General features: G+C 44.2%; 3 protein-coding genes and 1 pseudogene across 4 annotated transcripts; 1 reads left to right on the top strand and 3 right to left on the bottom strand.

Annotated features, from left to right (window-relative positions):
* Positions 1-13,454: 13,454 nt before the first annotated feature.
* PSAT1 (phospholipid sterol acyl transferase 1) lies at positions 13,455-88,135 on the bottom strand. The gene is given in 16 exon segments (XM_086795764.1): positions 13,455-14,102; positions 14,214-14,298; positions 23,715-23,819; positions 23,961-24,129; positions 46,358-46,429; positions 48,389-48,440; positions 50,250-50,295; positions 50,298-50,346; positions 59,645-59,744; positions 61,727-61,898; positions 62,064-62,277; positions 77,111-77,187; positions 77,311-77,480; positions 78,613-78,757; positions 78,887-79,022; positions 87,731-88,135. Coding segments are annotated over 16 exon segments (1,896 nt in total). The 5' UTR covers positions 87,953-88,135; the 3' UTR covers positions 13,455-14,020.
* Positions 15,237-16,662, bottom strand: LOC147603583 (uncharacterized). The gene is made up of 2 exons (XM_086795765.1): positions 16,023-16,662; positions 15,237-15,926 (listed from the first exon to the last, which is right to left on the bottom strand). The coding sequence occupies exons 1-2, from the start codon at positions 16,653-16,655 to the stop codon at positions 15,468-15,470; spliced, it is 1,092 nt and encodes a 363-aa protein (XP_086651891.1). The 5' UTR covers positions 16,656-16,662; the 3' UTR covers positions 15,237-15,467.
* A 17,248-nt stretch (positions 88,136-105,383) lies between the features above and the next one.
* LOC147603581 (polygalacturonase-like) lies at positions 105,384-107,480 on the bottom strand. Of its 2 annotated transcripts, none has more exons than XM_086796250.1 (3): positions 106,282-107,480; positions 106,048-106,169; positions 105,384-105,741 (listed from the first exon to the last, which is right to left on the bottom strand). In XM_086796250.1, exons 1-3 carry the CDS (start codon positions 106,433-106,435, stop codon positions 105,535-105,537), a joined length of 483 nt encoding a protein of 160 aa, XP_086652376.1. In that variant the 5' UTR covers positions 106,436-107,480; the 3' UTR covers positions 105,384-105,534. The 2 variants fall into 2 exon arrangements, with proteins under 2 accessions (XP_086652376.1, XP_086652377.1); XM_086796251.1 differs by having other exon boundaries at positions 105,384-105,738.
* An 8,635-nt stretch (positions 107,481-116,115) lies between these two features.
* On the top strand, positions 116,116-117,820 carry LOC147603580 (uncharacterized; annotated as a pseudogene).
* Positions 117,821-133,152: the final 15,332 nt, after the last annotated feature.

Here is a 133,152-nt window from a genome sequence, read left to right as displayed (position 1 = left end):
TTGTCCATGCTCTTACTATTATCATTCACGCACCTACTCTTATTTGCTCGGTCGCCACGTCTTTAGCCACTCGGGATTCATTACACCATCACATTATATCCATTTCTTCTTCCTATATCCCATGTTTAGGATGGGCTTGAGTTTCCCTTCACAACGTCTTGGGACAAGGTATTATACCATGATGTGTGATGCTTACAGATTAGGCTTCTTCACTGTGAATACATCAACCATGGTGAGGTGTTATTGGTGTTGAATTAGAGCCGAAGTAGAGGTTATATGCATTGAATCACTTTGGAGGTGACTTCAAGGTCAAGCGTTCTCTAGGTGATGGGTTGAGCATTCTCTAGGCGATGGGCCAACTGCCATGGCCATAGGTGTACCCAGAGGGTTGGCATTGCTGAGGTTAGTGGCAAGTGCATGTGTTTGTGCTTGACGTGAGATGCGAGAAGTGAAAAATTTGAAAATCTATTTAAAAAGAGTACTTTTTTGGACACTCTTTCATGCTTTCACCCCCCATATACATACATACATACTATATGTGTGTGTGTGTGTGTGTGTGTGTATGTGCATGTATGTATGTATGTATGTATATGTATGTATGTATATATGTGTATATAGAGATCATATTCGATTGGTTTGAGGGAGAGTGCTCTAAGAAAGCCTTTGATTCCTATGGAGGTTCAAAGAGAGAGATAGAGACACCATATGGGGTGAGGAGAGAGACATAGAGAGATTAGTAGGGTTTTTATAATTTACATATTGTTTGAAGAGTAAGCCTTGCATATGCATAGTGTGGGTGTGTCTCCCCCCAAAAGGAATAGAGAAAGACTAGGTTTGTACTCAATTGTTGCATCATGAGAGAGAGAGAGAGAGAGAGAGAGAGAGAGAGAGAGAGAGAGAGAGAGAGAGAGAGAGAGAGAGAGAGAGAGATGGGTATACAAAAGAAAGTTGTGACATATACCTAAACAATAGAGGAAGTTATGTTTACAAGATAAACTGCTAATTTCACAAAATGCTCCTATTTATATGCTAAGGTTAACCTTGAAATGACAAAGTTCTTGTAGCCTTTCCCAATTCCCCTGTACCATATTAACCACTTTGTTGGTTAACATGGTTTTGCTTGCCCAACCTACCATAAGGTGATTTGCCATGTTACATGTGTGATGGGCACAACCTTTGTATAGTAAAATGGCACTAAAACATATAAATTAGCCTTACCATTGTGCTTAATGTAAAATAGCAAAAACCTACAAATTTAGAGTACATAGTTGCTTAAGATTAGTAATAGAGATCGTACTATTTTTTGGTTTGGTTGGCCTAGTGTGAAAACTAGTCACTTGTATATGTCATTTTTGATAATAATAAGCAATAGACAATCATTTCCTTGCAATAGATTTCTTGTGAGCTCTCCTTGTTCCCTCTTCTTGCACTTGCTTTTTACATGCTATTAGACCTTGCTTGCTTGATGGATGCATGCTAGATAGGTTTGATTGTAGGTTTTCTTCTCGCATTAGCTTCTTCTTCTTCCCTTGCCTTTTGTGAAAGAGAACCATTACGAAAGACCATCTCTTCTTACCTCCATCTAGGCATTTTGAGAGCTCTCCCTTCATTGCTTTGGTAAAAGGAGCATTTTGGTGTGACAATAAAGTGAGTACATGAGACATTAAAGCTAGCGCTTGTAGTTGTTACGGCTTGAAAGCAAGACCCAATGACACATAACTCGGCAAGGCTTAGGTAAGCTCTTGACTTGAATATATTTGACGCCACTCTGTTGAGGACTAGCCTAGGTCTTAGTTTTGTTTTTCTGTCCATTATAAGCTATTGGTATCACCCAATATTACCAGGTGTTAATTAGGAGGTCACATTCCAAAAACATATAATTTTGGAGTATTGGATGTGTGTTTTTTATTTGGAGTTTATTTTACATTAGATCATTCTATTTTCATCTATTAGTAGGGCAAAATATTGGTTTTTTGGTGATTTGCATGGAATTGGAGGCTTAGATCCAAGGATTAGCTTCACAATTGTGATAAGGAGTGGAATCCATTCCAAAAATATGAGCAATAAGCTCGATTAGGTTGAATTAGGATTGCCAATTTCTTTATATTTTTTAATAATTTGTACATGCATTTGGAATTGACAGATTAAAAACATACCAAATCATTAAAAAAATCAAGAGAGAATTAATTAGTTACATAATAACTATTAACTAAGATTAGAACCATTAATTACCTTCCATCAAGTCTAAAAAATCACAAGACATAAAAAATTAGGTTAAACCAGCTCTCGAGTAAGAGATGTGATCCTGGACACGTGAACTTAGGGACGTGAGTCTGGAGGTAGATATACATTACTTGTTACGTTAATATCCATACTATACATTATATAGTATGGATTACTTTTTACGCTAATAAAGGCCCCCGTACACATATACCTATCCATGTCCTTGGAAGATTTTCTTTTCAAACAATTTTTACCAGCTACAAATTCTAAGGAAAATTACTCTTTTGTAATTTATGAAAATTTTTCACTTATTACCAAATAATTGCACACTTTGCCTCATAGGTCTAGTTCTTAGATTTTCATGTCCCAGGTAGACTCATTTTATACAAGCGAAGTATGTGAACTGAGTTCATACTAAAAGTCATGAGCCTACAGATGTGAGTCTGCAAGTGTGATCCTACAAACAATGAGCCTAGAGGCATGAATTTGGACATGTGAGCTTATATACGTGAACTTGGAGATGTGAGTCTAGAGGCATAAACCTAGATATGTGACCTAAGAGAGATGTAAATATAGAGGCGTGAACCTAGATATGTGAGCTAAGAGAGATGTAAATATAAAGGCATGAACCTAGATATGTGAGCTAAGAGAGATGTAAATATAGAGGCGTGAACCTAGATATGTGAGCTAAGAGAGATGTAAATATAGAAGCATTAGCGTGGTGGACACATGAACCTAGAAATGTGAACCTGCAGACGTGAGTCTAGAGGCGTGAACCTAGATACGTGAGTCTACCAACAAAAAAAAGGGAAAAAAATCATCTAAAACCATTCTTTGACTTGATCCAAAAGCATCGGGGACCTTTGATATGAACCTATAAGAAACGATAATATAGTCAATTGCAGCATATCAAACAACACTTCCTCAAACCCACTAAGCCTTTGATCCCAAACAAATGATCAGTACTCTTAGTAGAGTACTCCCGTGTGTTAAGAAGACTAGACTCCTCCTTTAGGTCCACCTCCAGTGAGGATTTTTGGTAAGACATGAGCCAACAAAATATAGACATGAGTGAAGGAATAGTGGAACCCCTAGAAATAGGAGCCACCAGGGGGCTCTAAGCTTTGAATTCACAAACTGGCTTTATTAACAACACCTTAAATTTATGAATAAGGCATTTAACTGCTCTATTTTTGGGCACAGAGTTTTAATAAGGGAGCGAGAAAAGGACCGAAACCTCAAGGTTTTCTCCCATATGAAGTGATCAAACCATGTCTGATGCTACAATGCTTCAAACATTTGGTGTTGATCCTAAGCTAGGTTTATCCCAGATTGACCATGACAAGAAAATAGCCCAACAATCATAGGTTATGGTAAATGTGAAATGTCTCTTTCGATGTAGCACCAAGGACAAGTTTTTCTCAATACACACAAGAGTAAACGTGCATAATGAAAACAGGAGTCCTGCTCTCCATAGGAGCACATTATAGAAGCACCTTTACCGTGGAACCAAGTCTCAGGTCTTCTTTATCTGGATGAGGAACAGGGAACATCGGGAGGGGTAAGGATCCAACGTCCGAAACTACCTTGTCATAAAGAGATCCATAAGAGAGTTCACAAAACATGTTCTCAATGCAGCCTCAAGGCTAGGCCAGCAAATGGTAAGTGCCATTGCAAACTATGTAGCCCAACCCCATAGGGTAAGACATCTCGTACCATGAAATCAAGGATTTTGCATAACCACCTCATTGCATTCCCTTGCCATGTAAATACGTAGAAGACATACTGAGGATGACGTTTTTGAAATGGGAAGGGAGGTTGAAACCAACACAACACCAAGCCAATCTATATCTCAAGGACGATAAGACCAAATTTAATGGAATAGGAGATCCCATCCAATACCTAGAAAAGTTTGATCAAATTTGTGAGGCCATGGAAAGGATTGATGATGCCATCAAGATCTCTTTATTGGACTTTGGCCTTGAAGGCAAAGTAGGCATGTGGTTTAGGTCACTAAACCCACTTAAAAAGGCTACTATGAGGTCTTGAGACACACTTTTATAGTGAGATTCTCACCAAGTGGAGCCCTATCATCGCACATATCTATAACCTCAAGAAAGAGGAGGGTGAAACAATGTGATTATATTGCTAGGACAAAATATCTCCATATGAGATGAAGCACCCATGAGAGAGACTAGATAAATTTACGATTGGTCTCAAGAGCAAGAGACTTCACGACCAACAGGTCTAGGCACTGCACCTTTAATGAGTGCTACTAGGATCTAGAATTCATCCACCCAAACCCGTCCTTTCCAAGGAGAAGAAATCCATTGACTACGAAAACCTTCTAGAGAAACTCAAGTTTCCAAACCCCATGTTGGAAAAATAGAGAATGAAACAAGCCCAAAAAGGTATAAGGAACTAGAGCCAGTACTTGAGCAAGGAATCATTGACCTCACCTAAGGAGATCCATGACCCCATCCCAAAGCGAGTCATAGAACTAATGAGGGGATCTCAAAGGACTTGACCACGACCGTAAGCATTCTAAAGAGGCCATGAAAAGAAGTAATTTTGGAGCCCCTCTAGAACAAATTCGACCAGATTCAAGATTGCTAGATGCAGTCAAGGGGGACTTAGTTAGAGGTGAAAGTTGACCTTCCATGGGTGATCATAGTCACCAAAATATTTTCTCCGATGTGATAGGTGATTTTATCTCAGCACCTAGATTTCCTTCATAGAATCCTTGTACATCAAGAAATTTTGCGGGGGTCCAATGAAGTCTCAAGTGTTGGGGTGGTGCTAGATGCTAAGGTCATTGCCTAGATATTTTAGGATTTTGAGGTTGTGCAAATGACGAGGTTTTGGGAACCCATATGGACGAGTTTCATTCGTAGCACTCATGGGCTTCTACGAGCTTGAGGGCAAGGAGCATTTGGTATGGGTGGTAGGACTAGTGGGTTGCTTTTTTTTTAAAATCTTCTCAATTGTGCAACTTTTCAAGCATCGCCTCAAGATTCTGTAGAGGCTTCTGATTAAAGTGGTTAGTAAGGTTATATAAGGAGAGCAAAAAACAAGTTGTCTCAAGGCCTCTACCTCCATGCAAGAGAGAGAGAGAGAGAGAGAGAGAGAGTCTTCAGCCTTTGATGATTTAGAAACAAAAAATTACACATTTTTAATTTTCTGATAACGTTGATGAGAGAGAGAGATGACGTGTTTCTTGAATTGTGAATTATGATACAAAGAGAAAGACAAAGAAGCGCATATGTTTTTTAAACTTTGATGCAACGTGTGATAAAGAAGTGATGATGCTCAAGCGAGCACTAATTAGATCACTAAGGTTCAACTTTAGTGATCTAAGGTTGAACCTTACACCACATTAATTAATTAGTGCCTGCTTGCAAAAACTAATTAATTAATGTGGATATAGCCTAAATAGGTACCCCTCACGATTTTCCGTATTTGACAATAAGCACATAGTAAGACTACTTTATATGTTCGACATCGTCTTAATGTGCCCGTTCGTGCGAGTAACATGGCAAAGCGCCTTATTGTAGGTTAGGAAGACAAAACTGTGTTGATCAATGGAGTGGTTAACAAAGGTGAATATTGAGAAGGAATAAATTCAAGTGAATAAGAGGGGAAAAACTAATGCATTAGTTTTGAGGGTTGGTGGCCTAAAAGCATGTTTTAAATACCACTACTAACTAGTTGCTGAATAATAGATTAAAAGGCACAGTGCACTTGTCTTTGGGAGAGAAGACCTTGTATAAACCCAGGCAGCAGCATATGCTCCTTGCCCTTGACAATGGTCCAGCATGTGCGTGCATGCATGCATGCGTGCGTGCGTGCGTGTGTGTGTGTGTGTGTGTGTGTGTGTGTGTGTGTGTGTGTGTGTGTTACACAGCTTTCCAATCTTGAATGAGAGCAATAACATTGGAAGAACTAGTGATTTTGCCATCAAAATGTCCAAAGACTATATCATCAGAATAGGTAACCCAAAGTCCATATGCTTATGTACGCATGAAGACACACCTATTGTCCAACATGCAAGCCCATGGCTTTGTTTGTGCCACAAAATCAGTTAGAAACATCACCTTCTGCGTGATGACATGATAATGGATATTGAGAATATTAAGTCCACCATGCATCTTAGGCGAGCAAACCAATTCTTGCTTCATCAAATGAGATGTCGCTTCTACATTACCCACTCTATCTCTTCTTTGATAGAGATCTCCCATCCAATGGGATATCCAAGATGTCTAACTATCTAATCACGTGGCACAATTTGTCTTGGCTAGGGCAATCTATGCCAATCATAATTTTTCAATGACAACTTTGATTTTGCGAAGTTGACATTCAACCCAATTGTTGCCAACCCATAAAGTGACAAAAGCTTGCACGAGAACCCTCACATCAAGCTCTTTGTTCCAAGAAAAAAAGAAAGAATCATCAACATAGGCTTAAGCCACAAACTTGTTTTCACCCCCCCATGAAAATTCCATGTAGTAGGTCATCATGTGATAGCTTATCCATGTATAGGAGCATCAAATGCATAACGATGGCATATAGCAAGGCGCTAAGATTACTAACCACGAAAACCCTATGACTATGGAGAGCATTCATTGGAGTAGGGCATTTGAAGTGCCTCTTGCATTATCCCAACCAAGGAAGACCTATAACCTTTCCATGCTTGGAATTCCCCACATATGGGATGTTATTGATTTCTTCATTTCCTCAAGCAATCACACATTCTCATTTGGGATTGCATCATAGGTCGATTTGGAGGGTCATTATGGAGATGATGCAACCATTCCAACCCAATGCCTGCACTTCAAGAAGAAGGCCGACTCCGAGATTGCTTTTTGATAGGCAACTCCTTGGATATACCTCTTCCTTTTCATCAACTCATAGTTTCTAGGACATACAAGCTCTTTTTGTGCCCCCCAACCCCCCTCCCCCGCCCCGGGCGCCCTCACACCACCATGGATTCATGAGCATGTGAAATATCTATGGAGAATGTCTAAATCCTTGCCTTGGTGGAAAGTAGCATTGGACATATATATGCAACAATTGTTTCTATGGAGATATATTATGGGTGTTTTTCCGGTTGGGATTCTTTTGGCACATAGACACATTGCTTCAGCCTCATGTAGGCGATGCTCTCACCCGTTTGAGACAGTGCCCCATTTTTTGTGGTACTGCTCCACTCTCGAGCCCTCCTGGATAGATTGCCGGGGCATTTACGGGCCAAATTTCCAAGCAAACTTTTTGGGAGGTAGTTTTGGCTTTTTGGTAGACTCTATCCATCATTGCCAACTTATCTAGTCTTTTTGGATTGGATGAGATTTTTCGCACTCTAGACTATCTCTACCATGTCCAAAATCAGTTGCTTTTTTGTTGCTGTTCATGTGACCATTTTTCCTTCTTCCGTAGATCACTTTGCGAGTCTTTCAGAGATTACTTTGATCTTGGAGAGCTCTCTTTTCCGCAGCTCGAGGTGTTTTCTAACTGTTTTTGATCTGAGTCGTAGTTGTCCTACTTTGGGACAACTATGAATGTACAGTACTACTATTAATGAGCTAGTGGTTTCACTAAAAAATGTGTGTGTGTGTACGCGTGTGTGTGTGTGTGTGTGTGAGAGAGAGAGAGAGAGAGAGAGAGAGAGAGAGAGAGAGAGAGAGAGAGAAATGGGCATGTGTGTGCCTATGCGACCTTCACCTGTGCGCCTATGCGACCTTCGCCTGTGTGCGCCTCTGCGAGTTGCTACCTCTGTGACCTTTGCCTATGCGCCTGTGTGCACTTGTGTGACCTGCATGCCTATGACTTGCGACCTACGTGTCCTGCAAACCCCGGTGATCTGCAGCATTTCCCGTCTTCTTCTTCCTTTCGTTTCTCTTCTCTGTACATCCCTTTCTGAGTGTGTGTGTGTGTGTGTGTGTGTGTGTGTGAGAGAGAGAGAGAGAGAGAGAGAGAGAGAGAGAGAGAGAGAGAGAGAGAGAGAGAGAGAGAGAGAGGTCTGTGTAACGTTCGCCTTCATCTGTGTGTGAGAGAGAGAGTGCGACTGTAGAGGGGGGAGAGAGTGCTGCACGAAGGTGTGTGTGTGTATGAGAGTGAGAGAGAGAGAGAGAGAGAGAGAGAGAGAGAGAGAGAGAGAGAGAGAGAGAGAGAGAGAGAGAGGGTCTGTGTAACGTTCGCCTTCATCTGTGTGTGAGAGAGAGAGTGCGACTGTAGAGGGGGGAGAGAGAGAGAGAGAGAGAGAGAGAGAGAGAGAGAGAGAGAGAGAGAGACCAAAACGCGGATCGATCTATGAAGGTGCTGATTTAGGGTTTGCAGCTATTGATTTAGGGTTTGTAACTGCTGAATTAGGGTTTATAGGTGCTGAATTAGGGTTTTCAGGTGGTGAATTAGGGTTTGAGAGAACGGGTTTTCTTTGCTTTTGTACATGGATTTGGATGACCCGGCTGCTGCTGTTGGTGGCATGGCTGCCAATAGCCTTAACATGGATCTTATTGAGGAGATGATCGAGAAGGATGTGGGTTATGCTTCAGATGCCTCTAAGTAACAAAAATGTCAAAGGCTTGATGTTGATGCAAGCTACACTCCGGTGAATGTTGGAGAGAATGCAGAGGAAAGTTCTCAAGTACCTTCTCTGGAGTTTGCACGTTTGCTGCTGCAGATCACTGGTGAGCTTCTGCAAGAATATGTGAAGGCAAATAGCGTGCAAATGGTTGTAGTAGATAATGGTGGTGTGGCTGATGTATGCATGGAGACTCCTTTGTTGCTACAACAACTAGCATATTTTCATGATCGTGCTGCTATCTTCTTCTTTACTGGGCATATTCCGTTGTTGCCTCGTCTTAGAGCATGGTTGGGCCGCTTGGTGTCGCCTGAGGCACTTGAGGAGATGTATGATGGTCCGAGAGGCTTTTATGAAATACTTTTTCGCACTTCGGAAGCCCGTAGGGCAGTCTTGGAGCAGATGCCACTCTTTTTGGATGGGCAGTTGGTTCATGTGGTTCCGTGGAAGCCTATGGCAGAGTACCAAGATATGTTGCGCCAGGCTTGCCCAATTTGGGTTGAAGTGAAACAATTCCCACCAATGTTTTGGCGTGTTTTACCAGGTCTCATGCGAGGTATCGGTGATGTCTTGGTGGTGCCTCGAATGACATCTAGAAACCGAAATCGTCTATGCATGTTGTGGGATACTGGGAGACCTAGGCCGACACATTTGCGTGTCAATATGGCTGGGTTGCAACCTTTAATGTATGAATTGAGGTGGGATACATTTGCTGGCCACTGTTTCAAATGTGGTGAGATGGGCCACTTTGTCTCCGAATGTCCTAAGAAAGAACAAGTTGTTGCTACCAAGGATATCGTTGATGGGTAGTTGCCCGTGGAAGATGAGCATGATGCTCCTTTACATGATGCCCAGCACATGGATGTACATGTGGACGTTCAGAATGAGGTTGAGCAGCCATGGGTGGAAGTACGTGGTAAAAAGACACGATTTGTTGCCCCGCATGGGGATTTCTCAGATGCTGTTTGGCGGGGGCCTTTGCGTACTCATCAGGGGCCCTTACATACATATGCTCGTCGCCCTTTGGGTTCAGGTGCCCAGCAACAGACCAGGATTGAGAGGCCGGGAGGCCAACTTTCTCAGGCTACAGGGACTCTTAGGGTGGATAGAGTAGAACGCTATCCTATTAGAAGTCGCCTAACAAAAGAAGCACAACAACAATTGCCTCTTGTGTTTGGTTCGAAGGGTGAGGTCATCTCGCCATGGGATGGTCATTACCCTTCGACACGTGCTCGGGAACTCCAAGGGCAGTCTGAGATCACAAATACCATGTCTAAAAATGCAATGCTTCAAAAGGTTTGTGATTTGGCAGATTGTCCTGGGCCTAGTATACGGCCTTGTTGATTCCTTTTCTGGGAAGGCTTATGAAAATTGTACAATGGAATGTAAAGGGTATTTCTTCGCGCCAAAAGTAGTTCAGGCTTTGGCGTACAACTTTTTGTCATGGTTGGGATGTTTTGTGTGTAGTTGAACATAAGCAGCATAAGTTGGCTAGCAAAGCCTATGTATATAAGGGGTTTCATGTTTTCTACAGTGCACATCCTGCTTCGCAGTCAGGTGTTATGTTTGCTGTTCGTTCGCAGTTTCAGCCTTCTCTTGTGATTCAAGATGTTCATGGAAGATTTCTAGTGATACAGATTGTTTGGGATAATACACCTTTATGGCTGTTAGGGATGTATGCTCCAAATAATGCTCGTGCACGCTGTTTGCTGTGGAATGACTTGTGTGCTCTTTCAATCTCTCATCCTGGCTTTGTGATGGGAGACTTTAATATGTGTGTCTCCAGGGAGCAAGCCACGTCGCCTCATTTTGTAATGGATGGCCCGGAGAGAATGGCATGGGAAGCTTTTGCAACAAGGTCGCTAAAACAAGACATGTGGTCTTGGTTGCATCCAGATGAAAGGGGTTACACTTATGCCTCACAACAGTTTCGGGGCACTTATGCTAGATTGGATAGGATGTATATTTTACATCAAGATCTCTTTTTGCCAGAGGTTCTTACTATGATGGTTGATCAGCAATAGGTTTTGTCAGATCATTGGCCGCTTGTGTGTGAAATGGTCTATCATCTTGTGGATGCATATAAAGGCTTGTTGGGACGCTTGCCCTTGCGCTTAAATCACACTTTTTTGGAGCATGAAGTTTTTGATGTTTATATGCGTCAGTTGATACGACATTTCTCCACAAGAGTGTGAGCTACCTTAACCCTCACGTGCATAGGCCACCCTTGAGCTTTCCAATACACAAATTTATCCGAGATCCGAGCAGAAATCCAAGCAAGAAGTGCTTGGGGGTCCACATCCACACCCACCAGATACCCAAGATGACGAACAATGTCTCTCCTGTATGCACCACACAGCCTTGCCACCCTAATGCCTGAAGATCAAATTCCGTGCATATAATGAGGGCTGATTTTGTTGAATTTATTTTCAACCCAGAAGCCAATGCAAAATTATTCCAAGCTTCCATTGCTCGATCTATATTGGCTTTTTCGGCCCTAAGAAACATAAAAGTGTCATCCGCAAGGGCTTGAGCAACCAATGGCGGGGTCAACTTGATATCGTACTTCAACAAACAATGACTCCCTTGCAGCCAGGACAACCGGCGAGACATCCTCTCGAGAGGCAAGCAAATCTTCATAAAACCTGATGCAATGCTGAATAACCTCAGAAGGTTGAGTAACAAGGTTGCCTTGGGCATCCATCAGCCTAACAATATTCTCACGCATATGTTTTGATGCAACTTATCATAGAAGCGATGAGATTAGCAGTTAGCATCCCGCAAAGCATCAAGACGTGCAAGTAGTTTAAAGCGAACATATTGTGCTTCCTGCACCCTAGATAGCTCCTTTTTCAGCCATTCTATGGCATCCACAACTTCAGCATCCATAGAGTCAATAAACATGAACGCCTGCAAGCCCTTTAAAAGCGACTCAAGAAGAGCCACATGCTGTTTTTGTATAGAGGCATTAGCAAGACCATAATGCCGCGCTAATTTTTTAGTGTTGGTAAGGAGCACTGGCCAAGCATGATAATCAGCCATGGAGGTTATTATGCTTAGCATGATTTCCTATTTTTTGCCTTTGCTACCTTGGACGCACAAATCTCTTCTCCGTTTGGTTGCTCCCATTCGGTTTATGCTGTGGAAGAGGCAAGGAAATATTATGGGTCAAACATGGATAGCTTGGAATCACATTACGACGCCCAAAAGAATGGGTGGGGCTGCTTTATTGGATGTCCGCTTGCATATGGTGGCGCGTAGGTGGGCGCTTTTTCAAGATATGTGTTTGCAGGAGCAGCCTTGGGTATTCATGGCTCGTGACTTGATTGAGTTGGAGGGATTGTCACATGGACGGACACGTGTGCAGGCTTCATGGTGGGACATTGTGAATGCGGCTCATCCTGTCCGTATTCGCTCATCTCACATTTTATCGCATATTCTCCTTTCTTGGCATGAAGTTCTACTATTGGCTCGATGGGATCTTGGTCATGAAAGACTACTTTTGAACTCTTTGCAGTTCGAAACATTTGTGGAGTCGCGTGTCATTGTTTGGCCAGACAGAGATGCTTCATGCATACGACTCAACCGCATGGTCAGGTTAGGCTTGGTTAGAATCCGAGATGCTGTGATACCTGGTCGTGATAGGCCATATTCGTTTCGTCGTATTCGGCAGCACTTTAGGGTTCCTCGGACATTTCAGCCACTATGGGTTGACATCATGCATGCAGTTGAGCCCTTTACTCCATTGCCTCGACCATCTGCAGATCAGCCTTGGCTTGATTGGGCACTATGTAAATCTGGTGACTTGATATCACTTTCAGCTAACCAGGTCTATCATAAGCTCGTATCAGAGAAAGATTGGGTTTCAGCCAAGGCCAATAAGGTGTGGGGATTGCACAAGTCTAAATCATGGTGGCAGAAAACTCTTATGCGTGGTTGGCAGTCTAAACTCCCTTACCAAGGTAAGGTTTTCATTTGGAGGATGTTGGTGGAAGGGTTACCTACACGGGATCAGCTCAGCCGTTGTAAAATTACATTGGCCTCTTGCTTCTTCTGCACGACATGCACTGAAACAGTTATGCATCTGTTCATGAGTTGTCCAGTGGCCCGTCAAATTTGGTCTTTTGTCTCTCGCGTTTGGGAGGCAGTAGAGAGGTCTACTGTTTCAGCTCATCTCAGTGGATATTTGGGATTTGTCCTCAAGTCATTACTTCGGACAGTCACCTTGTGATATTCCATTTCCTTAGATGGACAGGACTTTGGCATATTTGGACTACACAGAATGGGTTCATCTTTGATTCCTTGTCTAGAATACATGGGCACATTCTACGTATCCACGGTTAGCTGATTTGGCAGTTTTTTTCTCTTCTCTCAGCTCAGCTACTGGATGCAGATGTTATTTCGTTATGGTCTACGGTGGCTCGGCTGGCTCATCTTTGATGCTTTTATCTGGGATGCTTATTTGGCTAGGAGACTTTCTTATTAGTGTACAGGTTTGCATGGTCATGATCCTTCAGAGGATCTTTTGTGGGGGTTTTTTTGGGGCCATAGGTTCTGTGTGAGCCATGTGGCTGATGTACATTTTTACATATAATATAAAACACCATTTCACGAAAAAAAAAAGAGAGAGAGAAGGTATCAGTACCATATAGGTGTTGAAACGAAAGCAATCATTATTAGTTCAAGTCAAATTTAATTAGGACTAGCAGCAAAAGTCTTGCTGAGGTCTCATGGCAGGTCAAACAAAACACATAATAATTTTCCCATACAAGGTTGGCTTCAGGGGAAAAAAAAAAGCTTCATTTTATGTGAGGTGGTTGGCAAATGGCAGCTTAGCTGGACTCACTAAATTTTGACTGATGATGTACATTCACAAAGTGTGGGTTTGATTTGGGAGGGCTCAAAATTCCATTCAGTGCCTCGGGATCAGGATGTATAACCACCAGGCTCTACTTACAAATACTAAATATCCTTGGATAGGCCCAACTTAGGCCACTTGGGTTCCCTTACATGTTTGAACAGGCTCCCCTTGTGGGAGAAATTCCTACATTTCTACATCCATTTAAATAGGGATACATTAAATCAAAAAATATTTCACTAATGAGCTCTCTTACAAAGAATTGAACTGCCACCACTGACACTCGAGCTTGTCTTAAGAAAAGCGATGGCAAAAGAATAATGTAGTGTTACATAAGCCACAGAAGGAATGGCCCCTATCACTTAGAGGTAATGTTGGAATGGATTCTCAGAAGAAGCCCGCAAACGGCAACTTTGTCCTAGATGCACATCACCAAACACATACCTGCAATAGACTCATTGTCAGACAGCTAAAACTATAGACACATGAGACAGCTAAAAATAGAACACATTGAAGTTAGAAATATACACAACACATAAAAGAATACTTTCACACCTGTATTCACACCGGTCCGGCATGCCACATCGAGCTTTTGAGTAGTCCCAAAAGCAATCTTCATCTCTAATTGGTTCACGCTTCACTGGAGAAAATGTAACAACAATTTACACCCCCCTCCCACACACAAGGATTTTCCCTCACATACAAAATTTTCAACTTGTACAACAAAAGAGATGAAGAGTATTGTTAATGACTGTAGAATGTCTTAGAATACACGTGGTTTCCTTTGGATTGCTCTGTTGAAATTGGCGCTTAGATGGCAAACTAGTAGAGATGATGGGGGCTGGATAAATGCTGAATGACAATGTGATTTAATGGGGGGAAAAGGGGTCCCTTATATGGACTATCACGTGAAATGCCATGTGGAAGCGCCATTTTTTCAACCCACCAGGAAGAACTGCCCATGTCAAGACCACATTCTGGTGTGAATTGAGTGTACAATCTTAAAGCTACTGAGCTCGTGACACAAGTTTGAAGGTTAGAAGCCCTACAGAACACGGAGCTGGAGCTTCACCATCTTCCACCCTGCTGCCTTTCCCTTCCGGAGCGTCCTGCCCAGCTGCCTTCCCATCTCTGCTGTCGTTTCTCCATTTCCTTCCCACTTTCGGCCAGCCCTCCCACCCTCAGTCTCTGACTCTGCCCTCCTCCTACCAGCCTGCTGCTACGAGCCCACCATGCATTAAGGGCGAATAGGTAAGGTCCTCCCTCCATAAATATCCTAGTGGCCCTTTAGATATCCTAGTTTATTAAACTTTCTAAGGGCCACCCAAGATTTGTTAACCTTAGAAAGTTAAAAACCTTGGTCCCCTTTCACACTTGGGACTGTCCACACATATTACTTTTGTCCGGACCTCGAATGACATCTAGAAACCGAAATCGTCTATGCATGTTGTGGGCATGGTTAGTTAGTACGAAAGGTACGATACGGTATGGTACGATAAAATACGGTACCTTAAAATTTTTTGAGGTACGGTACGATTAAAATTTTTTGAGGTACGGTACGATATTAGTACGTTTAAAAAAAAAAACTTCCTAAACTTAAAAATTGTAGACAAGAAGTTACAAAATAGTAGAACCATGAACATAATGTCATCATGCCATTAGAGTACAAAATTGCTACAAAAGGATAGGCCAAAAACTCATGGCATGGGCGACCGCCAACATGCGTACATACATGATACTACATACTACAATACATCATCGATGGGCTAGAAGGAGATAGATGCCCAATGCCTAGAGAGCTATAACATATCAAAAGTCTACATCATCACCAACATCTGCATGATCATCAACATGATCACTACTAGAGTGTCCATCAAGAGAGTTCTCTGAAGAGGACTCTTCGAAGGTGGATGAGACACTCTGGGGATCATTCTCGCTAAGTAGGTTGCCATCATCATCAAACAAGGGCTCTCTAGGCAGTGGGGTATCATCATGAGGGGGCAATGGAATATCATCATGAAGGCGGGGATTGGAGCTCGAGGATCCCCGCCTCACATATGTGCGAAGGCCACCCTTTGCCGATGTCGAAGGCGGAGGCCTATGAACTCCAACTGCTCGGTCCCGTCCATGCTGACTCCTGGTGCTGCGAGTATCTGCTGCCACAAGCTCACTATAGAGCTCCATGAAGATTGCCTCCTCCTCCTCATCAGGTTGTTGATTGACACTTGCAAAGTTTTCACTCGTCAACGTGAAAGTGTCAACATTGACCTACACATTAAGGCACAAAAGTTAGAGTTTGTACAGTGTACACAAAACTTAAAAGTTATGAGTCATGATAAGTTAGAGTCTAGACTTGTCACTTACCTGCTTGGGACTACCCATACTAAGAATGCCCTGCATCATGCGCAAGTTAGTGCGGCAGTAGACCAACAGCTCCAACTGTTGTGTGCTCAGTCGATTGCGTATCCTCGTGTGTATGAGAGAATAGGAACTCCAGTTCCTCTCACATGCACCCGTAGAACAATCCTGGGCTAGGACCCTTAAGGCTATGGGTTGGAGATGCTCTAGTCCATACCCAAAATTGTCCCACCAAAAAAGGGGCTTCACAAGTGACTCCCTCCTCCAGCAAGTGGGAGACGAAAAGGAGGTTTGACCTCTCTGATCAACATAGCAGCCCAACTCCTCTAGAAAGGCATTGTGCTCATCAACTGGCACAGCTCGAAGCATATATGCATCCCGATCTTGTCGAAGCTCCCTATCGGTGCAAACTACTGGAGACTTGTAGGCTGGATGTACCAATGCTGCAAACCCGTGGATTGGTTTGTGCATCCACCTCCATCTCTTCTGTGCAATCTCCATGATTTGTGCTCGCTCGTCAAATGTAATGTCTGTGCAAGCCTCCAACTCCACAAGGGCAGCTCTAAAGAAGTGGACAAGAAGGCCCATGGTGGACCCCTCGCAATCTGTCATCCGCAAGAGCCTATAGAATGGAGTCATAGCAATGACAATTACTCTAGTCCAAAATCTCTCCTCTAGGTAAAAGCGTTGCATGGCTTTGGCCTCTTCAGAGACGTGCTCATCCCATTCGTTCCACATGGTGGAAACAACTGTCTGGCGAAGGGCGGGCCTCACATCGTATAGACGCTCCAAAACCAGCCACATGTAGGCAAAGCGGGTGGCCGATGGCTTCTTCAAGTCAAGCCTGCTATGCTCACGAAACATAGCAAGCACCTTCATCTTTAGCATGAAGAAGTTGACAATAGATGTAGCTTGTTGCACAATCCTCGTCACCCACCCGAGCTTCGCCACATCCTCCATGAGTAAGTCAATGCAATGACTCGCACATGGAGTCCACACAATGGTGGGGAATTCCTCCTCAAGCAAGCGGCCCATGCGTCGACAATTTGATGCATTGTCGGTGATGACTTGCACCACGTTTTGAGCCCCAACCTACATGGATGGTAGATAAATCATATGAGTTGAGGGCTTTGCACAAATGACAAAATCAGCCACACTTAAGTAAAATAATGCTTACCTATATGATCGCTTGCCTAATATGGCGGTAGATGAAACTCCCGGTAGTCTTTCTCCCCCTTCTCCCGGTGTCAACCGCACGCAAGAAGTATGTGCCAAGCGGGCAAGACACAAGGATGTTGATAATGCCACGCTTCCTTTGATCACTCCATCCATCTGTGAGAATAGAACATCCATACTTCGTCCATGCGGCTCGAATCGGGTCAAGGGCTCGATCAATTCTCTCCTTCTCTTCATCAATCTTCCTCGTGCGCATAGCTGTGTAAGAGACCCCCGTCCACCCCTCACATGGGCCCACATTCACAATCGCCGTCACCATCTTCTTCCATTGCTCCTTTTGGAGTACATTGAAGGCAAGATTGCATTCAATAATGGTGCGAGCAATCTCCATCTCCGCAAGGCGTTGCCGCTCCTTAAGGAATGCAACCGAACCTCTCACACTACCCGTGACTTGGTGGAGAGAGGGTTGCACCCCTTCACGCTCCACCACCCTTTGCCTTTTGCCCGGTGCGGAGGCAGACCGTGCATCCGTGGAAGTGGCAGTGAAGGATACACCAATGAAAGAGCCGGTGGCCGCTTCATCATGTGCCGATGGTGGTGCTGGTGGTGGTGCCGGTGCGTGTGTTGATGATGCTCCTCTACTTGAATTTGAGCCGTCGCTCATCTTCCACGAAATGTCATCGGCAATGCTTTGCGGAATCTCCTTGCATGGGGCAACTTGTCCCCCAATCTTTGAAAGGTGCTGGAGAAGCCTTGTTGTTCCACTGGTGTATGACTTGCCGCAGTATCGGCATGTCCAATGATGGGAGTTGGACTTCTTGGTGTCCTTCTCCACATTGAGGCAATGCAAATCAAAAGCCTCATGCTTCTCCCGAGGCATGATGGATAAGAGAAGGGCTAAAGCGTGGAGTAGAGGAGAGAGCGTAGAGAAGATGAAGTATGGGAAGAGCTTGGAGGAAGAGAACTTGGAGTAGAGGCTCAAGTGGGATGGAAGGAGCTTGGAGGAGGGTGGAGGAGGGTGGAGGCGAGGCTTGGAGTAGAGGCTTGGTCCTTGAGGCTTGGAGTAGATGGAGGGTGGTGGAGGAGAGGCTTGGAGTAGATGGAGGAGAGGCTTGGTCCTTGAGGCTTTTATAGAAGGACTCCGGAGAGATGAAAGGAAAACAACCAAAAAAAGGACACAAAACGGCCAGAAAAAACGGGCAGAAAACGGCTACTTCCAACGCGCAGAATCAAGCAAAATTCGTACCTGATCGTACGGATACGTACGATACGATTCGTACGTACGACCAGATCCGTACGACGTACGGAACTAAGCATGGTTGTGGGATACTGGGAGACCTAGGCCGACACATTTGCGTGTCAATATGGCTAGGCTGCAACCTTTAATGTATGAACTGAGGTGGGATACATTTGCTGGCCACTGTTTCAAATGTGCTGAGATGGGCCACTTTGTCTCCGAATGTCCTAAGAAAGAACAAGTTGTTGCTACCAAGGATATTGTTGATGGACAGTTGCCCGTGGAAGATGAGCATGATGCTCCTTTACATGATGCCCAGCACATGGATGTACATGTGGATGTTCAGAATGAGGTTGAGCAGCCATGGGTGGAAGTACGTGGTAAAAAGACACGATTTGTTGCCCCGCGGGGGGATTTCTCAGATGCTGTTTGGCGGGGGCCTTTGCGTACTCATCAGGGGCCCTTACATACATATGCTCGTCGCCCTTTGGGTTCAGGTGCCCAGCAACAGACCAGGATTGAGAGGCCGGGAGGCCAACTGTCTCAGGGTACATGGGCTCTTGGGGTGGATAGAGTAGAATGCTATCCTATTAGAAGTTGCCTAACAAAAGCAGCACAACAACAATTGCCTCTTGTGTTTGGTTCGAAGGGTGAGGTCATCTCGCCATGGGATGGTCATTACCCTTTGGCACGTGCTCGGGAACTCCAAGGGCAGTCTGAGATCACAAATACCATGTCTAAAAATGCAATGCTTCAAAAGGTTCGTGATTTGGCATATTGTCCTGGGCCTAGTACACGGCCTTGTTGATTCCTTTTCTGGGAAGGCTTATGAAAATTGTACAATGGAATGTAAAGGGTATTTCTTCGCGCCAAAAGCAGTTCAGGCTTTGGCGTACAATATTTTGTCATGGTTGGGATGTTTTGTGTGCAGTTGAACATAAGCAGCATAAGTTGGCTGGCAAAGCCTATGTATATAAGGGGTTTCATGTTTTCTACAGCGGACATCCTACTTCGCAGTCAAGTGTTATGTTTGCTGTTCGTTCGTAGTTTCAGCCTTCTCTTGTGATTCAAGATGTTCATGGAAGATTTCTAGTGATACAGATTGTTTGGGATGATACGCCTTTATGGTTGTTAAGGGTGTATGCTCCAAATAATGCTCGTGCACGCCGTTTGCTGTGGAATGACTTGTGTGCTCTTTCAATCTCTCATCCTGGCTTTGTGATGGGAGACTTTAATATGTGTGTCTCCAGGGAGCAAGCCACGTCGCCTCATTCTGTAATGGATGGCCCGGAGAGAATGGCATGGGAAGCTTTTGCAGCAAGGTCGCTAAAACAAGACACGTGGTCTTGGTTGCATCCAGATGAAAGGGGTTACACTTATGCCTCACAACAGTTTCGGGGCACTTATGCTAGATTGGATAGGATGTATATTTTACATCAAGATCTCTTTTTGCCAAAGGTTCTTACTATGATGGTTGATCAGCAACAGGTTTTGTCGGATCATTGGCCGCTTGTGTTTGAAATGGTCTATCATCCTGTGGATGCATATAAAGGCTTGTTGGGACGCTTGCCTTTGCGCTTAAATCACACTTTTTTGGAGCATGAAGTTTTTGATGTTTATATGCGTCAGTTGATACGACATTTCTCCACAAGAGTGTCCATGGCTGATTATCATGCTTGGCCAGTGTTCCTTACCAACACTCGGAAATTAGCGCGGCATTATGGTCTTGCTAATGCCTCTATACAAAAACAGCATGTGGCTCTTCTTGAGTCGCTTTTAAAGGGCTTGTAGGTGTTCATGTTTACTGACTCTATGGATGCTGAAGTCGTGGATGCCATAGAATGGCTGAAAAAGGAGCTATCTAGGGTGCAGGAAGCACAATATGTTCGCTTTAAACTACTTGCACGTCTTGATGCTTTGCGGGATGCTAATTGTCAATCTCATCGCTTCTATGATAAGTTGCATCAAAAACATATGCGTGAGTATTGTTAGGCTGATGGATGCCCAAGGCAACCTTGTTACTCAACCTTCTAAGGTTATTCAGCATTGCATCAGGTTTTATGAGATTTGCTTGCCCCTCGAGAGGATGTCTCGCCGGCTGTCCTGGCTGCAAGGGAGTCATTGTTTGCTGAAGTACGATATCAAGTTGACCTGATGTGGCGGTTCAGCTTGATGCTCCTGTTACTCAAGGGGAAGTGGAAGCTGTTCTCTCCGAACTTCCCATGGGAAAGAGCCCTAGTTGGGATGGTTTGACAAATGAGTTTTTCCGAAAATATGCTGATCAGCTTGCAAAGCCTTTGACGCTTATTTGTCAAAGGGTTTGGGATGAGGGATATATGCCTGCCGATTGGAAGTTGGGCATACTTCGTTTGTTGCCCAAAGTCCCTTCGCCTACTTCTTTGGCTCAATGGCGCCCGATCTCACTTATGGATATTATGTATAAAATCTTTACAAAGATTTTTGCCAATCGCTTGTTGTAGAAGGTGCTTCCTACTCTTATTCATCCATATCAATATGGATTTATGCATAGCAGGAATATTTTGCATAGTATTCTTAATGTTCAAATTGGCTAATTTGGTGCATTTACTTGGCTTTGGCTCTATCACACGGATTATGCTCAATGGAGGACTTTCGGATGGTATTTCTCTCACCCGTTCTCTCCGGCAGGGCTGTCCTCTTAGCCCTCTTTTCTTTGCCATTGCCACTCATCCTATGTTATCTCGCCTAGATGCTATGGCATCGCATGGTGAAGTGGTTGGTTTGCATCTCCCTCATGGCAAGCAATTGGTTGCTCAAGCGCTTGCGGATGACACTTTTATGTTTCTCAGGGCCGAAAAAGCCAATATAGATCGAGCAATGGAAGCTTGGAATAGTTTTGCATTGGCTTCTGGGCTGAAAATAAATTCAACAAAATCAGCCCTCATTGTATGCACGGAATTTGATCTTGAGGCATTAGGGTGGCAAGGCCGTGTGGTGCATACAGGAGACATTGTTCGTTATCTTGGGTATCCGGTGGGTGTGGATGTGGACCCCCAAGCGCTTCTTGCTTGGATTTCTGCTCGGATCTCGGATAAATTTGTGTATTGGAAAGCTCAAGGGTGGCCTATGCACGTGAGGGTTAAGGTAGCTCAGGTTATCATGCTTAGCATGATTTCCTATTTTTTGCCTTTGCTACCTTGGACGCACAAATCTCTTCTCCGTTTGGTTGCTCCCATTCGGTTTATGTTGTGGGAGAAGAGGCAACGAAATATTATGGGTCAAACATGGATAGCTTGGAATCACATTACGACGCCCAAAAGAATGGGTGGGGCTACTTTATTGGATGTCCGCTTGCATATGGTGGCGCGTAGGTGGGCGCTTTTTCAGGATATGTGTTTGCAGGAGCAGCCTTGGGTATTCATGGCTCGTGACTTGATTGAGTTGGAGGGATTGTCACATGGACGGACACGTGTGCAGGCTTCATGGTGGGACATTGTGAATGCAGCTCATCTTGTCCGTATTTGCTCATCTCACATTTTATCGCATATTCTCCTTTCTTGGCATGAAGTTCCACTATTGGCTCGGTGGGATCCTGGTCATGAAAGACTACTTTTGAACTCTTTGCAGTTCGAAACATTTGTGGAGTCGCGTGTCATTGTTTGGCCAGACAGAGATGCTTCACGCATACGACTCAACCGCATGGTCAGGTTAAGCTTGGTTAGAATCCGAGATGCTGTGATACCTGGTCGTGACAGGCCATATTCGTTTCGTCGTATTCCGCAACACTTTAGGGTTCCTCGGACATTTCAGCCACTATGGGTTGACATCATGCATGCAGTTGAGCCTTTTACTCCATTGCCTCGGCCATCTTGCAGATCAGCCTTGGCTTGATTGGGCACTATGTAAATCTGGTGACTTGATATCACTTTCAGCTAACCAGGTCTATCATAAGCTCGTATCAGAGAAAGATTGGGTTTCAGCCAAGGCCAATAAGGTGTGGGGATTGCACAAGTCTAAATCATGGTGGCAGAAAACTCTTATGCGTGGTTGGCAGTCTAAACTCCCTTACCAAGGTAAGGTTTTCATTTGGAGGATGTTGGTGGGAGGGTTACCTACACGGGATCAGCTCAGCCGTCGTAAAATTACATTGGCCTCTTGCTTCTTCTACACGACATGCACTGAAACAGTTATGCATTTGTTCATGAGTTGTCCAGTGGCCCGTCAGATTTAGTCTTTTGTCTCTCGCGTTTGGGAGGCAGTAGAGAGGTCTACTGTTTCAGCTCATCAGTGGATATTTGGGATTTGTCCTCAAGTCATTACTTCGGACAGTCACCTTGTGATATTCCATTTCCTTAGATGGACAGGACTTTGGCATATTTGGACTACACGGAATGGGTTCATCTTTGATTCCTTGTCTGGAATACATGGGCACATTCTACGTATCCGCGGTTTGCTGCTTTGGCAGTTCTCTTCTCTTCTCTCAGCTCAGCTACTGAATGCAGATGTTATTTCGTTATGGTCTACGACGGCTCGGCTGGCTCATCTTTGATGCTTTTATCTGGGATGCTTATTTGGCTAGGAGGCTTTCTTATTAGTGTACAGGTTTGCATGGTCATGATCCTTTAGAGGATCTTTTGTGGGGGTTTTTTTTTTTTTTTTTTGGGGCCATAGGTTCTGTGTGAGCCATGTGGATGATGAACATTTTTACATATAATATAAAACACCATTTCACGAGAAAAAAAGAAGAGAAGCAATAGAGCTCAAGTATGAGAGAGATTGCACAACTTGAATAGTACTCATTGTATAGGAATGAAGGACCCAAGTACATGCTTTTATAGGCACCAAGACCTTTGTCTTTTGACATAGACCTAAATAAGGGGTGTTCACACCTAGAGGGTGTTACACCACCAAAGACACTAGACTAGACTCTGAAATATCCAACAGGTCAATATGACAGTGCTTCCCTGAGCGACTAACTACTCTCATTGGATGAAGGGCAATGCCTAGAATAATCTCCTCCATGTCCCATCTCATCAATCTCCATCATCGTGGTTGGATAGAATTAAAAACATGATCTCCCTCCTCATCCTAATCCAGCAAAGCTAACACCTGTAATGGCACTCCTGTCCCGGCGAAAAAGACATCCAGCCACCTAGGATAGTGTGTGTGTGTTTTGGTGAGGGAAAGAAAAAGGGAAAGGGGGGGGGGGGGGGGGGGGGGGAGAGGGGTGGTGTGGAGGGGTAGTCTCCTAGTACCCTAAATAAATGATGAAAGTAAAAAATCATTAACAAGAAGAGTTCGCACACCTTTAGAGACAAAATGGCGTTTTGCTTCAGGGTGAAATCCATGTGATGTCTCTAGCCATAGTTCACGAAGCAAAATAGGAAGTCTGACAATATTCCTGTGGTCAACTGCATTATGATCATCACACACACACACACACACACAAGAAAGAAAAATTGTGATTCTCAAGCTGTTAAAAAATAAAATTATGTGAAAAGGCTTGCAGCTTTGGCATTCTGTAATTAAATTATCATATGCTCAAAACAGACCTTTATCAATCTCCCAAACAGCAGTACGCTTGCCAGGTATGCTATCACCATCTTCATAGAAGGTCATGTATTTTACGTTGCTGTCACGTGTCATATTCGGAATGATATCATCTCCCTTTTGGTGCTCGACACCATAAGCTACTTGCACATCAGAAGCACTGTATGCACGCTGAACCAACATTACAAACAATATTAAAGGAGTAATCTATCCTTATGCATGTTTGTAAGAATAAAATGGAGTATCATTTGAGTTGTGCAATCTTTCTCTCTCGACCTTTGTCACCTCTCTCTCTCTCTCTCTCTCTCCTCTCCATCGCCTATGTATCACATATTACACCCCCATTATGGTACTAGTGGGGAGCTAGATAGATCTACATTGCATTCTTGTATACCCTACGCATATAGGTTGCATACTGAGCCTCTAGCAGTAGTGCTCCATCCATCACACCCCCCCACTAGCTCAGTACTTTCATACTTTATTTCATGTTCATTTTGTCCTTTTTTTTTCTGGACATCCATAAGACATTGACAGTTGTACATTGATTTGTCTCATAGGTCGAGTTCGGCCTCTAGTAGACGTTAATACAGCTTTCTTTCTTTCTTTCTTTCTCTCTCTAACCTTCTTGTATCACCCATGATGGACATCCTAGATGGTCCCTTGCCCAGGTTGATTGACTGTTTTTATTCAGCTCTCCCATATCCCATCACTTAATGTACCCTATACCTCGCATAGTAGGATCCAGATTTTTCACCTTGTATAATCTTTTGAGATCGTAGTTTTTGGTTTTCAGCTTTAGTTTATTGTTGCTTTTCCTTATTTCATCCATGGCGAGATTTCATGGACACTATGTATACATCATTTTGGTCTCATAGATCCTTTGGGTCTTTTGAAGACGTTAATATAACTCTCTAACTCTCTCTCTCTCACACAGTGAGACATGGCAGACCATGAACTCTAAAACGAGGCCGGACGGCAAGCCAAGGAACGCCGCTTCTGATTATAGGGGAAGTGCAAACATAGGGTTTGATGGTGGTTGAAACCGGCCTCTGATAGAAACCAGAGTGCGGTAGATTAGCAGTCACCCGTCCACTTGTAGTCTAGATGTGAAAACAAAACAGATTGGAGCTAGAGTGCCCAAATCTGAAAACAAGGCGACACCTGTTGGCCCCAAAGCTTGGCGCCCCTTGCGGTATTTCTTTATTCAATTAAAATAATATGAATGGCTGAGTACAACAAAAATCAGCCAAGAGTTTACACCTCTATGTCCAATCTGACGGCCCACAAATCCTTCTTAGCACAGAGGATCTATGCACACAGATCTGTGTCTCCAAATAACACACTGTGCCTCCCTCTGATCAGCCAAGATCACTAAGCAGGGCAGCCATGAGCATACATTTGGCATAACTCAAGTGCATGATACATCATCTCAGCTCAAACATACATATGCTGTCCAAACTCTGTCTCAACCCTTGTCAATCTGCCATACCCCTCCTCTCACAAGGGGCCAGATAACTCATATCTGCAACAGACATCAAGTAGTAGAAAGAGAGATAGATGAACAGAAACGGAGCTTACCAAATTCAGCTCGTGAAACAACACTGGAGGAAGCAACGGTACCAATCTATACTTGCAGGCACTTGTATCCACAATCCTGCTTCACACACATGCACGTACTTGTCTGTACCCTCCTCCTTGTGTCCACTTCTATGCTGTCTTTGAAAGTACAGATCTGAAAAACAGCCCCGTACCCGTCTGTACCACCTCGGGATACGTGCCAGGAGTTGTACTTGCACACGCAGCCTGCTGTCCACACTTATACTCGCCGGAACCTGCGTATTCAGTTCTGTCCAGCACCTGTCTGCACCGCCTGCAGCAACTGTACTTGCTGTACCTGACTGTCCGTACACTGTACGGCAGTCGTACAGTACTGTACTTGCTGTGAACTTGTCTGCACAGCCTGTACAGAACCTGTGCGCAGCCAGTCCAGCAGAGAAGAAGACCCGCAGCCTGTACCAGAGAGAGAGAGAGAGAGAGAGAGTGTGTACTTGCACAGATCTGGCCGTACAGTGCTGTACGGCTGATTTACACTCAGAAAAACAGCAGCAGCACTCCAAAATCTGCAGTCGACTTGCTCTTCAGCTTCTCCACGCATGTACTCTAGCACTTGAGAACTCCTCCACGACTCCTTTCCCAAAAGCTAGAGAGAGAGGGAGGAGAGAGAAGCACTACTCCAAAAGTGGAGTGGCCCTCCTCCCCAAAATAATCCCTAGGGCCCCAAACTTTAAAAGTTCCCTAGGGCCACTAAGGCCTAGGGGCAACTTTTATAAACATTAAAATTTAATGTTTCTAGTTCCCCCCTTCACACCTAGGGATGTCCACACATCTTAATTCTGTCCGGGCACCCCCCATGTGAATCATAAAATATTCTGACTCTGCAACCACCATGCCCACACTTGTACTGTTCCATTTTCACAGGGCCATGACATACCCCCCTCTTGAAAGATGGCAAGCGTCCTCGATTGCATTCTGGTGATGGATCAAAATATCCAAAGTGAAATATACAATATGGCAAGATCAGCGTCCCAATCTCTCTAAGCCATACACATGTATCAACATTCACTGCAAACCAATGGCATAGTAATAGTCCAAGTTGTATACCAATGTGAACCATACATATCCACAAAAATCTCATGTGACTAGTACACATATATCATAGAAGTCCCATAAATAGATGTACTGTCAGCCTCAGTACCTTCGGGTAAGATAAAAACTGCACCAAGCGACCTCTAGATGTCATCTGAGCCTGTCTGTATCAAGGGAGTGGAGGTGCTACCCCCCTCTTGAGCATCAGGTAATGCTCCAGACCCATGCTCTGCTGAACCTGAATGAGCCACAATAAGAGTCGGCTCTAACTCAAAGGCATCGAGATAAAGCTGCAAAACCTGAGGTGAATCTGTTAAGTCACCTTCCTCCATCCACTTCGCATCCATCGGTGAATAGTTCTTGAACTTCACAAGATAGCGACGGGAAACTTTACCTCGTACCTTCCTTTCTTTATGTGCCAGTATCTGCTCTGGAATCAGAACCTCATCAAGTTCCTCAACTTCCGGCTGAGCCTCATCTAATACATCCTCAGGCACATCCCCACGGAAAGGTCTAAGAAGACTCACGTGAAAAGCATTGTGAATCCTCCAATGATCTAGTAACTTCAAACGATAGGTTACCTCACCAATCTTTTCCAAAACCTGAAAAGGTCCATAATATCGCATGCTCAACTTAGGGAATAAGCGCTCTTTACCCTTCATCTTCTTGAGTCTAGCCTTTTCAAAGCGCAAAAGAACCCAATCACCCAATGCAAACTGTAAATCACGTCTGTGACGGTCTGCGGCTTTCTTTTGCTTCTGCTGAGTTTTCTGGAGGGCCAACTTAACTCTCCGATAAGCTTCATCCAAGCTCTCCACATACTGATCAGCCTCAAAGATCTTATCCTTTGTATGCAAAATGGGCGGTATCTTCTTCCCTCCTTCCACAATCTCAAAAGGCGCCTTGCCTGTCGAGCTATGTACAGTGTTGTTATATGCAAACTCCACCAAAGGAAGATACTTTTCCCATTGTTGCTTGTGCTCTGACACATAACACTTGAGAAGATCCAACACTGTCGAGTTAGCCTCTTCTGACTGACCATCTGTCTGTGGATGAAATGACGATGAAAACTTGAGAGTTGTACCCATGTTGTCAAACAACCCTCTCCAAAACAAACTCGTCATCCATGGATCACGGTCACTAATGATAGACGTAGGCAAGCCATGATACTTGAAGATGTTCGCCATGAACAACTTCACCATATGATCCACTTTAATTGTCTTCCGCACGAGAATGAAATGAGCCTGCTTACTGAACCAGCATATGATAGTCCAGATGCCATCATTTCCTGTTTGTGTCCGTGGAAGATCAAATACAAAATCCATGGCAATGCTCTCCCAAGGTCTATCTGGAATAGGTAAAGGCTGTAATAACCCAGGTGTCTTCTGACGGTCAAACTTTACCTTCTGACATATGATGCATTGCCTCACAAAGGCATCAACATCTCTTCTCAAGGTTGGCCAATAAAAGAAAGTCTCCACTGCTTTGACCGTGGCGTCAATACCTCTATGACCTGCATACGGTGGAGCATGACTTTCAATCATAACCTTGAGTCGCAATGGCCTGGTAACACACAGTCTGCCATGCATCAATAAAAACCCATCTCTGAGAGTATAATGCTCATGCCGCTGACCCTCAGACATCTGATCATATAACCTTTCAAAGTCCTCATCATGGGCATACTGCTCTTTCAAAGTCCTCATCATGGGCATACTGCTCTTTCATTTCATCAAGCTCATGATGATAAGCAAGTGAAACTGCAAAGACCTGTGGCTTGCGTGACAAAGCATCTGCCACTACATTCTTTTTGCCTTCGACATGCACAATCTGGAAGTGAAACATCGACAAAAAGTTTGCCCAACGCATATGCTTCTCTGAAAGCTTAGTCTGCGTGAGGAAATAACGCAAGGTCTGATGATCTGTCTGTACAGTGAAATCAGCCCCAAGCAAGTAGTGTTTCCAAGTAGAAAGAGCGTGAATTACAGCCAACATCTCTTTCTCATACACCTGTAAATGCTTCTCAGCATCTTGCAAAACTCTACTCTCATAGGCTATCACATGTCCCTCTTGCATGAGAACTGCACCAATGCTACTTCCACATGCATCACACTGGACAACAAAAGCCTTTCGGAGGTCCGGTAACACCAATACTGGGTCCGAAGTAAGCTTTTCTTTGAGCTTTTTGAATGCTGTAATTTCCCGATCAGCCCACCTAAACGGAGTTGCTTTCTTCGTCAAAGCATGAAGAGGCGAAGCAATTTCAGCAAAGTGCCGTATGTAACGCCTGTAATAGGAACACAATCCTAGAAAGCTGCGTACATCATGCACGGTCCTCAAAGCTGGCCAATTAAGTATTGCTTCCACCTTTGCTGGATCCATACGGACTCCATGACCAAACACAATGGCCAAATGCCTTCTATGCTCTTCCTCAGTTCGTGAATGCACAATCATATCATCAAAGAATGTGCCCACAAACTCTCTATGAGGCCTGAAAATCCTGTCCATCATTCTGTTAAATGTGGCAGGCGCATTCGTCAAACCAAAGGGCATAACCAAGAACTCATACAACCCAAACGTGGTTCGAAATGCTGTCTTATGCACATCCTCGGGTCTAATGCGTATCTGATGATACCCGCTTTTCAAGTCAATACGACTAAAGACTGTGGAGCCCTGTAAGCGGTCCAAGATGTCATCGATCCTCGGTATGGGGAATCGATTCTTGATGGTATTCTTGTTCAACGCCCTGTAATCAATACACATGCGCCAAGAACCATCCTTCTTCTGCACTAAGAGCACAGGTGAGCAAAAGGGTGATGAGCTAGGCTGTATCAACCCTTTATTCAAAAGCTCCTGCACCTGACTCATAATTTCTTCCTGTTGGGCTGCACTAACACGGTATGGCGGTCTATTCGGTGGAGTGCTACCAAGAATCAGATCTATAGCATGATCTTCTGGCCTCTCAGGAGGTAATTCTCCTGGTAATGACTCGGAAAAACAGTCTTGAAACCCACATAAGAAATCAGTCCTGTCCTTATCTAACATTGACAAATTAGACTTAGACTCATCATCCTCTGCATCCTTTACATAAATCAAGTACGCGGAAAGATGCTTTTTCATTACTGATGAAATCGCCGAAGCGGATACAATAGGAACAGATTCCCCTTTGAGTTTTACATCCAATACATGCTCTTTCCCTCTATGAGTCAGAGTAATTTTCCTATTGTAAGTATCCACCACCGCATGTACCCTGTGGCACCATGGCATCCCCAACAAAACATCACAGCCATCCAAAGGCATGATGAAGAACTCTTCGCAGTCCACATAACCCTGCAAATGAAGCCGAAGCTTCCCAATGATAGGAGTAACGGGTTCTGCATACCTTGGACAAGCCATATTTGCCTCATGTAACGGCCCCATCTCCTCTGCGCGAATTTCCAATCGGCCAGCCAAATCTGGTGAAATGAAGTTGGCTCTAGCACCTGTGTCAAAGAAGATCAAGGCATTCTGATCTCTCACTTTGCCCCATGCCCTGCACAACTCTGTAGCTTCACCACCCAGCTGCTCTCCCACAAGATCAGGAACTAAGCCTGCAGAAGGCTTTGGTTTCTTTGGCTTGGGCTCTCCTTTATTGTCAGAGTCCTTTTGGGACTTTCTTTTGGGACAATTGAATGACATATGCCCCTCTTCAGTACAGTAAAAACACTTTTGAGCATCTCTCAAAGCCTGTCTTTCCTCAGAAGTCCTCTTGGGCATTGGCAACTTCTTATACTTTGTCTTTGAAGACCCTTTAGCATCACGAGAAGCATGCCCAAATTTTTCAGCTTTCTTGCTCAATTTCTTACTGCCTTTAAACCCAGATGAACCACCTGTGAGTAACGCATTAGCTGTCATAGCATTTTCAATCATCTGTGACATGTTCGTTACTCTTATCTTTATACAATAATCTCGTACCTCTTTGGGCAGCCCACAACAATACTTCTCTACCTGCTCAGATAATGGCACGGCACGATAAGAAGTCACTGGGATTAGAGCTTCCCAAAACTTCTTGTTATAATCCTCCAAACTATCACACTTTGAAGCATCCAGCTTGTGCCATGCGGTCATAACATCCACCTCAAATGTAGATGTGAGCCATACGGAAGAGAAAACCTGTTTGAATTGGACCCATGTAGTGGGTGCTATGCCCTGCAAAAGAAGAGTAGACCACCACTGCAAAGCATTGCCCTTGAGAAAAGTGGCAGCTTTCCTCACCTTAGAAGACTCTGTGTAATTCCCACTAGAAAAAGCAACATCAAACTGCTGTAAAAAGGTAAGTGCTTTAAGTTTATCCTTGGCCCCACTGAATGTGTCAAACTTCACTGCAGCTCCCCCTTCCTTGTAATCCTTCACCTTTCCCATAGGCGTTAGATTATCATATGGAAGTGGTTTCGTAAGATTGCTGCCCCCAACAGTCATACCCATCATTGGGTCAACATTTCCCATTCCCACACCAGGCATACCATACATTCCAGCCATGTTTCCATACATTCCATTATGCATGCCTGGCTGCATACCACCAAACATATTGCCTTGCATCCCAGGTTGCATGCTTCCAAACATATTTCCTTGCATACCAGACTGCATACCACCATACATATTCCCTTGCATGCCAGGGTGAAAATTGGCTCCAAAAGGCCCATACATACCCATGCCTCCTTGAGGATAACCCCCAGTCATGGATTGGAACACCGAACCACTACCAAAATAACCTGGATGCATATTCTGCTGAGGAATAGGTGGCTGTCCATAGAAGGAACTCTGAGAGTTTGCACCATAAGCATGCTGCATGTTCGGAAATTGGCCAAAAGATGGTTCCTGTGGGATGGCACCACTATGACCCTGAGGAAGATTCTTTGAACGAACCTTCTTCTTCTTTTTCTCGGGCTCTGTGCGGGGTTCTATGCGAGATCTCATAAATTCAGCAAATCTCTCGCTCTGAGTGAGCTGCATAAAAGTATCCATAACACTAACCAAGCGATCTTTGAACCGAGCATCATCATCCTCTTTACCATGCACATCTTCTGGCTGTGTTACATCCTCATAGGGCTCAACATCTGCAGCCTGTTCTCCTGCAAAAATATCCTCAGATACATCTCTCTCAGGAGAAGTCTCTTGCTCTTCTTCTTCATGATAGAAGTACTCATCCTCTGTATCAGACATGTTTGCTGAATTTTCAGCGATGGCTTTCTTCAAAGCAACCACGAGCTCACCCCCTTCAGAAAGTTGATGATTGGTCCCGGCAACGGAACCTTGAAACCGGCCTCTGATAGAAACCAGAGTGCGGTAGATTAGCAGTCACCCGTCCACTTGTAGTCTAGATGTGAAAACAAAACAGATTGGAGCTAGAGTGCCCAAATCTGAAAACAAGACGACACCTGTTGGCCCCAAAGCTTGGCGCCCCTTGCGGTATTTCTTTATTCAATTAAAATAATATGAATGGCTGAGTACAACAAAAATTAGCCAAGAGTTTACACCTGTATGTCCAATCTGACGGCCCACAAATCCTTCTTAGCACAGAGGATCTATGCACACACATCTGTGTCTCCAAATAACACACTGTGCCTCCCTCTGATCAGCCAAGATCACTAAGCAGGGCAGCCATGAGCATACATTTGGCATAACTCAAGTGCATGATACATCATCTCAGCTCAAACATACATATGCTGTCCAAACTCTGTCTCAACCCTTGTCAATCTGCCATACCCCTCCTCTCACAAGGGGCCAGATAACTCATATTTGCAACAGACATCAAGCAGTAGAAAGAGAGATAGATGAACAGAAACGGAGCTTACCAAATTCAGCTCGTGAAACAGCACTGGAGGAAGCAACGGTACCAATCTATACTTGCAGGCACTTGTATCCACAATCCTGCTTCACACACATGCACGTACTTGTCTGTACCCTCCTCCTTGTGTCCACTTCTATGCTGTCTTTGAAAGTACAGATCTGAAAAACAGCCCCGTACCCGTCTGTACCACCTCGGGATACGTGCCAAGAGTTGTACTTGCACACGCAGCCTGCTGTCCACACTTATACTCGCCGGAACCTGCGTATTCAGTTCTGTCCAGCACCTGTCTGCACCGCCTGCAGCAACTGTACTTGCTGTACCTGACTGTCCGTACACTGTACAGCAGTCGTACAGTACTGTACTTGCTATGAACTTGTCTGCACAGCCTGTGCAGGACCTGTGCGCAGCCAGTCCAGCAGAGAAGAAGACCCGCAGCCTGTACCAGAGAGAAATGAAATGAAATGATATATTAACGTCTTCAAAAGGCCAAAATGACCTATGAGACCAAAAAGGTTACAACAATTGGTGGATCTGATACAATGTCTGTGTAAGGAAAGCTAAAAACAACTAAACAACTAACTGAAACTGAAACAACTATGAGGAAAAATACGGTACCAGGAGCTCCTAATGGATAACATCTGGGAGGAAAACTCCAGCAACAAAGGTAAGCATCATACACATCACTATCCAAAGATGTCTCTCATCGGTCGATGGCGGATATCCTCAATGTCCTCCATGGTGAGTACTCTGACTGGACGTCTCCCATGCCGTGCTAGTATGGTCCTGATCCTCTGTTGTAGTCTCCGCCGGTGTCGAGATGGGCCTCTCATCTTGGGGCGCCTGGACCGCCCCAGCTCTATAGCCCGATCAATCAGTGTACCTCTGGTGCGGCTGTACTCTGGGGCTAGCTGCAATGCCTGCTGACCTGACTGCTCAATCTCTGGTCGAAAGAAGTCTGTAATCTGCCTCTGTAGGTGTCTCTCCCTCTCTGATCCCCTCCCTCTCAGGAGACCCTCTCTATGTCTACGCAGCTCCAGCAAGTACAATCCAAGGCATCTCTAATCCTGGTATCTCATGACTCTAGAAAGTGGTCCAAAGCCCTCTCTGAACAGGCAGTGAAAACGGCCTCGTATCTCATAATATACTGGACAGTGACATATGTAATGTAACTCTGTCTCTGGCTCCATCTGGCACAGCTGACAAATCCTGGCCTCAGCTGGTACTCCTCTGAATCTGCCAGTCTCAATCTCTAGCTGGTGTGAGGATGTGCGCATCTGACCAATAGCACACCGTACCCCATGAGAAAGATGAGTATCCATGTAGCTGGGTCTAATCACAAACCCATCCTCCGTGAGCTGGAGAAGATGATCTCTATAGAAAGCCATCTTCGTACCAAGCTCGTGTGTCGGCTGTATCCATGTCCTCCTAGTGTCCAGCTGAGTCAAGTATTGCCTGATAAGTCTGGTAATCTCTGCCCGTGTGAGAGAGAGGGAGGGTGCATCCAGGGAGTACTGAAATGGAGGTAGCCTGTCCATACTAAAGCCATGCAGTTGGAACCAAGCTGTCATCTGTGCATACCAACATGATCCGTCTCCCTGTGATACCAACTGTCGTGAAGACTCCAGGGCTAAGCGAGCATATCTGTCTCTAGGGAGAGCCCAAGTGCTATGTATAAAGGAGACTGATCGAGTGAGTGCCTCTACTACCAATGGGGGGCAGCCATCTCTGCACGGATAATATCATGTGGTACGGAGGCCTTGGCCCTAATCATCCGGGAAATCATAGAAACCAAGGACCTCTCCATACGTCTCCATCCTGCAGTGCTACCAGCTCGGCTGTGGTGATCCACTGAGGGTCCCCATATCTCCACTCCATACAGCATGGCTGAAGTGACCAAAGTGTCAAAGAGCCAGAGCTTTGTTCGAGGTTCCTGAAACTGAACCTGCGAACACATCCTCTCTAGTCTCCCCAATGCTGCATAAGCTCTAGTCAATCTGGTCTCCGCTGCTCTCCTCAAGGAAAATAGTGGGCCACTAAAAACCACACCAAGGTAAGTATATGCATCTGTATACTCCACTGTCTCCTGACCATATGTAAAGGTGGGCATTGATCTCCTAACCCACCAAGGTTGATTCCGTACGTACGTACGGATCCGTACAGTACGGTACAGCTGTACGGCACGGTACAGTACCGTACTGTACGGATCCGTACGTTCCCCCCCCCCCCCCCCCCTCCCCCGAGGCACATGACGAGGATGCACTGGAGCTTGTTGCTGTTGAGCCAGAGTTCGATGAAGAGGGCAATGGTATCAATGATGGAGGCATGCTCTCTTCAGAAGACTCATCATCTTCATCTGATGATGAGATTTGAGACTCTTGCGTCTAGACTCTAGAGTCTAGACTCTAGAGTCTAGACAACTCAACTGTAGTGTTTCATTGTTTTGCTTTTTGCACTTGTGGACCAGGACATGTGCTGGCAGCTGTAGACATGATATTTGTACTCTCTTTTATCATCTGTGACTTTCATGGTTCTTACTTATATCACTATGACTGTTAACATGAGGTATTGTGTAATGGGCTTGGTAACTGATAATTGATTTAAACTTTAAGTAATGAGGTTCAGTCTCTTTATTTTAAGTATTTTGGTTGCTATGTCTACAAAATATTCAGGTTTCTAGGACTGTTTACAAATGGTACGTACTGTTTACGTACCTTAAAATTTGTTCCGTACAGAAGTACGTTCCGTACGTACTGATAGCGTACCGTACACTACGTACCTTACCACCTTGTAACCCACTGTGCTGTGGTGTTAAACACCATCACCTTGGTTTTACCAAGGTTAACAGACAATCCACTATCCTCTGCAAACATGTGCAATGCATCCAAATGACGCTGCATCCCCTCTGGAGAATCTGAGATCAGCACAATATCATCAGCATACAATAACAGCGGAATACATGTCCCTGCTAGCTGTGCTCCTCTGTCACCCTCCCGCTCTACATAGTCCGAAACCTCATCCACATACATCCCAAATAAGGTGGGGGAAAGGGGGCAGCCCTGTTTCACCCCAATAGTGGAGTGAACCATCTGAGATATACCCTGGGTAGTACGTACCTGCCCCACAACTGTCCTGTATAAAGCCATGATTCCCCAAATCAGCTCTGTGGGCACTCCCATCTCCTGTAGTCTGCGCATCAGTCTGGCTCTCGGTACTGTGTCAAAAGCTTTGCGGAAATCCACAAAGCAACAATAAATCCTCCTGCCATATAATCTGCCCTCCTCAATAATAGCTCTGAGTGTCAAGATATGGTCAAGAGTGGAGAAACCTCTCTTGAACCCTGCCTGCCTGATGCACGTATGCCCTCTCTCTCTGCCCATCTACTCAACTCCTGCTCAAGAATAGATGCATATAATCTAGCCAATGTGTGACCAATCATGATGGTACGATAATTCCCAGGAAGCATAGGATCCCCTGACTTGAAGATAGGCACAATCGTGGACATATTCCAAGTCTCAGGAAAACCCTCACACATGGCTCGGTTAAACATCATAGCATAAGCTCTGCAAGCATATCTCTGGCATGAATAAAGTGCTCTGCTACCAAACCATCATGATCATATGCTCTCCCAGTCCTCATCCTGTCAATAGCTTTCCTTACCATCTCAGCAGTAAAGAAAGCACACGTCTCTGGGCATGGCTCCGATGGGGCTGGCAGGGGCGGCTGTCCTGGTGCTGTGTACAGGGATGCTGCATACTCACCCCAAATCTCTGTGGAGGTAATGGCTGGTGATGGTGAATGCTCATGGAATAGTCTCCATGCCTCGCCTGAGTCCTGACTCATAAACAACTGGTACAAATCCCTCTCTAACTGAGCAAGATAAGCCCTCTTCTTCCGTCGCACTAGGTGCCGGAAGGTAATCCGTGACTGTCTGTGAGTGGTAACACCCATGAGCACCTCTCTCTGTAATCTGATCCTCATCTCTCTGCACTCCTCATCATACCAACTGTTCTGGGGCATGTTCCCAGATCGTCTCTGTGTAGGCTGACTATGGGGATATGCCTCTGATGCTGCAGCATGAAGCGTCTCTATCAATATCTGAGTGAGCTCATCTAATGGCCGTCCCGGCTCCTCGGCACATAGGCGTCTGTATATCTCATCCGTGTATACGGTGTCAGTCTCCCTCGTAAAGGTATAACGAGTGTGTGTGGAGACCTGTCCCAAGAGAGAGAGAGAGAGTGTACTTGCACAGATCTGGCCGTACAGTGCTGTACGGCTGATTTACACTCAGAAAAACAGCAGCAGCACTCCAAAATCTGCAGTCGACTTGCTCTTCAGCTTCTCCACGCATGTACTCTAGCACTTGAGAACTCCTCCACGACTCCTTTCCCAAAAGCTAGAGAGAGAGGGAGGAGAGAGAAGCACTACTCCAAATGTAGAGTGGCCCTCCTCCCCAAAATAATCCCTAGGGCCCCAAACTTTAAAAGTTCCCTAGGGCCACTAAGGCCTAGGGGCAACTTTTATAAACATTAAAATTTAATGTTTCTAGTTCCCCCCTTCACACCTAGGGATGTCCACACATCTTAACTCTGTCCGGGCATCCCCCATGTGAATCATAAAATATTCTGACTCTGCAACCACCATGCCCACACTTGTACTGTTCCATTTTCATAGGGCCATGACAGTGGTGCAGTTGGCGGCGGAGGCGGAGCCTGTTTCCATTGTGGCAAGGACGGACATTGGTCCACAGATTGTCCGACCAAGTCTGGAACGACTTCTTGGGGATCCGACAACAGCAGCAGCATAGGAGCTGTGAATCTCAGATGCAGGTGGTACAGACGACCTAGCCCTACCAACGATCCACGATGCCAAAGAAGTCATACGCTTGTGCCCTGGCAACACCGACCAAAACCCTAACCAGTCAAAGCTCGAGCTCATGGGAGGTGTTCCTCCTAACAGAAATCGATAAGCTGCGAGAGGAGAATGGCAAGCTGAAGGATCAGCTCACTGAAATTGAAACCCGGCTGGCCTCCCTTGAGGGCAAGCCTGACCCAGTTCAGGCAGTTCAGAAGCAGATTCGTGCAGCCAAAGTAGAGTTCATTGAAGCTACAGAAGGTATGGAGCAGCATCTTACCGCAGAAATCATGTCAACCATCAAGGAAGAACTCCGAGAAAATTGCTGAGCATCTCCGAGTAGGTGGACTCCCGGAGGGTTGGGACGAGCAAGAAGTCAGAGAGCAAACAGAAATTGATGAAGATGAATGCATCTCAGACACGGAGATTATGAGGAGGCGACTCAGTAAGGCTCTCCCCTCATTGATATAGGCAACCCATGGACCATTGTCAAGAAAGGGAAGCATGCCATTGCGAAATATCACAATAAACAGGACAGATCCAAGTTCTCCGACAGTCCAAATCATTACAGGGCACCAAGCTTTGGTTAGCTGATGAACTCACTCCCCTACAGCTTAAAAAACAAAAGCGCAGAACTCACCAAAGTCCGAGCAGCCCGCCAAGCTGGAAAGTGGGCAGTCTACCGTGACGGAAGGGCAATAATCGAGGACTTCCGTAAGCCTAAACCCAATTGACTAGCAATCTAATGTGCCATCGGCATTTTTGTGTCACAGATAGTTGTTTATCATCCTAGGGTTTTCATTAATCTTTTGCTTTTTCCTAAGTGCACCCCGAAGTGGATTGTAATGACTGTGAGGTACTGGTTTTTGGTCCCATATGCCTTCAAGGCATTCTGTGGTGGACGTTAATATAACTTTCTTTCTTTTTCTCTCTCTCTTTTGGTCTCATAGGTCATTATGGCCTTTTGAAGACGTTAATATAACATTTCATTTCATTTCATTTCTCTCTCTCTCTCATGAGGATTGGCAGCGAGTTGAGAGGCCCCAGGTCATGATCTTCTCCCGTATGATCCGCAGCAAACCATCAGTCCCACACCAGATTATCCAGGCAGAGTTTGTTGCAGCCCTGATGGCAGTGGAGGCACTCTTCCAGACAGTCACATACCTCCATCGCATCAGTCACATGGATCCCCATAGGTACCCGAGGCTTGCCCTGGAGTCCTCCAAACAGCTAGCACTTGAGGGGCACTCTGGAGTATGGTATGCACTAGTTTCCACTTGGTTCTCAGTATATGGGCTCTGCATGGACCGCCTACCCCCCCTTCAGTATAATTTGGACTTCCCTTTTTTCCAGCAGTCTCACGAGGATACCAACCGAGTTATCCGGTCAAGTCTTCTTAGCCTCTACACACATTGCACATGGATCACACCCCCGGAGCTCCCCACGAAGATGTACTTTTACAAAGACCACTTCCTCACACTCACTGAGGATGGATTCATCCAGCAACCGGGCTACTTGAGTGTTCACATGTCCCATGCCATGCGGATTGCGATTGGCCAGATACGGGTTTCTTCCCACCGCCTCAGAGTGGAGATAGGTAGAGCTGAGCGCATCTTCGGAGCCGGGAAGCTCGTACAGACACCTAGAGAGGAGAGGATCTGCCGACTATGCCACACAGAGGTTGAGATGGAGGAGCATTACATATGCCACTGCCGAGTATACTATGAGATCCGCGGGAGGTTTCACTGTCTATTTCGTGAGGGATTCGGTCCACTCTCTAGGATCATTGACTTCTAGGACCTGGGCCTCTTCTTGCTTGAGCTCCGTAGACACAGGGACACCTTCTTGAGACACAGGCCACAGGCACCCCGCCCCCTCCCTCGGTAGCCAACCATCACCAGTTTCTTCCGGACCCAGGGGTGGAGGACACCGACATAGTGGATCTTGTGGACCCTCCACGAGCTGCTCTGGACCTACCTCGCCCGAGAGGAGTTACCTCGCATCGAGCCTCTGTACTCCAGCGTGCCCCCCCCCCCCCCCCCCCCCCCACACCCCCACGATCACCTCATCAACTCCAGATCGGACCCTATGTATACCTTGGGATCACTTTTTCCGAACCCAATTTCTATCTGAGAAAGGGAATTGAAGCCAGATTGACGTGTGGCTGTGCAGCCCTTGGCTCGCTAGAAAGGCAGTGCTCACTGATACAGTTACAGGAGCCGAGGACGAAACTATGGCTATTTGACACGCTAGTCACACCTACTTTTTTTTTTGGGTAAATCCATGAACAGTATATTATCAATGAAATTTACATGAGAGTCTCCAAAACGGAGAGCCTCAACAGAAGCAAAGAGAAACTATTTCCAAGCATGACTCATGAAGATCTCCTTGGTGGCAAGCATCATAAACAGATTGCTGTAAGGAGCTTCTAAAATACTGATAAGATTGCAAAAACGGTTTCCCAAAATATCTCATGTTGTGATCCTGCCATATGGTCCAGAAAGCCCAATATCTGACCCAGTACAAAAGTAAAGAGTAATGGACCGTGGTTGTAGGGAGTATGCCAAAAAGCCAAAAGTGTTTCCCAAAAAAAGAGTTAGGGAAACGAAGGCGAAGTAACATGGAAATTTTGCGGATGAAGGCCTTAGTGCTGGAGCACGTCCAAAACAAATGAGGCACCGTTTCAGAAGGGGCCATGCATTGAAGACAAGAAGCAGATGCAATCCTTCGTTTAGCAAGAGTGACCCCCATAGATAAGGAACCTGTAAGACAACGCCATAGGAAAAGCTAGTCACACCTACACTATACCACAAGAGGAGATGTAGGGGGGAACCAACTGAGACAGATATGGAGGACGCATATGATGGATGGAAGCCGATGGAGAGGCCCTTGGTGAGGATGATCTTGCGCATGATTAGGAGTAAGCCATCAGTGCCACACGAGATTGTGTGGGCGGAGATGGGGGCTGGACCGCCAATAGTGACATAGGCTCTACTCTAGATAGTAACATATTGGCACAGGTTATGGGAGCTCCAAGAGGACAAATACCCAGATTCAGTCCAATTCCTTTGGACTACTGGTCGAAGTTTAATGACTTTTTTAGGTGTTTGCCAACCATTCAATTCTTGAGCTTTCTTATCTTTATCCTTGGACATTGATGGTGCATTATTCACCTTGGCTTTGCCCTTGTCCTGACCATTGAACAGGTTGCACTTTAGAGGGCTTCACCACTTTTGGTGGTTTAACATTGTTGACAATAGCAACAACAGGCTTTTCCGAAGGAGATACAACATTGGCCAGTGCTGGAAACAGTACTGTAGGACATTCAGATTGCATATGACCAAATTTCCCACAAAAGAAACAAGAACCAGAAAACCTCCCCCATTTGAGGGTAAAATGAGCCTGTTGTGGAACCATGCCATTCATGTCAACATTGATGGTGACACTCGGTGGGTTTGCACATTAGTGTTCCATAGAACGCAGAAACAATGTGCATTTCCCGGTGGACAAACCATCTTCCCCAAGTTCTGAGCAACATACGGCAGAGCTGGTTCACAGTAAAGTGGGATGTCTGGCACCTCCACCCATATTGGACATTTATGGCGAAGAAGATGTTGGTAGTCCTTTGTAGGCGACCATGGGTACACATGCACCAATCGGCCACCAAAGAAGAGATGAGATTTTTCAAGAAGCATCTGCTTGAGCCTTGTACTATGGTTCAGTGAAGATGACCTCATAGAACCCACGATGAAGATGACCTCATAGAACCCACGATCAACTATTTAGCATCCACGCACATAATTACCCTGTAACATGTCTTGGTTTTCCCTTGGAGCTCATGTTTGGAAGAAATTGATGAGAGCTCTCTGCGTTGGTCTTCGGGTACGTGTTGCTAGTGGTCTAGGCTGCTATAATGACTCCTTGTGTTTGCGAAGCTCCAGAAGGAAGAGCCCTAGGCATCTCTGAATCCGGTAAGTCCATGATCCTGGAGAGTGGTCCAAACCCATCTCAGAAGAGGCAGTGGAACCTCCCCTTGATCTCATAGTATACCGGACATCGGCATACGTAGTGCTTCTCCGACTCGGCCTCTGTATGGCAAAGTTGACACATCCTATCCTCTGGTGCAGCCGTCCTTGGCCCATATGTGGATGTCTCCACCACTCTTAACTGGTGGGATGAGGTGCAGATTTGGCCAATCGCACATCTCACTCCAAATGACAGATGTGTGTCCATGTAGTATGGGCGTGTGATAAAGCTATCTTCCGTCAAGTGAAGAAGGTGATCTTTGTAGAAGGCCATCTTCGTTCCCAAGGGCTGAGTGGGTGAGCGCCAGGTCCTCTGAGTATCCAATCTAACGATGTCCTTCCTAATGACCCTGTTCAACTGTATGTGGCTGAGACCAAAGGAGGATGCCTCTATGCTGCACTGAAAAGAGGAGAGTGCTTCCATCTGCATGCCATGTATATTGAACCAAGTGCTACTAGCACTGTGTGTCTCCATCTAGTGCCAGTTGTCTCGAGGACTCCATGGCGAGATGGAAAATGGGTCACACACTTCTACCTCTTTCCCGGATGTGGTTAGAGGAGTTATGTGGACAGTTGTATTGCATGGGCAATCAATTCACATGTATGATGGTATTGGTGACGATGCTCTTGCCAATCGGTTTTCTCTAAATGAGATGCAAAATGATGCCCCTAAAGAATCGTCCCGCCCTCGTGAAGAGGGATTCGTAGATGTTCAGATGGTCATCACCTGATTTTCACGCTTGTTTTCATCAACACCTCTGCTATAAATATGTATATACCAATCAAGTGTGTTTCCTATAATGTGTGTGGCCTCTGTGACGCCAACAAATTGAGGCTTCTTTGGGTTTATGTGAATAAAACCAAGCTGCATATCGTTTGTCTTCAAGAGCACAACCAGAATGCTTTTGCTGGTAGACAAGGTTTCTTTGCAGGCTACCATATATTCTATGCTGGACAAGGTTTGTTTTCGGGTGTTGTATGTTACTGAGACATGAGCTTCAGCCAATTATGGCCTTCGATGATTCTGATGGTAGATGGTTGGTCATACAACATATGCTAAGTCGTTATCTGAGATTTACAAATTTGCATCCTTATATGCCTCAAACTCTATGGAACGAGCAATCATGTGAACGTCACTGGCCGCTTATCTGTGGATTGCAAATGCCTTTTTGTGTGGGGACTTCAATAATTGTCCGGCCTTCAGTGATAGCACTTCTCACCATATGCACTTGACTGCTACTGCTACTGAAAGACGTGATTGGGCAAATGCAATGGCCTTCATGAATGCCAGTGACTTGTGGGAGTACCTAATGCCTCGAGCTCCTGGCCTTACATATAAGCATAATGCATTGGATTACTGGGCTAGATTAGATTGATGGTATATGCTTAATGCCATTCAATTTGATGCTTTCACTTGTAACATGTCCATTGATTTCTCTTCGTCTACTATCAAATCACTATCCATTGTGTATGAATATGTATTTTGGAATGAATGCTAATGCTTAGCCACTGCCATGCAAAAGACTCTTGCTGGTGAATAATGCTTATCTTTCACATGATGATTTCGGTTGAATGGTTGTTGCGGCGATTGAGCCTTTACAAATGCATGCTATGGTAGACACCGATATGGCATGGCGATGTTTTCTCACCTGCATGCAGTATATCATGCGAGATTATGGACGTCATTTTATGAGTGCACAAAGACAATTAGTGGTTGATGCAAAGCACACTTTGCAAGTTTTATCAATAGCGAGTCATACTCTAGGGCTTGCTCATGAGATTGATGCCTTGACAAGAGCTCAACTTTTTATTCAGAGGAATGATCAAAGGAAATTGCTTAAATGGCAAGTTAGAGCTAGACAAAAGTCTCTGATGGATAAAGGTTGCTCTTCCAAGGCCTTTTTCAAAAGCCTTCACACTTCACAAAGAATGCATTCTCTCCATAGGCTGAAGAAATCTGATGATCAGTGGACTCAAGACTCTCTTGAGCTACAAAATGAAGTCCACAGTCACTTTCAGAGCCTTTTTGCTACGCCCGGTTCACCAAATCAGCAAGTCATGGATGCTCCAAATGCCATGCTTGATCTTGTTAATCTGATTATGACTACTTGCCAAGCACAACAAATGGAATCTTCTTTTACCATGGAGGAATTGGATTTTGCACCGCGTTCTCTCGGTAAATGGAAATCCCCAGCTTGGGATGGTCTCAATGTGGAATTCTTTGTGGCTTATTGGGATCTCTTAAAAAATCAACTCTTATTTATGATAAATCGGTCTTGGGTTACTGGCAGTCTCCCTTCATGCTGGAAGGAAGGCCTACTACGTCTGCTGCCTAAGAAGTAGTTATGTGACCGCTTATCAGACTAGCGTCCCATCACACTCATGCTTGTGATCTACGAATCGGTAGCCAAAATGATTGTAAACTGCATCAAAGATGTTCTTTTTGATGGTTTGCACCCGAGGCAATATGGCTTTGTGCCACGCCGACAAATCATGGATAACATTGTAAATGCTTATGTGGGTATTGAGTATGCTAAATATACAAACCAAGATGTGCCTATAATGCAAATTGATATTGAAAAGGCTTTTGATACAATCCATTGGGATTTTGTAGCCTTGATCATGTAAAGGATGGGGTTTGGCAATAAAATGAAGAATGTCATCTATTGGCTTTATCAAGATGGCCAAGCACAATGCATCATCGAGAATGGTCTATCTATGCCCTGGAAGATGGGTCGTTCTGTTAGACAGGGCTGTCCACTTAGTGCTCTTCTTTATGCTATTGCAACGCACCCAATGCTATTATACATAGATAAGCTGGTAGAGAATGACAGCTTACATGGCATCACCATACCTGGAGGAAGAGACTTTGTCAATCAAGCGTATGCTGATGACTCCTTCCCCAAAAACACGCCAACGGATCTTCAGAATATCATGGATGCCTTGCATCTATACCGGTTGGGGTTTTCTTAGCCCGTAGGCGCATTGCATCACCGGATTGTAGAAGATGCTCTGGAACACAGGAAACAGTCCCCCACATGCTATGGTTTTTCCCCTCTACTCATCAGTTCCTCGACAATCTCTCGACACATGTACGCATCAGATTTCCGGGTCAAAGATTCGGTTGAGACTTCTGGCTGTTTTCCGCAGTTTCACCACCATTACTAGATTATACACCCTTTCTTATTTGGATGAGATTCTGGGCTCTGTGGACCATCTACATGGCCCAGAATCATCTTATCTTTCATACTGCTGATTCTCTTGCTTCACTTACTTCAGGAGATCTCTTCGACAATCGCTGGTTTATAACCCCTTGATAACACTTCCTAGTGGCCACAGCTTGGCTCCCGTCCTCACATCTCATGGGGCACATTGAGCGAGGGATTGGCCCAATCTCTTGAAGAGTGGCTCACCTTCAGACGGCTCCCGCCACACAAGCTCAGAAGAGGAGCCTAGCTAGGATCCGAGGCAAAGATAAGACTCACCCTTGACATCCACTCCTCCATCCCTCCTGCGTGGCTCGTACCAGTCCAACATCCGCCTCCCCCTAAATGGGTAGGGGTTTTTATTAGATATGATATCCCGACGGTGGTCCATGGTGCAAATGGAGGCGCCCTCATGACTTTCTCTATAGGGCCACAGCGCAGATTGAGCCGACCTCCGCCTTGACAAAAAGCCTCGGCAACTGCACTTTACAGAGGGGTGAGAGTGATTGGGTTTCAAGACCACAGATGGCACGTTGACCCAACTCCGGGCAAAGTGGCCAGAGAGAGATCTTGGAGATTATGGTTATGGGAGGGCCCATCACCAATATGTCTACAATGGGACCCTGGTGAGTGGTAGTGGCACAATCCCTTCGCCCCCGAGAATGTCCTCTGACATCCCTTTCTTTGAGTACACTATCAGTCTGGGCAGCAGTATTCAGATGACAGAGGATGACAGTATGCCAGCGGCAATAGCACATTGCCAAGGACACAGAATCTGCACACGCTTCCTCCGTGATTTTTGGAAGCAGCTGTGGGACAGCTTCCGGCCACGGAAAATTACTCTTTTCCTGTGCCAGACAGCACACAGGAGCTTGATAGTGGGCCCTTGGCTGGCAGCTGGCGGCCGGCCCTTTGTTCTAGATGTGGACACCCTTTGAAGACACAGTGGCATTGCCTTTGGGTTTGTCTAAAGACCCAGCAGGTTTGGTTGTATATCCTCCGCATTTTCACCATGGACCAACTAGGCGTCAGCCCACAACATCACCTGAGGGGCAGTAGCTTGGGCTTCTGGGATAGCACCAGCCCTAGCATATGAGGAGACGAGACAGGACCTCGCCCTTCTTCTCTCTTATCAGAGTATCACGACAACCCCATTATCAGTAGCCCCACTAGGGAGGAGGCCCAAAGGCCCCTGTCAAAGGTGGGAGATCATCAACAATATAGCAGCATGGCACAGCCCCAGTTGGGAGGAGGCCCCAAGGCCCCTGTCAAAGGTGGGAGATCATCAACAATATGGCAGCATGGCACATTTGGTGTGCTCACTGCAGCGAGGCTATAGAGGGCACTGCCACGCCACCTACAGCGTCCATCAGGAGCATATGGACAGACATCATACACACCGTCCGTGGCCAGTGTGAAAAGCTTCGAGGCAAGTCTGAGCATATGCAGAATCAGTAAGAGACTTTTCAGCGGGTTTGGAACCTATTGTATGAGATAGCCTTCCTCCGAAAGTGACCAACGGGCAAGATCACTTGGCATTACAGGCCACCTGTTTGGCTGTTCCCCCTCCAACCCATTGTATGAGATAGCCTTCCTCCAAGAGCGACCAATCAGTGAGGCTCTCTATCCCCTGTTGTTTTTCTTGTCTCCCATGATTGAGACTAGGTCATGTACTTCGCTGATTTGGCTGCATTTTTGAAAACTAATGGAAGGATATTTTCTTGGGGAAAAAATGACCATAAATGTCGAGTTAAATGATGGGTAACACAAAACAACATAGAGAGTGCATGAATCCTATAAGAAACAGGCTTTTGGCAAACCATGGTTTTAAACTTCACACTTACTTGAGGTGTTCTAGTTATGTTGACAGAAGACCCAAGCCATGTTTTGCACCAAGAAAGAGAGTGGTATGGTACCTTCAAAATAAACATTAAAAAGATTAATCAGATTCACATCATTCACAAGTTTATTTTGAGTAATGTGTAATCATTACGTATATGATCTGATAATATCATGCCTTAGACCAAAAAAGACCAAGTTCCTACAATTCTAGTCAATATATTCAAGTAGAGGGGCTTTCAATCAGCCAAAAAATGCTCCGCCCCTAAACATTGGGACTTCATTGAATAGATTGCAACATTGGCGAGCATTGACTCAACACAAGCCTCTCCATTCAATTTATTATACTTGGTGAGTAGAGAGGTTCTCAATCGGCAAAAAACTCCTCCACCCCCTAAACCTTGGGACTTCACTGAACAGATTGTAACACTGGCATTGATCTCAATGCAAACCTCTCCATTCAATCCATAATCTCCATGCCACTACAACAAGCTTCTAAAACTGTGTGTTTGAGTGGGAGAAAGTCATTATTCTCTTCCAATAGCCCTAGCAGACAAAGTGACAAAGCAACCATTAAACATGAGACAAGGATCAACAGACCATCATTTGAACAATCCCAGTTTTTTTTCTCAAGAAGAGATCCTTCTATAAGTAAGAAATACAGCAGGTTACAGCCTCTAAGGACAAGATGTGCAAAATAAAGGGAGGATGCTCCCCCCATAGCTGGGCGCCCTTTGAGAGAGATTACATCCTGGGCTGGGAGGGGAGAGCCACATTTGAGGCCTTTAGTTACCAAACAATACCCCAATCCCCACAAGTGAGGAAGGATCCCAGGCAGTGTGGATAAAGGCTGCTTGACGCTCCTACATGACCAGGAGCCTCCTTGAAGGCGCTCCCATTGGCCACAAAGGCTGTCAATAATGTCTGGCAAGAAGAAAGGATAGTCTCGGTGGGCCTCTATAGCCTAGCTACATTGCATGTGCAGATGTGTCAAGCTGCAATAGCTCCGATCTCTGGTCTGTGGCAGTCAGATAGGTCCACAATGCTCGGGGCAGCAGTGATAACCGCAATGCAGCAGTGAACAGCCTCATCTTATCCACTCGGTCCTCCACATAACGTATTGCCAGGCCAGACTCCATTGCCCATGCTATAGTGCCCAGGTACCTCTTATCTGTCCACGTGAGAGGTGGAGAATCTGCCACTAGACATGTTGCGCCTCCGGACAATCCCAAAGCCGCCACCCCACACCCCCCCGCCAAAACCCTCCCACACCACCCCACCCTCCGCCCCTGGAGACAATCTGCTCCATTTGGCTAGATATCATCCGCACCTTGTGGGGACATTGGGAGCACCTTATGGGCGATTTGGAGCAGATACAGTGCCACAGCGCTGCCTTCCTGCACACTTGGAGTCTGGGCCCCTTCCTTACTCAAGGGATCAAAGGACCAATTTGGCACTATAGCCAGCTGGAGATCCACACTTTATTTTTTGCATTACACTTTTAGGGGATGTACATATCAGACTCCACATTGGGGTTGTTCGCTTTGATTGGGCGTCTCTCTTTAATGACTGATCTTTTCTCAAATTGTAATCTAACTTGTATCAGGATTCAGAAGATAACCAGCTGCTCTTAGATAGCCAGCTCCGATCAAAATTAGCAGAATACAACCTTGGTCCCATGCAGCATAACTTAAAATGCAATCCACCAAGGTGTGCTGCTGTACAGCACTTGGCTTGTAAGAGCGCTCATCAAGCTCCTGTGAGAGTGGAAATGCGCTTAACATTTGACTTCTTTGGCTTGGGATGGAGTGTCTTCAGCTCTGTAGGTTGGCCTATCCCCAACCTATCCATAGTCAATTGGAAGGGTTGAAAGTGCATAAGAAAAACTTGATAAGGGCAAGCTGCTGATAGGATCAGGCTGTCAATGGTGGTCTCACTGTTTGTATACAAACTTGAAAAGGTCTCTTGTTGTTACATAAAAGGTGAATCGATTCCCTTAAAACAAAACAAAAGAAGAATCACAAGTACAATGATACCGTGGCATCTCCACTGCTGGTGCTTGGATTTCCTGTCACTGGCGCCCCAGACCTGAAAACCATTAATTTATCCATGAACATTTCTTTTTTGGGTGTCCATAGCAAATCTGATAGAGCTTTTTTGTCAAACATAGAAGGCATACACATAAGGCTCAGATCACTAAGAAAATCAGTATCTTATATAGCTTGAAAGATTTTATTTTCTTTTTTACTTCTTGTGATGATTTTTTTATTCAAATTGTCACCATTTCTTCCACCTTTTCTATCCCCTGTAATTTCTTGTTCGTGTTCCTGGATCCCATAGAGGTATGACAGTTCCAACCACCAACGTTTGAGCTTCATCACCCATAGCCTCTTCTACTTAATTGCAAAAAGGTGTTGGCAACTGCGCTAGTATGCACAAGCTATACCACTGAGGTTAATGCCAAGTGATCTGATAGTTTTGCATGGCGCAGGTACTAATTAATGCCAGGAGGCAGTAAGGCCTACGAGAACAACCAAAGAGCAACAAAAAACCAGGTAGATGTATATTGTTGGATACTCAGGCCTTCGTGGTGCATTGTGGGCACTATCGTTTTGGGCAAAACTAGATGTACATGGTTGGACACTCTGGCCTTTGTGGGCACTGAGGACACTAATGTTTTGGGCAAAATCAGCATAGAACCACAACAGGTCCAGGAACGTCAACCCCTCCACCTTTGAGGTCACAGATGATCCAGCCTGGCACCTCTGGCTCTTAACAAATCAACCCCCTGCTCACCTCTAGTGGGACCCAAGAGTGTGGCGCTGGCACAAACCACTACTTTTCAGATAGTCAGAGTACTATGCCATCGCAAAAAATCCAGTTTTTCATACACAGACAAAGCACATTGAGGTTCATTATCAATATGTGAGAGAGAGACTTCATGTAGGCAACATCAACCTTGTCTATTGTCCATCACAAAGGGGCTTCCCCGAGATCAACCTTGTCTATTGTCCATCAGATGTGACTTCGTACATCCACATTTGTGTTACAGGGGGGATTGTGACAGACATGTTCCTGGAAATGTGTATTACACATTAGTATTAGTTTGGTGACATTTCCCCTAGCAATAAGTGTCACATATAGACTATGGTTTGCTGTGTATAACATCACTGTTGGATCAGATGCCACATGTCATGCTTATAATCTTGGTGGTAGTTAGTGTCATACACATATGGGGCCTTACTTTTATGTAATGTTGTACTTTTATCTTATATCATGGGTTTGTGTGCTTGCCTGTACATATGCTTCTGTCATTCTGTACCTGCACATTCTGTCTCTCACAAGTAACCTAATCCAACAGAAAACCCATCTAATCAAAACAAGGTGTGCATACTACATGAGTCCTGTATGTACAATGAAATAGGCAGATCTCATAGTATCGATGTTCACCCCCTTTTTTGGTGCTTCTCTATGGCACTGGAGTATGTCTCCTATCTCGAGTGGAAGAAGCCCCGATTACAGAGCTAACTAGAGTAGAGATGGATCTTAAACCTCTTTGGCAGATACAAAGAGATTCCATCTTTGAACCCACAAAAGAAGAGATCATCAGCTGCCTATGTAACCCTATCATCTTGACAGAGCAATATTGTGCAGTTTAAGCAGATGAGCACATGTCCAGACTCCAAATCTCATCAACATCACAGCTAACTGTACTTGTCTCCATCCTCACTTGAAAGTATATTTTATTTGTAGGAAATCATGTGCATGCTTTAGGCGTCTCCCACTAAAGCACTTAATCAAAATTGTATTACATTGGGTCTGCACGAAATGATAATGATCTACTACTCTAACAAGCTTCTAGATGATGACATAACCTTGTTATATGATGAAACTAACCTTGATTGTAGAGCTCCCCCTTCAATCTCGTAAACCACGTCTGTAGAATCCAATTGTCTGGGTAAGGCTTACCACTGAGAGCATAATGATAGCCAACCTGCAACACTCAAAACAATTGTAAAGGTGTAAGCAGATAAAAGTCATTAAAAAGGTGGTCCTTAATCTTATTTGCTATGGGAATATAAAGTGATCTCTTAAAAGTGACAATCCTTTATTGTTAAGCACTTAGTAGTAAATTTCTCTTAAGGTGCTAAAACTGCCAGTTAGGAAAGCTGGCAAAAAACATCAAGATGATAACCAGCCCCAAAAGTGGGGGGTGTGGGTAGGGGTGTGTGTGTGTGTGTGTGTGTGGGGGGGGGGGGGGGGGGGGGGGGGGGAGGCCTTGTTACTTTTCCAAAAAGGCATGAATGTACTACAGAAAGAAAGAATGTGAGGTGTTTGAATTGCTAAAAGATTCAACGCAATAATGGAGAATCAAGATACACATACTCAGCACCAACAATGGCACGACTTTCATGATTTCTTCCAGAGAAAATAAGGCAGATCATTGATTCGTATAGTAACACCATTGCACTCTAGGATTATCTTAACCGGTTCCTCCTCCTTAGATGCTAACATGAGACAAATTTCTATGAAGCTTTGCATATATTGTAATGGGCATCTTGCCAATGTACATGCTTATAATTCCCATGTTGAACACTAATTAATAAAAGGTCCTTAGTATACATATATACCTAGATGAATCCAAGAACATGCCCAAATTCACCTTTTAGGAACGTGCATGTTATATACTCATGGTAGTCAACCCACAAGACTATATAACTATCAACTCCATTATGCATGAGTAACATACGTTCTCGATTTTTTTTTTCGGCTCGCTGAAGCTCCCGCCGTCACCCCCCTGCTCGCGCTGCTTGCCCCTCGCCTCCCCTTACTCGTGCCCTGTCCCCGCCTTCCAGCGCATTTGCGCCCCCCCCCCTCTTCTTGCCATCGCGCCCCCCCCCCTTCTCCTCGCTTTCTCTCCCTCTCTCGCGCTGAAGCGCCCCCCTCCCCCCCCCCCCCTTCAGTTCGCCTTCGCTCCCCCCCCTTCTGTTCGCCTTCGCTCCCCCCCACTTCATTTCGCCTGCGCTCCCCCCCCCACTTCATTTCGCCTACGCTCCCCCTCCCGCCCCCTTCAGTTCGCCTTCGCTCCCCCCCACTTCATTGCGCCTACGCTCCCCCCCCTTCAGTTCGCCCTTCACGCCCCCTCCCCTCGTCAGCGCCCCGTCCCCCCCTCCGCCAGCCCTCTCTCCCCCCGACCGCCTCTCCTTTCGCGTTGCTCCCGCCCCCCCTGTTTCTTCGTCGCCTTATCCCCCCCCCGCTCTTCTTCTTCTTTTTCCTCTTTTTTTCTTTTCTTTCTTTCTTTCTTTCTTTCTTCTTTTTCTTTTTTTCTTTAAAAATAAAAATAAAAAAAAAATGCTCCCGCCTTCCCTCTCCGCCCTTCGCGTGCAGCTCGGTTCTTGCAGGTATCGCATTCGCTCCGCCTTCGCCACAGCTTCAGACTCTGATGGAGGCTCCTCCCGCCCCACCTCAGAGGGACTCTTCTGCAGCCCCCTCGACCGCCCCTGAGGATACCCCCATCAGGCTTTCTCTTTCGCCAGAAGAGGAAGCGAGCCTCGCCGCAGAGGTGGAACGCCTCGAGGCACATTCCACCATCTGCCGTATAGTCGGCACTCGCCCCAGCAGAGGGATTTCCGGGATCTTCTTCAGGCCCGCCTTCTTGCAGATGTGGGCAAGATCCTGGATGTACAGCTATTGGGCCGTGGACATTACCAGATCGAGTTCGAGGCCGCCCAGAGTGTTGCCAAGGTCCTTGCCATGAGTCCCCTTGACATCAGGGGTGCTCGGGCTTTCTTTAGACCTTGGCAGCATGGATTTGACCCAACAGCGGCGGAACAAGGAGAGCGCCTTTTCATGTTACAGTTGCTTCCCTGGACTCCGCCGGGAGTATCTTCCGCTCCTCCCCAGGCTCGGAGCATTGGTGGGCTCGGTACTAGAGATTGGCCCCTCAGCTGCTTCAGTGGTGGCCAGAGCAGCTGGGCTACCTTCGGTCAGAGTGTTGGTGTCTGACATCTCCTCCCTTCCTAAGGTCATTCAGCTACCTAGGATAGGGGGGGGATGGATAGATCAGAGAGTGGAGTTCTCGGGGCTCCCGAATCAGCGCTTCATTTGCAGACAGGTCGGCCATCTGGCCAAGGCCTGCCCTCGCAGGAGACCCCGACCCTCACCACAGCAGGCTACTGATGGCCCACCCACAGATTCGGCTCGGCAGGCTGCCTCCGGGACACCTGCTCAGGCCACAGAGGCCTCGGAGTGGCAGCCTGGACAGGGGCGCCGCCGAGGGAGACAGCCACAGCAGCACGTCCAGAGACCGCTGCAGCAGCAGCCACAGTCTCAGGTCTCACTGGGTTCCCGTGAGAGGAACAGCTTTTCTCCCCTCCAAGAGGAGACCCCCGCGGCGACGACTGAGGACCAGGAGATGCCAGCACCCCTCCTTCACCCCCCCCACCCCCGTCCCCCCCCACCGCCTCGCTTCCACCATCGCCTCCTCCCGCCTCCGCTCCGGTTTCGGCAGCGGCTCCCTCTCCACCCCCCTCGCCTCCCCGTCCTCCCCCTCCGCCCCGCCTCACCTTCCCGGGAGGCCCTGGCAGTTCCCTGGCGTTCACCTGCAGTCCGGAGAGCGCTGAGCACTGACCTCGCTCGAGCATCACAGAGGAGACCTATGCCGATTAGGGCTTCACGGATTTCATCTATCCGCAATCGGCTGAGTCGCCTTGGCATTAGACAGCGCTCGGAGGCTTTTGATTATACCTTCACACGGGCTTTTTGGAGCAGAGGGCCCCCATGAGCCAGCACCCATCCGAGTTCATGTAGTGATACCTCCGGCCCGCGGGGAGGAGGCACTAGACTCAGCGGTGGCCTTCTCGTTCCCTCTATGTGGCCCTTGCGACCGGGAGTGGACTCTAGAGCTCGCTCTCAGCACTTTGAAGACTCAGGGATTGAGTTTTCTCATCACATGAGCGATCTGGAGGTGACAGATGTGATAGGCTGACTTTGGGAGTTGGCTCATTTTTTCTTGGATCCCGGGAGTGTGGATACCTCAAGGATTCGGCATTTGGTCGTTCGCATAGTGGCAGACTTAGCACGCGACCCTGGATATGTGTGTATACACGAGGTTGCTTTGTCAGAGCGGGAGGCAGTCGCCATGGGCCACAGCCACTGGCGCCTGATCCGGGATTCTTGCAACACCGGGTGGGCAGATTCGCAGCCGCTCGGATGGTGACTACTCTCCATCCAAGCCGCTTGCGAAGGCCCGCCGTACGGCTGAGACAGCATCCACCTCAGCAGGGCATCCATGAGGATCATCTCATGGAATGTACAGGGCCTTGGCGGAGCACATTTTATACGCTATCGTGGTTGCTTGAGGCAGGAGCTTCAGAGATGCCTGGTTGGTGGCAGCATTGTTATTTTGATGATGCAGGAGCACCACTTGGGTGAGAGCAGGATCCGGAGATATGGTTCGGTGATGCCTGGTAGATGGGACACTTTTGGTCTGCAGGGTTTGGTCCTTTGGGTGGACAGGGAGGAGTATGCATGGTCATTGCAGATGTATGGCGGCAGGCCATTGTGGATCGAGGGATCATTGTGCCTGGTAGAGCACAGTATGTCATTCTGAGGATGCATGATGAGCTATTGGGCGTGCTCAACGTCTATGCGCCCAATCATGCTAGTGCTAGAGCAGAGTTCTGGACCCAGGTTACGGATGCATTGCCAGAGGCCGCACATTGGTGTGTCGGGGAGACTTCAACATGCTTGAGGACCCGGCAGATAGGGTGGGAGGCAGTCATGTTACAGTGCACGGCACGGAGCTTGCAGCTTGGGACCGGTTGTGCATGTCACTGAGGATCACTGATGCATGGCAGCATGGGGCTTTCTCCCGGTCTCAGGACAGTCTTAGTTTCTCCCGGTCGGATCGCCGGCAGGGAGGGACCTAATCTATCACGGATTGATCGCTTTTATGTGGGCGACTGGTTAGGGGAGCGAGGGGGCTCTGTTGGCATTCTCGCTGGCACCTCATTTTCAGATCATGCGCCAGTTATCTTGACATTGGAGGAGAGGACACGGGAGCCCAGCTTGCAGTTGAGGATCCCAGAGAGGGTACTTACAGATCCCAGTCTCGCTGAGGACATTGAGAGGATCTGGCATGATAGTCAGTGCTCTGACCACGATGCAGCGGGCCAGTGTGCCCAGGGACTCATCGATCTTAGCTCTTTTTTGCATGCTGCAGCTTTGACACGGTTGGGAGAGATTCGCGAGCGGGAGCATCGGCTGAGACGCAGCCTTGCTTCGCTACAGCGCCTTCAGGAGCAACAGCCTGCATGTGAGTGGGTGGCGTCCCAACTGAGCCAGGCACGCCAGGAGGTTCGAGAGATAGAGGAGCAGAGACATGAGTTTTACTATCGTCGTCAGGCCTCTCAGTGGACGCAGCTTGGCGATAGAGTGATTGGAGAGTTTTTTGAGATCACTGGGCCCCGTCATGCGCGAGCAGGAGTCCGCCAGCTTAGTAGACCGGATGGATCGGTAGCTACTGAGCTCAGGGAGATCAGAGCCATTGCCACTGCATTCTATAGAGACCTGCTTTCAGCGGAACCTGCCACTGAGGATCGAGATGTTTGCAGACAGACTGTGTGGGCCCATGTGCAGAGGAGGGTCACAGACCGTATGCGTACAGTTCTAGGTGCGCCTCTGTCAGAGATTGAGCTTGCCGAGGCCTTGAGGGTCCTGCCGCGACATAGTTGCCCAGGGGAGGACGGACTGACGCCGGCCTTTTTTATGCGCTATTGGGACCTTTTGGGGCCAGGCCTCCGCAGGGGCTTTCAGCATGTTTTGGACATTGGGGTGATGCCGCAGAGCTTTTCAGAGGGCTTGATCTATCTTATCCCCAAGGGGGAGGGAGTATCAGATGATATTAGGCATTGGAGGCCTATTACGATCCTCAATACTGTCTACAAGGTCTTAGCAAAGTCCTTGAGTTTGAGGATCCAGCCGTTCCTGGGGGAGTTGATTCACGCTACTCAGACAGGATTTGTCAAGGAGCGCAGTATCCTTGACAACATCTTTACTTTCTGGGAGGCGACGGCCCGAGCTAGATTTCTTGGTGAGGACTTGGTCGTGATGCTTCTCGATTTTGAGAAGGCATACGATAGAGTTGATTGGGGTTTCTTAGAGGGCACTATGCTTCGCCTGGGCTTTGAGCCAGGATGGATCAGAGGGGTGGCGGCTCTGTATTCCACAGCTCGTAGCCAGGTGTTGATTGCAGGAGGACGGGGGCCGAGTTTTGAGCTGACCAGATCAGTCCGTCAGGGGTGTCCCCTCGCCCCTTTTCTTTTTCTCTTCTTTGCGGAGGCTATGAGCATGTATTTGACAGCAGAGGAGGTCGGTTTGAGAGGACTTCAGCTCCCAGTCCGGGGAGAGGACCTGCTTGATGCTGAGTTTGCAGACGACACGGGCTTATTTTTGCATGGCCAAGAGGCCAATCTTCTTCGGGCAGAGCAGTCGCTCCAGGTTTTTAGTGCAGCTTCGGGAGCATTGATCAATTGGCGCAAGACAGTGGCCTTTTGGATCAGTAGTGCTCCCACTCCAGCATGGAGCCCGGACCCCGGTTTTAGATGGATTCCTCCAGGCACAGCAGTGCGGTATTTGGGATGCCAGATTGGCCTAGATTTGTCACCTGAGCAGCAGATTGCCCCGCTTCTTCTGAGCATTCGGAAGAAGCTTTTGTATTGGAGTACAGCTCGACTATCCTTGGCTGGGAGGGTGGTGGTGGCAAATCAGGTGCTGTTAGCGACCATGTGGTACATTACGTCTTGCTGGATCTTCTCGAGCTCTTGCATCAGCCAAGTACAGAGGCTGACCAGGAACTTTCTGTGGTCTGGGCGGGACGGTCAGCCAGCTCGGGCAAAGGTTGCATGGGCAGTTATTACACTTCCGCTGGCTCAGGGAGGTTTGGGCATTATAGATCCAGTCGATCAGAGTAGAGCTTTATTGGGGAAGCTTATCGTTCGGGGGTTGCTTCCAGGCGGCGCTGAGCCTTGGAAAGAGCTCCTCTTGCAGCGGCTGCAGGCTCGGGCGCCCCCAGCAGGGGGCACTTGGGCACCAGAGATTCGCTGGATCTTTATAGAGATGAGGAGGACAGGCCTCAGTAGAGGATGGGAGGACAGATTTGCTTTGAGTATCCTGAGAGCTTGGGAGCTGCTGAGACCGGGGCTCTCTCAGCGACCTCCTTCTTGTGTTGAGGAGCGGGCCAGCAGACAGCCGCTCATCTAGAGCCCAGCGGTTCGCACAGAGTAGGGTCATATGCTGGGTTCTCGGCCTCGGCTAGCCTGGGGGCCTTTAGCGGCAGGCCCAGCTCGTAGTTTTGGAGACTGGCAGGCCTTCTACAGTCTACCAGAGGAGATCCAGGTGGAGAGGCTGAGTCACTTCAGAGGGGGGTTGATTATGAGGGATGATATTCAGGAGGCACTCACAGAGGAGTTGTTCACGCCTCTCGAGCCAGTGGCCCCACGGTGGATGGGAGCCTTTACACAGTTGGAGATCCTGATTGCTGTCAGAGCTTGCACTGAGGATGGCAGTTGCCTCTACTATGAGATTCAGGATGAGGGCAGACTCCAGAGAGTGGAGGTGGAGTCGCCTTTGGTTGCAGAGTGCACCTTGCAGAGGATTCGGGTAGTGGCCGCCGCTTCTCGGAAGTGGCATATTGATCCCGACCCTGCTGATGTGCTCCCGGATTGGCGCATATGGGCATATGCAGCGCGCCCCTTGGCCCGGCTACAGTGGGACCCCGGGGAGTACGAGTGGCATGATCCTTATGCATCCCTTGAGGCCACAGAGATCACCTTTTTCCAGTATACCGTTCGGCTGGGGCGACATATTTTGACGGCGAGGAGGACGGTCTCTCCAGCGGCAGCGGGGCATTGGCGACTACAGGGACTCTCACAGGAGTTCCTGGAGGATTTTTGGGCTCGGCTCTGGGCTAGTCGACAGGCCCGCAGGATCTCGACTTTTCAGTGGCTGGTCGCCCACAGGGGCTCAGCAGTTGGTACTTGGCTTGTTTACAGCGGTCTTCCGGTGGCCTGCGTCCGATGCGGCCACCCTATGGAGACACAGAGACATTGCCTTTGGGATTGCCCTCAGGCGCAGCAGATTTGGTTGCGGATGCTGCGTATTCTGGCCCCCCTCTCTCCAGAGGGTATGTTTACGTGGGGTGCCGCTGCTTGGTCGACTTTGTCAGGGCCTGCTATGGGCTATGAGATGGAGCAGGGCAGTCAGGCCATCAGATTTATTAGGGGCCAGCCTCGCCTAGTTCCGGCACCGGATTTCTCGTCCGCCAGCTGGACACAGGAGAGGGATTTACGATGGGAGCTCCTCAGCAGTCTCACCATCTGGTTCACCTGGAGGGCCCGGTGCTTTACGGCCTTTGAGGGGAGATTGGAGCCACCAACAGAGACTGTACGGGGGATTTGGCAGGAGTTGATCCACACCCTGCGAGGACAGTACGAGACTCGGCCGGGGAGACTCGGCCGGGGAGACTCGGATGAGGCGATCTTACGGCGCCAGGCCTTTCACACCACTTGGCGCTGTGGCCCTTTCTACACCTTACACACGGGATCCCCCCGTTGGCACTACAGGCCACCTGTTTGGCTCTTTCCCCCCCCCCCTATTGTATGATTTAGCCTCTCAGTTCTTTGTACTGATGCTTGTATTTTGTAGCACCTAGGGAGAGTCTCCCGGGCTGCCATGCTGTATTCACTGCTCTGTCTCTCTTATGAGCAGGCGAGATCTTTTGTAGCCCTACGGGCGTTTTTTATATAACTAATGAAAGGATCTTTTCTCGGAAAAAAAAAAAACTCCATTATGCATAGTATGGACTAGATACTACGACATCCCCACTAACATTATCAGTGCCCAATAGTGGGTGTAGAACTCTGTATCAAGATATGCTCTCACACACGCACTCCACACACACACACACACACACACACACAAGAGCATATATTCACACAAAGCCCTTCGTCTACTGAGTTACTGTCAAACTTCCGGAGATGCAGGGTAGACTCAGCCATAATGAAGCCTAGCACTAAGGGAAGTAGCAAATAGAAAGAATTAGTACAGCAAATAAGTAGTTGATAGGGCAAATGCACCGCTAAAGATAGAAAGAATCAGCACAATATCAACTGGCCGTAACTCGGACAAAAACTTCACAATGTGAAATCTGCATGTCCTTAGTATACACCCATCCACTAGAATTGGTCTTCGAGCATCTTGTGGGAAGGTAAAAGCATTTTCTGTACTTAGACTCGAAGCTCCCTAACCACACCATCTCAAATTGTCTCTACCACAAAGAAGAAATGATCACGTACAGTAAGCAAAACTGCAGCCAAATTTGCGCTTGGTTATAATGATGACAAAACTAATGGCATCTCCTGTGTGACTCAACTGCTGAAGAGACCACCAAGTAATGCCAAAGACTCTCTTCCAAGTGCACCATTGATGGCAATAAAGACGCTCTCACAGCCTAATTGGGAACCTTGTTAATATGAGACCGCTCCCTAGGAATTCGCAACATCAAAAACACCCACTTCTCGTCCAACAAATGCATAAACTTATCATAGTCTAAATAACAGTTTGCCTCCAGAATGCATACAATGTTCCTTGCCTTCCACAACAGGGCATACCATGGAGCACAGGCATGTTTAAGTGAAAAGAATCAAGTCACTCCCAATTAGCATGCGTTATTGAGAAGATACATGTTGCAAGAGAAGACAAGTAACCACAACCATGACAAAGCCTTGGCAATGGTGTTTGGAGATGAGTCTACCCATTCACACCCATCATAAATCTTCAACATCTCTATTTGCTGCCCACAATCAGATCTAGGACTTCAGCATATACCACAAACTCTGATGGCCTCAGATTGCTCAAAATTCCAATCAGCCGTGTCTGTACAACCCTACATGCAAACCAGAGGGTGCAAGATCTTCACAAAACTTCAAATGGCCTGCTGCCCCTTGAACACAAGCGTTTTAATGCTGTGCAACAACCTTTTACTCCTCCATCTTAATAGAGCCCACCATACCAAATAGGTAACTGCACTGCACATGAACGTGTGCACACGTTCAGCATAGTGCACTCCATATGACCGTGTGCACACGTTCGGCACCACCAGATTTTAGAAACACTAAAACCATATGAAAGGAACAAAACTAGCAATAAAACTTTGAGATAATCAAAGCCTTCGGAGCAATCAAAGGTGCTTCCTTCTGTCTTTATTGTGTCACAAGTTTGCAAGAGCCAACCTCTGTTTTCATGTCAATCCCATAAATGCAAAAAACGTTCTTCAATGGCGGGCGTTGCCATGGTGTGAAGGGATTTAAGACTGGGTCATCTAGATAGTACCTGGAAAACAAACCGTTAGTTAGCATTTAGAAAACCACCTGATAGTACATCAATGCTTTGCACATTCTCTACGAGGATGGTAACATAAGTTAAATTTCACATGGCTAGAGTGGATCAAAGCAAATGCACAAACTCATGATTAGATAATTAAAATGATTAAATACTTAATTGAATAAGCTTAACAAGACCACAGAAACAGAATCACATCAATCAATTCATAGAAACCTCCCTTGATACAAGAGCCACCAAGTACATTCTTTAGCCTTGAATAGAGGCTTCTAGATCCCACAGATCTACCCACTAGTACAAACCATGTGATCACCTATACATTGCGTGTGACTACCACTAAACATGTGACTAGCCCATGTGACTCATAAATGCATCGACATCACTTTTTTCCTTTAAGATAAGGTACAGAAGTGTAGGAGCCCATAGTTTTCAACACAGCTTGGCAGTCTTCAGGCCTAGCAGATTGGCAGTCAAGAGAAAGAGTTAGAAGAGTTGCTGCACCACAAGCAGCACAAGCATGGTCTGTGGCTTGAATTGGCAGCATTACCCTGAATTGGGCAAGGACAAAGGTTATACTTTGTTTAGTGAATGTAAAAGGGTCGGCAAATTTCTGGTCAACCAGTACATTTTTCATGATGTGAAATCTGAGCTATGCTGAGTTTCCTGTAGGCCTAGAGACTGCCTATTTCTCCTCAAATGGAGTCTACCAATGCAGTGAGAAGTGCCTCAAGATTACAGGATGGAATGCCTAATTCAAGTTCTCAATCTCAGCATTCATGGCTCTTTTTCTCTCAAGTAAGCAGTGAGAACTTGGAAGTCACAATGACGGAGAGAACAGCACAGAGTGGGAGTGAGCCCTAGGGGGGTCTAATGTCAATGGCTAGGGTGGATCAAAGAAAATACAATAACTCATGACTGGAGAATGCAATAAGAAACACTTAATTAATCATTGTACCTAACCTATGGAATCAAGTCATGTATTCCTTTGGAAGTCAGATAAAGAAGATAAGACCACAAAGTTGTCACTTACGAGGACAGTATTGTTCGAGTGGAAGCCATGTGCCATTGTACAAGGTAAATCAGACAATTTAGAGTGGTGCTACGACTTCTTTCTAAATGCTTTGCATTACAGCAGCAAGGCATGGCCCCATGAGTTTTATATCAATAGTGCACCCCTACGCGCCACTAAACTAGCTTGCAGGTTGCCCTTCAGAGAAGGGTATGCACTCAATAAACCTGCATCTTGCACATCCACCAAACTCCTGTCGGAAAAGGCATCCAAGCAGCGTCTTGGCTGGAGTGCCTGGGAGTCCTAGTATTTAGTTAGAACAAACAAACATCTGTTGCTGAATCAAGAAAGATTGAAGAGAGGAGAAGAGTGAGAAGGGAGCATGGGAAGTGCAACTAAGAGCAGGGGCAGTTGGCAGCAAAGATAAACGAAGTAAATTTCAAGGCAGGGGTTCACTGGCAGAGCAAGTGGAGCATTTGAAGGCAAAAGATGGGAGCAAAGGAGGAATCCAGGAGCGATATGAGGCTGCAAAAATGGGAGAGATCAAGGAGATCAAACTAGAGCAAGTAGGGGCCAGGGAAGGAGGTCAAGAAAGAGCCAGGGTGGAGACTATGACATCAGGCAACAAAAGGGAAAGCACACTAGTGGTGGAAAAAGCTGGGACAAAGGAGCAAAAAGTAGCAGGGCGGGAAACTGCAACTGACGTGCACACCAGACAAATTCCAGAGAGGTTAGGGAAGTAAGAGGGTGAAGCTTGAAGCCAGCAGGCTAGAATCAATAGGAGCAAGGCACAAAAAGTGGGTTTTTTGCAATCCACTCCCACATTATATGGCACCTAAACATTAAGACTACATTTCGTTCCTATACGTAAGTTACAAGAGTAATGATGCCAAAACCTCAAAGAACATGGATCTTCATTTGGTATCAATTGTGTGACTTGATAAATGAGATGAGAAATGCATACTTTTGCAACTGATGATGAGCCGTCTTACTGTCTCTGTCATGGTACCCGATAGCACCAAAAAAAGTGCCATCAGCTACTTCACGGGCCGAAAAAGACCACTGTGTTGTTGGAGAGCAGTCTACAGTGGTGAAGGGTTCAGATAGCAGCACACTACTTGGAGAGAAGCCAACACCTTCACAAATAAGCCAACAACCGACAGTTTGCTTAGTACACATTCAGGTATTGACAATCTGTGTCTCATGCATTACAGTACCTGATACCAAAAAACCACCTGTCAACAATCAAGGTTAGAAGTGTTATTGCTTGCTTGAAAAAACTTACTTTTCAATGCACTCACCTAGTTCCTCGGGAACTTCCACTTTCACAATGTCTACAGGCCACCCAGATGAGTTTATAGCAAACTCAACATCATCACATACGACAGTTGACCCATCTTTTCCAGAATGGCCCCATGATCTCGTAGAGGATTTATGACTAGAATCGCAATGCCTTGAGAAGGGCAGCATCCAAATGGAAGAACTGAAGGAATTGCACATAAGCCGTGCGGTTCCCTGTATCAATTAACTAAAATCATTTTAGTGGGTAGCTCCTCTTTTGTGTTTTAACTGCTTACTTCACCTTGAACTATCTACTATGAACACTTATTATTACCTACAATATTATGTTTTCAATAGCAAATATGTTGTCATCTAAAGTGTGATTAGCATGAGGTACGGTACTTCTTCCCTATGATGGCATGGTTTACCTTCAGCAAGCCCATGAGGTAGTAAATAAAATTCAATTTCAAATAACTAACTTAGAGAACACATTTTACTACCCTTACAAAAGCAGAGCATATATATTTTCAACAAGTCCAGTATCGAAGCTATGAGCATCAAGAAAAGCTAAACAATGGGCTGATTCATCTCTCAGAAAGCCTTGTTGGTGTAATCATGAGGCTTGTCTCCAAACCATCTTGGTTGTTGGAAGATAACTAACCTTTTTTCAATGGCACACTATTTTTTCTGTTTAAAGCAGACCTAATTAGAATCTGTTTTCTAGTGTTACATGGTTCAGAGATTATGTACAAGACACTGCAAAATGAACAAAGAATGCTAGCTGGGAAGCACATTAAACTTTAAGCTCAGGTAACAGGGTTAATTATGATGAAAAAAATTGCACTTCGATATGGCACCTATCAATTTCCTACACTACAGAAGATGCTAAAGCTTACAACAACCCAAAGCGTGCAAAGGATACATTGCAAGCTTAATTAATCCATTAATCTCAGGTTTTTCAGACAGAAAACTTAACACAAGACACTAATGAGAAAAGGGTATGCAGGTCTAGAGCATTGCTTGGCGCTTTGGAAAATGCAATTTTGTTACATATATCAGCTTCAGCTCTAGATGCATGTCATGCTAGGCTACTAGCTAGCGTAAGGGGACCAACTGCCATAATATATAAAGGAACAAAAAAGGCTATTGGTGTATATCCTACAAACCTCTCAGATCCAGCATTTTGGCACAAGGAAAAAAGCACTGACACCTGATAGAAATAAAACATCTACCTCGGATTATGCTCTGGTTCTTGCATAACTTTACTTGCAAGGGGTTTTTTGGGATCCTGGGGGCCAAGTACTGATTTATGAGTCAACGCTTTTAATTCTTGTATTTTTTCCTTTTGAAATATCTTGATGTTACAGTGGGTTCAGTGAGGGCCAACTACACTGCTTGGAACCACCTATAAATCATGGCCACATCCATGAATCTAAGACATAGTCACAAGAAACGTTTTGTCTATTTCGCCGTTCAACACATTTCGTTTCATCTCTACGGACGAAATGGAGAGGTTTCAAAGTGACACTTATCAAATCAAATTTGGAAAAGTAAGAAATTAAGGAAAACGTAGAAAATTTCAACAATTGTGTGTGAAGTTAGATACGATTGAGGTTGAAAGCATGAAATCTAGATTTATAAATTAGGGGAAAGTGAGAAATTGAAGAAATTGTAGGAAATCTCAACAAATGGATGTGAAATTAGATGCAATTGAGACCAAAGTATGAAATTGGGATTTAGAAAGTGAAAATTGAAGAACTAGTGGAATACTTGGAGAAAATAGGTGTGACATTAGGTGAAATCAACCAAGTCGATTTTGGGCAAACGGTGTTTCGACCATTGAGATTGAAAGTACGAAGTTGCGTTCAGAGACGTGAGTCCACAGTCCTGCGAAAAAAGATGTGAGCATGGAGATGTGAGCTGTGAGCCTGGAAATGTGACCCGTGAGCTTGGACACATGAGACATGAACCTAGACACATGAGCAATGAGCCTCGACCTATGAGCCTATACACATGAGATTGGAGACATGATTCTAGAGCTAGGTATACCTAACATTATACCGACCAATTATTATTGGCATAAAGACTCATATGGATATACCTATTCATGTCCTTGGAAGATTTTCCTCATCTAACCTGGTTTTTGGAGTTTTTTGAGGTTTTTGAACTATTGGGGGTGATTAAGGATCATAATACTAGTGAATGGTGATTATACAAGTAACTAAATGTTTTTTGATTGATTGCTTCTAAGCTACCAACTCAACAATGCATGAAAAAATAAAATAAAAGCAAACTAATACAAGTCAGAGGGAACAAAAGTTGTGGTTGATGGGGCTTCAACCCATGGCATATTTTTCATATTCTATGTTTCTCATACAGATTGTCTATAGGAAACACCCTTGAAACTTGATAGACTCGGGATGACTTCTCAATAAGGGGATATGCAACACCTAAACGAAATGGATATGGAATGCAACCTTCCAAAAAAAAAACACAACATCCTTGTTATCCTTACAAACATATGGTTGAAAAGGAACAAGAAAAAGAAATATCAAGAAACTCTAAAGCTAATAGTCCAAATCATCTTAGCAGAATTCTTCAATTACTTCAACCTAAATATCTCAATTCACGCTAATGTAATTCTCATTCACCTAACGATCAATGTGAATTGGGGGAGAGTGAAAAACTAAAGAGCTACTAGAAAACTTGTAACAAATTTCAACAATCAGGTGTGAAATTGATGTAATTGACCAAGAAGACAAAATTGGGGACTATTACACAGTCACAAGAAATGTTTCGTCTACTTTATCCTGTCATCTTTATAGGTTATTTTAGAAAAATTGAGATGGAGAGGAGAAGAAAGTGAAGAGGGGAATAAAAAGAAGAGGGAAAGAATAACTTTTTTTTATTTAAAATAAGTATCAAATTTGGGTGAAATGGCATTTCGTGTAGAAGTGTTTCATTTTGTTTCAAAAACGTTTCGTTTGTTTCGTGTTTCGTAGGGACAAAACGGGTTTTCACGTGACTATGATCTAAGATCACAACCTTCTTTGAAATCTGACCACTCAGACTGGTTTTTGCAGGTAGAAGCATCACTGGTATAGTCTTTTCTTATCCCTTTGTCATTCTATTGCGTGACTTGTGAAGACTTCCAACAGGGCTGTTGGGACTTCTCAATGGAGACTCTCATATACAGTTTGGAGTTTCAGAGGTATGAATCAAAGGGATGCCACCTCTATACCATTCAGCCCGCAGACAGTCCTCATTCAGGGCCAAAAAAGAGCCAAAGAAGAAAGAATACAAATGTCTAGATCTGTGTGACAAGGTTGCCCTCTTGCTCTCTTCCTCTAGTTATTTTATGAGGGAACCTGAAGTAGGCATCATCTACCTATTAGGATGTCCAATGGAAAAGCCGATGGACATTGAGTTCACAAACTACACAACAACTTTTCTAGAGGCTGCTTGCAAGAAATTACATCCTCAAAACATCTTTGAGCACACTTTGTTTTTGTAGGCATATGCTCACTTATGGTAGTGCTATGTGTGAACAGGGCTTAACTAAGGGCACTTTTTCCCATGTGGTTTTTCCCCTTGGACATCAAGTGTGAAAGGACACTCGAACATATAATATTTTGTACTTCTATATTATATGGATGTGGCACACATGCAAGGGTTGACTTGCATTTTGTGGATACCACACTTTTGGCTCTCTCTCTCTCTCTCTCTCTCTCTCTCTCTCTCTCTCTCTCTCTCTCTGTACTTTCCAGTTCCAGTTTCATTTTTTTAGGTGCCAATAGTATCATCTTTATTTTTTCATTTTCTGGGTTTTTTTATCCAGACATTGTATCAGATCCACCATGATGTAACTTTTGGTCTCATAGGTCATTATGGCCTTTTGAAGACGTTAATATAACATTTCATTTCATTTCATTTCATTTCTCTCTCTCTCTCTCTCATTTCTGTGTGTGAGCTATTCTACCCTGCACCTAACCCTAATGTGTAGGTTTGTGTGTGTGAGTGTGTGAGTCCAACACCCAACAATTGGTATCAGAGCTGGGAGCTGGGAGCTGGCCCTGAAAATCTGCAGCTGGAAGAAAACCTGCGAATTTCCGTCGATAGGTTGTGAAATTCCATCGCTGGACTGCCTGCTTCCGTCTGTCGGTTCCGTCGCTGCTCCACCGTCCGGCCACCAGAGACGGGCGGCACTAGTGGGGAGCCCACCACCGCCGCCCAACTCGCGCACCGCCCTCTCCAGCCGGCTGCGATAGTGCAGCCAGGTCCGCCGCTACCCAGAAGCGCCAGCCGTCCGGCGTCGCCCCTCTGTTCCGAGCCCCGGCCGTCGACTCCCGTGCGTACTTGTCGCTCCTCTGTTCAGGCCGCCCTCTCTGCTCCGTCCCGACCCGCCATCGCCGTTCCTGCTCCAGCCTCCGCACGCCACCGTCCATCCTGCGCCGACGATTCCAGGCCCCCGCTAACCTGCTCCGTCTACACCTACGCGTTCGCCCAGCGCCGCCTCAGTCCTCCCGTTCTGTGCTTCGCAACCTCCGCCCGTTGTATGTTCCGCTGCCGCCGGGTCCCTGGCGCCGCCTCGCCTCCGCCTGGATCGGCAGCTGTGTGCGCCCTCCTCGACACCTGCAGCTCAAGCGCCTCTGTTGGTCCGCTGCCCAGAGGCCACCGCCTCCGTCCGCCGAAGCTCAGTGCCCAGGCTTCTTCACGACTGGATTGCACATCCCCATTTGCAATAGGTAACGCTGCTGCTTTCTGTCGTCTGCAGATCAACCAATGGGTGAAGAGTCCTCCTCTCCTGGCCTAAGTTCATTCTTCCCGACTGTGCATCAGTACTGCCCAAACGTGAAGGTACCTTTGTTTCAGCAAAGAGAAAAATTAAACAAAGTAAACAAAATAAGCTTTGCAGACACTCCGCTCCAGATTCGACAAAATTTTGGGGGTTTGCCAGGAAGATTTGAAAGCTTGCAGGTGGTTTTCAGGCAAATTGGGGGATTTCTCAATTTGAGGCAAAATTGATAAATTGCAATTTGGGGGTTTTCAAAATTGAGGTCAAAATCAGCAAATTGAACCTCTTTCATTTGTAGAAATTTGGGGCTTTTGTGAAAATTGGCCAATTAGATGCACATTAAAGCGATTAGAGTGCATAAAAATTGTGGATTTTCAGATTGGAGCATGTAATTGGGCATTACAGCTGCGATTTGTCGCGTATGTATACACATTGTGTGTAATTGGACAATTTGGTGCAGGTTTACACTTGCTTTGGTTTGCAGGCATACATTTGCACAGGACATTTGGTTGCCTGGCAGTGCACATTGGTGCTTGGTTTGCTTGCAGATATATTTTGTTGACATGGCACAGAATGCTATAGATGTATTTGGTGTGCTCACCCAGGAGGACAAGCTGGATGGATCTAACTACTCCATCTGGAGTTTCATGATCCGTTATTTGCTGGTAGCCAAAGGGCTTTGGGGTATCGTGTGTGGTGATGACACACGCCCACTTACCATACAGCCAGCCACGCCTCAAAGGGGAGGTGCTCAAAGAGCTCCTGATGTAGAACCTGCTCCCACACAAGAGCAGAAGAGATGGGACTCTAGAGATGCATAGGCCATGTCATTGATAGCCCTTTCAATGAAAAGGACTATTATTCCGCACATTCGTTCTTGCAAGACATCGTCTTGCAAGACATCGAAGCTTGCATGGGACACATTGGAAGCAATGTATCACGTACGCAACGAGGCAAGAGTTGCCTACTTGAAGAGGCAATTGGATCTTCTTTCTATGGATGAGGGTGACTCCATGGCAGATCATCTCACCAAAGTGAAAGATTTGCAGGAACAATTGCTCAACATTGATGAGGTTATCCCAAACAGACAGATGGTCACCAACACTCTTCATTCTTTACCGCCTTCCTACTTGGGTTTTCACACCTCTCTCAACCTCTCAATGAGAGGAGGTGGTGATCCCGTCACTTTTGAAGAGCTCGTGGGTTTACTCTTGCAAGAAGAGCAAACAAGAGCAAACTTATCGAGCAACCGTAGTGGAGACAAGGCATTTACAGCCAAAGATAAGGGCAAAGCAAAGAGCTTTAGGCATGGGGGACAACAGTCTAGCAAGGCTGGTCATGGACAGCCCTCTTCTGGTGGTGAAAAGTTTGACAAAGGGGATGCAAACAAGCCCAAAAAGAAGGGCAAATGTCACTACTGCCATAAGCCTGGACACTACATCAGTGAATGTAGAAAGTGGATTGCAAAAGAGAAAAGGAAAGAAGCAGGCAATGCAGTAGTAGACTCTTCTGATGACAAAGCACATCAATCAGCTAATGTAATCCAGGAAGAGTACACTTTTTTGGTCACATGCACTAGTGACACACCAAGTGCTTCAGACTTTGATATGTCTTGCATTGCATCTGACAGACAGAATGCATCATGGTATTTTGATAGTGGTGCTTCGAGCCACATCACTTCATGCAAAGATGTATTTCAGCACTTCGTTTATGCTTCAAATGGCCGCACTGTATCATGTGCAGATCATACCACATATCCAGTAAAGGGAATTGGTAATGTCATACTTATTGCAGCCAATGGTGCCAATATATGTATGAAAAATGTATTGTATGTTCTAGGGATAAAGAAAAATCTGCTCTCCGTCTCAGCCATAAACGACCAAGGTTTAAAGGTTGAATTTGAAGATGGGAAGTGTTTGGTAAAAGACCCATCAAAGGGTTATGAAATAGTCACTTTTGGAACACGATACAAAGGTTTGTATAAGCTGGACAGCTATGACAAGCGCACTTATGATGCAAATACAGTGGCTGCCCACACTCCTGCTATGCATGATGCAGAGCTATGGCATGCTCGTTTTGGGCATGTAAATTTTCAAAGTTTGATGCTTTTGCAGAAGCATCATATGGTTGATAATATGCCGCCTCTTGAGTCTCCACCAAGACATGTATGTGAGGGGTGTATTTTGGGAAAGATGCAACGAAAACCATTCCCCAAAGATGGAGCTGTTAGAGCTGAAAGTAAATTACAGCTCATACATAGTGATGTATGTGGTCCAATGCGGACACCATCCATAGGGGGGCATCTTTACTTTGTCACATTCATTGATGACTACTCCAGGTTTACTTGGGCTTACCCTTTGAAAGCGAAAGCAGATGTGTTTACATGCTTTCGACACTTTGTAGCAATGGCTGAAAATATGTGTGGATGTAAAGTCCAAACACTCCGCTCAGATAGAGGTGGATAATACATGTCAAATGCATTCATGGATTATATGCTTCAAAAGGGCATCAAACACCAATGTACTGTGCCTTATACACCGCAGCAGAATGGTGTAGCTGAAAGGAAAAATAGATCTCTCATGGAGATGGCAAGATGCATGGTGAAAGCACAAAAGTTGCCTCACAAATTTTGGATGGAAGCTATAATGTGTGCAACTCAGGTGTTCAACAAAAGCTTTGGAAACCATAACACCATTTGAGGCTTGGTATAGCCGAAAGCCACCAGTGGATTATATGCGTACATTTGGGTGTTTGGCATACGCACATGTGCCAGAACAACTCCGAACAAAGCTAGATGACAAAGCAATTAAATGCATTTTTGTGGGCTACAGCAATGAAAGCAAAGGATACCGTCTTTATAATCCAACTACACGAAGGATTTTTGTCAATAGAGATGTGGTATTTGTTGAAAATTCAGAACAGCCCATGTACAGCTTGTACAAAAGTAATGATACAGGCATACAGGACATGTTTGATGGACTTTTACCCATTGCAATTAGGGGGGATTCAGATCAGCCAGCCCCAACACAACAAAATCCTCATGTAGAACATGTGGAACAGCCAGCATTGGTTGCAAGCTATGCAAGCTGAAATTTCTTCTATAATGAAGAACAATACATGGGATCTTGTGGAATTGCCTAAAGGCAAGCATGTCATTGGAACAAAGTGGGTGTACAAAGTCAAAAGAAAGTCTGATGGTACTATTGACAAGTACAAAGCAAGACTTGTGGCTAAAGGCTACTCCCAAAAAAAGGGAATAGATTATGAAGAGACTTTTGCTCCTACTTCGAGAATGACCACAATAAGATCAGTGATTGCATTGGCTGCACATAAAGGATGGAAAGTGCATCAATTGGACATCAAAACTGCATTCTTAAATGGGGATTTACAGGAGGAAGTATATGTAAATCAGCCCATTGGTTTTGTAGTTCCTGGTGAGGAACATAAAGTATGCAGGTTACACAAAGCATTGTATGGGTTAAAGCAAGCTCCAAGAGCTTGGTATGATAAGATACATGCTCATCTAACCAGCCAAGGTTATGAGAATAGTCCACCTGAAAGCACATTGTATGTGAAGAAAACCGATGCCGATATTCTCATAGTCATCTTGTATGTAGATGACATGCTCATTACAGGTACTAGCAAAGCACAAATTTCAGATTTCAAAGCTGATTTGAAAGCTGAATTTGATATGTCAGATTTGGAACCTTTACGCTACTATCTCGGCATACAGTTTATGCATACAGATGATGGCATTGTTATGCAGCAAACTACATACATAAAAAGTTTGCTAAAAAGGTTTCACATGGATGAATGTAAGCCCATTTCTACTCCGGTAGAACTAGGTGTATGGCTTACTGGAGAGCCTTTTGAGGCCGGCATTTACAGCCAGGCAGTGGGATGCCTCATTTACTTGTGTAACACGAGGCCAGACATATCTTTTGGGGTGTCTTTGTTGAGCAAATTCATGCACAGCCCAGGCACAAAGCATTGGCAAGCAGTCAAACGCATTTTTCTTTATCTTAAGGGTACCCTGGATCTTGGTTTGTTCTATCCCAGGGGGGGCAGCTTGCAACTTTATGCATACAGTGATTCAGATTGGGCTAGTGATTATGATACCAGGCAATCCACCAGTGGGAATTGTTTTTTTCTTGGCCGTTCATGCATATCTTGGTTGAGTGAAAAGCAACCCACTGTTGCTACATCTACTTGTGAGGCTGAGTACAGGGCAGTCTTTACAACTACAGTAGATTGTGTATGGTTGAGGAGACTATTGGCTGATCTTCGTGAGTGTCACCAGACACCCACCACCATTCTCACTGATAGCCAAAGTGCTATGGCCGTGGCACGAAATCCAGTATTTCATGCACGTACCAAGCACATTGAGATTCATTATCACTATGTCAAAGAGAGGCTACATGCAGGGGAGACCAGTTTATCTTACTGGCCTACACACTCGGGCACGCTAGAGTGCGGAGGCTCGGTTCGAGGTAACTCCTCTCGGGCGAGGTAGGTCTAGAGCAGCTCGTGGTGGGTCCACAAGATCCACTATATCAGTGTCCTCCACCTCCTGGGTCCGAAAGAAACTGGTGATGGTTGGCTGGCGAGGGAGGGGGCGGGGTGGCTGGGGCCAAAGCTCTCTCAAGAAGGTGTCCCTGTGTCTGCGGAGCTCAAGCAGGAAGAGGCCTAGGTAACGCTGGTCCTGGAAATCAATGATCCTGGAGTGTGGACCAAATCCCTCATGAAATAGACAATGAAACCTCCCGCGGATCTCATAGTATACTAGGCAATGTCATATGTAATGCTCCTCCGTCTCAACCTCTGTGTGGCATAATCGGCACATCCTCTCTGTATGAGCTTCCCGGCTCTAAAGATGTGCTCAGCTCTACCTGTCTCCACTCTGATATATTTGTATCTATTTGTCTAAATCTCGTTCTTTCTACGAGGTATTATATTGGTCACGTATGTTACTCGGCCCGGGCCTGAAACATACTCGAAACATTCTTACATACCCAAATGCGTATGCGTTTGCTAAACGTAGGTTATGAACTATGGATATGGGTTTCATCCCACCGCCTACATTGTAAACTCAAGCTCTCCAAGCTCCATTATAAAAACTTACAAAGTTACAACTTACAAGTTACATAAATGCTCATTGCGTGGACCGATTTTCGATAAAAAAAACATAGCAACTTTCAAAAAACGTAAAACTTTAGAAAAACATTTATATAAAAAAAAGCACGTATGAAACGTGAGTTTCAAACGTGTATGTTGCAAACGTTTGCTTCATGAAGCAAACGCGTATTTCATGAACTATGCCCGTATCTGGCCAATCGCAATCCGCATGGCATGGGACATGTGAACACTCAAGTGGCCCGACTGCTGGATGAATCCATCCTCAATGAGTGTGAGGAAGTGATCTCTATAGAAGTGCATCTTCGTGGGGAGCTCTGGAGGTGTGATCTATGTGCAATGGGTGTAGAGACTAAGCAGATCTAACTGGATAACCCAGTTGGTATCCACATGAGAAAACCGGAGAAAAGGGGAGTCCAAACTATACTGAAGGGGGGGTAGGCAGTCCATGCAGAGCCCACATACTGAGAACCAAGTGGAAACTAGTGCATACCATACTCCAAAGTGGCCCTTAAGTGGTAGTTGTCTTGAGGACTCCAGGGCAAGCCTTGGGTACCTGTGGGGATCCATGTGACTGATGCGATGGAGGTATGTGACTGTCTGGAAGAGTGCATCAACTACCATCGGGGCTGCAGCAAACTCTGCCTGGATAATCTGGTGTGGGACAGATGGTTTGCTGCGGATCATACGGGAGAACATCATGACCTGGGGCCTCTCAACTCGCTACCAATCCTCATCGGATAAACTTGGCCCCCAGAAGGCTGCTGCATACATCAAGGCTGGTGTGACGAGGGTGTCAAAAAGCCAACCCTTCGTCCTGGGCTCTTGGAAATGTGCCTGGAGGCACTGCCGCTCAAGTAAGCTCAAGGGTGCATATCTCCGTGTCACTCTGGCATGTGTTGCGAGAACCATGGTAAAGCGTGGGCCACTGAAAGTGACACCAAGGTAGACATAGGATGAGACAATCTCTACAGGATCCCCTCTATATGTGAAGCTCAATCTGGATGTGAAGGGGCGAGAGGTATTGAAGACCAGGTTTTACCAAGGTTAACAAAGAGGTCCCGCTGAGTGCAAAAGTCATGTAAGGCATCCGACTGTCTCTGAAGCCCCTCAGGTGAGTCTGAGAGGAGAGAGAAAGAAAGAAAGAAAGAAAGAAAGCTGTATTAACATCTACTAGAGGCCGAACTCGACCTATGAGACAAATCAATGTACGACTGTCAATGTCTTCTGGATGTCCAGAAAAAAAAAGGACAAAATGAACATGAAATAAAGTATGAAAGTACTGAGCTATCACTCTCAACCTCCTCCTGGCATAGTCTGCATATCCTCTCTACTCTAGGGATCCGTGCTGCCCTACCTGCCTCAATCTCAAGTTGGTGTGATGACATTTTGAGCTGGCCAATCGCCACTCGGGCACTGAGGCCTGTACACATCCATGTATCCAGGTCCCTATTGAGATACGCATAAACTAATCTCTGTAGTATAGCATTTTCGGCGGTAGAGGCTGATTGGGTGTAATCCAAGTCTCTTGAGTGTATTGCTGCCATAAATCCTGCCGAAGGACTCTGTTCCTCTCACTGTGAGAGAGTTGGATGTGTGGTGTACTGGAAAGGTGGCAGGTGATCTATGTCAAGACCATGCTAAGTGAGCCACTGTATCATCTGTGAATACCATGATCTCCTATCTCCACTCTCTGCGAGCTGCCTAGACGCCTCAAAAGCTCCATGTGAGAGTCAATCTGATGGCATATCTCTGATCTTCTGTATGAAGCAGATCGTCTAGAAGAGGGCCTCTACTAGCATAGGAGGTGCAGCAAACTCAGTCCGGACAATGTCATGTGGGACGGAGGGTTTGCTGTGGATCATCCGTGAGAGCATGAGAATTTGAGGCCTCTCTATCTGAGACCATGTGGAGGTGGCGAGCCCAGGTGCCCATACTGCTACAGCATACATCAAAGCAGGGGTGACTAGTGTGTCAAACAACCACCCCTTCGTGCAGGGCTCTTGGAAGTGTGCCTGGTGACACTGTCTCTCTAGCATGGCCAGAGCTGCATACCCTCGTGTGAGTCTATCCCTGGCTGCCTGTGCCATAGTAAATCTTCCTGGCGGAGTCGTAAATGTAATCCCCAGGTACACATGAGTCTACCACCTCTACCTGTCCTCCTACTAGTGTGAAGATGGTCGTCGAACCAGCCCTGAGGTGTGGAAAATCATGGCCTTGGTTTTCCCAAGGTTCACTGTAAGCCCCCTCTGTGCAGAAGTCGTCGAGTGCATGGAGATGGTGCTGTAGTCCCATCTGCGACTCAGAGACCAGGATAATATCATCTACATATAGCATAGTGTGGACTGTGGTACCTGAGATGTCTACCCCGTCCCCACCACCGTGACCAATGAAGTCAGCCACCTCACCGATGTATAGCCCAAATAGTGTAAGAGAGAGTGGGCGTCCTTGCTTCACACCTATGGTGCTAGCAATAACATCAGATAGCCCCCCAGGGCATCGTATGCGCCCAAGGACCTGCTCATATAAAGCATAGATGCCCCAAACCATCTCTGATGGGATCCCCAATGACTGTAGGCACTGGAAGAGTCTCTCTTGTGGCACCGTGTCAAATGCTTTGCGGAAATCCAGAGAGAGAGAGAGAGAGAGAGAGAGAGAGAGAGAGAGAAAGATATATTAAGCCTCTACTAAAGACCCAATGGGCCTATGAGACCAAAGTGGTACAATAATGTGCATGGCATATCTCATCATGGAGAGAGGGGGAGGGGGAGGGGGAGCGGGAGGAGGTGGACGAGGAGGAGGAGGGGGAGGAGGTGGTGGTGGTGGTGGGAGAGTTGGAGGTTTTAGGGAGAGGAGAGAGATGGTGGGGAGGGAGAGTAGGAAGAGACTAGACACATACATGCCCAGAGAGTAATGTGGTTCCAGAGTCATCATTCCGACTGCATCATTATGCAGTGGTCACTGATTGGGAGAATCATTGGAAGTTGGCTTTCATGGCAAGTTTGAATATCTTGCTGCACAGAGGGCACACAGACCTTTCACAGCTAGTCACTATCAGTTTCATGGTCAGATAGTGTTCATACTTGTTTCTCCATTTGAATTAAGATTCATGAAACCTCCAGGGTTGCCCAGTCTAGTGAGGGTTTCCATACATAGAAGGTAACCCTATCAGAAAAAGTACAAGGTTGTGAGCCCTGAAAAAATAACTCCCATCTTGCACAGTAGGACCATACATTAAGTATGTAAAGTATGGAACATGTATGATTATTGAAACCAGTATGGAAAGTCTTGCACATATATGGTAAGCACCTATGCTGCATTTTTTTATAGATAAAGTTGCACAACCCCCCCCCCCCTCCCCCATATACATACATGTGCTATAATAAGGCAAATCTTGCTTCAAGCTACTCGTATAATATGCCCATTTGCTAGCGTTACACACAAGATCCTTATCATTAAGAGAAAATGCAGAAGATGAGATTATGCAAGTAGGAGGCACCGATGCAGATGCAAAGAGGTGTGAACCAAATGAAAGAAAAAACAGATGGTTTTGAAAGCCCTACACCCCCCATGCATGCGTCTACCTCCATACAGTACCTCCATACAGTATGACACGGGGGGATTTTGATATGGTGTCTTGGAAAATTCTCCAGCAAGAATATGAAAATAAGCATGTTTACAAAACCATATACACATATAGATAGATGGATAAATTGTCAAAGTCTAGTGGAAGCATTTACTTAACAATGTAATTATGCACATAGAACATTTGAGCAATAGAAAATGAAACGGAAAACAACCATGCCTTTTGCTTTGCTGATATGAAATGGAAGTACACTGGCTGAATGTTCACTAATTACCTCTTTGTGCTCTCAATCTCTTATCAAACCAGAAAAATGTCCATCCTTTTGTCCGGTTCTGTCTGCCACTGTCCCTTTGTTTCTGCCCATTTTTCTCAGCTGAATTGATCCGTCACTTTCTGTCTTGATTCATCTGTCCATGAAGGAAGGGGCTACTGCCTACTGAATTCCCAGTCTCTCCGACTGCTCATAAGGCTCTACTGGATATGTTTGCTTGAGAGCCAGCTGAAGGCTGGAATGATGAACAATGAGGGTGGTTGTGGCTTGCTTGTGTGTGTATGAGTGTTTTCTTTCTTTAAGGGGGGAAAAGGAAGGGGGCGGGGGGGCGGGGGGGCGGGCTGGGGAGGAGTTTTTATAGACTTTCTCACCCCAATTTTTCTGGCCTGCCTTCTTGACTCCTTGCCATAACCACAAATGGGCTGACATAACCCTATGTTTCCCCTACTAAAGGGTGTTTCACCCGCAGCCAGGCCCTGCCCACATGGGGTCTTTGGGTGGCTGTTCTGGACAACTTATGCTCTTCCACAACCATCTTTTCCCTTCCCAAATCTGGGATTTGGGTCTTGATGGCTGATTTGATGAAAACCCAGGCTCTTTGCCTTCTTTGCTGATTGGCTCTGTCTTGTTACTAATTTCTTGATCTTCAGAGCTGATTTCTTCAACATCCCGCTCCTGAGCATCACCCATTTCCAACGGAGGCTAGTGAGTATCCCATTTCATAATTGACTTTTGCTTCTAGTTCCTGGATTGTCCATTCTCATAGGTAATGTGCTTCCAGGCAGATGTAACCTGCCTTTGGCGTGCACCTACATCAAACCAATGTGTTCAATCCCTAACCTCCATTCACTTACTCCTCGTGAGGGCAAAGGTCTGCTATACCCTAACTCTCCTATGCTACCCTGTGCATGTCCTCAACTGTCTTGGCACATGCATCTAAAGACTTGGACGCATGGATAGATGGAGGGATGCATATATATAGATTGATGGATGGATAGACAGATTCAAAAAAATCCAAAAAGTAAAAATATGCAATGAATAACGGATGTAGAGCACCCCTATATATGTATAAGTGCTTTCTATATATGGGTGCTAAAGATGTAAAATCGAGAGGGTCTCATACATAAGGAGATATTATATGTTAGATCCAAACATAGACTCTAACTTCCTTCCATTCATAAACAAGAAATTTTCATAGTACTAGCATACAGCATCTTAATATACACATGAAAGGGAGGACTCACTGCCCAGAGACATTTCAGCCATAATCAATGCAAATAACCTCTGAAATTGGCAGCCCAAAGGTAAGTCCAGACAATGCAGCTTTGACAGACTCCGCAGCCCCCAAGAATGGTGCTCCTAGATATTCAACAGCGTTAATTAGATTCCATAGTGTCTCATTTACCTCTGAGAACATTGGATGTAAAAATATAATTGAAGGACAAGAATATATTCAAGAAATGGGTAAGGATAGGAGCAGACCAACAGCAAAGTATGTATGTATATGATCATCCAACCACTGCTGATACATCCTTGGAGCAATCTCCAGCTTCAGCCATTCCAAAAAGTAACGGAATACATTATTTCCTAGGGAGTGAGCAAATACAAGAGAAGGACCCCCTCGAAGCTTTAATGCTATTTCAAATGTTGACCTGCCAAGCATTCACAGAAACCGTAAAGAGACTTTTTATCATCATCAACGCAAAGATTTGATTTCATTTTCAATAACAAAGCCAATCTTCCATTAACATTATCTGCCCCAGACAGAGTCTGAAACTTTTGTGGGTGGTTTTTTAGTGACTCTATCAAAGGTGCACAACTTGGAGCTCAAGTTTCAAAGTTGCACTCTTTTTGGTTACTTAAAAGAGAACTCTTCTTTTTTTCTCTCTTTTTTCTAGGACCTCCCACTCTCAAACCCCCCCAGAGAATCCTTTCTTGGATAATTATTTTGTCTTCGTTGACTCCAAGTGCATACCTGCAATTATAAAAAGTCTACGAGTGCAGATATGCACTTGTTCTTGAAGGAGTATTTTGTTTTCTTTGACTCATGTGCAAGTGCATACCTGCACTCGTAAATTTGATCTAACCTTCTTTTCCATTTCTAAATTCAAAACACTCCCCCTTGGGCTCACATTTAGGGCCCTATCTCGTGGCACAACCATGTGCTTATGTGGAGGCACTTTTCTTAACACCGTTCTGAACCATTTCCACCACTTCGCAGTGCATAAACTGTTGCTGATTTTCTTTGCTCCACATTGGCTCCTGCCCCTTGCTCCAATGGTAATGCTTTCTGCCTCAGGGTGGTAGCATTCCCTTCCTTGTTCGCCTGCAATCCATGTCCAACTCACCATTTACTATGGGGCTATCTTTCCTTGCAGCAGCCCTACAAATACAAGGAGATTTCCTTACTTTTTGTGATTTCTTTACTCGAAGGAAATCACAAAAGAGCTCAAAGAGGGCCAGCACCCAAACAAACAGGATCAGGGGGGTATTTACAATACAAGGAGATTTCACCACAGAGACCACAGAGTTACAAGATTCTCAGACCCTTGCACCTATGTACAAAATTGCTCCAACAAACCCTTAGCCCAGAAGCAATGCTAATGCCAGTTTTAACTCTACATAGCTGCAATTTATTTCATTCCCTGGAGGAAGATTCTAGGCATTCCCAGGCACGGTGTAAACATTCTCTTTCTAATGCATGCAACGTTTTGATTAATGAGCTCAGCCAATAATATACTCCAATAAACTATCACCGCTTTATGTTTTCACCTAGATGCTTACTTCAATCTGTAAAAATACAGATCTCTCTCCTCGAGCATTGGGCCAGACAGTCTCCAATCATAAGGTGCAGCAATGATTGCATCAGCTTCGATTCCAAACTCAACACACCACTCCACCCATTCTTTCCAGACTGATGACAAAGGACCTGGAAGCAATAAAAAGAGATGATTACGCCTTTCCCAATAAATTTACTTTAGAGAAGCTATATACTTATAGAAACAAGAACCATAGATGCATAGATACTTTCAAAAAAGCAAACTCTCTCCATTATAACCTGTGATGTAGCCAGGATCAAGCTCTGTTATAGCAGCAAGACCAGAGTCCGGACGAGATTTGCACTCAGGATGATCTGTCTGATTATGAGCTTCTAGAAGCATGCACTTGAGCCAGCAGTTGGGAACAGATATAACCTGCAAAAAGTAGAGATATCTCAATAATCTTTTAGAAAAAATTATGTTCCAGGGACCATAATTGATCCATAAGGACTGGTTTGTAAAGATAGCTCACATGTTTAAAATCCCCAAATCAGCTGGCTAACGTGGCATTGCAGGTACAGTAGGTGGAGGTAGTGGCTCTATCAGGTGGCCACGACATGGCGGCAGTGAGCTGAGGCTGCTAAGGCAGCACGTGGTTGTGGCTGTGCGTGGCAGCAAACAGCAATGGGCAGCAGTGGCGCCAGGTGGAGGCGCAGGCTATGGCGACAAGCTGGGTAGTTCAGCTAATGGCGAGTAGATGTGGTAGGTAGAGTGAAGATGGTCGGTGTAGAGGGAGATGCTTATCCCAGCTCTTATACCATGTTGGTGTACATGGTACCATGGTGATGGCTAGATGGGCAAGAGAGAAAGAAAGAAAGATATATTAAGCATCTACTAAAGACCCAATGGGCCTATAAGACCAAAGTGATACAATACTGAACATAACTATCTCATTGAGGTGATACAAAACTGTCCATGGAAACTCATCATGGAATACTTGGAACATAGAAACATGAGAGGAGCATCAGCCCCGAGTAGATGGTATACCACTCTCCAAAATATCAAGCATGGGGCTAATGAGTATGGCCGAGAGGTCTCACTCAGCTACATCACGTGGAAAGGTAGCTCCATGGCGGTGGAGCATGTCCTAGATCTGGAGCTGATGAGAAGATCGTGGCCGACATCTGGGGGCCAGGGAAGCAGGAGGCGTCGAGCACGCTAGAATGCAAAGGCCCGGTCCAAGGTAACTCCTCCCGAGCGAGGTGGGTCCAGAGTAGCTCGAGGTGGGTCCACAAGATCCATTGTATTAATGTCCTCCACCTCCTGGGACTCCGAAAGAAATTGGTGATGGTTGGTTGGCGAGGGAGGGGGCTGGGTGGTTGGGGCCGAAGCTCTCTCAAGAAAGTGTCCCTGTGTCTGCGAAGCTCAAGCAGGAAGAGGCCAAGGCAACGCTAGTCCGGGAAGTCAATGATCTTGGAGAGTGGACCAAATCCCTCACGAAACATAGTGGAACCTCCCGCAGATCTCATAGTATAATGGGCAGCGGCATATGTTAATGCTCTGTGTGGCATAATCGGCAGATCTCTCCTCTCCAGGTCTCGGTATGAGCTTCTCAGCACTAAAGACGCGCTCAGCTCTACATGTCTCCACGGTAGGATGAAACCCGTATCCAGCCAATCACAATCCACATACATGGGACATGTCAACACTCGAGTAGCCCGGCTGCTGAATGAATCCATCCTCAGTGAGCATGAGGAAGTGATCTTTGTAGAAGTGCATCTTCGTTGGGTGCTCCGGAGGTGTGATCCATGCGCAATGGGCGTAGAGGCTGAGAAGATCTAACCGGATAACCCGGCTGGTATTCTCATGAGAGAGCTGGAGAAAAGGGGAGTCCAAACTGTACTGAAGGGGTGGCAATGTCAGAATATGCAACGGAGATGACAGCAATAGAGAAGGAGAGAGAGAGGCGTGTAACTCTGCTCTATATACACAAGAAAATTCCAAATACTGAATACAATGAGTGGGGGGCCAAGGGGCCATTTTCTACGGCCCCACATGAGCAATCGGCCAGTAGTAAAGACAGCCGATAGCCTACTGATGGCCCACGACCTGCACCAGCTCTAGTTGGCCAGCCCCAGTGAGTCGGCCCTCACACGTGTGGAGTCGGCCAGCATTTGGACCAAGTCGGCCTACTATAGAAGACTACCTGGGGGCAGCAGACTCAGTCGGCCACCATCTGGATCAGCCAGGAGCCAAATAACAACCTCCCACACCTGGTAAAAATAGGGAAAAATATGGAGAGTGGGGAAAAATCAGAAAACACCTAACTCAAAAAGGGCACACCCACAACAGAGGCCCTAGTGTAAATATACAAACAGGAGATGACTGCTAACACCCCCTCTCAGCGCGTGGATGTGGGACCAACCCCAGTGAGCTGGAGTGCCGCTGAAGCAGCAAAGCCTAGAGACTTCGTGAAGAGGTCCACCGCACTGTCCTCCGTCAAACAAACCTCTAGCAAGATGTCATCAGCAACAATCTTTTCAAGAACAAATGCCTTTGGATGACCGTGGGTTCCACCAATGAAAGCCCAATCCTGCCAAGTAACCTCTGCAACCTCACTACCTCACAAGCAGCACCACAAGCAGCCCGGTACTCTGCCTCTGTCGACGACAAGGCAATAGATGGCTGCCTCTTACTGCTCCATAAAATTGCTCCTGAGCCAAGGGAAAAACTGTAGCTTGATGTCAAGGTCCTCGTGTCTGGCTCTCCTCCCCAATCTGAGTCACTCCAACCATGGAGTCTGACTCCATCCATCAATCCCCCTCCCGTGTAAAAGAGTCCAAGATCCTTCGCATACCAATGCGGGATCCGAAGTAAGCTTTTCTTTAAGCTTTTTAAAGGCTGCAATTTCCCAATCAGCCCATCGAAACGGAGTTCCCTTCTTTGTTAAAGCATGAAGGGGCGAAGCAATCTCAACAAAATACCATATGTACTGCATGTAATAGGAACACAATCCCAAAAAGCTGCGTACATCATGCACGGTCCTCAAATCTGGCCAATTGAGAATTGCTTCCACTTTCGAAGGATCCATACGGACTCCATCTTTAGACACGATATGCTCCAAGACGATATGCTCCAAGAAGTGTATCCCTTCCAAGAAGAACTCGCTCTCCTTGCCATTAATGACCAACCTATGCTTCCGGAGTTCTTCAAACACAATGGCCAAATGCTTCCTATGCTCCTCCTCTGAGCGTGAATGCACAATCATATCATCAAAGAATGTGCCCACAAACGCTCTATGAGGCCAGAAAATCCTGTCCATCATCCTGTTAAAGATGGCAGGAGCATTTGTCAAGCCAAAGGACATGACCAAGAACTCATATAGCCCAAAGGTGGTCCGAAATGCTGTCTCATGCACATCCTCGGGTCTAATGCGTATCTAATGATACCCGCTTTTCAAGTCTATCCGACTAAAGACTGTGAAGCCCTGTAAGTGGTCCAATATGTCATTGATCCTTGGAATAGGGAATCGATTCTTGATGGTGTTCTTGTTTAGCGCCCCGTAGTCAATACACATGCGCCAAGAACCATCTTTCTTTTGCACTAAGAGAACAGGTGAGCAAAAGGGTGATGAGCTAGACTGAATCAATCCCTTTTTCAACAACTCCTGTACTTGGCTCATAATTTCCTCTTGTTGGACTGCACTAACACGGTACGGCGGTCTATTTGGTGGGGTACTCTCCCAGGAATAAGATCAATAGCATGATCTTCTGGCCTTTCTGGAGGAAGTTCTCCTGGCAATGACTCGGAAAAATAATCCTGGTACGCACGTAGTAGGAAATCAGTCCTGTCCTTATCTAACATAGACAAATTAGATTTAGACTCATCATCTTTTGCATCCTTTACAAAAACCAAGTACGCAGAAAGATGCTTTTTCATTACTGATGAAATGGCCGAAGCCAATACAATAGGAACAGATTCCCCTTTAAGCTTTACATCCATAATATGCTCTTTCCCTATATGAGTCAAAGTAATATTCTTGTTATACGTATCCACCACCGCATGTACTCTATGACACCATGGCATACCCAACAAAACATCACACCCATCAAGTGGCATGATATAGAACTCCTCACTGTCCACATAACCCTGCACATGAAGCCTCAGCTTCCCAATAATAGGGGTAACACGTTCTACAGACCCAGGACAAGCCATATTAGCCTCACACAAAGGCCCCATATCCTCTGCGCGGATCCCCAATCTGCCAGCCAAATCTGGTGAGATAAAGTTGGCTTAATTGCACTAGAAATTTGGAGATTTTGCAGAAATTGGCACTATTTGCAAGCAATTTTGCATATTACAGGCACATTTGGTTGGCATTGGGGCATTTCCGCCAATTTTTTGGGTATTATCGGCACATTTGGTTGGCATTGGGACATTTCTCCCAATTTTTGGGCATTACAGCATTTGGTACAGGTGACAATCGCATTAGTAGATTAACAGGATTTGCGCACTTGCAGCTCTTACAAGTGTCACCAGCTGATTGTGTTTTTCACTGCACATGTATACATTTGTGGTTTGCTGCAGTATATGTATGCCATTGTGGACACTTTGATAGATTTGCATCATCATGCAATACACTTGCAGATTTGGGACACACATATGTATTTCTCCTGGTGAATGAGTTCCCTTTCAGTCCATTGGTTATCTTGCTACTTATCTCCCGCATTCTTACGGTTTTGTTGGGCATCGCATACTCGTGGTGACTTGTGACAGATTTATTGTGCTATCATGGCCAACAGTAATAATGACCTCTTTGGAATGCTATCTCAAGAGGACAAGCTCAATGGGGACAACTACCCTATGTGGGCTTATATGATGTGTCATGTTTTGGTTGCCAAAAATGTATGGCTGTATGTGGATGGCACTGAGAAGCGTCCTCTTGCACCTGCTCCAGCAGAAGGTGCAGTGATTCCCGCTCACCCTCTTGCAGGTCCACCTCCTCGTCTTCCTCCTACTCAGCAGCAGCGTACTTGGGATGCTAGGGATGCTCAGGCCCATGCATATCATTCCGCACATTCGTTCTTGCACCACTGCAAAGGGTGCTTGGGATACCTTGGCGGTTGTCCCGAGTAGTGAACTAAAAATAAACGCTGATGTGCTGAGGTGTAGCAGAGAGTGAGATGCTGTCCCATGAGCTGAGGTAAAACACTGGTATGCTCTACTGTAGCAGAGAGGGCTTTTGTCCCATGAACAGATATGTAATGATGATGTGATCTATGTGGCTCAGAGGGCTGCCATCCCAAAGTGTAGCCAGATGTAAAACGCTGGAGTACTGTGCTGTAGCAGAGCGGGCTGCTGTCCCAAGGTGTAGCCTGATGATAAAACACTGAGGTGGTGTACTATCAGGCGATGATGATAAAGCAATGTGGTGTAGGGCCCGGCAGCAGCAGCAACAACAGCAGCAGCAAATGATACCTGATATGATTTATGATGTGGTACAATGATGAAGTGATGAGGCAAAGCTATATATAGTCTGTGGGACTGCTGGTCGGCCAGCCTAAAGGCTGTCGGCCAGCAGCAAAGACAAAAAATCCCAAATAAAGCCCAGTAAAATCCCCTTTTTAGGGCATTGCATGCAAGACTTGGAAGGGAAATCAAAGGACAAAGGGGCGAGCTCATCCGCCAAAGTTGTGGAGTCGTCAGCTTTTGTCACCCTAATTGATCTAGAGTCCGATACTCCCTATCCAATGGAGGAGCATGCTTTTCCTTGTTGTTCCAACTTACCTCGGTGGATTTTGGACAACACTGACACACAACACATAACTTATCGCAAGGACTGGCTTGATGCATTGCAGCAACATTGCGGTAGACTTGCCATTGGAAATAACTCTAGTGTCCCCATTCTTGGCGAGGGGGTTATGCCCCTCATTTGTCATGTGCATCATAGATGCCATGGACATTCTCAAGGCTAAATCCAGAAGGGGGCAAACAGATAAAGACCATGAACCAGTAGAAGATAGGTAGAACCAGAATGTAGGAGCTTCAGGCGTAGCATCTGAGGTGGACATGGAGCAGGACAAAGTGGGATCATGGAGGGGAGCAGACGGCTGAAGCGCATGATCCAGATAAGGGCTGTCGGCTGATTCCAGAAGGGCCAGGGGCTGAAGCGCATCATAAAAAATAAAAGAGCATGCGTTTTGGTATTTTCTGGCAGGGCTGCTGGCCGACCAGCAGTCGGCCAGTTTCCCATGGATCCCAAGGCCTATATAAAGGCGCACTTGCTCTTTGTGTTAGGCATTCTCTCCCACTAGGGGATTGGATCATTAGAGGTCCCATAGGGGACAGATTTAGGTGTCATCACCTTTTATGTAAGGCAGCCCATGGCTGCAGATTCAGATACCTTTTTGTATCATAGAAATATACTGATTTTCCAGCACACCTCTCTCTCTCTACTCTCTCTCTATACTTGCGTTTTTTCATCAGATGGTTCTCAAGAGTGTTTAGGGCTGAAAGAAGACTACCCAGAGCTTCCGCGTGTTACATTGGGATGTCATGGACATTCTCAGGGCTAGATCCAGAAAAGGCAACCAGATAAAGAGCAGAAACAGGTTAATAGAGCACAGAGCAACTGTTGGCAGTGTAGACTGGAGCTGAAGGTCAGGTGGCTGTCGGCTGCTCATGGACATGGTCGGCTGAACCAGAAATAGGGGCAGCAGCAGCAGGCGCCAGCAGGAGGACCAATCGGTTGCGCATCATGAACAGGAAGGACCAGTTGGCTGCGCATCATGAACAAGGAGGAGTCGGATGTATTAAATGACATTTTATGCATTTATTACTGGCTGACCAGCAGTCGGCCAGTTTCCCATGGACTTCAAGGGCTATAAATAGGCCCAAGTGCTCATAGATTTAATCATTCTCTCCCTCTAGGGGATTGGATCCTTAGGAGTCCCATAGGGGACAGATTTTGGTGTTAACCACCTTTTTATGAAGGCAGCCCATGGCTGCAGATTTAGGTACCTTTTTGTACCATAGAATATACTGAATTTTCCAGCACCTCTCTCTCTCTCTACTCTCTCTCTATACCTGCATTTTTGCATCAGATGGTTCTCAAGAGTGTTTAGGGCTGAAAGAAGACTCCCAGAGCTTCCGCGTGTTACATTGGTATCAGAGCATCAAGCTCAGCAAAGCTAAACACTGATTCAGTCCCAGATGATGGTGTACACGTCCAAGGTACAGGAAAGTACATGGATACGAAGCCCAAGGCGAAGAGCACACAAGCGGGAAGAACTCCCAGGAGGTTTGTTGGTGGTGTTCCACAGTGCCAGATGGGGATGGCAGTTCCGTGAGCCAGATAGGTTCTGAGGCAACGGTCCCAAGGGAGGTTGATCCTCCAAGGGTGATGTGAGAGTGCCAGACTCAGTTCCAGGAATGAAGACCAAGACGGTGTTCCGGGTCAAGGCAGGAATGGATTGTGGACTCGAGGGAAAACAGATGCATAGATCTTCATCAGAGACAGAGTGATTTGGAGAATAGGCCGGGTTTTCAGAGAAAAAGGGTTGCCAGGGATGGATGATGACAGAGGGACTTCGGGACAGGATTGGGATGATGACAGTCATCCAAGAGCAGGTTGGATTCCCGTTATCAAGTTTAGTAGAGGGGGATGTCATGTGCATCATAGATGCCATGGACATTCTCATGGCTAGATCCAGAAAAGGCAACCAGATAAAGAGCAAAAACAGGTTAATAGAGCACAGAGCAACTGTTGGCAGTGTAGACTGGAGCTGAAGGTCAGGTGGCTGTCGGCTGCTCATGGACATGGTCGACTGAACCAGAAATAGGGGCAGCGGCAGGCGCCAGCAGGAGAACCAGTCGGCTGCACATCATGAACAGGAAGGAGGACCACTCGGCTGCGCATTATGAACAGGAAGGAGGACCACTCGGCTGCGCATCATGAACAAGGAGCCCAAGTGCTCATAGATTTAATCATTCTCTCCCTCTAGGGGATTGGATCCTTAGGAGTCAGTCCCATAGGGGACAGATTTTGGTGTTAACCACCTTTTTATGAAGGCAGCCCATGGCTGCAGATTTAGGTACCTTTTTGTACCATAGAATATACTGAATTTTCCAGCACCTCTCTCTCTCTCTACTCTCTCTCTATACTTGCGTTTTTGCATCAGATGGTTCTCAAGAGTGTTTAGGGCTGAAAGAAGACTCCCAGAGCTTCCGTGTGTTACATCATTCTAGATGGCAATGGAGGGAAGTACATTTTGAGAGTGCTATATGTGCTAGATTTAGGATTCCATCTCCTTTCTGTACATGAGATTTGCAAATTGGGCACTAAGGTGGAATTTATGGAGGACTTTGTGGTCATTCGTGACCCTCTCACTTGACAAGATCCTATGGCAAGGCATAGAGGACCATGGCCTCTACAAACTCACAGCTCGTTACTCTCACACAAGTACCCGCACAAGCAATTTTTGGCATGCTAGATGTGGACATCTTCATTTGGAGGCCTTGCGGAAGGCTTTTAGAGACAAGCTAGTGGATGGGGTACATCAAACCATTGTGATAGATGTAGATGAAATCAAAGCATGATAGAATTTCACAAACACTGGAGGCTACGAACTTTCCACAATCTCCATGGCGACCCTACACAATGTGTCCAAAAAAGATATCACCATGGTTAGGTCTGCCTTGTCTGTCAAGCCTGCAGTGGAAAGCATTGGAATATGTGCCCTCTATGGCATCTTCTGAGTCTCAAAGAGATATATTACTTTTCATACGAAGAGCATATTAAAATGTTTACGAAATACGGAGTGATTTTTTATTTTATTTTTTTCCTTCTGTAGTCACAATTTGATACCCGCCAGGAGGCCTCTTGGTCTTCCTGCCTGGATGTGTTACAACTGTGGTCCCAAAGCATCAACAATAACTATGGGGGCCTGCAGGGATTTGAACTCCGGGACCTCCCCTCCCCAAGGTCACCGATATCACCTATTATAACAATCTTTCAATTGACGCTAACTTTGCAATGTGAGGTGGGCTGCTGAGATTTTTCCCCAAAATCCCATCAATGCTGGCATTGCACCGAAACATTAAGCAAGCAGGCAAAAGCAAAGAAGGGTGGATGATGGGCATACCTTTCTTGTGTCAAGCCAGACAGGATCAAGAGGCCTGAAGTCGAGTGGAGAGAAAGGGCAGTCCAGAAATGCCCAGGCACGCAGCCTTGTGCTGGCAAAACCAGGGATGATGACTCCAGAGAGCTTGGAATTGTGCGGACTCCACTGCTTCGAATCGACACCGGCTCCTCCAACGCAGGCATGGTTCCAAAACAACAGAAGGAAGAGATAAAGCCAGCCCATACCTTGTAGCTCAGCCACCACGATGGTGATAAGAGGAGAAAACGCCCTCTAATTAATCATGATTAGATGTCCATGGCATTTTGCCGATTGATTGCATAACGAGCGCTGCGTTGAGTATAATGATTGATCCAAAAGCCACAGGCAGAGTACCCCTTCTACAAGAGAGTCGACTTTATATACGACTCTCGTGCTGCTCACGTGCTGCCCCATATAAGTCCATTAAGTGTGCATCTCCTGGTCTCCACACTCGTGAATCCTAAATGGGAGACTTGACTCTCGAGTCACTAACATATAAGTCCATAAAGTGTGCATAAAGTGTGCATCAGTGAATCCTAAATGGCTCTGGAGTCACTACCATGGCCATTTAACAAGTTGGGAACACTGGTGATTAAGGTGGCATTGCAGGTTCGGGTCCGGGTCCGGGTGTGTGTGTGTGTGTGTGTGAGAGAGAGAGAGAGAGAGAGTTTTCTTTGTGCGTATGTAAGACAGATTCCTTTTAGGATCACCATATATTATTTTGTAATTTTTGATGAGGACTTACAAAAGAGACAAGAATAAGCACTTGTAAAATCACAACAACAATAAAATAACTCCCTTAGCCTTCAAATCCTAGGCAACTTTCATACTATATACTATTGAATTCTTTAAATTTTCAATAGTTTTAGTCAATAAAAGTATGGAATGCTATACAAAATGGTAGTGAGACAAGACACAATTATGCTTTATCTTTGAAATTTAGAGAGTTTGTATATTATAGCAGATACTACACTTCAACAAGTATATTTCCTTACCTACTCACCATGTTAATGTTGCTTTATCCTCAATTTGTCTTTGTTGTTTTGGCAAATGAATGGGCACAAGTCTAAGTCTTTGGAACCACTTAGAATCACATCCCTCGTGGATGAGATTTGTTAACAATTCCATGCGTCCAAGCAACAATTATTTTGGAAATGCAGCCAAGAAAACCAACATAAAACACCCTCTCTTTTTTGTGTGCTTTTAGTATTACCCCCACTAGAATGATATGGAATAAGTGTAGTAACAAGGGTCCCTCCTCCCCCTATAGCCTCATCCTTGACTCCGTGGCCTTTATGAAAAAATTGCTTCCTTTTTTAGTTGAATATTATGCCCTTCTTTACGAGTGGAGCATTATTAGCGACATAGATGCTGCCTACACTCATCTTGGTACCAAAGGAGTGTTGGGAGAAATGAGGCTATGCTCAACAATTCCACACAGATGTATGATGAATGTTAGGAGGAGCAAGAGTGTACTTGCACATACAAGCTGTCTAAATGCATAAGTACTGACATTATTCAAGATGTGATTTATACAAGTGAGTAATAAATAAAATGTTCTAGGTATCTAGGGTTACATCCAAACAAAGAATGCTTTAGGGAATCTATAGAGAATCTACAAAGGTGTAACTTATTATGAATACCACCTCTTAAGTTGCACTTACATATTAGCAAATAAGAGAGAATACCACCTACATCAGCAAATAAGAGAGAAAACTAAACAAAATCTAATTATCTTCAGAATCTGTTTTAATTGACCTCTAGATAAGCTGGATTTGCCATGTTTGACTAAAGAAGAATTTCACGAAGATTCTCTTGACAAATGTGTTAGTTTAGCAAATGTAGTCCATTTGGCATGTTTTTCTCCACAACATGTGGATGGCTTGGTTAACACCTTTGACCAATGCAAGGGGAATAGTCCAATATGTACCATTTCTCCTAAGTAGGGAGGGCATGTTTGAGCTTAAGCAATGTCAAATTCCTTACCAATCTTGAGATATTTTGATTTTTATATTTACAAACGACGAGGTCTAAATTGTCTAATGAGTTTGTGCATTCTGGTATATTCCCAAGTGGTTCTTGAGCAGTGTGAACTTAACTAGTGGCTTTATAAAGATGTTTGCCACTTGATTATGTATTAAGCAATATTTCAATGCTCCTCGACGTACCTTCCCTTGAACAAAGTGATGATGAACTTCAATGTGCTTGGTCATTCAATGCTTCTTGATGTACCTTTCCTTGAACAAAGTGATGATGAACTTCAATGTGCTTGGTCCTTCAATGCTTCTCGTCTCGCGATAAACCTCCCCTTGAACAAAGTAATGATGAACTTCGATTTGCTTGGTCCTTGCTTGAAAAATTGGATTGTTAGTGCTTCTTTAACTGTTTGAATATAGAATGGTTGGATCTTCAGATTGTACCTCTAATTCACTACTTAGCTTATCTCTCCTTAGCCATATTGCTTCACATGTAGCATTGGTTGATCTTTTGTATTATGTTTTTGATCAACCAATGCTTCCCACGTATTTGATCCTTTGTATTATGTTTTTGTATTTTTTGTATTATGTCTCTATTGAGATGAAAGTGCCACTATTTTGGTTGCTCGTTGCTTTACCATGAAATTTCCCCTAATCCAAGTTAGAACACATGTAGCATTCATTGATCCTTTGTATTCTATCTATGTTGATGAAAGTGCCACTATTGGTTGCTTGTTGAACGCTTATTAATATCTGTACAATCATCTACGCTTCTCACAACAATTACGCAATCAGCATTTGCATAGCTATATAAGTATGTTTCTTAATCATATTTCAATCCATGATCCCATGTTCCTACAAAATATATGAAAACTCTTTTCTGTGGAATGTTCTAAGCTATAAAGGCTTGAAGAGGTTCATGGCTATAGCTGTGTGAGCAACAATAGGAAGAGATAAGAGTTAGAGAGAGAAGGAGAAGATACTCAAGAGAGAGAGTGCACTACATGACTCAATAATGTGATTAGTATGTATTTAATTCAATGAAGTACAGGTACCTTTATAGGTTACAAAGGTACATGTGATTATGCATAATAATGTGATTATTATATATTTAATTCAATGAAGTACATGTACCTTTATAGGTTACAAAGGTTACCTCAGTGACATCACTCCGTATGTCGTAACACACAAAATTATTATAACCCCTCTAAGAGGTGGTTCACACATAAACATACTACCTCACTCATAAGAATAGAGTCACACACAGGTTACACCATGATTCCCAACAAACCATTCCTCAAGGGGGGTGTGATTTTTTGGTGAGCTTTCTTGGCAAGCTTTCTTGGGGCGAGCTATTGAAAATGGTGAGCTTTCTTGGCAAGCTTTCTTGTTAGAAGCTAGCGCATGGCTTCTGAGAGGCATACTAGGGTTTTATTTTCCTCTAAATAAAGCGCTAAAACAACCCCAGCCACCCACTTGTGGCCCATGCCACCAGGCCGTGGACCGAGGCTCTCCATTTTGACTTCTAACTTCCAATTCGGATTTCGACACGTACATATGAGGGTTTACACATATACATAGACTTCCAATTTCTGACTTTTGACTTTCGACCTTTGACTCTCACTTCTAACTTCCGACTCCGACTCCTACTCCGACTCTGATCCCGACTCCGACTCCAACTCCAACTACTCCGACTCCGACTCCAACTTCCTACTTGCTACTCTGACTTCGACTTCTGACTCTGACTCATACTTTTGACTCCGACTTCGACTTCTGACTCCAACGTCTGCCGATTTCTGACTGACTTCTGAACTCTGTGTTACATAATGTCCACCCTTTAGTTGTACGGGGATGCCCGGATGCTAGTGTGCCATCCTAGTCAATTGGTATCATGGGTGAACCCACATTAAATACTAATTACCTAGTCAATTGGCATATCTTGAGACCATGCTTGATGGGTATATGTTGTTGAGGTGTAACAAGTAGTGCCATGCTTGACAACTATACTGTGGTCAAGTGAAACAAGTGGACTATGCTAGACAACTACACACGGTCGAAGCATAACAAGTGGTTTATGCAATTGATGTACCATACTAATTGAAAGTGTAACAAGTGGCAATACACACCATGCGAGATGGTGTGTATAATGATACTCTCATCATAGTGAAACAAGTGGTAAATGTATGTTGTGTTTGTGCCTAACTATCAACGTTTCATATTGGGATTAATTGTAGAGAAGGGCAATTAATTGAAACAACTAATGTGTTTACGTTTGTGAGATAGGTGATGAGCAGTGCGCATGTCGCATATGGAGAATCTTTGTGGAATATTATTATTTCATATTATTTTATTAGCCACATGCCAAAAGATTGTACATATTATTTATGCATGCTTGTGCATGGCATTGCTATGTTGTTAGCATATATTTTAAAAGAGTTTTGATTATTTACACTTAGTGTGTGAACAAGCTCTAGTGTTTGAGCTATTTTTATAAAAGTGGAAATGCAAGCCTAATTTTGTATGCACAACTATTATTAGCTCCTTGGGGCTATTTATTGAATAGAAATCTCAAAATACTCATGTAGTGGAAGTGGAGGTACATGCATGAGGGAGGGAGATTGCACCCAATCTTGTGTTCTTTGATTTTATGCTCTTGAGTTATGCTATGGTATCTATGGTTTATTTTTGTTATTTATTAATTCATGGATTAATCAATTCTCCATGTATCTTGGTCCTGTAATAACAGTGGTATCGGAGCACAGCAAATTCAAGTATTGAATTTGGGTCATGGAGGTTTGAAGAAGAAAAATCAAGAAATTGATTTTTACCAAAGGTTATTGGCTTGGGAGCAAATTTTTGAAGGCTTTTCAACAAATTCAAAATACTTGCATGGGAAGAGGAAATCTACAAAAAACCTCGAGCAAGGATACAAAGAACTTTGGATAAAGGAAGAGCAAGGATACAAAGAACTTTGGATAAAGGAAGAGAAGGTGTGGAAGACCTTTGGGCAAAAGAAGGCATGGTTATGTGAATTTTGTGCACCATTGGATGTGATTGAAGAGATCAAGGGCTAGAAACAAAGCCACCTTTTGAAGAAAACCATCCATGGATTCCCAAAAACCACCCTTCTTCTCCCAAAACCACCTTCCTCAATTCTAATCCTCTTCATAATCCATCTGTATGGATGAAATCAGCTCTTTGAGGAGATTCTGGGTCTCATCTCAGAATTGTTAAGCTTGTGTTGTGGTCAATTTGCATAATGGAGAGCTCTCAAATTTCCTTCTTCCTTCTCCAATAATATGCACTACATTGGTGGTTTCTTTTTTGAAGAACAAAGAAAATCATTTTTTCTCCATTATATATATATTTTTTCAATTAATTTTTTCCTCCCCACCTTTCCCTCCACGATTCGGCCGACGACAACGCCTCCTTCTCCATGGTCGCGGGGCAATTCTTCTCTCTTCTTCTCCATGGCAGGGTGCACGCTATTGTGGAGCTTCCCTTGTGTGTCATTTACAACCGTGGGCAGTGAAGCTTTTTACAAAGCTTATAGCTTTGGTTCAAAGCTTAGTAAAGCTTTAATTGAAGCTTTTATTTAAAAGCTTTAAAAATTTAAAGCTAAAAGGCTTAATATTAAAAAGCTTCACAAGCTTATAAAAGCTTCACTTCAAAGGGTTTTGAAGCATTACAAACCAGGGACATAACTTAAGGGAAATTCAGGAATTTCAGCATTGTTGAACTATACTTTATGATTTTTTAACTATGTATTAGTCTTGTGGTATGGGACACGAGATTAATCCTATGTGAAGGATTCCGATGCATACTTACCTCTAGATTTGTGTGGGATAATTTTTGGTGGTCTTGTGGTATGGGACACGAGATTAATCCTATGTGAAGGATTCCGATGCATACTTACCTCTAGATTTGTGTGGGATAATTTTTGGTGGTATGGGACACTAGAATTTATTACACATAGAAGTCCTTGTTCATACAATGTCTTTTGTTATAATTAGAAAACATACTTGAATTTATATATTATATGACAATTGATCTCCTTTGCTCACAATAAGTAAACATGCAATTGAGGTTAGTTCTTATCCAAGCAAGAGGGATGTTACATAATGTCCACCCTTTAGTTGTACGGGGACACTTGAACGCTAGTGTGCCATCCTAGTTAATTGGTATCGTGTGGGTGATCCCACATTAAATACTAATTACCTAGTCAATTGGCATAGCTTAAGACCATGCTTGACGGGTGCATGTTGTTGAGGTGTAACAAGTAGTGCCATGCTTGACAACTGTATTTTGGTCAAGTAACTATGTTAGACAATTGCACACGGTCGAAGCGTAACAAGTGGTTTATGCAATTGATGTGCCATGCTAATTGAAGATGATGTGTATAATGATCCTCTCATCGCAGTGAAACAAGTGGTAAGTTTATGTTGTGTTTGTGCCTATCGATGTTTCGTATTGGGATTAATTGTAGAGAAGGGTAATTAATTGAAACAACTAATGTGTTGACATTTGTGAGATAGGTGATGAGCAGTGCACGTGTTGCATATGGAGGATCTTGTCTATATCATCTCAAAATATTATTATTTCATATTTTTTTATTTACCATGTGCCAAAAGATTGTACATATTATTTATGCATGCTTGTGCGTGGCGTTGCTATATTGTTAGCACATATTTTAGAAGAGTTTTGATTATTTACACTTAGTGTGTGAAGAAGCTCTAGTGTTTGAGCTATTTTTAAAAAAGTGAAAAAGCAAGTCCAATTTCATATATACAACTATTGTTAGCTCCTTGGGGCTATGTATTGAATAGAAATCTCAAAGTACTCATATTGTGGAAGTGGAGCTACACGTATGAGAGGGGGAGATTGCACCCAATCTTGTGTTCTTTCATTTTATGCTCTTCAGTTATGCTATGGTATCTATGGTTTATTTTTTTTATTTATTAATTTATGGATTAATCGATTCTCCATGTACCTTGGTCGTGTAACACTCCGATTTCTGACTTTTGACTTTGACTGTTGACTCCGACTTCAACTTTGACTTTTGACTTCCTACTTCCGACTTCCAACTCTGACCTACTCTTATGACACTTACGCTTATTCTTGGATAAATATTTGGCACTTAGAGAGAGCTGATATTACGATACTCATAATTGAATAATTTTTTAGATAACACAAGCCTTGTTATTATGTTTTTGATTATGTAGCTCTATCCACTTGCCATTACTAAGTTCTTTCAATATGCAAAAATATATTTAGGGTTCAATGGAATTAAATAGTTGAATAATTTTTGGGATGACATAATCCTAAGGTATCCGAGTAAAATAATTGGAAGAAAAACATGTGGCCTTCCTTAAAAGCTCACTAGATGCTCTAAAAAACTCGCATGCTAAGCTTGTTAAAAAAAAATCCCCCCTGGATAAATCTAGGCTCATGGTTTCTCATGCCAGATTTCTTGGACTAGGATAAATCACATGGCTCTAGTTTCATAGACCAGTTACATGGGTAAGGGCAAACAAGGATCAGGTCACACACTCATGGTAGAAAACAACACACAACAGAAAAGAAAACAACACATAACTTGGACTTGAAAAAGCCCAATCATCATAACAATAGTTAGCTTTCTCTGTGGTGGAAAACTTTGTCTCCTCCATGATATTGGCCTATGCTTTTTTGTAAAAGCAATTCTTCTCATTATGGTAATTTTTCACACAGTGTTTGCACAGCTGAGTAACATTCCTTTTCTGTATGATTATTCCTACCACATAGTGAACATTTCATACCTTTGAAGTTCTTTGTGAAGTAGAAGTTGTTCCCCCTTGCTTCTTTGATCTTCATCTTCTTCACCTCTTCCTTTTGAAGGAGGTTATGACTCCTTCGAGGGTAAGACTAGGTAGGTTCTTCAAAGTGGTGATGAGGTTTTTTCATAAGGCTCATAAGGCATTGACTTGATCAATACGGCTACGGCTACATCTTCTTCCACTTTAGCTTTAAGTGCAGCAAGATGGTTCATGAAGGACTTCATTTTGTTCACATAAGTGTCGAAGCTCTCATGTGGTTTCAAGATAAGTCCATAGAACTCTATCTGTAATGAAACTTTATCTACATTAAAACTCTCACGTGGTTTGTTAACCACATGTGGTTTTTAACACATTTCTATGACAACTATGTACGTATACTTATGTAATGGGCGCCTGGACTATATTATAAATCCCATCATTTGATGAGGGAAACGCCCTAAAAGCTCCCAATTCTTGAGTTTCAAAGGTCAGATAAGAGGATCTTGGCTAATTGGCCAAACCATAAAGAAAAGCCTTGTAACTATGTTCTGGGCGCCTCACGTCACTTACTCCCGGGCGGCCTAGTGGGAAACGGCTTCGAACTATAAAAGCCAACTTCTCTTGTTTGTAAGACATATTCTCCTAGTACTAGCGTCAGTAGAAAAAATCTTTCAGATGTTTCAAGAGTAAGATACATCACAATCCACAACTTAGGATGACAAAATGGAGCACAAGATGGAGATACTTGCTAAACCACTTCACAATTGGATTTATTGCATGTAAACTTATAAATAATCACTTACACTAACCCTCTAATTTAAAACACTAAGACTCTTTGCACTAGGCTTTTGATGTGTCTCACTCATCCATGACCCATTGACATTCATTGCTTGCATGCATTGACTCAAAATTGTATTCTTTGATCGCTAGCCTATTTTTCTCTTCATCCATTTCATTTTGATATCCTCTAAATATCTACGTCATGCCTTTACACCCCATTGCTCATAACCTTTTGGGATAGTGTACCTACTCCATCATCCACTAAACTTCTCATATGAAGAATGTAGAAATGACTACAATTGAAGGGCTAGATTTCTTACCAATTTTACCATTATCTCTTACACCATGGTATGTCTTATTGAGTCAGCATGGTAAAAATAAATGACACTAGTGCATATCTCACCAGTGTACAAAGCACTATATATCACCATATGGGTATCATTTTACATTATAACAGAGTACACCAACATATATCATCCATGACCTTGAATATAGAGGACCTACATGCTGCCTACCCTATTGAGCTCTCAAAGCATGATATCTTTACTTCACTTCAGGAATTTAGGTACCTCAAAAACCATTCACATCCATCCACATCTACTAACAGATATCCCACTACCACTTCACCTCCAACTAACTTATCTATTTCACCACCTTCTTTTCCACCTTATGATATCTAGGAACCCATAGGTATGGATGATCCACAAATTACTTGTGTTAAGTCACCATCTTTATAGGCTATGGATGGATTCAGAGCTTGGGATGTAGGTACCATAGAATATCAAGCTACACTAGTGGTTAAGCTTCAAACATTCACAGAGTCAGAGGTCACAGAGATGCAATTGCCTTCTAAGTAAGAATTAAAACTTCAAGGTAATTCTCTTTCAAAAAGCCTCACAAATGATGAGTGTACCCTTGGAAGCTTTAGCAAAGAAGGTTAGAAAAATGTTTGCAACCTACCTCATACAACAGGAGGCTTCCAGCCACTTGAATCTACATTGTAGGTCATCATTGGAGTAGGATATGGGGCTTCAACCAACTTGGAGAGGTCCCTTTTCAAAGGATCTAGAGTATTGGGAAATTTATTGCCAATCTCCAATGGTAAAGAGGATCAATTCCCTCTATATGCCAATCATTTGAAGGCATCCTTTGAAAGTGTGCTTGCAAATGAAGTATGAAGGTACGATTGATACATATAATTTTTCATACTTTCCATGTTCATGGCCAACAACAATCAAGGAGACAACACAAATCATAAAGATTTCATCAACAAATTTGAGGGCAAAGTCACAGATCCTACAGTGCTTGTTTCCACTTACCAATTCTTTGATTTAATCATCCTCACTCTCAATATGGTACCATGTCATTTTTGGTCAAATAAGGAAGAGTTCTTTTTTTACATCAATAAATGCTCCACATTTTATCAACAACTATGCTTATATGATATTGTCATACACTTGCATGGTCATAGATTGGGCTACCTTTGAGGACATGGCAAAAATAGGATTTTGGCATCACAACCCTTGGATCATGAAAACTAGAAACTTTTTCATTCATCAAGGCTTTATGAACAACTTCAGGTCATACAACATTGCTCACCAATGACCCGAGGATGGGATCACCTTTAGGAAGGGGAGTATGTTAACCGTCCACCACCAAAGGTTAACATGGGGTCCAAGGACTTTGCTCAATACATTTTTAACTCACTTTAGTCCTAATTCCACTCATAAATACAATATAAATTTATTGGTTACATTCTTTGAATAATAGCCGAGTACTTATTTGATGGTTACTTTATCATTTTTTCCATCTTTTATTGTTTGTAAGTGTAGCGAGATCTATAAGGTTACCCGCTATTTGCTTCATTATCCAAGGAGTAAAGTGTCGAATCTTTTTGTTGGCACTTATTCTATGTGGACACACCAAATTTGTATATACATCAATTTTCTCTCATAATATAACACACTCTCCCATTAGTCTATTGAGCTCTTACTTTTCTTAAGCTTATGCATGCCTACTCTAAGCCCTCTTAATATTTGCTTCTACATATTTGTACTTGCTTGCTTATGTGAGGGAGTGAGAATTAGAGGAGTAGGGAGTGTGAGAAGGCTGCTCACCAACCCCTCTTCTTTTGAATTTGGTGTTGTGAGTGGCTCTACAACCCATGGAGACTCCCTAAGCTTGACAACCTTGGAGAGAGAAGCAGCAAACCAAACTCTTTGGTGGACCTACAAGTTTGGCATTGGGCAACACCCAACGACATATAAGCATAATGGTAAGTGGCTTCCAACTACAAAAGGGGAGAACCCCTATACTTCTAGTGTCTCCTTGGTGATTCTTTTGCACAAGAAGAAGGAAATTAGCTTTCCAATTCTTGTTACCCATAGCCACAAGCCATGGAGTTTAAGAGGAAAAAAGACTAAGAAGTTGAATTTGTGCATAAAGATTGTGTTTTTGTTTGGTTTAATCATTGTCTCACATTGAAGCATCCTCTTGGGGCATGCTTTGAGCCCCATTTTAGCTCTACAAGATTTCTATAGGCACTCTATGAGACAATGTCAATTTTGACTATATATATACTTAATTTCCAGTTTGGTACAAAGTTGCAGGTGGAAATTTGGTTGCAAGGTAGTCTATCTAAGAATCTAAGTGTTGCTAATGTTAGTGGATGTATGTTTATGTTACTGGTTCACATATAGTGGCATTATAACAGGTTTCCAATATCGTTATTGAAGTTTATGATTTGCCACAAGTGCATAAGGTTTTTTACAAGCATTATTTAGTAAGCTATGAGTAAAGATGTCTAATAGTTTATCATAGATTGTGAGTGAGAAGATGGATAAGAATAAATTCCAAGTGTGGAAGTTCAAGATGACCAATTGTTTTATGGGAAAAAGATATTGGGAGTTTATCACATGTGATAAAAAGGAGCCAGAGATTAGTGAAGAAAATCCCACCCCTCAATAGTGCATGCATATAAAGCATGGCATGAAAGAGCCATAAAATGTGCTATATTGGTTATCTGTCAGTGTGACTGATTCTATGATTGTGCATATACAGGATGCACAAATGCTTAAGAGGGCTTGAAATACCTTGGGGAAGATGTACATTATAAACACCCAAGCTTAGAAGATGCAGCTACATTGTGACCAAATAAAAATTGACTAAAAATGGTTACTCGATAAAGTTCAAACAATTACTCAGTAAAATTGAGTATAAACGATTACTCCGTGAAGGTTAAAGGGCTTGTAGATGCTCTTGCTTATATTATATCACTAGTAGATGATAATGATATGGTTTTGATGGCCTTGAATGGTCTTGGCAACAAGGAATACAACTTGTTTTAGACCTCCATTGGAGTTCAAGAGAACTTTCCTGATTTTCAGGAATTGATTGCTCTTCTCATCCATGAGGAGATGAATAATGGGGGAGGTTCATCCTTTATAAGAGCAAGCCTTCTACTAGATACATATAGAGGAAGATGGAGATCATCATCTAGAGGCCAAGGTGGAGGCCATTTTAGAAACAAAAATCATGAACATGTGGAAGAGGCCACTCTAGAGGCAAGGGGAGCCAGAGAGGCCAAGGTGGTTGGTAAAGAAATCAAAATGAAAATAGCATAGAGTTCTATTACTATGGCAAACCATTGCACATGGCAAAGGACTACTATAAAAAAGTAAAATGATGTCAAAAGTGAAAAGTTACAATAAGGTAACTATGCATTATATAGTAAACACGATGGTGGTGTACAGAAGTGAGCAGATGTCAGCTCCATGACAAAAGATGTGTCAGGATTTGGAGATATTTGGTATGTGGATTCTGGAACCTCTAACCACATGATTAGTTATCATGAGTGATTTAGAGATATGTAGAAAATGAAAAAACTAGCATATGTAGAAACAAGTGATGATATTGCACATCCCATTGTGCATGTTGGTAAAGTGCCATTGTCTATGTAGGATGATAAAATGATGTACTTGGCAAAAACATTTTATGTTCTAAACATTATTTGGTTCTTATTTGATAGATGATTGAGCAAGGTATGTAAGTGAGGTTTAATCCTTAAGGATGTTTTGTGGAAGACTTAAAAAATCAACGCCGCTTGGTTGAAAAGGGTGACAAAAAGCTTGAGGTAAAGGAAGGCATGTTTGCACATGGGATAGGTGTCATTTTGTAGATATTGACATATGGCACAAGGGCATAGATTATATGAATATATAACGAACAACTAAAGTCTATGCAAGTCCAAAATATTGTTGTAGGTTTGTCGAAGTTTAAGGTTGATGGTATGTATAAAGTATATGAAGCATGCCAACTGGGTAAGCAGGCCAAACATACTTTCTTGCATAAAAAGCATGTCAGTGCAAGGCCATTAGATGTTATACATTTGGATGTATGGGGACCGACCAAGATTGCAAAAATTGTAGGTTGCAGATATTATGTTTCATTCACTGATGAGATCACACTAGGAAAGTGTGGGTTTATTTCATGAAGGAGAAAAGTGAGGTGTTTACTCACTTTTAGAGATTTAAAGCCTTGGTCGAGAAAATGCATGCCAATAAAATTACTAAGATCAAATGGATAAGAGTATTTCTCTAATGAGTTCAGTGATTCCTTGAGAAGGCAAGGAATCAAGAGATAGTTTATATGTAGGTACACTCCTTAGTAAAATGGTGTTGTAGAAAGGAAAAATAGGCACATTGTAAAAGTGGCATATGCCTTGATGTCTAAAAATAATATGCCAAATTATATTTGGGTAGAAGCAACTATTGTTTACATTATGAACAGGACCCCCAATGTAGTTGGTCATGGTATGATGCATGAACATAAGTTTACAGGTATGAAACGAGATGTATCTCACTTGAAAGTGTTTGGGTGTTTTACATATGTGCATGTTCCTAATATGAACTGAGAAAAAGTTAGATCCAAAGGTAGAGAAATGTGTCTTCATTGGTTATGTTATAGAGCAGAAAGGTTATAGATGCTATAACCCTACCACTCATGAAATGCGAGTAAGCAGAGATGTTGTCTTTGATAAAATGAGTAGCCCAATAAAGGCGACAAAAGATGCAAATGTAAGAAGTAATGATGTTGCCCGGTACAAAACTATTACAGAAGATCCCTTGATAGGGAGATATGATCTTGAGATGTTTAAAGTGAGCAAAAGGGAAAAAAGATTATGCGAGCGATGTCTTGATAAGCTGAATATGGAGATACGAGACCATGAAGATTGAGAGTTTTCATCCTTTCTTGTAGTATTTGATTTTTGGGTTGTGCAAACATACGAGACCATGAAGATTGAGAGTTTTCATCCTTTCTTGTAGTATTTGATTTTTGGGTTGTGCAAACATGTTATTTTTGACACGTGTAACACGTGTAGTATTTTAGCAATGTTATGCTTCAAAAAAATCTTTAAAATTGGTGGTTTTCAAAAATTTCTTCCCTTCAAAAATATCAATTTATCTATTTTTAAAAGGATGTTTTTCGATGGAAAAAAGTGTCATCATTTTGTTAGATGACTCGCTGTTCCACATGCAACTATTAAAACCACATTGTTTGTTGTGTTATGCCCATGTTTAGTTGGCTTTTTTTTTCCTTATTGTTTGCTACCTACCACAAGTTTGCAACCTTCTTGCTGCACATACCTAGTCATTACACGACTATTTTTAGTTAGAGAGGTCTTGTTAACATGGTCATATTTGATTAAGGAGGATAATTAACACTAATAGAGGTTAAGAAACACACAAAGTAGGCATAAACAAGAGTCTGATTCTCATTACAATCCATAAAAATGAGTGTTGTGAGAGTACATCATTTTATAGCTCTCATGTAGCTCCCAAATCACAAGCTATGTGCACCCTTGTGCCCTAAATGCTCACACTCCATGTGCCACCTTGTGCTTTCTATGTGCAGCTACCTTTTTGACCATTGAATTCAACTTTTATATGTAACCATACAAATCAACCTTTGACTTAGGACACTTAGTCTTTCTTCCTTTCTAATGTGCATGCTCTCCCCCTTGCTCTACTCATGTTATGCCCTCACACAATGCTATTTCAATGCTTTGATTAAGGAGGAGAATTAACACTAATAGAGATTAAGAAACACACATAAATAAGAGTTTGATTCTCATTGCAATCCACAAAATTGAGTGTTGTGAGAGTACATCATTTTGTAGCTCTCATGTAGCTCCCAAATCACAAGCTATGGGCACCCTTGTGCCATCCATGTGTCAATAAATGCTCACACTCCATGTGCCACCTTGTGCTTTCCATGTGCTACCTTTTTTACCATTGAATTCAACTTTTACATGTAACCATACAAATAAACCTTTGAGTTAAGATCCTTAGTCTTTCTTCCTTTCTAATGTGCATGCTCTCCCCCTTACTCTACTCATGTTATGCAAATGGTTGTAATAACCATATTTCATCAACTAATCTTAGCATTATAATGGTTCTAAACCTTGTCCTTGCTTTAAAAACATTTGCACACACACTTTCACTTGCCAAATTAAAGAGATTCTTAATTATGTTTTTTCTCAAACTATTTTTTTATTTTGGGAAAATTTGTATCTACTTAGTAAAATAGATTCTATTTTAGTTTAAAAATTGAGTAGACATGCAAAAATAAAATCTTTAAATCTATAATATTCTTCAAATATATGCTTATGCAAGTGAATTATGATTAATAAATGTAAATATCATCAGCTAACATAAGCTAAGCAATAATATAGAAGTTTAATCCAAAAGTTTTTGTACTAGAAGGAATATCCAAAGCAAAATAAATGCGTAACATTGGATCATGGTGCCAACATAAGCTAAACAATGATAATACAATTGTGATATAGCTAGTGATTTGCATATCTTTAAATTAAAGAACTATTAACGAACTAGAAGGAATATCCAATGAAATGAAATGAGAATGAACACAAGATTTCCAATATGCCTCATATAGCTTGTTCAATACAATAAAGGACCATTGGATAATTTGTTTTTCCTATCATGAAGAAAGGTACTTTGTGATAAAAAATGATATTTGGATTGATTGGTTAGTGTGTGGTAAGTAATTGAGATAAAGTAGGGCAAATAATGATTCGACTTGATGGTGCGCAACATAGTACTTGTAAGGAGAGGTGAAAGAGAGGTATGATTCTAAAGACTTTATTTCAATATGCTTTCTTTTATACAGTGAATAGTGGTTGAGATAAAGTGGGGAAAACAACTACACATGCTATGCTTGATTGTGAGGGACATAATGCTCCTAGTGTGATGTTTGTTGATGGTGAGAGGATAGAGCGTTTAGTGAGGGGTGTTCTTTTAAAGATGTTCTTGTACACGTCCAATGAGTAATGTACTAGATTCTTGAGCTATTCTTTCAAGGGTCACTAAAAGCCACCATGAATAGGGCTCACACTTATCCTTCTCTCCTGAGAGGCTGGGTTTGGCCTTGTTAGATGACAGACAAAAGCATTAGCAAATTTGTTTCTTTTAAGAGTTAATTATAGGGGGTGGGGAACACAACCCAATGGTTGAGCTTGTGCTTTGGAAGTTGAGGTTGGGAGCTCAAAACTCACCCCTCCCCCAATCAAACCCAAGTTAATCCTAGTGGAATTAAAAACCTTCACTAAGTCAACCAACAACCCCAAAGATGCATTAGCAATTGTACATGCAGTTGTAGCAAAATGTGTTGTGTTACTAGTGAGTCGATGTGTACTCTAGTGGTGAAGGCCTTTGAACACTACTAGCTAAACCATGGGACATGATAGTATGTCACTAAATACTATATGATTATATAGTAAACTAAATACTATATATATATATATATATATATATATATGTTTCCACCTAAAGTAGAAGGGTCTATGTGAAGCAAGGAAACAAAATACTATTTATGTTTTTTTTCTTTAAAATAATGTTGTGGCTTGTTTTTTTTTGGGGGGGGGGGTGAAAAGCTGAGGTACAAGGAGAGACAAGAGTTGACAAGAGCAGGCTTTTTTATTTTACTGCTATTTATCTATATATTACGTACCCCGATTGTTCCCGCATCTTGTTTAAATAATGTTAGCAACTTGGGTGCCATGTAATAATTAACGACTACGATGCGCATTAATCATATTGATCAGCTCGTAACACAACTTAATCAACATTTTTATCAGAATTAAAGCATTAACAAGACCAGTACCAGGCATGTACTAGAACGCTGTCGGCGATTAATCATTTAATCAGCTCGTCACACAATTTAATCAACATTTTTAACGGAATTAAAACATTAACAAGACCAGTACCAGACATGTACTAGAACCCTGTCGGCGATCGGATATTATAATATTAAGTACTATATTTTAAGTTTGCGTGCGAGAAATGAAAGAAATTTGTTTAATCGATTGCTGTCTTGTCCGTCATGCTTGGATTGAGCTACGCCGTCGCTACATGCGGGTAACAGTACATATATATTCTTTTAAAGAGTGATTAATTAATGACAAGGCAAAGGTTCTGCCTTAACGAAATTATATGAAAGCGCTGAATAAAATTCTGCCACTTTGATATCAATTAATGACAAACCTAAGCCTTCCACCTTAGAGATATTATTGCGCAAATGCCACCAGTAATGGTCTTGCTTGCTAATCGAAAGAATTAAGCTGTTAACGAGCACAAGGCGAAGGTTTAATTATAAATCCATGCGTTTAATCATGATAATTAAATGCAAAGATATATATACGAGCACATCGTTATCCATTTTATCTTCGTAATTATTAGCACACATACATACGTATATACATGCATACATTCATTTAATTAATTAATTAATTATATGCTCTCCTTCTGTCTTGCTTCGTAATATGCCATCTTGGCGTGTAGCCTACGCTATCTCTGACAAAAAGAAAAGCTTCTCACATACGAACTTGACTGATGGTCATCACTCATGACCCTGCTCTTGAAGGTTCCATGTACATTTTGATCATGCAGCATTTCTACTGCTCACTGCACAGTGAATTAGGTTGCAGAGCGCTTCTTTATTAATAATAATCGAGATTAAGTTAAAACCTGCGTGCAACTTGAAAGCTTCCTGTAGTGATAATGAATATCGATCTTAAAAAATGATTAACTGCAGATTAGATACGATCATCATCACACTATACACTGTAGATCTTGCCCTTCCAATGATGCTGTAATTCCGAGCTTCTAATTGTGATTAAGGCCGCATTAATCATGACTGGTTGGTTAATCAGTCGTGATTAAGGATTGTAGGTCTTGCCCTTGCATTGGCATCTCCAAGCCTCTGGGTAATACTCTGTTGGAGTCGCGGGTGCGGTCGTGTGGATGGGAATAAGCACGCTTTTGCAAGGCGTGCAGGCACCGCATTTCTTAATACACTTGGGGGGCGATGAACCCACCAGAGCTCTGGTCGACGCACCATCTGATCCAGCCGCTCCACTCACCTGCTGCATAAATTGAGTAATTAACAACAGTAATTATCAACAATCAAAAGCTTTGCATCTCGTTAGATTAATTGCACTTGACTTGATTGATACTGATCAGAGTAATTATTAACAATTATTAAAAACAATCAATTAAAGCGTTCCATTTCGTTAGATCGATTGCACTTGACATGATTGATACTGATCACAGTACCCGTAATAATTAAGATAATCAGATGACATATATTGTGATTTGATGGGATTCTGCGAGGTGCAATCATTTCCTGTTTAAGGTTAACGAGAAGGTAATTAGAGAGACGATTAACCTACTAGCAAGTAGCGGCCGAACGTGGGCGCGGCTGCTTGGATATGTAGCTTCTCTGCGGGCCGGGCTCCATGTCGAAGATCAAAACTGGGTCGTTTGGTTGTAACAATGGTGGATGATGTTGTGGCTGATCAGAGGCAAATATAATAATGTGATCATCGATAATTAACACTGTTATTCTTGTCAAATTAAAGGGCTAATAGTGCATAAACGGAGCATGCAATTATGAATGAACTTACCGCTTGAAGCCGGCTGAAGGTTCATGAGGGCAGTAAAGAGGATGATTGACAGAGAGAGAGAGAGAACGTGCCAGATTCTAGTGTTGATGGAGCCATAAGATGGGAAAAAATGGTGATTGTGCACTGATGGGGTTATGAAGAAACCTCGAACCATGCTATATATATACTTGTATAGAAATATAATATAGTATAAGGATCACTAGCTGAAGAGGATGGTTGTGATGAGGAGGCCAATGAGAAGCTATATTGTGAACCTGAGTGTGTTGGCCTGTGCTGCTTCTCTTGCTGGTTATAAGTTACTGTTGCATGTGCTACTCCCACTATCACCACCACCACCACCACCACTACTGCAGCAACGCTCCACCATCATAATGGGGTTCTCTCTCTCTCTCTCTCTCTCTCTCTCTCTCTCTCTCATGCAGAAAGCAATGGTGCAATGCTATGGCTTGGTGAAATTTGTAGCCAATGGGATGAATTAAATCCCTGAGTAAACAGTACTGTGTGTGTGTGTGTGAGAGAGAGAGAGAGAGTGTGTGTGTGTGTGTGTGTGTGTGGGTGTGTGAGTGTGTGTGTGAGTGAGTGAGAGAGAGAGAGAGAGAGAGTACAAAGTAGAAACTGCTGTAGATGGGTGAAGGGGAGACAAAGAGATAATTACAATTGGAGGCACAAGAGACCTGAATTTGACCCTTCAACAACACACACCACCAAGACAGCTCAAAATATTTCAAAGCTGCAGCTCAAGGAGGAGGCAGCCTTAAATGCAGGCATCCCTGGGACACCATCAACTCGAGGCTCACTGCATCAAACTTACATGTTTCCCCTCAGTTCTTAAATCTGAAACATTAGTGAAAGCCCCATCAAATGCAATGCCTGTCCTCTAAAACATTAGTGAAAGCTCATCAAATTCAATGCCCGTCCTCTAACCAAGAAAGCACTCTTTGGAACCTTGATCTTCTGTCAATCTCTAATCATGATGATAATCAAGCTTATTATAATCGCTGCATCGATTTGATTCCTGCGCAGCAAGCAAGGCATTAACTCCACCATCAATGATCAGGTCACTCTTTATATATATATTATAGTAGACCTTAGAAGCATTCAGCTAGCATAATCTCATGGAATTCAAAGCCAGCCCAGGCCCCAAAGCCTTTCTGCTCTGCTTCTTGTGCTTATGGCTAGCTGTGTTACTGCATAGAATGTCTCCCCCTTCTAGAGTAGAGTCTTATGATAAAACGTCAAGTCACATGCAGGCCCCCCCCCAGGTCACCCATTGGCATCCACAACTTTCCCTCATGTTTGCAAGAGTGACCACGAGGCCACGGGTCCCCCCCCACTGTAGGACCAATCAAATCACGACAAAACTATCCCATCCCCACTCATACGTGTTACCTTAGAGGGGGTTGCCTTAGGGGGGGTTCCTATGCCTTGCTTTAGATAGGATTCAGAATTTATGACTCTCCTAATCTGTCTTCTTATAGAGCTCATTCAAGTAGGATACATCTTGCTCACTATGTGGAAAAAATGTTTTTTTTTTTTGCATGTCGTTATTGATTAGCAGAAAATATTAATTAATTTTTATACCTAGTTCAATGGGGTAAATGTTCATGGCAAGAGATATTACGTGCCTCGCTTGACCAAAAAAAACAACCTTGTTATCGTTTTTGCACCACACCCAACATTATCGTCATCATGTTATCAAAAAAATGTTCAAGAAGACCTTAGCTTGTTGCCATGTTCTCATTACATTTATAGAACTAAGATACAAAGTGCAAAAGATGTCATTTGTGTGTGTGTGTGTGTGTGTGTGTGTGTGTGTGTGTGTGTGTGAGAGAGAGAGAGAGAGAGAGAGAGAGAGAGAGAGAGGCGCCCTTTAAGGTTGAAATTTAGATGCTTTGTCTATCCTTCCTTCTTGAACAAGCACATCTTGCATGCGAGGATAATTTCTAAGGGTTGGGTCTATAAGATGATACAATGCATATTGTATACAAGAAAACACTCACAAGAAGTAGGACACACAAAACTTCAAAACTCAAATTGTACAATAACAGAGACATAGAAGAATATATATTTACTGAAGTGATACGATAGATGGCAAAGCTCCATATCATTATCTCACTACAAGAAATAAGGGGTATAATATATCTTAGGGAGGGCTCTTATGCTTGCAATAGGTAGGGTTAAGAATTTAAGACTCTCCTAAACTATATTCTTATAGTTCATTCAGTAGGATACATTCTGCTCAATTCTTATAGCTCGTTCCTATGCCTGCTTTAGGTAGGGGTAAGAATTTAAGACTCTCCTAATCTATTTTTTATAGCTCATTGAATAGGGTACATCTTGATCAATTCTTATAGCTCTTTCAATGGGGTAAATCTTCATGGCAAGAGAAATTAATCGCCTTGCTTTAAAAAAAAACAAACCCAACCTTGTTATGGTTTTCCCACCCCAACCACATTGTCTTCATCATGTTATCAAAAAATAAGTTCAAGAAGATCTTACCTTGTAGTCATATTCTCGTTACATTTATAGAACTAAAAAATTATTTGAAATACTAGATACAAAGTGCAAAAGACGTCATTTGTGTGTGTGTGTGTGTGTGTGTGTGTGTGTGTGTGTGTGTGTGTGTGTGTGTGTGTGTGAGAGAGAGAGAGAGAGAGAGAGAGAGAGAGGCCCTTAAGGTTGAAATTTAGATGCTTTGTCTATCATTCCTTCTTGAATAACCAGAGTCTTGTATGCAAGGATGATTTCTAACCAAGGATTTCTCACTGACGTACGTGATTATGTAAATGTCAACATTTCACTAACGTGATCACGTAAACATTAACATTTGTTAATAACATGTTAATAACGTTCTCTAAACCCATTATTAACATTAATTCACATTAATATTAACATTATTGAATTTTGACCACTTGAATTCTTCCACTAGGCTCACACGCCATGCTTTGGATACCATTAACGTACCATATTGACATTGAATTCATGATGTTGGACAATGTGATAGGCCATAAAAATATGTTGTTAATAAATCTTGTTAATGTTATGACCACATCAACATGTTATTAACGTTTGTTAATAACATAAACTTTTATGTAATCACGTAAATATCCTTTTACAACACAAAACTTCAAAACTCAAATTGTACAATAACAGAGATAGAGAAGAATATTGTATTTTTACTGAAGTGATACAATAGATGGCAAAGCCCCATACCACTGACTCTGTAATGAAGGGATTTTAGTGTGCACATACATATGGGGGATGGGCCTAGGCACATGGGGCTTAGGGGCATTTACACATATGTTGTGTAGGGCATATGGGGCCTTGGGACTATAAAAGGCACCACCCCTAGAACATTGTACCTTTTGATACATTTTGACACATTCACCATTTGGTTATCTTCTTGCCTAGAGAAAGCTTCCATGGTGAGTTCTCCCTCTTAAGAAGTTATGTGTGTACTCCACTATGACTGCAATAGGTGCTACTCCCTATGATGAGTGGGACGTGTGTGTATTCCATGTTAATGAGTGCAACCCCTAGGTTCCCTATCTTGTAGGGGTATCAGAGCCTTTGTTTGATCCATTGTTCTTAGCTTAGATCTTGCTACTTTGATTAGGAGATAATCATTTTTTAATTACTATTAATCTAGTTTTCAAAATGCATTATCTTGATCATGATTAGTGTTAATCATTTTCAAAATTCCAGGCGGATGTGGTTGTATGAATTACTTCATCTTCGGGGCGACATTCATATCTATATGCAAGCAATGGTGCAAAGATTCATTAAGAAGGCAAACAATTGGCAGCTTGGATCTTGGCATCATAGAGCCTTGAGTTTCCAGCTCTGCAGAACATCATCATGCACAAGACGACGAGTGAGCAGTCTACTCAACACCAATACCAGCAGAATATGTAGTAAAGGAATCACTACATTCATAACACGTTTGCAAGTTAAATAGGTAGTTGACCTAGACTACACCTGTAAAGATTCCCTCTCCAAATATTGAAAATATGTTACAGGACCAAGGTATATGGAGAATTTATTAATCCACAAATTAATAAATAAAAAAAATAAACCATAGATACCATAGCATAACTCAAGAGCATAAAATCAAAGAACACAAGATTGGGTGCAATCACCCCCCTTGATGTAGCTCTCCTTCCACGACATGAGTATTTTGAGAATTGTATTCAATAAATAGTCCAAGGAGTTATTAATAGTTGTGCATACAAAATTGAGCTTTGCTTTTCCACTTTTTACAAAAATAGCTCAAGCACTAAAGCTTGTTCACACACTAAGTGTAAATAATAAAAACTCTTCTAGCATATGTGCTAGGAATAAAGCAACGCCATGCATGAGCATGCATAAACAATTTACAAGTACAAACATTTGGCACGTGGCCAAAAAAAATAACTCATAAAATAACCTTGTGCTCATTCGCACATATAACTACCTTGTGCACATTCGCGCATTCCATTATTAAGCTGATTTCTATACACATTAAACAAGCATAATTTTCTACGATTATTAAGCATCAAGAATATGATAAAATATATAACCGTAACAGTCCTCTCGTTTGAGGAAGCAACTATCCTCAGTTGTGTAGAAGAAAATGCTACAACAACATCATCATGCTCGTAGCTATCAATGTCATAACCTGCAAGGTAAACTCAAAGGTCTGAACATGGCTCAGAGGTTGATTAGGCATGGCTCAGAGGTTCTTATGGACATGGAATACCACAAACAACAGACTCAGAGGTTCATTGACTGAGCATGGCTCAGAGGCACAAAGGCATGGCTCAGAGGCTCAGGTGACCATGGACTGCAATAATAAAATTCATGCGACACCTAAATCGGTGACCCTCGCACTCATCATCAAATCACAAATAATAATATGATATATGTTGAAGCTATGGCTTCAACTAGATTCCCACAAACACACACAAGAGACTCTCATTGGAGCATTCCTCAGAGAGACGAGAAAGAGAGAGAGACAAAACTGAAAACTGAAACTGATAACTGATAACTGATTCTTGATTTCTCACACCCACACTTACTTCCACGATTACAAAAAGGCTATACCTTTTAAAAAGACTCCTAGGCGACTCTTCATATTCAAAATGACTCTTGACCTTTCGATTCCTAACTATTCAAATCCTAACCGACTCTTCAAATCCCAACCTAAATGACACTTCTGATGACAACTTGAATGACACTTCTGATGACAACTTGAATGACAATTCTGATGACAGTTTTATGACATTGTAAATAACACTTTTCTGCACCCTTATACACTGGCACGCACGAGGGAACAATTTGCGAAGCAAGTTGAGAACCCACTACACCCTTGAGAGAGGTCAAGTGCCTTATCCCAGGGTTTACATTGAATTTTGAGACAATAAATGACAAGTTTGCAAATCTCATCTTGGCATCGATTCACCAAAAGATTCCTCCATCAACTCATCCAAGATTGCGCTTGCAGGCTTTGCGTCGCCAGGTGGTACATCCGATCTTTTGCCTAGTATGTGCCCTTCGGATCACTCCATCCTTGCAAAAAGTCACCTGCTTGAGTCTGCTTCAAAAAGCTCCTCTTGACGTCGACACCTTGAGAGACTTCCTCCTCATCAACTTCTCACACTGATTTTCTTTGCATGACTCCCTCAAATGCGTTAAAACTCTCCTTCACCGATTGCAATAGGTCCTCATTTGTAACTTCACCATTATCGCACATGAACAGCCTCCTGAATTGCTACCATAAAAACAGCCATACGAAATTAGAAAAGAAAACGCCCCTCTGATGATTCGCCCTTCTGCAACATCTGTGTCTCCTCCATTCTGAAATCTAGTAGCGTGAACCCGCTCTTGTGTAACCATAGCATATGGCATGAAAAGAAATGAAGCTTCTGCTACGTATACAGCCGAACCATTGACAAAAAATAATGCGCATATGAAATTATCGATGGTGGCCTTTATTAAGACAAAAAATATTGATTGCTTCTGGCATCCGCCCTTCTGTAACAGAATATTCTCACATTCGGCCTGCCCCAGTGCTCCTCTCTTGACGCCTGATGCAACCCCTTTGAGCTGTGTATTCTGAACCGCCGCCATGAGCGCCGAACTGCCCACCTTGAATGAACTTTGAACAGCAAAAGAAATCGCTTCCTCCTCAGAATTAGCCAAATTGCTCACAGAAAATAGTACGATGATTGAGCCTTGCACTTGCCATCTCCACACAACAACGCTATCCGCATAGGTGCTGAAATTGGCCAACCAAGATGCTTCCCTTGTTAACGGATTCACCCTGCTGTCTCGCTGAATAAAGAATTCCTGATTGAACTGCAGCATTCGAGAACCTCCTGACTACTATGATTTGCGCCTTTGGCTTGGCGCCATCCACACCAACCTTCCTGACGCCTTCTGCAATCAGCCATGTGTATGCTTCATCGCTTCTGCCTTCTAACCTCCGCCAGCAAGAGACAAGATGCCCACCGTGTTGATCGCCAAGTGTTGAAGCTATGGCTTCAACTAGATTCCCACAAACACACACAAGAGACTCGCATTGGAGCATTCCTCAGCGAGACGAGAAAGAGAGAGAGACGAAACTGATAACTGATAACTGATTCTTGATTTCTCACACCCACACTTACTTCCACGATTACAAGAAGGCTATGCCTTTTAAAAAGACTCCTAGGCGACTCTTCATATTCAAAATGACTCTTGACCTTTTGATTCCTAAGTAACTATTCAAATCCTAACCGACTCTTCAAATCCCAACCTAAATGACACTTCTGACACTTTTGATGACAACTCAGATGACAATTCTGATGATAATTTTATGACACTATAAATGACACTTTTCTGCACCCTTATACAATATAGACAAGATCCCTTATGTGCGACACACATGCACTGCTCATAGCCTATTTCTATAACATATTCCAATTAATTACCCTTCTTTATAATTAATCCCAATATGAAACATTAATAGGCATAAACACAACATATATTCACCACTTGTTTCACTATGTGATGATGAGAGTATCATTATACACATCATCTATCATGGTGTGAGGTACCACTTGTTACACTTCTATGAGCATGGCACATCAGTTGCATAAACCACTTGTTACACTTCGACAGTGTGCAGTTATCTAGCATAGTCCACTTGTTTCACTTTGACTGTGTGCAGTTATCTAGCATAGTCCACTTGTTTCACTTTGAGCACAATACAGTTGTCAACAAGCATGGTACTACTTGTTACACCTTAATAACATACACCCATCAAGCATGGTCTCAAGCTATGTCAATACCACTAGGTAATCAATATTTAATGTGGAATCACCCACAATACCAATTCACTAGGATGGCACACTAGCACCGGGCGTCCTCGTACAACTAAAGGGTGGATATTATTTAACATCCCTCTTGCTTGGATAAGCAATTGACCTCAGATGCATGTTTGGTTATTGCAAGCAAAGGAGATAAATTGTCATATAATATATAAATTCAAGTGTCTTCTTTAATCGTAACAAAAGACATTGTATCAACAAGGACTTCTATGTGTAATAAATTCTAGTGTTCCATATCACCATAAATTATCCCAGTGCCATCTCGGCTACTACTGATTGATGCCATCTCGGCTACTACAGGTCCATTCTCGGCTACTACAGGTCCATTCTATTCAAACGGAAAGATAAGAAAAAGCAATAAATTAGCTTAGTTTTTCAAACTAAATTGAAGAAGGAGAAAAATGTTGTGCCCTTCAATATAGAAATCCTCTGTAAGATGAGCTTAGCAATTCTGAGAATAGGCCCTTGATCTCCTCAAAGAGCTAATTTCATCCATACGGATGGATTATGGAGAAGATTAAAATTGAGGAAGGTGGTTTTGGGAGAAGAAGGGTGGTTTTGGAAATCCATGGATGGTTTTTCTTCAAAAGGTGGCTTTCTTCCTTGCCCTTGATCCAGATCTTCATCCAATGGTGCACAAAATTCACATAACCATGCCTTCTTTTGCCCAAAGGTCTTCCACACCTTCTGTTCTTTATCTCTTGGAGTTTTGAATGAACTCATTAAGACATTTTGGAGGTCATTTGTAGAGCCTTGTAAGAAAATCGACGATTCTTATTTTCTCTCTCTAGAAAAAATCTTGAAGTGTTAAAATAAAGAGAACGTAAAAGTCGTAAAAGTGTAGCCTCTAAGCCAGAGAGGTAAATCTTCTCCTGGGCGGCCATCATAAAGTTCGTTGAAACCTTCTTTGAAATGATACATTCGAAACTGCAAGAATAAAGTTAGTTCAGGAGGTTGTTATTGCATGGAAGACAGTTTGGAGGGAATGAGAACCTTCATCTCCAATTTCAAAAGACAAATGCAAGCCTTCTCTCACCATAGCAAGTCATATTCTTTCACTTTGCCTCATATCCAACTTACTCATTTCTAGAACAGTTCAATGGAGAACAACCATGTACACACTCATTCTATTGAAGAATCTAATCATCATGAAAGGATTAAGAGAAAGTACCATCTGCACATTGATCTAGATAGTGAGTATGCGCCCATTCAAAAACGCAAAAGTGGTCAACTATTGCTCTCATCAGATGTCAAAGACCATATCCGGGTTGTCGGGGAAGCAACACATAGATCTTTGGTGTGATCTCTCCATCTATCCTATTGACCCCCCATACTGCTTCACATCCTCCCTTTTCAAATCCCACAACTCTCTTGCGTTTTGCAGGTGATGGCACCAAAGGCTTACTAGAATATTGCAAGTCAATTTCTTACATGCAAGAAAGAGAGAGGCATTATTCACAACATTTAGCTAAGCTTCTTGGCTTGTCTACTGAATGCAAGAAACAGAAAGTTAGATCGAAAGAACAAGAGTGTCAAATCAACAAACTAAGAAGTGACCTCCGCAAATACATAGAAAAAGACACAAGCATTGGATCACGCATATGGAGAAGAAAGCTCAAAAACGTCGAGAAGTTAAGGTTCTGGAGGCCTGAAGAAGAGAATCCAAGCCATAAGGTAATATTGCACTCAATGCATTCCCACTCACATGTCTTTTATGTTAGCAGTTAATATTATTTTATTTGCGGGGCTGCTTTGTGATTTACATGTTCTCTATGTTAGTAATAAGTAGTGTTGTATTTGTAGGGTTATCATACATCCTGATAAAGAGAATATCAATCCCAATCTTAATCTAGAAAAGCAACTGAAATCATTAATAACATCAAGAATGGCAATAAGTAATAAGTAGTGTTGTATTTGTAGGGTTAGTAATAAGTAGTGTTGTATTTGTAGGGTTAGTAATAAGTAGTGTTGTATTTGTAGGGTTATCATACATCCTGATAAAGAGAATATCAATCCCAATCTTAATCTAGAAAAGCAACTAAAATCATTAATAACATCAAGAATGGCAAAAGAAATGATAAAGGAGAAGAAGTTCAAGACGAGATATAGTGGTTCAACGAGATATAGTGGTTCAATGATAAAGGAGAAGAAGTTCAAGGTGGTTCAACGAGATATAGTGGTTCAACGAGATATAGTGGATGAATTTATAACCAACAATATAGTTTCGACTGCGGATATTCAATCTACCATGGATTTAAGTGGAGTCAGTTGTAAGGGTTATAGTGCCATCCAGTAGTCAGCATCATCAGTCCTTGAGGCCAAAGGAATCAAAGCAAAGCTACTTCCAACACCTACAAAAGTTTGAAGACATAGGGAAGAATTAAACACAAAACAACTTCACCATGTTAGTCACTCATACCACATTGTAGGAGAGTTTAAGAGAGAAGGTGGCAGCATATTCTACAATGAACACAACAATATATTCATGGACTTGGAGCTCTTGCAAAAGAGAATGGTGGAGTTCTATGATATTACATTTGAGGAGACAGGAGGTGTACTTCAATTTGTCATCAAGCTTGCTGAGTGCGAGATTATCAAGGAGAAAAAAATGGAAAGGGTCACAATAATACTTATGAATAGGGATCTTTCTAATTGCAGTAGGGATGATCCAAAGTATTTTAGCGTGCAGTCTGACACAAACATTTGGTGGCTAGGTTCATTTGAGGTCAAGAAAGAGGACCATGAATCCTTGTTTTGGGTGTTCCATCATACACATATCCCCAATCTCATCAAAGAACAGATGAATGTAACCAGGATGCTCCATGTAGAGAAAAGGGGGGAGTTTCAAGTTCAATGGCATCTTGCGGGTGACTTGAAGACTCTCAAGTCCTTATTTAATTGCGCCAAAGGGGCCAATGCAAAGTCTCCATGCCTTTACTGCATGGACTCCGCAAGGATGATGGACTCTAAGTGGTGGAGACGACCACCAAACAAATAAATTTTGGATGAGAACTTTAAACCAGTGTTTGAGATTCCTCTTTCCAATGTGCATATATGCACGCTTCATGCTTTGTGTCGTATCATAGAGAAACTGGCATATCTCTACATTGGCTTTGCTTGGAAGATCAAGAATGTAGCAAAGAGGAAAGAAGCCATCCATGCATTGGAGAAGGTGCTATCTGAAATTGGACTATATGGAGGTAATGTCCAGATTTTGAAGGACACTAAAAAGTTATCTAATGAAAAGAAAGTTCTAATGAAGCCCTCTATTGGAGGTGTTAAGGCAAGAAGATTTCCTTCCAAGCCAATGAATAATCAACAACACAAACCCACAAAGTTAGAAAAGCAATATACAATAACCTATACAAGCAGAATCAAATACCAACAATGGAAAAAGCTGCATAATGTAGTGAAAGACCATGAAGGTGCTTCAAGGAATGTCAAAGCAAATGTTTGGCGTTCAATTGATACTCTATTCCAAATGTGTGAGAAAGTCAACTACTCCCAGCAAGACAAAAAGAGCTTTCAAGACAACTTACAAGCATTCAAAAAAGCATTCAGAGCTACTTGGACTGACACCAACATTACACACTACATGGTATGTTTCTAGCTTACTCTTGTTTCCTAGCCCTCCATACAACTTACATTGTATGTTTTCTTATGCAACATATTCTCTACAACCACATGTCTTACTTTATCAACAAGTATGGAGATCCTAGCATTTGGAACACACAAGGGCTTGAGAAATCACACTATATGGCTCGAAATGCATATTTCAGGCATGCACAACATGGTGGTGGAAAAAGTAAGGCAAACAGCCTACAAGAAGTGTTCCAATGGTTCTATAGAAGGATACTACAACAACTACACAAAAAAGAAACCTTGAGGTCATCCAAACTGATGTAGACACTCAGAGATATGAAAAGCAAGAGATTGAAGCGTCTTGAAGCATTTACAAACCCACATGCCATACAAGCACAAAACAAATGGAGAGAACAAAAGATTTTTGTTAATCATCGTTGGACATATAGATGTAACACATAAGTCTTTTACAATGTATCTTTCCATTCAAATACTTTTGTAATTTGTGTGGTTCTGGCTTTCCTTTATACCTTAGCAAACGGTGTTTGCCATGCTCTTCTAGTCCCTATGGGTTCTCTATGCCTAGAGACAATGCTACTGCAGCATAGGCATGAAAGTAACCCCTTCAGTACTGGCATAGCCAGGGTAGCATCCAAAAAAATTTAAGGAAGTGGACTTCTCTATCAAAATAATCTTCTCATAACTTTTAGGAATAATTGTTCCACCTAGAAACAGGGACAATGTCTTGAATAAAAAATTTGCAACTCTCCCTTCCTGGCTCATGGCATTGTGGTAGATTATCATCTTTGCCTTAGACAATTTGGGTAGGTAGTGAGAGAGAGCTGCGTCTCGGCCACAATACTCCCTTTTATGCCGCTGTAAGAATTCGTCATTGACTTCAAACGTACTCTGCAAAATAAAATAATTAAGGAAACATAAATCTACATATCATTTCTTCACACACACACACACACACACACACACAGATAGATAGATAGATAGATAAATAGAGAGAAAGAGAGAGAGAGAGAGAGAGAGAGAGAGAGAGAGAGAGAGAGAGAGAGAGAGAGAGAGAGAACCTGAGTCTCATCTGTCATTCACAAACAGTTGGTAGAGAGAGAGAGAGAGAGAGAGAGAGAGAGAAAGAGAGAACCTGAGTCTCATCTGTCATTCACAAACAGTTGGTAGAGAGAGAGAGAGAGAGAGAGAGAGAGAGAGAGAGAGAGAGAGAGAGAGAGAGAACCTGAGTCTCATCTGTCATTCGCAAACAGTTGGTCTTGCCAAAGGTTAATAGAACTTTTGCTATCTTCTCCTACTCTGTTCATCCACTCCTTTGTGGAGTCATTCAACTTATCATAGCCATATTTGGCCTGAAGCTCCATGAAGGTCCTATCATCTGGCACAAAGCTATCATCTTTGAACTTCTGTGCTTTGCTCAAACATATGCTGAGACACTCTTTACTATTGTAATTCTCCTCCAATGCTAAGTCATCACACTGTCATCTTCTGAGACAAAACCACTGCTCTCTTCCTGAAATTTGGCAATAGCACATAGAGCAAAATCTTCCCTAAGACTGAAAATATTCTGAATGTCAGATAAGAGTACATAACGTTTGTTATCCACAATAAATTCTGGCAGTTCAGGAAATATTAGACCACACTAGTCCACTTTATAGAGATCTACATCCAGAGGTCTCTGTAGTATGATGCACGTCTTAAGAGCAACAATATCCATAGACTTGGCCTCCTCTTCCTCCTGTACTAAATGTATCTCTTCCACAACTTCTACCTCTTGAGAAGGTAACTCATCTTCTTGGGGAATCTCATCTTCAATAGTACCTTCATAGAGTAGTTCTTCACCCCTTTCAAGAAGCTCTTTATAGAGGCAGTGCAAGTAGCAAAGGAATCCCAATGGCTCATACAGTAGCCTGCCGGCAGCAACTCATGTGCATGGTACACCAAGTAGGCTTGTAGGAAGATGGGAGTTGCTGGTACTTCTTGTATAAAAAATTATTTGCCTTCTTGTTTGGTGCACAATCCAACAAGTGCACATAAACTTGATGCCTTATCAGCAGCCTTCCTTTGGATACTGCATTTTCAAAACCGTCCCTCTGTTTTGCCAGGTACTCTACATGCTAGCCCAAAATTGACTCTACTAGCAAAGGCTTGTTAAACATCTCAGCAATTATGTGAAAGTCATCAGCAGCTCCAGCGTTACAAACAAAATCGAAAAGCCTCTCATAAATTAAGTCAAGATCATTACTTTCAACAATTTCCTCCTTCATGTCTATGCTAAGAACTTGCTGCTGCTGCTTCTTCTTCTGCGAATCTGTGTCACCAGTTGGCCCTTTCTCCTCCTTAGCCTCCGTTGAGAAATCGAAATCCCTCCTCTTAATAGAGGGCATCTAGCAAAGTAGGTCATTTCGAAAGGGTCACCAGACTGAGAACACTGACTTTCTCCTGTTCATCTTCATCTACCCCCATATCCTGGTCTTTTGAATAGGGCTCCTCATCATTACGCTGCTTAACAAAGTAAAGGGGAAAACTGGATTCTCTCGGCTCCACAGTTGGAAATCCTTGCTCATCTGTCTGTCCTCTCACAAGCTGTGGCTCCTCTATCTGTGCCATACACTCCTTAGGGTCGTCAATAGTGAAGTCAATAGACCTTTTCTTTGTGGTCCTCAACAGCTTTGGAGCCTTCATCGGCACATCGCTCCTCCCCACAGCACTAAATTTTGCATCCAGCGCCATGGCTTCCCGCTTAAGCCTTCTCTATCTGGTCAGTAAAACGCTAGGAGAAATTAGAACCCGAGCGGCCCCTCTATCTATATTTGTGTGGTTTGGCAAAATAGCGCACTTCCATTCCTCTTGCAGCACCATATTGCGCCAAACTGCACAAACCTCTCTCTCTCTATCTCTCTCTCTCTCTCTGGGTGTACTGTATGTGTGTGTGTGTTGTATATGTTTCTCTATGTGTGTGTGTGTGTGTGTGTGTGTGTGTGTCTGTGCATGCATATCTATGTGTCTGTGTGTCTGAGTGTGTGTTTGCATGTGTGTGTGTGTGTGTGTGTGTGTGTGTGTGTGTGTGTGTGTGTGTGTGTGTGTGTGTGTGTGAGAGAGAGAGAGAGAGAGCAAGTGAACTTACCTGCTGCCGTTGCTGCCTGCTTGCGTGGGAGTGGATTCTCTCTCTCTCTCTCTCTCTCTCTCTCTCTCTCTCTCTCTCTCTCTCTCTCTCTCTCTCTCTCTCTCTCAAAAACGAGAACCGTTAATAGTAGTGTGAGGTTTAAATAACTCACACGTGTGAGTCCGTGTGATGTTGACGCTATCAAAATTAAAAACAACATATTTTTTAATCTATTTGTAAGGGTCCACGTGAGAGAGAGAGAGAGATAGAGAGAGAGAGAGAGAATGACATTTGTCCACGTGTGATAGTAATAGCTGACACATGTGATGTTGACCATTCACACGTGTGAGTTATGAATATTAAATACGACACATTTTTTATTCTATTTGTAACGGTACACGTGAGAGAGAGAGAGAGAGAGAGAGAGAGAGAGAGAGACTGAACACGAGAAGGCATTGACAGCGGTCCATCGAACACGACAAGGCACCGACCACTTTGGTATGTCTTTCTTTTGACGTACACATACACACACACACACACACACAATCTTTCACACACACACACACACATAGGGAGAAACATATACAACATAGACACACACATACAGTACAGTCACAGAGAGAGAGAGAGAGAGAGAGAGAGAGGGCTGTCGAGAGAGTGGTTTTTGCGATTTGGCGCGATATGGCACTTGCAAGACTAACGGAAGTGCGCTATCACGCCAAACCGCACAAATAGAGATAGAGACATCGCTAGTGCGGTCTTAGACGTACACACACACACACACACACACACACACACACACACAGAGGACATCGACAAAGAGAGAGAGAGAGAGAGAGAGAGAGAGAGAGAGAGAGAGAGCGTATGTGTGTGCAGTCTAGCACGATAATGCAAATGCACACTAAATGGAAGAGCTATTGGAAGAAGCCAATAGGCACACTGAGAGAGAGAGAGAGAGAGAGAGAGAGAGAGAGAGAGAGAGAGAGAGAGTTGTCTGTTTTTTCTAGGCTTCTCATAGTTCATGGTGGCAAGGACAAAAGCTACTGCAAGGAGACAAGGTAAGGGGCCTGTATTGGCAGCAAAGGCTGCCTCTCAGAAGAAGCCAAGAAAGGGAAAGCCTATCCACATTTTGAAACAGGCCAGAACAAGAAGGTTTTCCCAGAACTTCTACATTCTGAGGGAAATCAGGAAAGCTCAGAAGTGTGTAGAGTTGTGTGTTCCAAAGCTCCCTTTTCAGAGGCTGTGTAGGTCCATTTGTGAGCAGTGGAACCTAACTGAGGACAGCCTCTCTATCTATAGGAGGCTGCTGAAGATTTTCTCCTAGAGTACTTCAATGACCTATGTGTTGTGAGTGCCCATGCGCATAGGATGACAATAATGCCCAAGGACAGTGACACACTGAAGAGGCTTAGATGGAGATATGAAAAGCTTTTACACCCTGCAGAGTTTATAGATCCAAAGATGAGATATATCCTGACGATTCCACCAGCAAGAGCTCCAAGGGATCAAATAAAAATTATAGAGATTACACATGATGTTAACACAAAAGCAAGGGCAGAATAGGAGGCCAGACAAGAGGAAGAGAACACGATCAAAAAAGAAAAGGATCAACAAGTGAATAGACCCCCATGAATAGACCCCTAGTGAATCTGCAAGAATTTAAATTTCAAATTGGAGGGAAGTGAGTGGAAGACAACTAAGATCCTCTCTTTAATGCTAGGTGGGTGGGATAGGGCTAAACTTAGAGGCTACCTTTAAATTAGTGGATTTTTACTAATTTAGAGGTCCTCTAGCTTAATTAAAGATTAATTCTCTTAATCCCACTGTTAATCACTCCTTAACCCTCTTCTTTGCCCTCAAATTACTCCTAATTGGTGAAGAGTTTAAGCATGGGGATTTGATAGGTGGACTAGTAATGTTTATGCTAATCCAAAGATGTGATTATTCCCAAATAATTTCACTAATTACTTGTCACTAATTAATCTACTTAAAAGAGAGAATTAGATAAAAAAGACCAAATTAGTGCTAATTCTTGCTAATTAAGGCCTAATTGGAGTGAACTAAGCATAGATTTGCATCAAGGCAAGTGTTTAGAATACTAATGTCACTCCAGTTAGTCTAATTGCAAGAAATTAGGCTCAATTTTTAGTTTTTTACTCTCTTTAAGTCTACTAATCACACTAACCAATAGGTTAGTGATAATTAAGAGATATTTTATGATTTTTTTGGTTTTTTATTTATTAGTGTTCTATCTAGTAATGCTAACCTACCTATGCAAAGGGATTAAGTAAGAGAAAAAGAATTAAGTTAAAAATTAAGAAAAATTGTTAGGTTTAAGCAAAAACCCTCTTGATTAGGTTCTCTAATTACCCAAATCACAAGTTTTTTTACTCAAACAAGTAGTAATCCTACTCTAAACACAAAGCTATACATGAATCTTAACAAAAACATCAAAAAGAACTAAACAAAACATCAAAATACAATCAAAAATCAACCGCATGCCAAAGAGCCTACCTGGCACGGGCTATGGGGGCTCCGTCAGATTCGAATCAAAGATGGCATAGACAAGTAGCAAATGGTGCTCCCCAGCAGCAGTGCCAAAAATGTTAAGGATACCCTATCGAGCTCAAGCATGGCTCAAGAGCTCCACCGTTAGCCGCTCGTCTCACCGCCATCCTCCCACACTCATTGTGACACCAAGGCAGTTACTCTAATCCAACGAGTGATGCGAGCTCTCTCACGAAGATCGTGTGGGATCTCTGCGAAAGAGGATCACGTTGGTTAGCCTAATCACGAGAGAGAGAGAGAGAGAGAGAGAGAGAGAGAGAGAGAGAGAGAGAGAGGGAAGCAAGAGGGAATAAGTGATTAGCACTAATCACTCCCAAACCCTAACCCTAAGTACACCATACATGCTAGATTAGAGTTGCAAGAGAGAGGGACAGAGAGAACACTCCACTTCTATTGCACAAATGGGAGAATTAGTTACAAAACAAGAGAAATTGGCTTTTATATTTCCAAGCCTTTTCCCACTAGCCCCCGGGAGTAAGTGATCCGAGGCGCCGCCCAAAACATAGTTACAAGGCTTTTCTCTATGGTTTGGCCAACTGACCAAGATCCTCTTGTCTATCCTTTGAAGCTCAAAACTTGGGATCATCTTTAGGGCATTTCTCTTATCAAATGATGGGATTTACAATATAGCACAGGCACCCATTACATAAGTGTGCGAGCATAGTTGTCATAGGAATGTGTTAACCAATATGTGGTTAACAGAAACCACAACAATGGAGCTAAGGCACAAGATGGTGGGGGATTTTATTTTTGAAAAAAGCACGTGGTATTTTTGGAAGATGGGAAGATGCGTTTGTCGTTTTTGGAGAGAGATGAACTTTTGTAGTAGCAAAAAACTTGTGAATTTTTGTAGCAATTTGGATGAACATCTGAATTACCACAAAACTCAACCTAGAAGGATTTGCCTCTCTCTCTCTCTCTCTCTCTCTCTCTCTCTCTCTCTCTCTCTCTCTCTCTCTCTCTCTCTCTCTCTCTCTCTCTCTCATAGCTCCCATGGTATGAAGTTACTTGTGCACGAGCTTTTTCTTGCTGCTCGCCCCATCGCACAAGTCGCATATATCAATATGGCCTAAAGCCTCCCTACACGCACCTGTGTGACCTGTTAGCTATCACATGCCTTTGCAAAGGGAGTCATGTCTGCATGCCAAGTGCAAAGGGGATGCTCTTGGGGTCTTCTGCTCAGTTGCGGGCGCTCGGATTTACTGGCTTAAGTCAGTGGGTTTCCTCACAAATCTAGACTCACAGTGTGACTACGGGCTACAGGAGGGATTCACTTGGATACAGAATCTTGGACATTGATCATGGAGAGGCTCCTACCGTGGAGTATTGAAGGATCACAGCCATTGAAGCTGAGACTGTCTTGGCTGTCAAATATTTTTGCATCTTGGCCATTGAAGGATGAAGCATCTTGGCCCATGGTGAGATCTACAGCCGAGCAGATATGTGCAGAGATTCGAGAGCAACCTCATTAGGGTTATTGAAAGGCTTGTGCAGTGCCCTTGTAAATATTTCAGGCAGAATTGGATAAATAACAGATTTAGATTTGAGAGATTCGAGAGCAGCCTCATTAGGGTTATTGAAAGGCTTGTACTAAGTGCCCTTGTGAATATTTTGGGAAGAACTGGATAAACAACAGATTTGGATTTAATTTGGTGGCCTGTTATGAGAGTAAAAGAGGGCTTTGTCAAGTGGTTATGCTGCACAGATGTTTGTTAAGGGGGCTTCATAACAAGATCTTTAGGCCTATCTCATACCATGTGGAAATAGCCAAGAGGGTATAATACATTGTGGAAGAACTCCATTAACACATAGAACCATGAGAGACCCAAGAGAGATAGAGATAGGCGAATAGACACAATTGATTGTATTGCATTAGAGCGTTACATTCATATGTAGAAGGATATTGATAATCGTTGCCCATGCATGACCTTCCGTTGCTTGGCATCATATAATTGTGGGAGTTCACATTACATTCCAATAGGGCATGCTTTGGTGGTGAATCAGGTTTTACTTGGGGCAACTTGGTTTATGGCTGACTTGCAAAACGGCTCGCTGAAGCTTTTGCCCCCCCTGCTCGAGCTGCCGCCTACTCGCACCCCTCCTCCCCGCCCTCGTGACTGCCTCTCCCCGCCTGCTCGCACCCCCCCCTCTGCGCCCCTGTGCTTCTCGCGCCCCCCGCCCTCCCTTTCGCACCTGTTGCCCCTTGGCCACCTGCCTGTCTCCTTCGTGCCCCCCGCTCCCCCCCTTCCTCCGCGTCCCACCCCCCTGCCTGCCCTCGCCCTCCCCCCCTTTCGCACTTTCCCCGTCCCCCCCTTTCGTTCCCCGCTGCCCCCCCTTTTTTTCTCCTCTACCCCCCCTTCGCGCTTTCCCCTCCCCCCCTTTCGTTCCCCGCTGCCCCCCCTTCGTTCCCCGCTACCCCCCCCCCCTTTTTTTCTCTGCCCCCCTCTGTCTTCTGCCCCTCCCCCTCTTCCCCTCCCCGCTCCGCCTTTTCTATGCAGCTCGGTTCTTGCAGGACCCTACGTTTTTCGCTTCGCCCTCGACTCAGCTTCAGACTATGATGGAGGTTCCTCCCGCCCCACCTCAGAGGGACTCTTCCGCAACCCCCTCACCTGCCCTTGAGGATACCCCCATCATGCTTTCTCTTTCGCCAAAAGAGGAAGCGAGCCGCCTCGCTCTGCAAAGGTGGAATGCCTCCAGGGACATTCCACCATCTACCGTATAGTTGGCACTCGCCCCAGCAGAGGGGAGATCTGGGATCTTCTCCAGGCCCGCCTTCTTGCAGATGTGGGCAAGATCCTGGACGTTCAGTTATTACTGGGCCGCGGACACTACCAGATTGAGTTCGAGACAGCAGCCCAGAACGTGGCCCAGGTTCTAGCCATGAGTCCCCTTAACATCAGGGGTGCTTGGGCCTTCTTCAGACCTTGGCATCATGGTTTCGACCCAGCAGCGGCGGTCGAGCAGGTAGAGCGCCTATTCCATGTCACAGTTTGCTTTCCTGGACTCCGTCCGTGAGTACCTGTTGCTCCTTTCTAGGATAGGATCATTGGTGGGCTCTATGCTTTGAGACTGGCCCCACAGCAGCTTCAGTGGTGGCTAGAGCAGCTGGCCTGCCTTCGGTCAGAGTTTTGGTTCCTGACATCTCCTCCCTTCCAAAGGTCATTCAGTTACCTAGGATAGGGGGGGATGGATCGATCAGAGAGTGGAGTTTTCAGGGCTCCCGAACCAGTGTTTTATATGCATGCAGGTCGGCCACCTGGCCAAGGGGGCCTGCCCTCGCAGGAGACCCTGACCTTCACCGCCGCAGCAACAGACCCCCGATGGCCCGCCCACAGATGCGGCTCGGCAGGCAGCCTCCGGGACACCTGCTCAGCCCACAGAGACATCGGATTGGCAGCCTGGATAGGGGAGCCGTAGAGGGAGATAGCCACAGCAGCATGCCCAGAGACCGACGCAGCAGCAGTCACAGCATCAGCATCACTGGGTTCCAATGAGGAACAGCTTTGCTTCCCTCCAGGAGGAGACCCCAGTGTAGACTGAGGATCAGGAGATGCTAGCACCCCCCCTTCGCCCCAACCCCCCCTCCCCTGTCCCCCCCTCCCGCCTCGCTTCCACCTTTGCCTCCTCCCGTTCCCGCTCCCGCTTTTTCAGTGACTCCTTCCCCATCCCCTTCTCCCCCCCCTCCTCCCCCTCCGCTCGCCTCAGCTCCCCGGGAGGCACTGGCAGTACCCTGGCGCTCAACCTACAATCCGGCGGGCACTGATGAGCACCGACCTTGCCCGAGCACCACAGAGGAGACCTACCATGCCGATTCGTGCTTCACGGATATCCTCTATCCGCAGTCGGCTGAGTAGTCTCGACACTAGACAGCGCTCGGAGGCTTTCGACTACTCCTTCACACACCTTTTTGGAGTGGAGGGCCCCCATGAGCCAGCACCCATTAGAGTTCATGTGGTGATACCTCTGGCCCGAGGGGAGGAGACACTTGATTCAGCGGTGGCCTTCTCCTTCCCTCTCTGTGGCACTAGCAACCGGGAGTGGACTCTGGATCTCGCTCTTAGTATTTTGAAGACTCAGGCAGTTGAGTTTTCTCACCATGTGAGCGATGTGGAGATGACAAACGTGATAGGCCGACTTTGGGAGTTGGCACATTTCTTTGATACCGAGAGTGCGGATGCCTCCGAGATTCGACATTTGGTGGTTCGCATAGTGGCAGACCTAGCACGAGACCCTGGCTATGTATGCATACATGAGGTTTCTCTCTCTGAGCCGGGGAGACAGTCGCGCCATGGGACACAGCCACTGGCGCCTGGTCCGCGAGACTCTTGCAGCACACCGGGTGGGCAGATTCGTAGCCGCTCGGATGGGGACTACTCTCCATCCAAGCCGCTTGCAAAGGCCCGCTATATGGCTGAGACAGCCTCCACCTTAGCATGTCATCCATGAGGATCATCTCATGGAATGTATAGGGCTGGGCGGCGCACACTATGTACGTTATCGTGGTTGCTTGAGGCAGGAGCTTCAGAGATGCCTGGTTGGGGGCAGTATTGATATTTTGATGATGCAGGAGCACCATTTGAGTGAGAGTAGGATTCGGAGATATGGTTCGGTGATGCCTAGTAGATGGGACACATTTTGGTCTACAGGTTTTGGCCCCTTAGGTGGGCAGGGAGGAGTATGTATGGTCATTGCGGATGTATGGCGGCAAGCCATTGTGGATCGTGGGGTCATTGTGCCTGGTAGAGCACAGTATGTTATTCTGAGGATGCACGATGAGCACTTTGGTGTGCTCAATGTCTATGCGCCCAACCATGCTAGTGCCAGAGCAGAGTTCTGGACCCTTGTTACAGATGCATTGCTCGAGGCCGCACATTGGTGTGTCGGGGGGGAGACTTCAACATGCTTGAGGACCCGGCCGATAGGGTGGGAGGCAGTCATGTTACAGTGCACGACACGAAGCTTGTAGCTTGGGAGTGATTTTGTATGACACTGCAGATCACTGATGCATGGCAGCATGAGGCTTTCTCCCGCTCTCAGGACAGTCTTAGTTTTTCTCGGACGGATCGCCGGTAGGGAGGGACTAATCTATCACGGATTGATCGCTTCTATGTGGGCGACAGGTTTGGGGAGCGTGGTGGCTCCATTGGCATTCTCGATGGCATCTCTTTTTCAAACCATGCGCCAGTTATTTTGACACTTGAGGAGAGGACATGGGAGACCAGCTTGCAGTTGAGGATCCCAGAGAGGATACTTACAGATCCCAGTCTCTCTGAGGACATTGAGAGGATATGGCATGATAGCCAGAGCTCTAACCTGGATGTAGCAGGCCAGTGTGCCCAGTGACTCATCGAGCTCAACTCTTTTTTGCACGCTACAGCCTTGACACGGCTGGGAGAGACACGAGAGCGGGAGCATCCTTGAGACGTAGCCTTGCTTTGCTCCAGCGTATTCAAGAGCAGCTACCTACATGTGAGTGCGTGGCGTCCCAGCTGAGCTAGGCACGCCAAGAGGTTAGAGAGGCAGAGGAGCAGAGACATGAGTTCTACTATTATCGCCAGGCCTCTCAGTGGACGCAGCTTGGTGATAGAGTGACTGGGGAGTTTTTTGAGATCACCGAAAATCGTCGGCCATGCTCGAGTAGGAGTACGCCAGCTTAGGAGGCAGGACGGATCGTTAGCCACTGAGCCCGGGGAGATTAGAGCCATTGCCACTGAGTTCTATAGAGACCTGCTTTCAATGGAGCCAGCCACCACGGAGGCACGTGATGCTTGCAGACAGACTGTGTGGGCCCACGTGCAGAGGAGGCATGTGATGCTTGCAGGCAGATGGATCGTTAGCCACTGAGCCCGGGGAGATTAGAGCCATTGCCACTGAGTTCTATAGAGACCTGCTTTCAACGGAGCCAGCCACCATGGAGGCACGTGATGCTTGCAAACAGACTGTGTGGGCCCATGTGCAGAGGAGGGTCACAGATCACATGCGCACAGTTGTGGGTGAGCCCCTTTCAGAGGATGAGCTTGTTGAGGCTTTGAGGGTCCTTCCGCGTCATAGTTGCCCTGGGGAAGACGGATTGACGCCTGCCTTTTTTATGCGCTATTGGGACCTTTTGGGGCCAAGTCTTCGCAGGGGCTTTCAGTATGTTTTAGACACTGGGGTGATGCCACAGAGCTTTTCAGAGGGCTTGATCTTTCTTATCCCCAAGGGGGAGGGAGTGTCAGATGATATTCAGCATTGGAGGCCTATTACGATCCTCAATACTGTCTACAAGGTCCTAGCAAAGGCCTTGAGTTTAAGGATCCAGCCCTTCCTTGGGGAGTTGATTCATGCTACCCAGACAGGATTCGTCAAGGAGCGTAGTATCCTTGACAACATTTTCACCTTCTGGGAGGCGACGGCCCGAGGTAGATTTTTCGGTGAGGACTTGGTCGTGATGCTTCTCGATTTTGAGAAGGCATACGATAGAGTCGATTGGGGTTTCCTAGAGGGCACTATGCTTCGCCTAGGTTTTGAGCCAGACTCGATTTGAGGAGTGGCGGCTCTATATTCCACAGCTCGTAGCCAGGTGTTGATGGTAGGAGGACGGGGGCCGAGTTTTGAGTTGACCAGATCAGTCCGTCGTCAGGGATGCCCTCTCGCCCCGTTCCTTTTTCTCTTCTTTGCACAGGCTATGAGCATGTATCTAACAGCCAGTGGAGGTTGGTTTGAGAGGACTCCAGCTCCCAGGGGGTGAGGACTCCAGCTCCCAGAGGGGGGTGAGGACCTGCTCGGTTCTGAGTTTGCTGATGACACGGGATTGTTTCTGCATGGCCAAGAGGCCAATCTACAGAGCGCAGAGCAATCGCTACAGGTTTTTGGTGTGGCTTCAGGAGCATTGATCAATTGGCACAAGACAGTGGCTTTTTGGATCAGTAGCGCTCCCGATCCGGCATGGAGCCCAAACCCGGGTTTTAGATGGATTCCTCCTGGCACAGCAGTGCAGTATCTGGGATGCCAGATTGGACTTGATTTGTCACCTGAGCAGCAGATCGCCCCACTTCTTCTGAGTATTCGGAAGAAGCTTTTATATTGGAGTACAGCTCGGCTATACTTGGCTGGGAGGGTGGTGGTGACAAATCATGTGTTTTTAGCGACTATGTGGTACATCATGTCTTGCTGGATCTTCTCGAGCTCTTGCATCAGCCAGGTACAGAGACTGATCAGAAACTTTCTTTGGTCTGGGCGGGATGGTCAGCCGGCCCGAGCTAAGGTTGCTTGGGCAGTTATTACTCTTCCGTTGGCCCAGGGGGGCTTGGGCATTATAGATCCAACTGATCAGAGTAGAGCCTTGTTGGGGAAGCTTATTGTTCGGGGGCTGCTTCCAGGCGCTGAGCCTTGGAAGGAGCTTCTATTTCAGCGGCTGCAGGCTAGAGCTCCCCCAGCAGGGGGCACTTGGGCACGTGAGATACGGTGGATCTTCATAGAGATGAGGAGGACAGGCCTCAGTAGAGGATGGGAGGATAGATTTGCCTTGACATGACTCTAAGGTGGATGATGACGATGCCACTACTGTGCTTCTCAGTGGTGACTAAGAAATACTCTACCTTGGTCACTACAATCAAGAACATCCTAAAACCGACTCTTGAAGGAGTCATCTCCTCGTTGCTTGAGGAGGAAGAAGGAAGGATCTCATAGGCAGTATGTCATCATTCGTGTCTACATCGGCCTCCAGTCAACAAGCACTTGTGACTATGTTAAAGAACCTCAAGTGCTCTTTTTGCAAGAAGAAGAGGCATACAAAGAACAAGTGCTATATTAAAGATCGTAACAAAAAGTGATGTAAATGCCATAAGCTAGGACATCTAGCAAGAGAGTGTGGCAATCAAAAGGAGGAGAACAATTACTCCACATCTGTATTGCCTCTTAGTGGAGATACACTCCATTAAAGGAGGAAATCACATCACCAAAACCCTTGTAATTATAGTGTGAATTATAACAATGCTAATCACTCTGTAATAGCATTGAGGAAGAGTGTTAAAACTCACCATGTAAATCCACACTATGAGCAAATTTCAAGGTGAGAGTGATGTGATGTGTCCATCCAAGGATGAAAGATGTGGCACAATATGAGTCATGTCTACATGTGGTTGTAAGAGTGCCAAGTGGGTGGAAACCATAGGTCACAAAAATTATTTAAGTGACCTAAGGTAGCTTGTATTAAATAAGCTAAATAATTAAGGATCCAACCTTAATTATATCCTTTTGTCTTATCTTTTTTCTCTCTCACTTTCATGAATGTGCAACACACACAGTCTCTACTCTCCACTCACACACACACTTCTGTTGTGCACCTTCCAATTTCTTTCTACAATGTCGACGTAACCCTCCATGACAAGTTGTTTTCATTTCCATATTGTCAATACATGAGCTAGGTGCCTACTTTCTCAACCATATGGAGCATGTGTTCCAGCAATTGTAAAGGTGCCTTCTTTCATTGAAGCTTTTTCATGCTAAGTTTGGAGAGGTGAACTTTTGTAGAGCAATTTGGATGTTCAACATCCAAATTGCCACAAAACTCAACCTAGAGTGATAGGAGGTTTTATTTAATATAGGGCAACAATATCAATTCTCAAGCAAAAAAATCATGCTTCGAATGTTGGTGGGGAGCACGCAAAAACTTCATCACCAAATGTGCCGCGGACACGCCAACAAAGTAGTGGAGTTCTTCCTCCAAGAGTTCACTTAAGAGAAGGGAAATATACTTGTGGATAGTGAGGAGGAGTATGCATCATCAACTTCCTCAGCAGGGGATGAGACTGCCACTAGTAATAGTGGAGGACTCAGTTGTAGTGAAGAATAAGTAGCGTGGGAGCTGCGTAGAGTATGGTTTTTTATTGACATTCCAATCGTTAATGTAAGACTCTAAATTATGGCATGAATTTGTACTTTTATTCGATAAGAAGTCTACTTTTCAAGTAACATTTTGTCAAAAAATCTCAAATTTTAGAGTTTATTTGTCATTTTGTATCATGTCAAATTTGTACACAGACATTTTTTGTACATGCTTTACTCATGAGTACAATGTTTTCAAAAAAAAACCCTTAAAAAAACCTTTTTTGGAGGGAATCTTTGAAAGATGCCAAATATTTCTTTTTTGAGGAGATATTACCTATTTTACTCACAAACGTGTTTCATATGAGACAAGTAAAATTCTTATAGTACAAATGCTGTGATTTACCCAGTGCAAGACTTCTGCGCAGGACATTTCAGAGCAATTGACAGTCCACTGGTGTGAGCCAATGTGCCCCATACACCATAGGGTTCTCCTAACTCTCCATCCAAGGCGAAGATGTTCAATCTACAAAACTTTATGTGCAAGCAATAGTGCAGAGATTGATTGAGAAGGCAAATTGTTTGGCAGCTTGGATCTTGGCATCATAGAGCATTGAGTTTCCAGCTCTGCAAAACATCATTGTGCACAAGACGAGTGAGGAGTCTACTCAGCACCAAAACCAGCAAAATATGTAGTAAAGGAGTCACTACATTCATATGAGGCGAGTAAAATTCTGATAGTACAAATGTTGTTTACCTAGTGCAAGACTTTTGCAAGACATTTCAGAGTAATTGATTGAGATCAAATGATGCTGCATCACTGCAATCTTGTTGTATTCAAGGTAGTAAACAATGGGGCAACATGACCATATGGAGATCATTGCTCAGCAAGATTTATGCTAAGGCAACTCATATCCCTTAAGTTGAAATTGAAGTAGCTTACTATCCTTACTCTGGCAGTAACAACTAAGGCAAACAAGCATCTCTGAGGAAAGATTCTATGCAAGGAGTGTTCCAATGCTGAATATGGAGCTGGAACCTTCATGGCAACCCAACATGACTGCCATTCTGTGGGCAAGTGTGGCTTGACCTATGTCTATGAAAAGGCTTCAACTGAACGGCTCGGGCATGAAATTAGTAGGCAGGCTAAGATTCAATTAGGTAGAAGAGCTAAATAAACACATCAAAGAGATTTTTGAAGGGAATGATCAGGACATGAAAGATCAAAGTTCTCTTGATGATCACCACCTTCCGACCTACAAACTCCACCTTGCGTGGAGATCTTGCCATGATCAGCAAACTGCAGGGTTGCAAGCTTTGGCATTGTTATAGCAAACTGCAGCGTTGCATGCTTTGGCATTTTTAGCAAACTGCAGCGTTGCAAGCTTTGGCATTTTCGGCAAACTTCAGTGTTGTAAGCAGGTTTAAGCATCATCGCCT

The sequence above is a fragment of the Cibotium barometz genome, chromosome 63, assembly GCF_041138505.1.
Source record: "Cibotium barometz isolate CiBa-2024 chromosome 63, ASM4113850v1, whole genome shotgun sequence".
NCBI classification, from domain to species: Eukaryota; Viridiplantae; Streptophyta; class Polypodiopsida; order Cyatheales; family Cibotiaceae; genus Cibotium; species Cibotium barometz.
Note: the sequence above shows the minus strand (reverse complement) of the source record. Positions and strands in the feature narration are given on the sequence as shown.

What these genes read in the sequence shown, in the direction of transcription:
- LOC147603583 (XM_086795765.1), bottom strand. Translation starts at nt 16,655, where the DNA reads ATGACTCCATTCTATAGGCTCTTGCGGATGACAGATTGCGAGGGGTCC. An exon ending in GTATGGGTAGTCCCAAGCAG is followed by an intron (nt 15,927 to 16,022) that starts GTAAGTGACAAG and finishes CTTAATGTGTAG; the next exon opens with GTCAATGTTGACACTTTCAC.
- LOC147603581 (XM_086796250.1), bottom strand. Translation starts at nt 106,435, where the DNA reads ATGGTTCGAGGTTTCTTCATAACCCCATCAGTGCACAATCACCATTTT. An exon ending in CCTTCAGCCGGCTTCAAGCG is followed by an intron (nt 106,170 to 106,281) that starts GTAAGTTCATTC and finishes GCCTCTGATCAG; the next exon opens with CCACAACATCATCCACCATT. An exon ending in CGTTCGGCCGCTACTTGCTA is followed by an intron (nt 105,742 to 106,047) that starts GTAGGTTAATCG and finishes CAATTTATGCAG; the next exon opens with CAGGTGAGTGGAGCGGCTGG.